The 110,264-nt window shown below is 40.3% G+C and overlaps 1 protein-coding gene across 1 annotated transcript; it reads right to left on the reverse strand.

Annotated features, from left to right (window-relative positions):
* Positions 1-14,362: 14,362 nt before the first annotated feature.
* Positions 14,363-58,955, reverse strand: A2ML1 (alpha-2-macroglobulin like 1). Its single transcript, XM_064284653.1, has 36 exons — positions 58,891-58,955; positions 57,830-58,013; positions 57,076-57,238; positions 56,422-56,474; positions 50,849-50,869; positions 49,839-49,998; positions 49,497-49,581; positions 48,894-49,026; positions 48,092-48,206; positions 47,663-47,772; positions 46,402-46,569; positions 44,876-45,103; positions 40,368-40,428; positions 39,811-39,956; positions 39,216-39,365; positions 38,602-38,796; positions 37,714-37,801; positions 36,622-36,739; positions 34,827-35,055; positions 34,514-34,640; positions 34,209-34,330; positions 33,597-33,648; positions 33,203-33,286; positions 30,885-31,061; positions 30,640-30,721; positions 30,124-30,280; positions 28,587-28,661; positions 28,249-28,411; positions 26,491-26,705; positions 23,327-23,542; positions 23,022-23,149; positions 22,744-22,834; positions 22,379-22,447; positions 17,209-17,311; positions 16,690-16,731; positions 14,363-16,187 (listed from the first exon to the last, which is right to left on the reverse strand). Exons 1-35 carry the CDS (start codon positions 58,953-58,955, stop codon positions 16,691-16,693), a joined length of 4,374 nt encoding a protein of 1,457 aa, XP_064140723.1. The 3' UTR covers positions 14,363-16,187; position 16,690.
* Between the last annotated feature and the right edge of the window lie 51,309 nt (positions 58,956-110,264).

Below are 110,264 nucleotides of genomic sequence, written 5' to 3' on the forward strand. Positions count from 1 at the left end.
TGTATAGGTGAGTTACTCTAATGAAAAATTATTTTTCAAGTCAGGGTTTACAATATGTTCAAGAAAGTTGAAGAAGGATCTAACCAAGTTGAGCACTGACAGTTCATTAAAAACAATTTTTGATGAGACATTATATGGTTTTGGGCATATAATTTGAAAGAATTCAGAAAATTCGGTGACATTGCTAAAGCAATTGCCTTCCATTCCTATTTGTTTACATGAATGAGATTTCTCAACTATGCATCTTAAAAAAAAAAAAACCCATTGCTGTCAAGGCAATTCCTACTCATAGCGACCCTATAGGACAGAGTAGAACTGCCCCATAGGGTTTCCAAGGAGTGCCTGGTAGATTGAAACTGCCAGCCTTTTGGTTAGCAGCCGTAGCTCTTAACCACTATGCCACCAGGATTTCCAACACCACTATAGAAATTAAAAATAGAAATAAAATTGATCCTGATTCCTATTTCATTTCTAGAAATAAGTAATAATCATCTATGGGTACACGCACTAGTTGAAAAGCATCCCAACAGCATCCATGCCATTAAGAGATGTGTTTTCAATTTTATTTTATTTTTATGGTTAATATTATCAAAATGTATATTTTTTAACTTTTTTAAAAAACATGCCATTTCGATCCACTGTGTTCTGTTCATAATTATAGTAATAACTTGATCCATAATAAATCTTGAATACTTTAGAGCCTCATAAAATAAAAACGCTCTGATCTATCAAGTTGTATATGTATTTTTGTGGCAGAGAAGTTTGATAGGTGATTAATGAGAAAATGTATAAGAATAAAAATATGTTAGGTAATTCTATACAGAGGATGAAATATGAGTTGAGGGGAAAAATGGAATGATGTAAAAATTGTAACTGTTGAAGAACTTATTTATGTTTTAAATGGATGATACCAAAAAACAAACAAACAAACCCGTTGCCATCAAATCAATTCTGACTCATCAGTGGGCATCAAATTGTATGAAATGTAGGTTCCTTTGGATAATGTTTCATTATAGTGGTACAATAGTTTTATTCTAGCCAATATTGTAATATTTCAGAAATCAAATTCTTTCAACTATTTAAGATGAAAAATTAGATATTGCCTGAAAATATGCAAAGGAGAGTGTGCTTTTTTAAAGATTCTTTTTGAGGATATGCAAAAAAAAAATGTTTCAAGTTCCTGTTTTTCTTCATGTTTGTCATGGAAAACAAAATTAGTGGCACTAATTGGTCCGTTCAAAATCTCTTTGGGGATGCTTCAAGCATATTGGGGTAGAAATCATATCCCTGAGAGAAAAATCTCATCCTTTATGCCTGATATCAAAATACAGAATGTTGTTGTTAGGTACTGTTGAGTTGGTTCCAACTCATATAACTCGCCTTTGAGTTGAATCCAACTCATAGTGACCTTATGTACTACGGGACGAAACACTGTCCTGTCCTGCACCATCGTCACAATTGTTGTTATGCTTGAGTCCATCATTGCAGCCATTGTGTCAGTCCATCTTGTTGACAGTCTTCCTCTCTTTCCTGACCCTCTACTTTACCAAGCATGATATCCTCCTCCAGGGACTGATCCCTCCTGATAACATGTCCAAAGTATGTGAGACAAATTCTAAATTGCAAATACCTGCATCAAAACTATATTTTTATCTCAGATGATATCATCACTTTATTTCAAAAGGACAGCAGAATCACCACAATTCCATCTTTTCTTGACCATCGCTTTAACTTCTGTGTCAGCAGGAAAAGAATGAAATACACTATTTTTTCCCCATTTACAAAATGCAAGGCTCTTGCCCAAAAATGAATTGACATACAGTTAGATAGACAAATTTGCGTATAGCCTGGAATTACTTTTCCTAACACTATTATTTGCAAAATCCAAATTCCTTTTATGATTATCTTGCATTTTCTGCCTCAAAATTCATTTGTGGATCAGCTTAGAAAGTTGTTGGTTTACACAGTGACAGTTCAGTAGAATTGAGAAGGAGCTCTTCCGTGTTTTCAGGAAAAGGAAGTTCATGAAATTTAGGAATCCTTCAACATTACCAAGGAAGGGCGCTGAGGTAGGGTGGGAAGGACAGCATCCTTGAGGAAACTCCTGTCCCCGCTGTCTTTTTTGTGCCCCTTCGTCAGCTCTTTTATATATTACCTTATTTACACTTTCTACATTTTGTCTCTCTTGTAATTTTATCTCCCCTCTCCTTCTGTTTGTACTTCTTTGATCCTGTTTTCTTTTTCTGTCCTGTTCCATCGGGACAGGACATCAGGACTTGAAAGAGGTCAAAGAGGTACCACCAAAGTACGCCTTAGACTGTTTCTTGGTAGGGTCTACCTCTACCACCACCAGTTTCTGTGGAGTCAGTTCCAACTCACAGAGACCCCTTGTGTGTCAGACCAAAAAAAAGCCAAACCCATTGCCATCAAATTGATTCTGACTCATAGTGACCCTATAGGTCAGAGTAGAACTGCTCCATAGAGTCTTCAAAGAGCACCTGCTGGATTCGAACTGCCAAACTTTTGGTTAATAGACATAGCTGTTAACCACTACACCGTCAGGGTTTGCGTGTGTCAGGGTAGAAATGTATTCCATAGGGTTTTCAATGGCTGATTTTTTTAGAAGTAGATCACCAGGTCTTTCTTTGGAAGTGCCTCTGGGTGGACTTGAACCATCAACATTTTGGTTAACAGCCAAGTGCACTAACCGTTTTTACCACCCAGGGACTCCCTTGGTAGGTTACCAAACCAAACCTGTTGCCGTCAAGTTGATTCCGACTCATAGTGACTGTATAGGACAGAGTAAAACTGCCCCACAGGGTTTCCAGGGAGCAGCTGGTAGATTTGAGCTGCTGACCTTTTGGTTAGCAGCCAAATGCTTAACCACTGTGCCACCAGGGCTCTCTCAGTAGATTAGTGCTTCCATATTGATAAACCGTCCTTTATCCAACCTTCCATTCTAGATCCCTTGATTCAGCATCTCAGAATTCATCCCATGCTCACTCTTGTGGCTCCTGCTGGTACACGTTGGCTAGGCCCTCCAGCTTCTTCTGGGTGTAGTCCTTTTCTTCCCTTCGCAAACCTAGTACTTCCTCAGTCAGGTTTTGTTATGTGACTTAATCCTAGTTATTAGTGTCATGGCCAGGGAAAGTAGGCAGTATATTCTTAGTGGACCATGTGCTATACTGCAAGGCAGAATCCTCCACATCACCTTCAGGCAAGGGAGAAATGCTAGCTAGCCCTCAACAAGGAGGAATGGGCCACCCACTTTTTCAGGTTCTGAGGATTCAAAATTTTTTTAGTGCATCAACTGTGATGACCCCATCCATGTGTCAGGGTCCCACTCCTCCCCAATCATTGCCTTGACTTTGGCACAGCAGACCTGCCGTGGCTGACAATTCAGCCTTCTCTGGAGCTCTGCTCCTCTTTTGAATAAGTCCTGAGTCTGGTCTTCAGCTTTTTCCTGCCCTCTGGTTACAGAAGATTAAAATTTCCATATTCTGCCTGGAGGACCTCTGACTTTCACAGTTAGCATTCAGTTGTTTGTTAACCACCCTCATCGTGTAATTGTCTTTCTCCAAAGCATCTATTGCCCTCCATCAAAAGTCATCCAATTCTATTGTCCTTATTTCCCCTGTACTTTTCAAACACCTGATAAAATGCCTTGCCCCCTGCATTTTCTCCCATAGGTGTGCAATTTCAGTTCCACTCTGGTAAAAGTTTCAACAATTTGCACTGCTAACAATGTCAGAGGTTATCAGTATTCCACCTGCCTCCAGTGATGGGGTCTTCTGGCAGCTGGTCAACTGGTGATTCAGCTCTGAAATTCCTCTTCAGAATCGGCCTTTTTCAGACCAATTCTGACACTGCTATTGCAGCTCATGTTGTCCAGGAAGCAAACATTGATACAGATTTACAGGCAAGAAATTTATTAGGGAATGCTCTTAGGATCAACACCTGGGGAGAAATGAAGGAAGCAGGATAGGGTACAATTTAGTCACAGTGAATCTCGTGAGGAGCCCAGGGCTGAGCTGGCCTGGCTTTGGGGAGTGGTCTTGAATTGAAGCAAGAGGGCTGAGCCTTCATCCCCCACATTGACTAACTGTTGATTATGAGCTGTCTCTGGAAAGTGGGGGACAATAGCTGAGGACATTAGCCAGGACAGGACACAATTGAAAGCTGTCAAATGTCAACACTCCCTGGAGCTAGAGGAATACAGCCTTCTGCCCTGGAAAGGGGTGGATTTGGGTGGTGTGCCAGAGTCCACGACACTGTCATTATTTACAGACTACAAGATTGTGAACCTAGATAATCTAAAACAATCTAAGAAATAATCAGGACAATAAGTGAATTCAGTAAGGTTGTTGGATTCAAGGTTCGAATACAAAATTGAAAATTAAATTTAAATACTAATACCATTTCCAGTAACATAAAAAAAAAAAATACCTCAGAATAAGTCTATTGTAAGATGTGCAAGGCCAATACATTGAAAAGTACAAACCATTGCTAAGAAAAATTAAGGATGAAATAAAGAAATGGAGGAATAGAGCACGTTCATAAGTTGGAAGACTTAGTAATTAATACAAAGATGTCAAAAAAAACCCAAACCCCCTGCCGTCGAGTCAATTCCGACTGACAGCAAGTCTATAGGACAGAGTAGAACTGCCCCATAGAGTGTCCAAGGAGCGCCTGGCGGATCTGAACTGCCAACCTCTTGGTTAACAGCTATAGCACTTAACCACTACACCACCAGGGTTTCCACAAAGATCTCTTGACTAGTCCTGGCCCTTTGAATTTCCACGTGAATTCAGATCAGCTTGATAGTTTCCTCAAAAAACCTGCTGGAATTTTGGGGGATTGCTTTGAAGCACAGTGATCCACAAATTAATTTATAGCTTCAAAGCAATCCCCCAAAATTCCAGCAGATTTTTTGAGGAAACTATCAAGCTGATCTGAATTCACGTGGAAATTCAAAGGGCCAGGAATAGTCAAGGCTATCTTTGAAGAACCACAAAAATATAGGGCTGCATTACCAGATATTAAAAACTATTATAAAACTATAAGATAGTATAGTAATGTTTCATAGTATCTACAAAAGCAGATCATTTGTATACCCTATGATCCAGCAATTATACTCCCGGATGTATACTCAACAAAAAAGTATATAACGTGTTTACCAAAGGCACGTATGAGAATATTCATAGCAGCACTTTTCATAGTTGCAGAGACCTGACACTATAGATTGTGGAATGGATAAATAAATTAAGGTGCATTCATATCATGGAATACTGTGTAACAATGAGAATGAAATGATCTATAACTATACAAATAATATGAATGTCACAAACATATTATAAAGGGAAATAATCCAGAAACCACAGTACATATCCTTATATATTCCCGTTTTTATAGGTAAAGAATACAGGCAAATCTAACCCATGCTCTTAGAAGTCAGCATGATGGTTACCTTTGCAAGTTGATGACTGGAAGGAGACATGGGAAGGCTGCTTCGGTGGTCATATTCTGAATGCCGGTTATGGGGATGTTTTCAATTCATGAAAATTGATTGAACTATACATTTATGATATATGCACTTTCTTCATGTTTATTAAACTTCAATTAAAAGTAAACATTTATTTTTTTCACTGCCTATCCAAGGTATCCAAGGGTGGGCATTCCAGGCTGGATCAGTGATGTCATCAAGCCCCTAGGCTTGTTGAGTCCTATTTTTCAGTTTTCTCATCTTCAGCGTATGACTTTTATCTGCATGGCTGCAACACGGCTGTTCTTTCTCCGGTATCTTGTCAGGAGGAAGGTGGAAGAACAAAAAGTTTTCCCTTTGTGAGGCTTTGTCATTTTATTCAGGAAACACTTCCTAGAGACTTCCAGTTACTTTTTGTAAGCCAGAACTGTGCCACCTGATCACCCCTAACTGTAAATGACTCCAAGAAGAGTATTTCAGCCGGGCATGTTGCTGCTCCAAATAAATTGTGGTTTTTGTTAGTGAGGAAGAAGAGAATGGATACTGGGAAGGCCTTAGAAGTGTCCACCATAGTATACAATCTCTTACGGGTCTTATATTTCTAGTCAGGTAGATTGGGAGAGTTAACAGAAAATATAAACCCAATATGGTAAGTGCTCAGAGTAAGCACAGGGTACTATAGGAACAGAGAGGCGTTCTTGGGGAAGACTTGCCGTTAGGTGCCATCAGGTCCATTTTCATCTCATAGCGACCCTGTCTTAGTCATCTAGTCTGCTGTAACAGAAATACCACAAGGGGATGGCTTTAACAAAGAGAAATTTATTTTCTTACAGTCTAGTAGGCTAGAAATCCAAATTCAGAAAGTCAGCTCCAGGGGAAGGCTTTCTCTCTCTGTCAGTTCTGGAGGAAGGTTCTTCTCATCAATCTTCCGCTGGACTAGGAGCTTCTCCGTGCAGGAACCCCAGGTCCAAAGTATGCCCTCTGCTCCCAGTACTACTGTCTTGGTGGTATGAGGTTGCCTCATCTCTCTGCTCTCCTCTCCTGTATCTCCTCTTTTATATCTCAGAAGAGACCCGCCCAAGACAATCTAATCCTGTAGATGAGTCCTGCCTTATTAACACAACTGTCACCTATCCCATCTCATTAACATCATAGAGGTAGAATTTATAACACATAGGAAAATCACATCAGATGACAAAATGGTGGATTATCACACAATACTGGGAATCATGGCTCAGCCAAGTTGATAGCCATATTTTGAGGGGACAAAATTCAATCCATGAGAGACCCTGTGTGACAGAGTATAACTGCTCCAAAGGGTTTTCTAGGGTGCAATCTTTAGGGGGGAAGGACTTCCGAGAGTAGTAACGACGTTTCTTGAACGCCATACTTTGTAGGACTAGTGGAAGTCCACCAGCCAGAAGGCTTCTCAGCAACGTGATAAAAAGCATAAATCAAAGTTATAAGAAAACTTCCTGGGTATTGGGAACTAAAAGTGGCCAGTGTTCCTGGAGGATCAAGTGTGAGGCTGGAAGGCTGGAGATGGAGCTAGAGGAGCAGGAAGAGACCAGGTCATGAAAGTCTCCTGTGCCATGAAAAGGAAGTAGAACACTATTGCCAGGGACCTTCCAAAGGATTTTAAGCAAGAGAATAAATGACATACTCAGGTTAGGCTTTTAGGTAGGTATATCTAACAGCACACCACCCAAAACAATGAGACCTTCACAACTGTAGTTGAATAAATGGGGGTAGCCATGCATATAGAGAATATATATAATATGTAATAACATAAGTAGTGGTAGAGGAACACTTTGAGGTAGGGGGAGGAGAAAAAAAGGTTTTTGCCAGTCTGTATGAGATATGATAAAAATTTGAATCAGGGCTACAGTAAGAGGAAAGAAAAATTCTCTGTGCTCCAAATTTGCCTCTTTTATGTTCTGGTTATTAAGGCAGAGCTCTTTCCTGCTACTGCTTCCCGACCTCAATCCCATCTCCGACTAAATCCTTGATGATGAGTGGGATTTAATGGAGGAGAGAAGAAAAGGGAAAGCCTTTATTAAGTTATCATCGCTAAGGAAAGAAGTGTTTTTAGCATCCCGGGTTCTGAATTCCTCTCCCTTCCTCTGTCGTTGGCATTCTCTTTCCTTTTCTCCTCTTCTCTTTTCATTTTACCTGGATAATCTTATCCATACCCTTGGCTTCTCACCTCCTATTAGCTGCTCTCTATCTTTGGCTCCAATCTAAATCTCTTTCCTCAGTATAAGAATTGAGACCTTATCACACTTCAGCCAATGATTAGACAGGCCCATAAAACAAAACCAGACTTAATGAGCACACCAGCCCAGGGGCAAGGTTGAAAAGGCAGGAGGAGACAGAGGAGCTGGTAATGGGAAACCCAAGGTCTAGAAGGGGAGTGTTGACACTTCGTGGGTTGGCAACCAATGTCACAAAATAAAATGGATTAATTGTTTAATGAGAAACTAATTTGCTCTGTAAACCTTCATCTAAAGTACAATAAAAAAAAAAAAAATTGAGCCTTTATTTCCCACTGGCTCAACATCTCCACCTGCAGGCCTCACAAGTTCCCAGACTCAGTATACTAAGTTGAATACACTATTTTCCATCCTTCTCTATGAAGACTCGGAAACCCTGCTGGCGTAGTGGTTAAGTGCTATGGCTGCTAACCAAAGGGTCAGCAGTTTGAATCCGCCAAGCACTCGCTCCTTGGAAACTGTATGGGGCAGTTCTACTCTGTCCTGTAGGGTTGCTATGAGTTGGAATCGACTTGACAGCACTGGGTTTTTGGGTGTGTCAAGGTTGGAAACCCTGATGGCGTAGTGGTTAAGTGCTATGGCTGCTAACCAAAAGGTCAGCAGTTCAAATCTACCAGGCGCTCCTTGGAAACCCTATGGGGCAGTTCTTGTCTGTCCTATAGGGTCACTATGAGTTGGAATCGACTCATTGACTCAACGGCAGTGGGTTTGGTTTTTTAGTATTATACCTCTGCCTGAAAGGATGGCACCACCACCCACATAGCCTTTAGGCTGGAATCCTGGCAATCTTCCCAGACTAGTTCCTGACATCCTCTCTTACAGCCAGTTAGTCACTTGACAGTGTTGAAATTTGCCTGAGCCCTGTGATACTGGAAAACAGGATGGTCACAAGATTCCCCCCTACCCCTATGCTTTTGTTTTCCAAAATTCCTTCAACCTTTTGTGTTTGCAGAAATAGAGAACTAAAAAGGACCACCCTGCTCTCGTCTAAAGAAGCCCATCTCCATCTTTCCTCATGAGATCCCACTCCCTTGTTTTTCTGCCTCTATAAAACTCCAGGTCCCCTTCCTTTACTTTGAGACATTCCTCATTAATAAATTTAATAAAATCATCTGCTTAAAGGTCCAGCGCATTTTGTCTTTGCATTACTAAGCCTTCCTGATTGTTCTATATCCTAAATCAAGTAATCTCATCCCATTGCCAGTTTACCAGCTTTTACCTGGATTATTGCAGCAGCCTCCTAAAAGATTTATAGGACTTCAGCTTCATTTCTCTCCACTCCATTCTTCACACTATTGCTAAAATGATCATTCTAAAAACCAAGTCATAATCTAGCCTTTCTCTACTTCCTTAATCTAACTTCTAGGCCATGTATGCACGCGCATGCGCGCGCGCGCGCGCGCACATTAACCATGAGTACACTGAATTACTTGTGTAAAGTGGCATGCGTTTGATTTAGGGGATGATATTGAAGCCTTTATTCCCTATCCTTGAGCACCCAAAGAATGTGACCCAGCTGGAGCTGAACTCAAAACAGCACATCAACAGAGCCCTGAGATATAAAAACAACAGCTAGGACAATCTTGGGAAGCATCTGCTAGGGAAACTTCCACGTAAAGAAATTGTAAACAGAGCACAAAATGCGCACATATTTTTCAATCTTATCTCTTTTTGGGAGTCCTGGTGGTGTAGTGGCTAATAGCTCGGCTGCTAACCAAAAGGCTGACAGCTCAAATCCACCAGCCGACCCTCGGAAACCCTATGGTGCAGTTCTACTCTGTCCTATAGGATCACCACGAATCAGAATCGACTCAACAGGAATGGGTTTGGTTTTGGGTTTGGTATCTCTTTTTATTGTTGTTAGGTGCCATTGAGTCTGTTCCTACTCATAGCGACCCTACCCAAAACAGAACAAAACACTGCCTGGTCCTGCACCATTTTCACAATTCCTTGCTATGCTTGAGCCCATTGTTGCAGCCATTGTGTCAATCCATCTCACTGAGAGTATTTTTCTTCTCTGTTTATCATGATGTTGTTCATTGGTCCAGTTGTGAGGATTTTTGTTTTCTTTATGTCGAGGTGTGTACCGAAAGTTGTGGTCTTTAATCTTCATCAGTAAGTGCTTTAAGTCTTCTTCACTTTCAGCAAACAAGGTTGTGCCATCTGCAAAACATAGGTTGTTGATGAGACTTCCTCCAATCCTGATGCCCCATTCTTCTTCATGTAGTCCACTTTCTCAGATTATTTGCTCAGCATACAGATTGAACAGGTATGCTGAAAGGATACAACCCTGACACACACCTTTCCTGACTTTAAACCATGCAGTATCCTCTTGTTCTGTTCAAACCACTGCCTCTTGATCCATGTACAGATTCCGCATGAGCACAGTTAAGTGTTCTGGAATTCCCGTTCTCCACAATGTTATCCATAATTTGTCATGATCCACACAGTTGAATGCCTTAGCATAGTCAATAAAACACAGGTAAACATCTTTCTGGTATTCTCAGCTTTCAGCCAGGATCTATCTAACATCAGCAATGATACCCCTGGTTCCACATTCTCTTCTAAATCCAGCTTGAATTTCTGGCAGTTCCCTGTAGATAAACTGCTGCAGCTGCTCTTGAATGATCTTTAGCAAAATTTTGCTTGCACGTGATATTAATGATATTGTTCAATAACTTCCGCCTTTGGTTGGATCCCCTTTCTTGGGAATAAGCATTAACATGGATCTCTTCCAGTCAGTTGGCCGGGTAGCTGTCTTCCAAACTACTTAGCATAGACAGGTGAGCACTTTCAGAGCTGCATCCATTTGTTGAAACACCTCAATTGGTATTCCATCAATTCCTGGAGCCTTGTTTTTTGCTGATGCCCTCAGTGCAGCTTGGGCTTCTTCCTTCAGTACCATTGGTTTCTGTCTTATGTTACCTCCTGAAATGGTTGAACATGTACCAATTCTTTTTGGTATAGTGACTCTGTGTATTCCTTCCATCTTCTTTTGATGCCTCCTGCATTGTTTAATATTTTCCCTGTAGAGTCCTTTAGTATTGCAATTCAGGCTTTAGGCTTCAGTTCTTTAGGATTGAGAAATGCTGAGTGTGTTCTTCCCTCTTGGTTTTGTATCTCCGGGTCTTTGCACGTGTCATCATAATACTTTGTCTTCTTGAGCCACCCTTTGAAATCTTTTGTTCAGCTCTTTTACTTCATCATTTTTTTCTTTTGGTTTAGCTACTGGACGTTCAAGAGTAAGTTTCAGAGTCTCTTCTTTCTTTCCTGTCTTTTTAATGACCTCTTGCTTTCTTCATGTATGATATCCTTGATGTCATTCCACAACTCGTCCGGTCTTTGGTCATTAGTGTCCCACACATCAAATCTATTCTTGAGATGGTCTCTAAATTCAGGTGGAATATACTCAAGGTCGTACTTTGGCTCTTGTGGATTTGTTCTAATTTTCTTCAGTTTCAGCTCAAACTTGCATATGAGTAATTGATGGTCTGATCCTCAGTCAGCCCCTGGCCTTGTTCTGACTGATGATATTGAGCTTTTTCATTGTCCTTTTCCACAGACATAGTCAATTTGATCTGGCAAGGTCCATATGTGTAAACCAAAACAAACCAAACCCATTGCTGTTGAGTCGATTCCAACTCATAGGGACCCTATAGGACAGGGTAGAACCTCCCCATAGGGTTCCCAAGGAGTGCCTGGTGGATGTGAACTGCCAAACTTTTGGTCAGCAGCTGTAGCTCTTAACCACTACTCCACCAGGGTTTAAAAGCAAACTCACTGCCGTTGAGTTGTTTCCAACTCACATCAACCAGAACTGCCCCACAGGGTTTCCCAAGGAGCAGCTGGTGGATTGAAACTGACAGCCTTTTGATTAATGCCAAGCGCTTAACCACTGCACCACCAGGGCTCCATATATATAGTTGCTGTTTATGCTGGTGGAAAAAAGGTATTTGCAATGAAGAAGTCATTCGTCTTGAAAAATTCAATTACGTGATCTCCAGCATCATTTCTGTCACCAAGGCCATATTTTCCAACTACTGATCCTTCTTTGTTTCCAACTTCTGCATTCCAATCATCAGTAATTATCAGTGCATCCTGATTGCATGTTCGATCAATTTCAGACTGCAGAAATTGTTAAAAATCTTCAATTTATCTTTGGCCTTGGTGATTGGTGCATAAATTTGAATAATAACCATATTAACTGGTCTTCCTGGTAATCATATGGATATTATCCTATCACTGACAGTGTTGTATTTCAGGATAAGTTTTGAAAAGTTCTTTTTGACAATGAATGCAATGCCCTTCCTCTTCAAGTTGTCATGCCTAGCATAGTAGACCATATGACTGTCCCATTGAATATGACCAATACCAGTCCGTTTTAGCTCACTAATGCCTAGGATATCGATGTTTATGTGTTCCATTTCATTTTTGATGATTTTGAATTTTCCTAGATTCATACTTAGTACATTCCAGATTCCAATTATTAATGGATGTTTGCAGCTGTTTCTTCTCATTTTAAGTCGTGCCACATCAGCAAATGAAGGTCCTGAAAGCTTGGCCCCATTCACGTCATTAAGGTCGAGTCTACTTTGAGCAGTCAACTCTTGCCCAGTTGTATTTTGAGTGCCCTCCAACCTGAGGGGCTCATCTTCCAGCACTATAACAGACAATTTGTGCTGGTATTCTTAAGAGTTTCACTAGCTAAATCTTTTTAAAAATAGACAACCTGGTCCTTCTTCCTAGTCTGTCTTAGTCTAGAAGCTCAGCTGAATCCCGTTCACCATGGGTGACCCTGCTCATATTTAAACACTGATGCCATAACTTCCAGCAACACACAAGCCCCCACAGTATGGCAAACTGACGCGTGGGGGCTCTTTTTATTAAAAAAAAAAAAAACCCAAACCCACTGCCATTGAGTCAATTCTGATTGACAGTGACTCTATAGGACAGAGTAGAACTGCCCTGTAGAATTTCCAAGGAGCGCCTGACCTCTTGGTTAACAGCTGTAGCATTTAACCACTACACCACCAGGGTTTCCCTGTTTTTATTATGGCTTAGTAAATAGGAGGAAACCCTGGTGGCTAGTGGTCAGGTGCTACGGCTGCTAACCAAGAGGTCAGCAGTTTGAATCCACCAGGCACCCTCGGAAACTCTACAGAGCAGTTCTACTCTGTCCTATAGGGTCTCTATGAGTCAGAATCAACTCGATGGCAACGGGTTTTTTTTTTTTTTTAGTAAATAGTAAGATTTGTTGGACCCGTGAAGACCTTCCTGACTGTCATTATTGAAACCTGTACCAATGATTATTAAGAAAGACTATTAAAAGTGTAGAGTCATGATGATTTAGCAGTTTTTAGCCAATCTGTGAAAAGGTGAAGATTTCAATGACTTTACCCATTTGTAATGTTAATATATACTGATGATTTTGTAACATTCCAACACGGCTCTGGCAGCGTGCTTGTCCATTTCCCACTTTTGCCTCTTTGAACTTACGCAGAATAAAATATTTCTTTTTGCTTTACTATAACTTTGTGGTGATTTTACCCTAGGATACTTTCTCCCACCTCTTTACCTTCACATGTAACTCACTTTGCTGAAACTTGCCTCCGCTTTTATTTTCTGGCTGTTACTCTTCCAGCTCAGACATCAACCCAGAGAAGCTTTCCTTGCCATTCTTTCCCCACCTCAGCTTGGGAAGATACCTCTCCCATGTACTCCATAAAAATAGCAGTTGTTGTCTAGATGATTCTGACTCATGGCGACCCCATGTGTGTCAGAGTAGAACTGCTCTATAAAGTTTTCAGTGGCTGATTTTTCAGTAGATCGTCAGGCCTTTCTTCCGAGGCACCTGAGTGGACTTGAGCCTCCAACTTTTCAGTTAGCAGCCAAGCATGTTGACCGTTTGCACCACCCAGGATTCCCACAGCTTCTTGTAGTTTCTTCTACCAATATTTTTTGTCACACCCTGCTGGCATAGTGGTTAGGAGCTACTGCTGCTAACCAAAAGATCAGCAGTTCGAATCCACCAGGCACTTCTTGAAAACTCTGTGGGGCAGGTCTACTCTGTCCTATTGGGGTGCTATGACTCAGAGTTGACTCAACGGCAACATGTTTGGTATTATAACTGCTAACATGTTTCTTTCCTACCTCCATCAGGCTGTGAGCTCCTTGAGGATAGAAATCACATTTTATTTATCTTTGCATCCCCAGGCTTGATACCAAAAAAACCCATTGCTGTCGAGTCAATTTTGACTCATAGCGACCCTACAGGACAGAGTAGAACTGCCCCATAGGGTTTCTAAAGCTGTAAATCTTTACAGAAGCAGACCGCCACATCTTCCTCCCACAGAGCTGCTGGTGGACTAAAACTGCCCACCTTTCAGCTAGCAGCCAAGTGCCTAACCACTGTGCTACCAGGGCTCAGGCTTGATACAGTACCTGGCATATAACAAATGTAGGTATTGAGTACTTAATATAAATACTATAATAATATCATTTAAACTAAATGTCACTTAATTCTTCTCATCGCCTTGTTTCTCAAGTATGCGTAATATTTACATTTCAGTAAGCTAACCAATGTAAGTTTTAATCCTTCCCTGGGTGGTGCAAAATGTTGACATTCTCAGCTGCAAATCCACCCAGAGGCACCTCAGAAGACAGGCCTGGTGGTCCACTTCTGAAAAATCACCCGCTGAAAACCCTGTGGAGCACAGTTCTACTCTGAGACACATGGAGGTCACCAAGAGTCAGAAATGACTCAACAGCAACTGATTTTTGGTATTCAGTGTAGCTGGTAACGTAAGTTATAAGACTATTCTTTTCCTTGCATCTGAAACCCCAAAAGATACAAGAATAAAGAGATTTTGTAATCATTTAAAAATGTGTTCGGCCCAGATATAACCTATCGAGTCCTAAGGACCACCATCTCCCCCTGTTCCAAAAGAGGAGAAGCTGTGGCAAGACCCAAGGACTAAAATATACAGGGGGTGGGACTTCGGGTGAGTGGGAGGAGCTGTCCTGACTAGCCTCTTTTCTTTAGTGTTCTCTGTTCTCTTCCCTTGATATGAGGGCTGAGAGAACCTAGTGGATGACCTACTTTGGGTATCTTCCCCAGCTCCCCTCACTTTGGGAACTCCTAGCATGAGTGAGAAACCACTAGAGGGCAATTCACAACAACAAGCCGCACCAAGGCAGGGTCTAGGGTGGAGGAGGCAGGAAATGAACAGTTTAAGCAAATGTATCTCTGGGCTTAGGGAAATACTCTCTTCGGTGTGGATTTATTTTTCCCTGATTCTTTCCATCAGACTTTAAGATCCAGAGGACCAATTACAGAGTGTGAACATCTATCTATGGTAAAAGGATATAGTTGCCCAGAGAATCTTCTCTATTTATTTAAATATAACTCATTTTTCTCACTGAATCCCTTTTACTTCTAACCTCTGTTTACAAAACAAATACATTCCTCCAAGGAAGAGCTTACATCATGATAGGTGTCCTGTGTGGGCAAGGCTGAGAGAATCACGCAGCAGGGAAGCAGAGGCAACCCTGGCCAGTCACTTTTCTTGTTATCAATCTGTGTTTACCCTGTGATGGTGAGCTGGCTGAACAGAACCACTTCATTAGGATTCTCTCCTCTAACCCCCAGAGTCCTGGGTGGTGCAAATTGTTAATTCACTCAGCTGCTCACCGAAAGGTTGGAGGTTTGAGTCCACCCAGAGGTGTGTTGGAAGAAAGGCCTGGTGATTTACTTCTGAAAAATCAGCCATTGAAAACCCTACTGACTACAGTTCTACTCTGACACACATGGGGTCAACAGGAGTCAGAATCATCTCCATGGCACCTGGTACTTTAACCCCTACGTATACCTTCAACATGATTCTTGGAAAGAGCTGGATCAAAAGATCTAAGGAAAAGCCAAATTCTGAGTTTTTGTTAAAGGATGACCATTATCTTTAAATAGAACTGTGGTATTGACATTGATATGCATAGAACAAAGTGAAAAGATTTTTTTCTCCAAGCTTTATTTTTTTTGCCGATACCAAAAGCCATAAATCACATCTTACCTTAGATGTAACCCCCAGGAAGACAGTCTTATCTTCCCTAGATTAGTCTTTACCACCGTCTCCTCTCTGGAAAGTTCCCTGAATGACTAAACCAATGGCTAGACCACATCTCCCTCCCCCATTCCCCTGGAATTCCTCCTTTGTGTGATTATTCCTGTTCTATCTCCCCCAACCCTTTATCTTGGCATCTATGCATCTGCGAGGTAGTATAAAAAAGCTGAGGTACAGGCCTGCTCGTTTGTTACCCACCCATCTTTTAATCAGAGAAATCAAATGATTTGATTAAGTTGTGCTTTTAAGAGGCAGAATGCTACACCCTCCTGTAATGTCGTATAGGATTCATTTAGCATCTTTCCAGCTTCTATTCTGAAAAAAAAAGAAAAAGACGTCATGTTATCCAGAAGGTCTTAACTTTGGTAGAGGGGCTTCTTCCTATGAGAGATGTCAGAGAATACAGAAAAATATCTCACAAAAGCATGGTGAGGTTATGCATAGCGTTATCTCAGGGGAGTGGAATCAGGTAACCTTTACCGTCTTCTTACTATTTTCATATAATGAAGACATATTGTGTACAAATAATTAGGAAAAAAATCAATCTATTTTCAGCGTGGTAGAAAAAAATTATTGTTTTTAATAAATCAGACAGAACCCTTCACACAAATGCCACTATTAACTTTTTCTGATGTGAATTATGGAGACTATTACTCTCTCTCTTCAAGAGGTTAGGACAAAAAAGGAGAGCCCAATTTCTATTAAAAAGAAAAAATGCTTCCAAATGACAATAACAGTAATTTAAAAAAGGGTTCCCTCAACTTCTGAAAACCACCGCCATACCCCAAGACTCCACCCTTCTCTCTGTCAGGCTCACCTCATTCACAGGGATCCGAATACTGAATTGTTGCCTGCTCATCTGTAAAATGAAATGGTATGTATCATTGCACTGAGGGCCTCATACGTTCAGACAGAAATGCTTTATAAAAGCGCACTGCTTTAGCCCTTTTCAGAGGGTTCCTACAAGTGGTGAGAATACTCAAAATTATAGTAAGTTTCAATCACTAACATTTGCAAGCCATGGTAAATCAGAAATGAAATGATCCAGCAAGTTGTTAATCACAGTTAAAAAAATTAAGAATAGTCGGCCCTTAGAGAAACTGGTCCACAAGTTCTTTTTTTATGAAGTACATCATATAAAATGTCTCTAGTGTAGAAGACTTTTTAAAAATGGCATAAAATTGAATTAAAGTGTTTTAGGAAATTAAATAATCCAAGTATATGCTACTTGGTTTGGGAAGTACTGTCTGTAAAATTAAGAAAGATACCACGAAAAAGAGGCAGGAATATGTTGGGAGATGCAGGTAAGAGCTCAGCTAGTGGTGACAGCCCTCACCTGGTAGGTAGTAGTCATAGACTTTGATGGTTGCTGGTTTCAGGTTGGTGACCAACACACTTTGGGTAATAGTGAAGGTATAAGTCTGAGTCTTCTTACCAAGCTGTGGGGAAGATAGAAGAAACATCACGTTACAACGAAGATGAAAATAAGGCTCTATGTAATGTGATGATTACATAGGACCCTTGCTTTTTTCACAGATTTTCGAAACCCTTTTACCTATTCCTTCTGCCCATGCCAGTGTTCAAGCTATGGCCTCCTGCTGACTTCCTAGCTCTTTCTTCTTACCCTACAGCTCCCTAGTCCTCCTATAAAAGGATTTATTCTACTCAAGGTCAACTATAACCTAACTTAAAGTGTCTAAAGAAATAGAGACTGCTATTTTATTCCAGCAGTTCTATGTTCTCTATTGGTTTTCTTTTTCTCTTCATTCAGGTCTCTGATCAAATGACACATACTCAGAGAGACTTTCCCTGATCACCTTATTTGGAAACAGCCGCATCACTGGCCTATCTCCCATTGTCTTTCTCTATCCCCTTATCCTGCATAGCACTTATTACTACTGAAATTACTACCAAATATATATATATATATGTTGTTGGATGCCGTCGAGTCGGTTCCCATTCATACTGACCTTACAGGACAGAGCAGAGCTTCTCCCATAGGGTTTCCAAGGAGCTGCTGGTGGATTTGAACTACTGACCTTTTGGTTAGTAGCTGAGCACTTAACTACTATGGCACTAGGGCTCCTAAATATATCTATGTCTATCTAAATATCTGTATATATGGAAACCCTGGGGCATAGTGGTTAAGTGCTATAGCTGCTAACCAAAAGGTCAGCAGTTCAAATCCACCAGGTGCTCCTTGGAAACCCTATGAGGCAGTTCTACTATGTCCTATAGGGTCACTATAAGTCGGAATCAACTTGACAACAATGGGTGGGTCTATCTATCTATCTGTCTGTCTATCTGTCTGTCTGTCTGTCTATCATCTATCTATCTGTCTGTCTGTCTATCTATCCACACATGTATACTGAAATATGTATATATATTATATATATATACTGACAAAAATATATGTACACACGTGGCATACGTGTGTGGGTACGTCATTTTTTTAAAACTTGCATATCTCCTGCTTTTTTGCTAGCATATAAGCCCCACGAGGGCAAGGGCCATGTCTACCTTTTTCACTTCTATATCTTCATCACTTAGAAGAGTGCCTGGCACATACCGGTTCCGAAATAATTATTTGTTGAATAAATGAAGACTCTAAGAAATTGTATTAATTAATCTGATATGACAAGAAAATAAGACTCATATTACAAAATTTATAGGTATGGAGTTATAAACACTTAACTGGAAGGGATTTCCCAAACTCTTCAAGACCAGTGGTTCTCTAAGGGTATAACACTTCAGGGATACTCAAGGCTGTATCGGGGGCTCTGTGAGGTCAAAATTATTTTCAGAATAATACTAAGACATTATTTGTTTTTTTCACTCTCATTCTTACGAATGTACAGGAGAATTATCCAGAGGCTACTTGATGTATGATACTGAAACAGATTGAATGCTGAGGCAGATAGGAGAATTTAACTCTCTTTTGCTGGAGAATAAAGACATTTGCAAAAATGTAAAAGGTGTCACTGTTCTTACTATATTTTTGTTTCAGAAAAAGTAGTTATTTTTCATAAAACTGTTATTTACATTAAAATGTAGTGGGCTTTTATTACTGTTTTTAGATGAATTAATATTTAAAATTTTTCTCAGTTTCAATTTCTAATGTAATAAGCATCAAGAAATATAACCCCCAGAACCAAAAGAACTTTGAGGTCCTCAGTAATGTAATGGTATAAAGGGGTCCTTAAACAAAAAATCTTTAGAACTGCTATTCTTGTCCATCATTCAATTACTATACAGATTTAAAGTAAATGACCTTCCCCCCACTTAAAAAAAAACCTGATTTCAGTATTTAGCATCTAAAACAAAAAAATACCAAACGAGTAGATTCTGACTCATTGTGGCCCCATGTGTACAGCGTAGAGCTGTGCTGCATAGAGTTTTCAAGGCTGTGACCTTTCAGAAACAGATTGCCGGGTTTTCTTCTGAGGTGTAGTCAAGCGATTAACTGTTTGCACTACTCAGAGACTCCATTCAGCATCTAATAATGTTTTATTCTGAAAGTGTTTTCTCAAAATCTGAAGTCCCTTCATGTCAGTGCCTCTGGAGCCCCGCCCCCTCCTCCTTCTGCCCATCCCGATCCACAACTCCTCCCAAAATGTGTTTTCTTCTGAATAACCCTAACCCTTCCAAAAAATTTTTTATAAAAACATACTTTTGAAAGGTAAATGGCTAAGAAATAAGGAAGGCCAAAGAAGGATATTAAAAGGCAAGATGAATGCGACAACAAAAAGAATGGCAAAAAGAATGAAGAAATATATGATGAAGATGAGAAGAACAGAGAAAAAGAGATGAGACATAAAAGGAGAAAAATTGGGGAATTGGTAAACCTATTCGGCATGATTTTGTTAATACGATTCTAAAGTTTATGATAACTGGCTTCTGTTAGAGGAGGTACTCAGTATGAGAAACAAATCTAGGAAACATTGAAAGAGGGATGAGATATAAGGGTAACAAACTGTTTCGGTAATTGTTGTGGGTTGAATTGTGTCCCCAAAAAAGATATGTTGAAGTTCTAACCCCACGTACCTGTGTATATTTAATCAAGTTAAGATGAGGTCTTACTAGATTAGGGTGGGCCTTAATCGAACATGACCGTTCTTATAAGAAGAGAAGAAGCACAGACAGACACACAGGGAGGACGCCATGTAACGATGGAGACAGAGGTTGGAATGATATATCTGCAAGCCAAGGAACACCAAAGACTGCCAGCAATGTCAGAAGCTTAGAGAAAGGCATGCAACAGATTCCTTCGTTAGAGCTTCAGAGAAAGCATGGCCCTGTCAAAACCTGATTTCAAACTTCTAGCCTTCAGAACTGCAAGAGAATAAATTTCTGTTGTTTTAATTCATCTAGTTTGTGGTATTTTGTTACAGTAGTCCTGGAGGTGCAATGGTTAAGCACTCGGCTGCTAAGCAAAAGGTCAGCGATTCGAACACACCAGCGGCTCCGCAGGAGAAAAGACATGGTGATCTCCCGTAAAGATTACAGCCTGAAGGAAGAATGAAGAACACCAAAGACACAAGGTAATTATGAGCCTAAGAGACAGAAAGGACCACATAAACCAGAGCCTCCATCAGCCTGAGACCACAATTAGATGGAGCCTGGCCACAACCAATGGCTGCCCTGACAGGGAACACAACAGAGAACTCCTGAGGGAGCAGGAGAGCAGTGGGATGCAGACCCCAAATTCTCATGAAAAGACCAGACTTAATGGTCAGACTGGGACTAAAAGGACCCCAGAGGCCATGGTCCCCGAACCTTCTACTAGCCCAAGACAGGAACCATTCCCAAAGCCAACTCTTCAGACAGGGATTGGACTGGAATATGGGATGGAAAATAATAATGGTGAAGAAGGAGCTTCTTGGATCAAGTAGACACATGAGACTATGTTGGCATCTCCTGTCTGGAGGCGAGACGAGAGAGCAGAGTGGCCAGAAGCTCCCCAAATGGACACGAGAAGAGAAAATGAAGGGAAGGAGCGTGCTGTCGCATTACAGGGAGAACAATTAGGAGTGTATAGCAAGGTATACATAAATTTTTGTATGAGAGACTGACTTTATTTGTAAACTTTTACTTAAAGCACAATAAAAATTAATTAAAAAAAAAAAAGATTACAGTCTGAGAAACCCTCTGGGGCAGTTCCACTCTGTCATATAGGGTCGCTATGAGTCAGAATTGACTTTATAGCACAACAAACAACAAACCCTAGGAAACTAACACAATAACCTTTATTGTAGTCTTAAAAAAGAGAAAAAAGTGAGAAATAAAGGGAAAAGGGGAAATATATATATATGTAATACCCCAGAGCTAAAATTTTGGACACTATCAGCCTTAGGTAGTTTTGAGAAAAAGATAAAACCAAAGGACCAATAGCTCTATGAGAGAGATACTATTCTAACCACTACCCACTCACATTTTACAGCTGAGAAAACAGAGACATTGAACAACTTTCCTAAGGTCACACGGTGAATGCTACAACCAGGGTCACAGCCCAGGCAGCCTGGCTTCAGAGACCCTCCTATTAACTGCTGTTATACTCTAGCACTGCACTGTCGCATGTGGTCATTGAGCACTTGAAATATGGCCAGTCAGAATTGAGACATGCTGTAGTGGTAAAATACATAAAAAACCAAAACCAAACCCATTGCCGTCGAGCAAGACAGAGTAGAACTGTTCTATTGGAAAACCTTGTTGCTTAGTGGTTAAGACCTGTGGCTGCTAACCAAAAGGTTGGCAGTTTGAATCCCCCAGGTGCTCCTTGGAAACCCTATGGGGCAGTCCTACTGTGTCCTATAGGGTTGCTGTGAGTGGGAATCAACTCAGTGGAAGTGGGTTGGGTATAGGGTTTCCAAGGAGTGGCTGGTGGATTCGAATTGCAGACCTTTGGTTAGCAGCTGCATTCTTAATCACTGTGCCATCAGGACTCGTGGTAAAATACATACTGGATTTCAAAGACGTTGTATAGAAAAAAAAAAGAAAAAGGATGTAAATATCTCATTAATACTTACATTTATAAATTACATGGTGAAATAAAAATATTTTGGATACATAAGGGTAAAAAATATATACTAAAATTAATTTCATCAGTTTTTTTTTTCTTTTTTACATGACCACGAGATGTTTTAAAATGACATAAGTGGCTGGCATTGTATATCTATTGGACAGTGTTGCTGTAGGGGTAGCGCAGGGTATTTCATGTTACACCAGCATGGAGGAAAAGAAAAGAAAAATTAGTTTAAGTATGTGCATAGCAAAACAAGGTAGAAAATTAGGTAGAGTCTATAGTCTTTATTTCTGCAAGTGGTCACAAGATTGTGGTTGGTATTTCCAACTTCCTTCATCCACCACCCATTTCATGTTCACTTCATGGGTGTGGACTCACTCTCTCATCCCTGTGTGTGTTACGCTAGTGTATATAGATTGTGGGGGAGTCACAAAAAAAAATGCAGAAGCAATGAAGCGCTTTGGTGTAGCTCCTGAATACTTACCTCTTCCAAATAAATGTTAAGTGTATCAGGTCCATATTCGAACTTCTTCACCAGTGGTTGCTGGAGGAGCTGAATAGGAAAGGAAAAAAGGGAGACTAAATTTTTTTTTTTAAGAGCCAGAGCCTTCCTTATCCCTTCCAAAGCTCTGCCATTACAAGAAAACCTGTATACCGTGGAAAAGGTAGGGAAAAAGAACCAAGATGTTTACAGGTTCCATTTCATATGATTGATGCACCTTTGTAGCTAATTTAGGTAATCCAGTCAGAGTTGTGGATATATACCATGATGCCCATTTCACCAGCTTTTTGATGATAATGTTAGGTCCCATGGAGACTAGTTAAATGAAGAAAACAGAAACAACTTACTAACTGATTGGTGCCCTCCATGGGACTGAACCCAGATAGCATCTTCACCTCCACGATGGCCATATTGGAAGAACTCCGGCTCCCCACATAACTGAGGGCAGGAAGAAGCAAACCTGTATGAGCCCTTATTTCCTCTCGCAGTGTGCTCTGCATCCTCAGCACATGCACGCGCACGTGCGCGCACACACACACGCATGCACAAATACATCCCAGCCCAGCTCCTGTGAGCCAGGTGCCCCTGCAACCATCCCAGCTTTCCAATTGCTCTAATTCCTCACCTGGTATGGATGGTAAGAGTCAAGGATCGAGGTGAAGTAGGTTTGTCACATCTAGCTCTTCCCATTTCCACACTAAGACTAAAGGTCTCCACATTTTTGGGAGGCAGAATGTTGTACCTGAGCACCATCTGACAAGAAGAAATAGATAACCAAATCAGAGTTGAGAAGAACCTTAGAGACTGTACATTTCAAACTACTTTCCTTACAAGTAAGATAGGGAGATAGGCAGGAGATTCCATTTGAGGCAAAGATACCCTCAGACTTGCCTTCCCAGCCTGATTTCTTTCTCATGTATCTTGGCTTACCTGCACGTAGACACAGCCCTGACCGGAGGCTTCCAAGGTATACACTCCGGGGATATTAGGTAGATTCTTCTGCTGAAGTACCAACCGATTTACAGTCTGTACATTGAAAGTGTGTTGGAAATTCTGAGTGGATTTTACAACCAGGTTGACTTCCTCAGATGGTGCATAAGCAGTGGCAGCATATTTAGCAAGAGCTTGGAGAGCAACTACAGTATCCTGAGGAAGAAAAAGAACAAGCATATGCTTACCATTTTGTGAACCTTTGGAATTAACCTCAAACAACCCTATAAACTCATACATCTGGTTGTTGTTAGCTGGCTGGGGTGATACCCCTTCTAATTCACATTCACCTCCCCTGGGGAAGCTGACATAAAATCAAAATGTATTTCCTTGAAGAGAAAATGACCTTTAGCAAGTTATTATTGTATAGCCATAGGTCTTTTGGCTAATCTAATATATTCATATTCAGAAACCACACCTAGCTTCAGAAGGGGCTATTCCTTTGCTAGAAATAAATGTATAACTAACCGTTCATTATATTTTGCAGCTCCTTATTTTGGAAGGAAACCGCAGTAACTTGATAGCCATAGAAATTAGACAGTCATGAAGCTATTTAACTGCATAATAGTCTATGTCACAGTTGGGGAGAGTAGCAGGGATCCTTGGAAAGTCCTTCCTTGCAGGGCAAGCCTTCTTAGCTATTATGCCATATGACAATCTTCATTTGGGAATAAGACAGGTAAGCTGTCACTGAAAGAGCATGGCATCACATAGTTTGAATCTTTCCATTGGTATTTCAGCAAAAACATAATATATGTAAATTATAACTAGCGGAGAGAAAAGAAAGAATGAAGAGTTCAGCAAAACTATCACATCTTGCTCTGTGCCATGAGAATTTCTACACGCTTGACATTTTGTAAAATATCTATTTCAGAATAAAGGAACCCCACTTCTTCATATTCCAAATGAAAAAGAACAATTGTATTTAGATGCCATCACTGTCATATAAAATAGGAAGTCAGGTCACCCAGCCTAGGGGAAGCTGTGAACAGGTTATATCGATGCAGCTTGATCATCTACAACTTTTTGTCTAGCTTTTGGGAAATGTAATCAGAGAGGTCTTCACTGCTTGTACATATGGGAACAATTCAAGGAAATGAACCTCACCAACACCTGAAAAACTAGGGTGGGTGATATGGGATACATGACTTCTTGTGATAGCCAAGGATTTTATTGAAAAACAATTCTGACATATATCTGTCACTGAGAGTTCTAAATATTTTGCCCATTGCTTTCTAAAAATATTTTTATGGATTATAATGGTTTACAACTTAGCAAGAAGAATGGAGCCTCTCCTAATCTTTGGCCAAGAATCTCGCTGAAACAGGGAGACACATTACTATGTAAGTTTTAAAAATCCCAAATAAGTCATTCTCATATGTAAACTTAGTGCTCTTAACACCTTTGCCAGATAGTCCATCTATTAAAAATCTATTCATTTACACATTACATCCTCAGAGAAACTCACCTTGATTTCAACAAGTTAGAGTATAAGCTCTGTGAGGACAAAAAATATGTTTTCTTATTAACTTCTTTTCATTATTATTACTATTGTGCTTTAAGTGAAAGTTTACAAATCAAGTTAGTCTCTCACACAAAAATTTATATACACCTTGCTATATACTCCTAATTGCTTTCCGCCTAATGAGATAGCACACTCCTTCCCTCCACTCTCTTTTTGTGTCCATTTGGGCAGCTTCTGTCCCCCTATACCGTCTCATCTCCCCTCCAGACAGGAGATGCCAAATAGTCTCATGTGTCTACTTGACCCAAGAAGCTCATTCTTCACCAGTGTCATTTTCTATTCCATTGTCTAGTCCAATCCCTGTCTGAAGAGTTGGCTTTGGGAATGGTTCCTGTCTTGGGCTAGCAAAAGGTCTGGGGACCATGGCCACCAGGGTCCTTCTGATCTTAGTCAGACCATTAAGTCTGGTCTTTTCACAAGAATCTGGGGTCTGCATCCCACTGCTTTCCTGCCCCCTCAGGGGTTCTCCATTGTGTGTTTTCTTGTTTACTTCTGTATCTGCATCACAGTGATTCATAGTGGGTATGTAATAATATGTGCAAAATAAATGAATGGATGACTTCTCTTTGCGGTAATGTGAGAGAATTTTGTTTATGACACCAATCGAACTTTATTATCCAATTCTAACCCTCTTTTTTTTTTTTTCTTACTGCCACCGCGCTAATTCAATTTCCCTTTATGCCTGAACTAGACAAATTAAACAGTCTCCTGCTCTCTTCAAGTCCAATATCTGGTCCTCTACACCAACCTCCAGATTAATCTTTCTGAAATAAAGTTAAAAAAACATTAACAGCTCCCCAGGATTAGGCACAAACTGGAGTCTGACATACAAGGCCTTCATAATATGAATCTACCTTACCTTTCCAATTTAAGTTCTATTACAATTTAGCTAAACCAGTTTTCCCAAAGGCCATCCTATACTTCCACAAATTGGTGTCATTACTCAAACCATTTCCTCTTCCTTTCAATAGTTGCCGATCAAATTTTACATATCCTGTAGATGTACCTCAAATGCTATTCCTCTGTGAAGACTTTTCTTATCCCTCAATCTGATGTGACTTCTCTTTCACTTTTGGAATTCTATAGTATTTTGTACCTTTATTATGTTATAACCAGATCCTGTTTTATAATATATAGAACTTGTCCTAAACTTTCCTTCTAGAGTGTAAACTTTTGAGGGTAGAGATTATATCTTTCTTGCTTCTGAATCCCTGTAACAGCAGAAGGAGGAGGTATGTTCATCATGTATGATTTTATGTTTACAGACCCCAAAATCGGCTTTCTGATTTATTAATACATAAATTTAGTCATAATTATATATGTCCTATTTACATGTAAAAACATGGATCTCATGATGTTTCATACTCTACAAAGAAAGGGGATTAAATAAATCTGGTACTATTGATGTGCTCATATGATCCAATTTTATGAGTCCTTCTGTATATTTTTCACATGCTTTTTCTGTCTCTAGAATTATAAGATCCTGGACCTAGAGGGTGAAAGTGATATTTTTTCCTCTATCTCCACACAGGATCTAATTCTATCTGATAAGCAGCAGTGAGGAGAGCAAGCTGTTTACCTGAGTCGAAGAGAAGCCTCCATATGCATTGCGTTGCTTGGCCAGCCAAGCCACTATTCCGGTGGCCTTGGCTATTTCCTTTTGAGTCAGCCTGGCCTTGGCAAGCTGGGCCAACAAAACATATGCTGTGAGTTCCACATCTATAGCCTTGGGTTCAGACCAAAACCTGGCATTCGATGGCTGAGAAGGCTTCTGGCTCCAGTGAATAGACTCTCCTAGGGAGAAAGAAGCATGAGGAAGACCCTGGAAGGAACTGGCTTTCCCATATTCCGTTTGTAAATGCCGTACTTTAGAGCAGAGAAAGTACTAGCCAAGAATTTTAACCCTCAGTTAGAAACAATTGTCACTCAGAATTAGCTAATTTATTGGTCATAACGTATTTGCAGGATGCAGGGATGTGTGTGTGTGTATGTGTGTGTGTGTGTGTGTGTATACAGCCACACATAAATAAATCCCCAAGTTATGGCTTACCTGGGAGCATCAGTAAATGGTCCAGAATTACAGGAAAACCATCTTTGTCAATTTATGAATTCTGATGCTATCAGAGATAAGTAAGTAGAAATGTCTTATGAGACTCTTATGTGTTTGGGGACCTTTCTTGACTTAAAGAATTTCATTAATTTCTCAATATTTATTTTACTTAATCAAGGGTTTAACATTTTTAGAAGAATAAAAATGGTAAAATATGCATAAGAACTCTGAGAAACCATAGAAAAAATGCTAAGGAAATATTAGAACACCTTCAAATAGAACAGGAGAGCAAAACGCTATGACAGCCAACTTATAGTAAAAGAAAAACAAATGGAAATAAGAAGAACAGGAGCAACAAGCCTATTTAAATAGGAGTACCAAGAATGAATAATCCATAGGAGGCAATCTGATTGAAAGATCATAACAGAACACATGTGAGCCTGAAGATAATGGAGAAGACATAATCACATTAAATCAATTGGTGACGGTATACTCCACCCACTGTCAGAGACACCCATTTTGTGACTAGAGTTGCTTACGCACTAGCCAAGAACATTACCCAGAGCCCATATGAGGATACTTCAGCAATGACATTAGTATAAATGAAAGCTGAGATTAAATTTCTGCCTGGAAGTATAATTTCAAATATATAGATAGATAAATGAGATGCATTAATATTTTTTACATAAGATCTGCTAGAACTTCAGCTATTACTTCAAGTATATCCAAAAGTTTTAAACAACCTTGAAAAATCTCTGAGTTTAATTCTCATCTTATCTTAAGATCATCTTAGTGATCCCACACTAAAAAAAATATCGGTTGCCGCCCAGTCGATTCCAACTCTTGGTGACCCCATGTGTGTCAAAGTAGAATGGTGCTCCACAGGGTCTTCAATGGCCGATTTTTTGGTAGTAGATCGCCAGGCCTTCCTTCAGAAGTGCCTGTGGGTGAACTTAAACTTCCAAACTCTTGGTTAGCAGCTGAGTGTGCTGTTTGCACCACCCACAGGCTCCAAAGAATTTTTAAAGACCTCCAAAAGGTGATTCTGCAATGCCAATAAATTTTCTGACCAGCTTCTACCACCTAATTCCTTTTCATGCTGAAGTATAACACTGCCCAATGAGGTCTTACATGGGCTTTCCTTCAGAGTTCCCAATGATGATTTTATGACTTACCAAATTCTACTAAAATGAATCTTAGAATTGAATATATGTGGGACTGAGGAAAATTAGAGATAACTCACATATTTTCACCATTTCTAAAGTACTCCTAACCTGACCAGCATACCTGAGATGATAGCCTGTTGATCTAATTTTTCAAGAAGACTATTCCTGATGTCCTCTTCCTCAGCCAAGGAGAAGGTATAAGCTAGGAGGGCCTGTGTGTAGAGGTTGGTGGTGGCCATGGCAGAATTCTTGAGACACTGCAGACCCTGACTCACCATTGGATCCTGCAAAGTGAAGACAAATAACAATTTATAAGGCATTCTTTGCAAAGTGGGAAGCAATAGGGAAATCATCACATCTTTCTCCTGATTAAAAGGTGAATTGAGGCAAGAGAGGGGAATTTCTCTAGGGATAGGTGTGATAGGAAGAGTATAAAGAGGAAGAGCTAGAAAAACTCACATCTATGGTCTTTCCCATCTCCAGCAATGCAGCTGTGATGTATGCAGTCAACGAGATCTCATCATCAACACCACCCTAGAAGGGAACAGGGAGAGGGAAGTCAGGACAGCAGCCAGCACAGGCAGGGACTGTGTGCAATGGCAAAAAAAAAAAAAAAAAGCATCCCCTTTGAATAAATGAATTATTTTACAAAGTGCCCTTTTCCACAAACTAGCTGCAGCTCTAAGCCTCCAGGACACAGAATTCTTTGCAACGTTATCCATAATTTGTTATGATCTACGCAGTAAAATGCCTTCATGTAGCCAATAAAAAACAGGTAAACTTCTTTCTGGTATTCTCTGCTTTCAGCCAAGATCCACCTGACATCAGCAAAGATACTCTTTGTCCTATCTTCTAAATTCAGCTTGAATTTCTGGCAGTTCCCTGTCAATGTATTGCTGCAGCCATTTTTAAAATATCTTCAGCAAAATTTTGCTTGTGTGTGATATTAATGATATTGCTAAGGAAAACTAGTGAATCTTATATAGAGTTTTTTGGGTTTTTTTTAACGCTTAAGATTTTTAATCCAGGCCCTGGAATAACAATGTAAATGATTTCTCTAGGGAAGTTCATACAAATCTTTCTTTTGCTGAATATGTTCTGAACTGACCAAGTTAACCTCCAGCATCTGCATCTCACGCTATATTTAGGAGAAGTGTCACAGGATTGGGCAACATTTCCTTCTGTTACACATAAGGTTGCCATGAGTCAGAGCCATCTCAACGGCAACTTAGAACAACTGGCCACGTAGTGAGTGGGTGAGAGCAGTGCCTATGGCGTCAGACTGCCACAGTTCTAACACTAACTAGCAATGACCTTGACAATTTACTTAATCTCAATGCCTTAGTTTCTTCATCTGTAAAAGGGAATTAATAACGTGACGTAAGTGCCTGTTGCATTGATTTGTTGTAAGCATTAAACAATATCAAATAGAAATAAAGTACTTAGAACAGTACCTGGCACAGAGTACTCCCAATTAAGGCTATTTTTTATCACAGGCAACACTGGCAACACTACAAAAAACACTGGGCTGCCTATTAGTCCTCACCAGAGGAAATGGCTTTATTTAGATTACACACCAGATTTCAGGAGATGGTAAAAGGCCCAGAGATCTTCTAGACTAATGGTTCTCAAATTTCAGCAAGCATCAGAACGATCTGGAAGGCAAGTTAAAACAGGTTCCTGGCCCACACCCATGAAGTTTCTCATTCAGTTAGTCTGAGGTGGGGCTGGAATTTGCCTTTGAAATAAGTCCCCAGGTGGTGCTGATGCTGCTGATTTGGGGATCACACCATGTTCTACTCCATGTCCCCTTTCTACAGATATGAAAGCTGAGGCTTAGACTGTTAAGTGCGTTGTCCAAGGCCACTCAGAACCAGAGCTGAGACCTGAAGAACACTGGCGCCCAGACCAGTGCTTTTTGGATGCTATTGAGTCAGAGGAACAAGTTCCTCCCAGACATAGCAAGTGGGCTCAAGGGCCCTGGCCAGACCCTCACCTTCATAGATGTGTCAAGGAGCTTTCCCACATTGACATAGCAGCCACTGGGGAGCTGGTTTCCTGCCATCCACTTAAGAGCATCCTGGATGTTCTTGTCATCAATGAAGATGAATTCCTGAGCCTGGCCAAAGCATTTGGTGACAAAGGCTGTCAGCCTACATGGGTAAAGAGGGAAACATGGCTTACAGGAGGTTTCCTGGTGAGGGTGCAAAAGTTCTATAGCTTATCCTGGTGTATGGTTCCAGAAGGGAAGTTGAGGAAACATAATGCAAAGGAGGTCTGGAAAAAGGGTGCATTAATGGGCATTAGTAGGGACAAGAACTGGGGAGGGCACGAGATCAGGAGAAGGATATGGGACTCAACCAAAGGAAAGGCTGAAATAGACAGTACTAGATAGGTGGAGGGCTGAGTTCAAGAAGGAATAGGATTAAGGGGAGAGGGGAGGAATAATTTCAGAGGGCTTGGAAATTGTGTTCAGAGGTAGCAGGACTTATTGGGAAATGGGCAAAATTACCATGTATTTCCATTTTCATCCCGCTCCCCAAAGGCACTGTATGAACCATTCCTGTGTTTGTACCTCAGCTCTCTCTGGTACCCTGGAAGCCAGATGTGGTTTTAGATCATGGTGACAACTTCAAAACACACCCCTATTCCCTTCGAGAACCTGGATACCTCAAGGACTGGAATTTCCCTGTATTTTTTCAACCCATCATAGACCCTGAAGGAGAGGAATGCCCAAGAAAGATTGAACCAGCTTACCTGTCTCCAGAAAACCCACTGCCCGAGACTTGATTTCCTCAGTCAGCAGCCCTGCCTTCTCTAGATACTGCAAGACATAGATGATGGGGGCAAACAAGACCATGTTCTGCTCCCCACAGCCACTTGGCATCTGCACCAGACTGTCTAGGTTCTGCAGGGCAGTGCCCATAATGTCCCCTGGGATCCAAAAGGAGAGAGAAAGAATACAGAGGTAAGGAAAAGAGAAAATCCTTAAGATTTTATAAAAAATCATTCATTTAACAAACACATATTACCTATCATTTAATGAGTGCTTACTATGTGCACTCATTGTACTTCTTGGAAGAAGTACAACCAGAATATTCCTTAGAAGCAAGAATGGCGAGACTGTGTCTTACATAGTTTGGACATGTTATCAGGAGGGATCAGTCCCTGGAGAAGGACATCATGCTTGGTAAAGTACAGAGTCCACTGAAAAGAGGAAGACCCTCAATGAGAGGTGCTGACACAGTGGCTGCAACAATGGGCTTAAGCATAACAACGATTGTGAGCATGGTGCAGGACCACTGTTTTGTTCTGCAGTACATAGGGTCACTATGAGTCGGGACCGACCCCACGGCACCTAACAACAAAAACAACTATGTGCCCTGGAGATACAGCAATAAGACAAACACAGTCTCTATCCTCAAAGAGATCACAGAGTGTCAAACAATTCCAACATATCACAATTATAATTCATTACAATATAGTACTATAATACAAAGTTAGGTATGTAAAAGACAGTAGGTACCCAGAACCAAAACCAGTTACCATTGAGTCCCCATGTGTGGCAGAATAGAACTGTGTTCTACTCTGTTTCCAACAGCTGCTTTTTTGGGAAGTGGATCCCCAGACCTTTCTTCCAAGGTAGATTTAAATCTCCAACCTTTCAGTTAGCAGCCAAGTGCGTTAACTGTTTGTACTACCCAGGGACTCTGGGACCCAGAAAGGTACCACCTAAGGGCATTCAGAGCTTTTCAGAAGACCTGTCACTGGAGCTGATGAGTGATGTAACAAAACCTGTGATATTTAGGCCCAACTTCTAATTTCCTCCACTGTGTACAAACACATCACCCTCAAAATCACCAAGTCCCTTCCACACATGTGCAATCCCGAAATCCTTTCCCAAGTTATGTCTACAGACTCCTCTATACGCTTTATAAGCCAGTAAGCCTAACATAAGCAACTCATCAACATCTGCATTTTAGCCACTGAGGTAAATTCAAATCTATAAATATGTACTGAATGTCAACTATGATCCAGAAACTACGCTCGAAACAGAAATGAAAAAGGCATGGCTCTTCTCCTCAAGGAACTCACAATACAGTGTGGAAGACATACACAGTGAACTACAGTGCAATAAAATGAGATATATACTATACTAGAGATATGAATAAAGTACAATAGAAACAGAATATTTTGACCAGCAAAAGTCTTTGGAAGAGGGTAAAAGAGTAAAGAAAGAACTAAACATTTATAAGGCCCCTCCTGTGTACCAGATATTACACTGAGAACTTTAACTATATTGCATTTAATCTTCATACCAGTCCCAAGAGGTAAGTTATTATCATGTCTTACTGAAGGGGAAAGAAGGATCAGAATTGTTAAATAACTTGCTCAAGATCACAGGGCTGGAAAGAGTAGAGCTGGGCCCCTAAACAAGTTTGATATGATTTTCAAGGGAATGCTTTTCTACTTACTCCTTGCCCACAGTAGTGAAGTGGTCCTGCCTATGTAAACATGGTTGTATCTTCCCTTGACTTTACTCATATAGGTTAAGTTCCAAATTTTTTAAATAGCTGCTGCAAATCTTTGTCCTTTCCACCCCGTTTCTAGACCACCTAAGCCTAAATACATATCAAGCTTTTGTTACCTTTAATTTCTTCCTGCCCAGACTCCTTTCTGTGTTTAACTATCAAAAATAAACAAATAACAAACCCATTGCCCTCAAGTCAATTCCAACTCATAGCAACCCTATAGGACAGAGTAGAACTGCCCCATATGGTTTCCAAGGAGCACCTGGTGGATTCAAACTGCCAACCTTTTGGTTAGCAGCCATAGCTCTTAACCATTACACCACCAGGGTTTCCATGTTTAACTACAGCATACATCTAATACCATCTCTACCGATACCTATGCTCTGTATTCCCCCACTATGTAAACTAAACTCTTCTTCCTTCATCACTTCTAATGGATTGCACCTTCTTTCAGATAGGATCACATGCCCAGCCCATTCCACACCTTTGCAGCTTCCAGCCCCACTTTTTTTTTTTTTAAGCAAGGAATCTCTAGCTGCTTACCCAGAACAGTAACTAAAGCCTTGGCTGAATCAGGGACGACATCCACAGGGAGCTCCAGGGAGATGGATTCTGAAGCCACCTTTCCTGTGAGACAACAGAGGGTGAAATCAGTGGGAGTTTTTGGGTTCAAACCATATGAAAACTTTCCATAACCCAGAGCTTTCTGTGAGGTGGAGACAGATTCACAGTAATCTTTGCTGAAAATAAATTCCAAAGAGTCACAATCCTACCGTGCATTTTCCCTTCTGTATCCTGCCTCTCAGTTAATTAGCCTCATGAGGGATGGTACCCCCACACTGTCTTGTGCCTCTTTGTTCCATACCTTCCTTTCATCTATGAAAACCTCTTGTTGCCTAAGGGTTCTCACCACCAGCCACCCTCCAACCTGACCCACCTTTGGGGCACAGTAGTGAGTTGTGTGTCTTCTCCACGAGGACTCCCTCAGGCTGGCATGAACAGAGACACAGTCCAGGTGAAAACAATGAAGGCAAGTGTCAGGGCAAGTGACAAGGAAGGAATAGGAAGGCCGGTGAGGAGAAGGGGCCTTCCCTGTGTTCCCAAGGCTTCCTTCAGGACTAGAAAGAACAGAGCTTGTCTTTGAAGCTCAGGACTCTATTTTCAACCCAGGGATGGGCCTCTCAGTAAAATTCTTTCTGAGCAAGGACAAGACTAGGAAATTTGGAAGAGAAAGGATTGTCAGTGGGATTCATGATGGGCTTAAAAAAAGGTATCTAATGATGATGAAGTTAAGGATTTTGATAAGGGAAACTAACATTCATTGAGTGTCTATGATATGCCAGGCCCTGTGCTAGGCACTTTCACAGATCATAGGTATGGGTTAGGCAAATGTCTAAGGGCAGAAAGGGGCCAGGAAGAAGAAAGCTGAAGCTACCTAATTGGAGTTGGAGTAAGACTACCATGAGAGGCTAACTGGTATGATTACACACTGAGCATCCTGGGTTGGTTGCTATCTTCACCTCTGAAACTGGGCCTGCAGAAAACTCACCTTGACCAGAACTGGCTTAATGAGTGTATCACTTCGGCCCTTTTCTGGAACAAACCCCTTCTGGCCTCCGCAGAGTTCATTGCTTTCCACAATCTCAGTACTAATTGTAAAGTTTATGTGACCTGGATGAAGGATGAAGGAATACATTAGCCCTGCTGCCAGAGATACCACTAAGGTCTTTTCTCCTCTAGACCAGTGCTTCTTAAACTTAAAACCATTTGCCATCTAGTTGACCCCAACTCATGGTGACCCCATGAGCTTTCTCTCTAGGCTCTTCTTGCCAATCTACCAGTTCCCTCTCTTACCCAGTTTGATAGCTGTGATATTCCAGTGATAGGTTTTTGCTTCATCAGCACAGAGACAGCTGGAGGCCTTAGAGCCTGCCCATGATTCCACCTGGTACTTGTCTGATTTAGCCAGGTTGGTCTGAATCTGAAAAGAATGTTTGAGATAAAAGGTATGAGCAAAGCAGAGAGCAGACAGAGGCTCAGGGAATCTCAGGAGCAGAAGCAATGGCATCTCATCTTTTTCCCAGGGAAAACATGTTTCCGATTAAACTTGAGAGAGGGGGCTGTGGTTCCAGTGCCGACACCTTTTCCCTGTATCCCCAGCTCTCACCCTGATGCAGTCCTTTAGATAATTGAAGATGGTGGCAGTAAGGCGAAAGGATTCCCCACGAACTACTGAGTAAGGGAGAGTCAGATCAACAAAGAATGGCTTGAAAGCAGTTAGTCCAACAGTAGGTGAAAGACCAAAGCCTCTGGACTGGGAGGTGCAGAAAGTCATGGCCTTCCACGTGGTGATGGTATCAGGAACTGTGATATGGACAGCCTCCTTCCCAGAGTTACTGTGGGAACACAAGAACCCAGGTGAGGCAGAGGGAGGGCAGGATAGGAAGAGCATTGGTGAATTATGCTGTAAACTCATCTGCAGAAATGAATTTTTCTCACTTTTTATTGTGGTAAATATACAGGTAACAAAACATTTGCCATTTCTGAAATCTTTACATGTATAATTCATTGTGTTCATTATGTTGTTCAGCCATTGTCATTAACCGTTCCTAGTTTTTCCCATCACCCTTAACAGAAGCTCACTGTCCCCTAAGCAATGAATCTCTTTTTCCTCCCTCACTCCTGCCCCTGGTAACCACCAATAAACTTTGGTCTCTATCCTAAAAAAAAAAACACACTTGTCTATTCTAGATATTTTATATAAAGTAGAATCATACAATATTTGTCCTTTATGATTGGCTTCTTTGACTTAGCATAATGTTTTCAAGGTTTATTCATGTGATAGCAAGTACAGGGAATTCATTTCTCTTTATGACTAAGTAATATTCTATTGTATGTATGTGCCACATTTTGTTTATCTATTCACGTGTTGATGGACATTTGGGTTGTTTCCACCTTTTGGCTATTGTAAATAATGTTGCAGTGACCCTAAATGCACAAGTATCTGTATTCTTGCTTTCATTCTGTTGGGTTCATACCTAGGAGTGAAATTGTTGGACCACAGGGCAATTCTATGTATAAATTTTTGAGGAACTGCCAAACTGTTTTCCACAGTGATTATACCATTTTACAAACCCACCAACAATGAATGACAGTTTCAATTTCTTCACATTCTTGCCAATGCTTGTTCTTTTCTTCTTTTTTAAAATCACAGACATCTTAGTGAGTGTAAAGTGTGGGTTTGTTTTAAGTGATTGTATATAATTGTATAAAAATTCAGGGAAAATTAGTCCAAAGGTCTAATGGGCCACAACTACCACAGCCTCCACCAGACTGAGTCCAGCACAACTAGATGGTGCCCTGCTCTGACAGGGATCACAGTAGAGGGTCCCAGACAGAGCTGGAGAAAAATGTAGAACAAAATTCAAACTCACAAAAAAAGACCAGACTTACTAGTCTGACACAGACTGGAGAAACCCCACGAATATGGCCCCCGAACATCTTTTTAACTCAGTATTGAAGTCACTCCTGAGCTTTAGCCAAAGATTAAACAGGTCCATAAAACAAACAATAATACATGTAGCTCAACCATGTATACAAGACTAAATGCACACACCAGGCCAGAGACAAGGACAAGAAGGCAGGAAGGGTCAGAAAAGCTGGACGAATAGAAATGGGGAACCCAAGGTCAAGAAGGGGAGAGTGTTGACATATCACGGGGTTGGTAACCAATGTCACAAAACAGTATGAGTATTAATTGTTTAATGAGAAACTAATTTGCTCTGTAAACCTTCATCTAAAGCACAATAAAAAAAAAAAAAATTCAGGGAAAAAAAAGAGTTCCCATACCCCCATTTAACTTTCTTATCTTGGGACTTGCATTCATTAGAAATTATCTGATTCTGAGTTCTCTGTTGGCTCCACATTGTATAATCTTGCTGTACGTTTGAGATACCACTTACCCAATAGGAAACAGATCCCAGATCCAGGTCTCTGGGAAGTACTGGCGAACCTGAGAGCTGCCTGACTGAGGTGATGAAGATGAAAACGGAAGACCTTCTCGACGAATACCATCACTTGCTGAGGAGATCAAGAATAAGAGAATTTTGAAACCAAAGACACAGGGAAGGATTAGTCCAAAGGACTAACGGACCACAACTACCACAGCCTCCACCAGACTGAGTCCAGCAAGACTAGATGGTACCCAGCTACCACCACTGACTGCTCTGACAGGGATCTCAATAGACGGTACCAGACAGAGCTGGCAATGAATATAGACAAAATTCTAACTCACACAAAAAAAAGATCAGACTTAGTAGTCTGACAGAGACTGGAGAAACCCCAAGAATATGGCCCTAGGACCTCTTTTAACACAGTACTGAAGTCACTCCTGAGGTTCACCTTTCAACCAAAGATTAGACAGGCCCATAAAACAAAACGAGACTAAATGGGCACACCAAGCTAGAGACAAGGAGGATAAGGCAGAAGGGGACAGAAAAGCTGGTAACAGGGAAACCAAGGTCAAGAAGGGGAGAGTGTTGACACATCGTGGGATTGGCAACCAATGTCACAAAACAATATGTGTTTAATTGTTTAATGAGAAACTATTTTGCTCTGTAAATGTTCATCTAAACACACACAAAAATAATATTTCTAAAAAAAAGGATAAGGGAATTCAGGAAGACAGAAGATTTATGTCATGATACAAATATAGATAGAAGGACTACTAGCAAGAAATTCAGAGGAAGCAGAGAACATTTGATCAGAGGCATGGAGGAAGGACTACTGAGGAACTATCTAGTCACAAAGGCCATAAATGGAAGTGACAGAGAAGGAGGTTTGGCCACGGAATGAGTAGATAGGGGCTCCAGGTTTCAAAAGCCCTCTCCAAAGACAGACCCTTGGGAAACTGCCCATGTTTATGACCTACAATCCATTACCATCCTACGGTTAGAGGTTCAGTACAAAAACAGGATGCAAGAAGGGAGCTTTCACAGTTCTCTGACTTAAACATCTCAGTGAATCCATAAGCCATAGAGGTAGCTTACCTTCACCCACTGCAGTGGCGTAATTTGGAAACTGGCGATTACAATCTACTGGCTTCTTGATCTTGGCATTGGACAGTATTTTCAGGCCCATGTCCTGATAGGCACCAAAGAGAATAGAGAAAAAAGTGTTATGGTGGTCTCCTCCCCTACTAAAAAAGCTACTGCCAGGAGCTCCACCATCAAAACATTGAACCAAAACTTTATTTTCTTACTAATGTCAAAACTGGTGGTTATTACCCAGTACTCAGCTCCCAAGATTTGCAAACTGCCAGCTAGTGTGAAAGGCTTTCAATTAAACTTATTCCATTGTTAAACATATTTAATTCTTCTTCCAAATATTAGTCTTTGTGTTCTTATTATTTGACTTACTCTGAACTTTTTGAGGGCGCAGCCCATATCAGCTCATTCAATTCAACAGAAATACATTGAGCATTTTGAACGGGCAGGCATTAGAGAGAACAACAAGATGAACAAGACAAAACACAGTCCCTGACCTCACAGACCTGGTCAAGACTTGGGCCACAGAGTATCCCAAATCTCTGCATATAAAATAGGTTCAAAATATTTTTATAATAATAAGAGACCTCTTATCTACCTTCTTTAATTTTTCTTCTTGACTGATATAGAAGTGTTGAGATCACAGACATAGGTTTGGGGACCACAGAGTAAGGGAGACTAGGTTTATAGTGTCTCACAAGACTTCTCTTTTCAAGGCAATTGGGCAACTTCTTCAAGCACAAGGATCAAGAGAGGCTACCTTACATGTCAGGAACTTCTTTTAGGATTTTGTCCCTGTCAGTGCCCACATGGATCTCTACATTCTTAGATATGGGCTTTCCTTCTCTCTCTCCCACCACCATTGTTTCTAAGAACAAAATGGGTGAGAGCATCTACCTGGAAAAAGCTGAAAATGTCAGCGCCTTCAGAGAACCAGGGCCTCCAGAAAAAAGAACGCCTGATCCAACGCTCTTCAGGCACGGGGTCAATGATGGGTTGAGGAAAGCCCCATGGGCCAGATGCTGGACACTCATCATATTCAGCGACCTGATAGGGGTAGTGACCATACCAGAATGGAAACATCCCATAGACCTGGGATGAGAGGGGAAAAGGAAATAAAGTTTGATATAAAGTGAAACCAGTTGAGAAACTTCTCTCAGATTCTGCTGCCACAGTTCACTACTCTTGCATTCTTTGTCTTCATTACTCCAGAATTCTTACTAGATTTATTCTGTCAAAGCTACTTTCCTACTTTTTAAATTTTAACCTCTGCCTTGCCTTTTTTCATAATCTATCATTTCATTCTCTTTCCTTATCTCTACCTCCATACTAACTGTGTCCTTCACATACCATCATTTCTACCTTCATTTCTACACCAGCTGTCCTGCCACCTTATGGTGTACCCTTTCCCTAAGACTTTCCCTCCCACTTCCTGTGATCCATCTTTCTTTTGTCTGCATTCTAATGGCCTTTTCTGTTAACTCTCTCTTTCTTATCTGCAGATTACTCACAGAGCTGTTGCTCAGCTCTCTCTCTGGTCTAAGTAGTGACACACTCTCATCCACAGCCCGGACTGCACACAGGGACCCAGGAGCTGCCTGTAGCTCCAGTTCCACATCCGCTCCTGGAAGCTGCTGGACAGGTGAGAAGCCAAGGGAAACCTGGGGAAGGGAAAGGTGTAACATGGAAATCAGGACACAGTATGATTTGGATCATCAGCCAGTGTACCTCAGCTATGGTGTCCGGTCCACCACGTCACTTCTATACTTTTTTTTGTAAGTTCTAGCTCTTTAGGACTGATGTCTTATGACAGAGTTGGGAAAAGTAAGCACAGCAGAATAATATAGATATTTTAGAAGACAAACAGTAGGAAGAAGAGAGTATGTGGAATAACTACATAGAACATGTGATTTCCCAGCATGTCTTTTTAAGAAGGAGTAGATGAGAGGTCAATTTCAACCAAATATTCTAAAGATATAAATACAACATCCAACTTAATTATTACCTTCTTATTTCCTTGCGCCTGCCTTATCTCCAACCCCAACACACACAAGATCTTTCTTTATGCCCTACTTTTTCTTCACCCTCCTTCAACTGACATTTTACCTGATTGTCAAAGCACATCTCCACCGAGAACTTAATCTTGTCTGCTATTATTCCTCCACCAGGAAAAATGGTGTAGATGACCAGGGAAGGATCAGGGGCTAGTCTGGAAGTGAAGATCAATGAGAGAGAGAAGGAACCTTTCTGTCCTGAAACAGAAAACACAGAAGAATGAGAGAGCACACTAACCAACCAACCACCTCTACCCATAAGCTTGCACTTCTTATCAGGCCAATCATATGCCTGCTACTTCTCATTTTTCTAATCTTCCATAATTGTTGTTAATGTTCTGTTCTCATTGCTTCCCATATAACAACAGTTTTTTGGAAAATTAAAATATCCCTTTTTTGGAGTCATTATTTAGGCAGCATTGAGTTTTTGTTTATGGTGATGGAAATTTGGCAATGGATATTGGTGATGGTAACGCAACATGATTAATATAATTAATGAACTAATTATACAAATCAAAAACATTAAATTGGCAAATGTTGTGTTTCATATATTTTTACAAAAATAACAAAGCAATCCATTCCTTTTGCAGAAGAAGCCTATACACTCACCTTTCTTCTTAAAGTTCAGGTATTTCTGCCCCTCCGTCTCCAAATTCCCTTTGCCTATTAACTAAGGAAGAGAAATAAATAATCAACAGCACAGAAGTTATGGGAGTTTAGCCTTGATCTTGTTTCTGGAGATCCCTGCATTCCTCCATGAGAAGAGGCTCCTTTCATATTTCCAGAGCCTGGGTTGGTACTTCACTGAGTATCTCTTAGCTTGTCAAGTGCAGGATAGTGCCAAAAGGCCCTGATGGCTCTTCCTCCAAGGGGAAATGCCTGAGAACCACAGTGGGAGGGGTAGAGACAAAGGTCATTACTGCCTCCAATGTGACAGCATGGAAATCATTCCTCATGATGATTTCCCATGATCCACCATTTTGTGAAGATCTCCAGGGAAAGAGCCTTTCTGGATATAGATTTTATTCTCTCATAATTCTCGTAACATAAAGTCAGCTCAAATCCATCTTCGTGACCTTCGTGACCACTCAATTCAAAATTAGTGGAAATGAGTGTATCTCAAACAGTCCTGAGTCCTTCTGACATTTGGCCCTCTGGAAAAACATTTTTTTCTAACTCTCCCTTGTCCACTCTCACTTGAAATCTGACTGTTGAAATTGCTCCTAGGCAGGCTGTCATCCTAGACTCCTGTACCAGCTCAAAGGCCGGTTCCTCAGGCCCCCATCTGACACTCAGCGTTCCCCACTGCTCAGCCCCAACCTCACTTTTCTCCTAGGCCTTTCCACACTTTTGTACCGAAGGCATTACTTGACGACTGAGTTGTTATTTTCCTTCCTAGGAAATAACCTATCCCTCCTCATTCTGTCGTGTTGGGATGGTTGGCTTGTCTTGCCTTGATGATCCCAGTGACTTAGAAGACACTGGGATGAGCCAGTGAGTAGAAAGGCACTGAGAGGATGATAAAGGATTAAAGAGAGACTCTGGATCATTAAACCTAGGATTTACGTAGCTGTAATTCCCTACTGGAGTCCCTGGGTGCTAACTGAAAGCTTGGAGCTTCCAGTCTACCCGAAAATACCTTGGAAGAAAGGCCTGGTGATCTACTTCCGAAAAATCAACTATTGAAAACCCTATGGAATAAAATATTTGGAAATAAATCTAACTAGGGATGTAAATGACCAATGCAAAGAAAACTACAAAACACTACTGCAAGAAACCAAAAGAGATCTACATAAATGGAAAAATATACCATGCTCATGGATAGGTAGACTCAACATTGTGAAAATGACAATTCTACCCGAAGCAATTTACAAATATAATGCAATCCTGATCCAAATACCAACAACATTCTTTACTCAAAAAAAACCCAGTGCCCTCGAGTTGATTCTGACTCATAGCGACCCTTTAGGACAGAGTAGAACTGTCCCATAGAGTTTCCAAGGAGTGCCTGGCGGATTTGAACTCCCGACCCTTTGGTTAGCAGCCGTAGCACTTAACCACTATGACACCAGGGTTTCCACGTTCTTTACAGAGATGGAAAAACTTATCATTAACTTTATGTGGAAAGGGAAAAAGCCCCGGATTCATAAAACACTACTGAAGAAGAAGAATTAAGTAGGAGAACTCGCAATATGTGACCTCAGAACATACTATACAGCAGTCGAAACAGGCTGGTACTGGTACAATGACAGATACATTGACCAATGGAACAGAATTGAGAACCCAGATATAAATCCATCCGCCTATGGTCACCTAATCTTCGACAAGGGCCCAAAGCCCATCAGATGGGGAAAAGACAGTCTTTTTAACAAACGGTGCTGGCAAAACTGGATGTTCATCTGCAAAAAAATGAAACAGGACTCATATCTCACACCATATGCAAAAACTAACTCAAAATGGATCAAAGACCTAAATATAAAACCAAAAAATATGGAGTTCATACAAGAAAAAATAGTGTCAAAGCTAGAGGCCCTAATACACAGCATCAACAGTATACAAACCACAACAAACAACACACGAGCTCCGGAGGATAAGCTAGATAACTGGGATCGTCTAAAAATTAAACACTTATGCTCATCAAAAGATTTCACCAAAAGAGTAAAAAGAGAACCTACAGACTGGGAAAAAAATTTTGGCTATTACAAATCAGACAAAGGTCTAATCTCTAAAATCTACAAGAAAATCCAACACCTCTACAACAAAAAGACAAATAATCCAACTAAAAAATGGGCAAAGGAAATGAACAGACACTTCACCAAAGAAGACATTCAAGGGGCCAACAGACACATGAGGAAATGCTCACAATCTCTAGCCGTTAGAGAAATGCAAATCAAAACCACAATAAGATACTCTCTCACCCTGGCATTACTGGCACAAATCAATAACACAGGAGATAACAAATGTTGGAGAGGCTGCAGGGAGATCGGAACTCTTATGCACTGCTGGTGAGAATGCAAAATGATAAAACCATTTTGGAAAACAATATGGTGCTTCCTTAGAAAGCTAGAAATAGAAATACCATATGATCCAGCAATCCCACTCCTAGGAATATATTCTAGAGAAATGAGTCATCACACAAATAGACATATGAACACTCATGTTCATTGCAGCATTGTTCACAATAGCAAAAAGATGGAAACAACCTAGATGCCCGTCAACAGATGAATGGATTAACAAACTGTGATACATACACACGATGGAGTATTACACTTTGAGAAAGAACAATGATATATCTGTGAAGCATCTCATAACAGGGATGACTCTGGAGGGCATTACACTGAGTGAAATAAGTCAATCACAAAAGGACAAATACTGTATGAGACGACTACTGTAAAAACTCATGAAAATGTTTACATACAAAAAGAAATAATCATTCATGGTTACAAGGGAGGGGAGGGGTGGGGATGGAAAAACACTTAATAGACAATAGGTAAGTGGAAACTTTGGTGAAGGGTAAGGCAGTACACAATACTGGGGAAGCCAGCACAACCTATACAAGGCAAGGTCATGGTAGCTCCATAGACACATCCAAACTCCCTGAAGGACCGAATTGCAGGGTTGAGGGCTGTGGGGACCATGGTTTTGGGGGGAACATCTAGCTCAATTGGCATAACGTAGCTTATAAAAAATATGTTCTATATTCTGCTTTGGTGAGTAGTGTCTGGGATCTTAAAAGCCTGTAAGCGGCCATCTAAGATACTCCACTGGCCTCACCTCTTCGGGAGCAAGGACGAATGAAGAAAACTGAAGATACAACAGAAAGATTAGTCCAAAGTACTAATGCGCCACATCTAACACGGCCTCCACCAGACTTAAGTCCAGTAAAACTAGATGGTGCCCAGCTACCACCACTGACTGCTGTGACAGGGATTACAATAGAGGGTCCCAGACAGAGCTGGAAAAAAATGTAGTACAAAATTCTAACTCAAAAAGATAGACCAGACTTGCTGGCCTGACAGAGACTAGAGAAACCCTGAGAGTATGGTCCCTGGACAGCCTTTCAGCTCAGTAATAAGGTCACTCCTAAGGTTCACCCTTCAGCCAAAGATTGAACCAGGCTTATGGAACAAGTAAGACTAAAGGGGTGCACCAGCCCTGGAGCAGGGACTGGAAGGCAGGAGGGAACAGGAAAGCTGTCAGTAGGGAACCCAGGGTTGAGAAGGGAGAGAGTTGACATGTTGTGGGGTTGTTAACCAATGTCATAGAAAAATGTGTGTACTTTTTGATGAGAAACTAGTTTGTTCTGTAACCCTTCATCTAAAGTACAATTAAAAAAAAAAAACCTATGGAACACAGTTCTAGTCTCACACACATGGAGTTGCCATGAGTTGGAGTCAACTCAATGGCAACAGGTTTTTTTTTTAACTCCCTACTATCATCAAAGTTGCTAATCTTTATAGATTTCTTTCATAATACAAGTTGCAACTTCATTTCCCCCAACAAAGCTACTATCAATGTTAACTTTAACATGATAGAACGCAGGATGAGAATTTATCCCAAGTCTCAAGTCCTCTCTACCCCTCTATTGCCCATCCTTTTTGGCCCTGGCCACTTTCTTGTCTTATCAATTCCTTGTGTTATTTTCTCACACAATTGCCCTGGGATCCGACTCAAATCATTTTTTTTTTTTTCCTAGTCTTTCTCCATCCTCTATACCTGTACTGTGCAATATAGTAGCCACTAGCCACACTTTTAAGAACTTGAAATGTAGCTAGTCCAAACTGAGATGTGCTGTGAGTGTACAACATACACTCAATTTCGAAGTCTTAATTGGAACAAAAAATTGAAAATGTCTATTAATAATTTATATAATGATTTATTAATAATTTATATAATGATTATATGATGAAATAATTGGGTTAAATAAAATTCGCTATTAAAACTAATTTTACATATTTATTGTAATTTCTTAAATGTGGCTACTGGAAAATTTGAAATTACTTATGTGGCTCACATTATATCTTTGCCTAGACAGTCTATCCGCTCTCTCTGGCTGACTCTCCTTATCCACTTTCCTTCCCAATACATTTTCACCAATTCGCATTTCCCAGCCTCACATAGTAGGAGAAGATGATTTCTTGGTCAGGGCTTGCATCCGCTGGATCAATGTAATAATCCACCAACACTTCCTGGGGCTGGCCACATTTCAAGACGTCGTTTAGCTGATGGATGCCAAGGAAGCTGCGAGTTGTGTTGTAGAAGGGTCTCAGGTGCAGGAAGGCATTTTGGTAGTAGCGAGGCACTTGCTCTGAATTATATACAGTATCCTCCATTTTGAACCTGCCCTGAGAGATAAAGAGAGATGGGGGGGGCAGGGGGGACTTTCAGCATGTGCTCCCAATCATATTAAACCTATAGACTTGGATATTTCACTAGTAGTCCAGCCAAGGATGGGTGAGCAATCCATGACAGTGGCGTGTGCAGCAACATTTTGGTACATAGAGGAGTGAAGTGAGGGTTTAATTATAGTTGGGAAATTATGGGTTATATACCTTCACAGGCTGATGCGTAGGGGCTAGATAAGCATGAGTAAGAGTATACAGAATTTAAAGATTTTATCTTGGGATTTAGAAAACTAGATGTAGAGGATAATAAGATTGAAAAATAATTATTTCTGAGTGATTGTATGATGTTTAGAGTAAAGAAATAGTCAAATTAGCCACCAGGCAAATAATATGTTTGCTTAAGTAGAGTGATTGAATGAGTGCATTAACGGCTCCATTTCTCCACTCCTCCCTGTATCAACATCCTTCACCATGTAACCATGTAGTGCCCGCTCAGTCTGACTCTGGGCCCAGCCACAGGACTTGCTGTTGGGAATAGGATGTCAGCATATGAAACGTAGCAGAGGCTTGAAAAAGCCCTTGCACACATCTGCTTTTGCTTTTGTACTTCTATCACTGCCAGGAGAACATGCCCAAGCTAGCTTGCTGAAGAATGAGAGACATGTGGATGACCAGACTACAGCCAGCTGACCTACGGACATGTGAAGAAGCCCACCAACACTGGCAGGGCTGCCTATTTGACTATCCCAGCTGCATGCGAAATAAATGCTTATTGTACAATACTGAAGTTTTGTAGTTGTTTTTTAGGCAGCATTGTTGCGGCAGTTGATAACTGATACAAGTAGCTTCCCTTATAACCCAGTAACCCAATGCCGTAGAGTATAAAAAAAATCTAAAATCTGGATCCTCTTCTCAGCCATTTCTATGGGTAATAGGGAGAGACGACAGGTGAACAGGAGGAAGCCTTGACTCTGAACAATTACTCCCTCTCTACTCTGCTTTCCCATGAGTGAGGGGCAACTCAATGGCAGCTAACAACAGCAACAACAACAATTCTGTTTTCATATAGAGGACCAGATAGCAATAGGGATAAATTGTAAGGGAAATTAGTAGACATAACAATTTTGATCTGGAGGGCTATTTATTTGTTATGTATTAAAAACAGGAATGATCTAAAAAAAACTGTTTTGTCAACTGTGAAGTAGGACTGGGGAGTGAAAGAGAGAATTTCAGGGGTGGGGGCATGAAGCCAGAAAATTTTGAAGTTTGACTTCAGGGAAAGCCTCTTCAGTGCTTACCTCCAGAGAAACGTCTCTCCCATCCCAATGGACTGTGTCCAGCGTGAAGTGAGCAAGACCATTGTTGTCAGTAATGAGGGTCTGACTGATGGTTCCATTTACGCCGTAAGTCACCAGAAACACTGAATGCTTCTTGAGGAGGGTGCCATCATGGCCCCTAACTCTTATCTGGAAGGTAAAGGTCACTAGGGCATTAGAGCTAGATTTGGAGTAGGCTCAAGTATGAGGTAAAGAGGTAAAACTCTAAGGATACATCTCAGGGAAGATATGAGATTCAAAGGTAGAAAATTAAAATCTGTGAGAAACTAAAAAACAAGAAGTTCCTTAGCCTGGAGCAAAGGCAGACACGCCACACAGCTAATAAAGCTTAGTCTGTAGGACCCCTCACTTGCACAGGCCCATTCCAAGGTTCTATATGTTATTTTGCCTCCCCCCCCCACCCCATCCCTTTCTTTAAACAGAGCCCTCTTTCCCTTGCAAACTGTGTAATCCTTAGGCTCTAGAAAAACCTGTATCTACCCTTGGTCTAGAGAAAAGATGACTGAGGAATAATTGGGCCTAAATATACATAATATTATTGTGTTGACCACTGTTTGGCAAATGAAGAAGATAAACTGGAGGGAGGACATTTTTAAATTTTTGAAGAAAATACTTAAGGCCGTATAAATGGCTTTCAGCCCAGAAAGGTTTGATAATAACCTTGCCTAGACGCAGGAGCCCAGACTAGATTTCTCTAGAGCCCTTAAACCAAAACCCAAACGCATTGCCATCGAGTCGATTCCGACTCATAGCAACCCTACAGGACAGGGTAGAACTGCCCCATAGGGCTTCCAAGGCTGTAAATCTTTATGGAAGCAGACTGTCACATCTTTCTCCTAGGGAAGGGCCGGTGGGTTTGAATAGCTGACCTTTTGGTTTGCAGCCAAGTGCTTCACCACTGCGCCACCAGAGCTTCTTCCAGAACCCTTACAGCTCTTAAATTCAAAGATTTGTTCATTAGAAGATGGGTTTGATTGTAGTTACTACTTACTAGCTGGGAAAATCACTTACCCACTCTGTGACTCAGTCTCCTCATCTGTACAATGGGACAAATAATAGTGTCTACCTTGTAAGGCTGTTATAAAGATTAAATAAGTGAATACAGGTAATGCACTTAGAGAAATGCCTGGCAGTAAGCTAGCTATTACTACACATCTACGAGAAGGAGGCAAAAGTGAGTCGTTAAGCATTTTCTATCTGTGCAGAGACAAGTTCAACATACCTTGCCACTGAAGGGAAAATTGGGATGATAAAAATTATTGGTGTCTTCGAACGTCATTGATCCTATTTGTGAAGAAATGTACACATCCTGTGTGGTATTGGTCTCCACACCTGCAGAGGAAAACCAGACGAATGATGATCTAAACACCTCAGATTTTCATCTTCACATTTACTGTAAAATCTCTGAGAGAATGGTGCCACTGGAACTACAAAAACTGAATATATTTTGGCCTAAAGATTCAGACCAATTTCTCTTCCTCAAACTACTGGAGAAATAGGCAGTGGATAGCAGGGTAAAATCTGGCATTTTCCCCTTGCGCATGAACTAGGAAGAGTTTGCTCCAAAATATTAATGAGTCCTCTGATTAAGTCTGTCCCTGGAACAGCTCTTTCTATCTTTTGTTAAGGAGCCAAAGAGTATCCAGCTTACCTGTCCCTTCCTCCACTACCGTAGCCGCAATATGGATGCTGTGGCTGTATGGGTAGCCAGTGAGGTTGAAGGTAGACATGTCCACAGAGGCTGAAAGGCATCCTGCTTTGTCGGTCTGGAGTGGCGATCAGAGAGAAGGATGAGTGACCCAATCTCTACTTCCATTCCATGATGTAACATAGAAGGAAGTCATTTCTTATCTCCACGCTTTACATTCTCCTTCTTTAAAATGGAAAAACTCTCCTATATCCTAAACAGGGAGTATGCACAAGTCCATGCTGACCTGTTGCTATTGAGTCAATTCTGACTCATGGTGACCCCATATGTTGCAGAGTAGAAATGCTCCATAGGGTTTTCATGGCTGTAATGTTTATGGAAATAGATCACCAGGCCTTTCTTCCTCAGCTCTGCTGGGTGGGTTCAAACCACCAACCTTTCAGTTAGTAGTCGAGTGCTAACCATTTGGGCCACCCAGTGTGACTTCACATACATTCCCATAGAAAGACAGGCACATATATAATCAAGAAGTGACTGTGAACCTCCAGGATATGTGAAGGGAAGGGAATCAACTGCAGACCTAGAAAATTGTATCTCACAAGGGCTTAGGTTAATTTCTTGATTTCAAGGCAGATTCTGGAAGATTTCATCAGTTTAGGAATAGACACTGCTTTTTTATTTGGTATGGGATAATAACCCTGTGCAATACCTCCTACTTTGAGCTTTTTACCACTTATCTGTATTGGCCCTACTTACTCTTTGGGATGTGTAAATAAGGTTCCTTTTCTACATCCTATTTACTTACCTGTCCAGAGAATTTCTTGCATTTGTCAGGCAGTTGCTCCATTTCTGTCTCTCGATACATGTAGGCGTAGGTATATGCCTTCTGACACACAGACACCTGCACGGCCCCTAGCATGGGCTTTCCATAGGTGTACCTAACCCACAAAAGCATGAGGAGTCAGAGGTGAGAAATTCCACTTGGTATCCAACCCTCCTCCCCTAAAATACCATTCTTTCTTCTTCCCTAGACCCTCAACCTTTGAAAGTGCTTTGACAATCCTACTCTCCTCCAGCTATTGTTACCTTCCCAGCCTTACTAAGAGCCCTTAGATATTGCCATAACACCATTACACAGTAAGCACCATCCTAAGGACAGAAACAGTGTCCTTCTTTCTCTGGAGGACTTAGCATTGTGTTCTGCATAAACCAAATCACTGAGTGACCAGTTGAAGGTAGCAACAGAACACAATTAGAAAATGTGTTCTTGGATAAGTCATGACTTCGAACTACATAAAATATCCCAAGTTTTAGCCCCTGTCCCTACAATCCCTCTCCCAATAACACTTTCTCTTCATTTCTCTCAATATAGCTTTAATCTCTGCCAGATCCAGAACTCTACTCTTACCCACAACAAATTTTTACTAAGAAAGAATCCACCATCGTTGATAACTGCTTGGGTTCCACCACTTCCACCTTAAACTTAGGCAACACTGGAGAGAGTGGAAAGAGAAATGAATAAACAATAGGAGGAGGATTTGGCTATGTAGTGAACAGAGGGGTATAGAAATAGGGATAATTAAAATGTACAGAAAATGATTAAGGTAGAATGCTGCTGAAGTTATTAGCTGGTTTAGCATTGATTCATAAATGAATAAGTCTTCCTTCACAGAGTAGATTTCACTTCACTTTTGCTGATTTTGAGACAAGATTATGTCCAACACTTTGACCCATTAATTCCCCAACCTACCATATTCTTCCACACTGAAAGTGCCAAAGGTCTTGTCTCCAGCCACTGCCACAGTATAGGTGCCGAGCATTGCCTCTGAAGACAGTTGGAAAGACAGGTCTACAATGCCTTGCTCGGGCACCACTTCCAGCCACTGTGCAATCCTGTTGCTATCTGGATCCTGTGTCCAGTAAGAGAAACGGAATGATGTGCCTGCCTATTGGCTGCCCACTTTGCACTGGGGCCACCATGGGTTTTGCACTGCAAAAAGCAAGTAAAGGTTGGAGGAGGACACGTCTACAAAGGCTGAGAGCATTATGCTTCTCATAACCCCATTGTCCATGATCCCCGTGATTTGTTTCCAGGAAAAGCAGCTCCCTATATTATTTACAATTTTATTCATTGACAAATGAGATAAATTTTCCTACAAGTCCAGCCCCTATTTGGGAGGAAATGGGTCCTTGAAGTTCAAATTATCAGACCCATAGGTGTTAACGCCAGTTTCAGAAAGTAGGCTTTAAAGAATATTTACCCTTTTCCAGGTCCCTGCTAAAGGAAAAAGCTAGAGGGGTTCATTGTAAAATAGCAGAGAGATAGGTAATTTGATGGAAAAAATGGAGAGGATAATGTGGAAATTTGCTCTTCCAGTTTCTTCCCTTCTAAGGAAAAAAAAAAAAAACTCGTCATGGATGTTCACGTAATCATTTAATCGTTGCGTGTTTATGACAAGGGCTATTACCTAAGACTGAGAGGGGTACGGAGCCAAGCCTGGTTGAGTTGACATGGCATAGAGAAGTTACGGGAATCAGAAGGAGTGTGGTTGCAACAGAGGTTGGTGTCCTTGTCTACAGAGGTTTAGGTCTGAGAGGACAGGAGGGCAGAGGCAAAGAGTAGACATAAGCTTTGGTGGGGTTGTGAACATGTGGGTTGGGTGAAGATCTCAGAGTAGTTTCTGGCTTTAACTTTTAGCACCAGACTCTCATTTCTCTTTCTGCACAACTGACAGAGAAGAAAAAGAAACATCTACTTACCTGCAGTTCCACCATGGAGTACTACAAAGGAAAATCAGAGAAGGTAAGTTAAAGCAGGATAAGCTAATAAGGATAAGCTTGCTAAAGGCAGCAAGTTCATTCTTCCTAACTCTATTGCCCACCCCTTCTTCATAAATGGCATATTTGTGCCCTGGTAAAAGTAACAATAGATGCTTATTGAGTTTATTGGGTGGTCAAGGAGAGGGAAGAAATTTCCTCCAAAGGGTTGCCAATCTCCAAAAGAGTTGAAGAAATGATGCTTTAGACCCTTCAGCATGCCTAAGTGATCTCTGTGACAGCTCTTCCACAACGTGCTCTAAAAGAAAGAATTAGAACCCAGGGGCTCCCCAATGTTTAAACCTTTTCTTGAAAACCAACCAGCTTCTGGCCTTTTCCTCTGCTACCTAAATGCCACTGGGCTAGAACCAGTTCAAACTTTGCAAAGAAATTTTGAAAAGAATTTGCAAAGCAATTTAAAAAAGAAAACAGTTCTATCAGAGGATTATGCATAATTCTTCAAGAAAATGACTGCTAAAGCCATCAGGTTGGTGGGGTACAGATCACTGTGCTAGCTGTTAAAATCTCACCCCAAAATTACTTGCTAATTTGAAAAGGAAAAGGACATATCTTTACAATGGAGAGATGTGGCTGTCACTACCTTAACCAAACTCATCATCACTAATAATGAGACCACCTGACATTATATGCTGATGTGTTACAATATGAGGTTCACAACATTACCTAAGAAATATCTTTGCCAAAAAAGTTTAGACTAAGTCAAATTAAGACTTCAGACGTGAGCTCCATGGACACATCCAAACTCCCTGAGGGACCAAATTGCTGGGCAGAGGGCTGTGGGGACCATGGTCCTGGGAAACATCTGGTTCAATTGGCATAATATATTTTATTTAAAAAAAGTTCTACATTCTACTTTGGTGAGTAGCATCTGGGATCTTAAAAGCCTGCGAGCGACCATCTAAGATACAACACTGGTCTCACCCCTTCGGGAGCAAGGGAGAATAAAGAAAACTAAGGAAACAAGGGAAGGATTAGTCCAAACGACTAATAGACCACATCTACCACGGCCTCCACTAGACTGAGTCCAGTACAACTAGATGGCTCCCGGCTACCACCACCAACTGCTCTGACAGGGATCACAATACAGGGTCCCAGACAGGGCTGGAGGAAAATGTAGAACAAAATTCTAACTCACAAAAAAAGACCAGACTTACTGGTCTGACAGAGACTGGAGAAACCCCAAGAGCAGGGGCCCTAGACACCCTTTTAGCTTAGTAATGAAGTCACTCCTGAGGCTCGCCCTTCAGCCAAAGATTAGACAGGCCCACAAAACAAAACAAGACTAAAGGGGCACACCAGCCCAAGGGCAAGGACTAGAAGGCAGGAGGGGACAGGAAAGCAGGTAAAAGGAACCCAAGGTCAAGAAGGGAGAGTGTTGACATGTCATAGGGTCGTTAAACAATGTCATAAAAGAATATGTGTACTAAATTTTTATGAGAAACTAGTTTGTTCTGTAAAACTTCATCTAAAGTACATTAAAAGATAAAAGAAGACTTCAGATATGGTTCCCAGAGGATAGAAGGCAAGTTTACAGGATAAAGAAATAACCAGATAAATCAAGACTATTCTATAAGACAACTAGGCTTCTTCAAAAGTCAATGACATGTTCCAGAATGGATACATTCTACAAGTCATTTGCCCTAACATCTATCTACCTAGCTCTCTCTCCCTCTCAAAAAAAAAAAAGAAAACCAATATAATGAAAAAAAAAAAAAAAGGGAATTATTTCTGATTAACAGAAATTAAAAAAATAAAATGCAGTGTATGAACTTGGTCAGGTCCTAGTTTGAAAAAGAAAAAAAAAAAAAACTCCAAAAATCATTTGGAAAAACCTGATATTGTACTGGGTATTAAATGATATGAAATAATTATTGTTAATTTCCTTAGGTATGACAATATTATGATTATTTAAAGTATTGTTTTTAGAAGGTGCCCGCTGAAGTATTTAGGAGTGGCTCGTGGCACAATGGTTAAATGCTCAGCTGCCAACCGAAAGGTCAGCAGTTCAAAACCATCAGCAGCTCCACGGGAGAAAGATGTAGCCATTTCTTTCCATAAAGATTACAGCTTTGGAAATCATATGGGGGCAGATAGTTCTACTCTGTCCTACAGGGTTGTTATGAGTCAGAATCAATTTGATGTCACACAACGACAACATGTTTGCAACTTACTTTCAAATGATTCAGAAAAAAGAGATAAATAAAAAACTGAGCAAAATGAAAGAAATGTTGAATGTAGGTGATATGTTTGAAAATTTTAAAATAAAAGCCAGAAGTAGGGTCCAGTAGGAAATGAGTTCAACTGGGAAAATAGCATTTTCAGCTGAAAGGTTTCTCAGTAACTGGGTGTGGCAACCAAACTAGACAGGGTCATTCAATCTCAGGTATACTTTAGTTGTTGGAGGATAAAATACTGTGCCCGTAAATTCAAAATTTGTATCCTTCAGTTTCTTGGTAAGGTTCCTTTTGGTAACTTCAGTGTTTCAACTAAAAGGGGTGGCTGGAAAGAGAAATGGAGTTGGGAGAAAGGAATAATTTTACAAATGGAATATAGTTTAACTGGAAATCAGAGCACCTCTATGTAATCTGGCATAATTTGAGCAGAGAAGAAAAGAGAATCTAACAGGGGCAGTTGATGAAACCAGCCTCTGGGGGGCAGTAGAGTCTAAAGTAGCCATGGTTGTAGCCATACTTTCACTATAGCATTGCCTTTTATCAGCTCTAGAATCAGCAGTCTCTTAAGAAATAAACCAGTTGTCACTGAGTGGATTCAGACTCATGGTGACTCCATGTGTGTCAGAGTACAACTGTGCTTCATAGGGTGTTCATGGCTGATTCTCCAGAAGTAGATTGCCAGGACTTTTTTCTAAGGTACTTCTGGCTGGACTCAAACCCCCAACCTTTTGGTTAGCAGCCATTTGCACCACCCAAAGGCTCTGTTAAGAAATAAGAACTCAATATCTTTGATCCAGCAACCCTACTCTTAGGTATATACACTAGAGATCTAATAGCAGTGACACAAATAGACACATGCACACCTATGTTCATTGCAGCATTATTCACAACAGCAAAAAGGAAGAAACAACATAAGTGCTCACCAATGGATGACTGGATAAACAAATTGTGGTATATATATACAGTGGAATACTACACAGCTACGAAGAAAAATGATGAGTTCTCAAAACATTGTAACATGGATGAATCTGGAGGGCATTATGCTGACTGAAATAAGTCAATCACAAAAGGACAAATATTGCATGGTCTTACTTTTATAAAAAGACAAGAATAGGTATACACACTGAAAGCAATGTTCTTCGATGGCTACCAGGGATAAAAGGGGAAATCACTTTCTAGATAATTCAAAAAAAAAAAAACCCATTGCCGTTGAGTCGATTCCAACTCATAGTGACCCTACAGGACAGAGTAAAACTGCCCCATAGGGTTTCCAAGGAGCAGTTGGTAGATTCAAACTGCTGACATTTTGTTTAGCAGACTAGCTCTTAACCACCGCGCCACCAGGGCTCCTTCTAGATAGTAGACACATGTTGTTTTTGGTGAACGATGACACTAAGAAGTACACAAAAATAAGGGGCAATTTGGGAAAAGCAACAACAGTAATAACTACCAAAAAATATATGGATGGTTACACAGGTATAGGAAGGCACATGTGAATAATGGGTGTGCATTTTTTTTTTATGTGTAGGTGTATCTGTAGGTATGTGTACATACATGTTTGTGTGTGCTGCATATATACTCATATATATAATAAAGCACATGGGGGCACCATTGCGGATACTACCTAGACATAACCAAACAACTGGTGGGTTTGGTTTACTGGGTCTGAAGGCTTAAGACCATAGTCTTGGGGGACAACTTGGTCAATTGGCATAACATAGTTCATAAAGATATTGTTCTACATCTTAGTTTGGTGATTAGCATCTGGGGTCTTAAAAGTTTGCAAGCAGCCATCTAAGATACAACTATTGGTCTGCATGCATCTGGAGCAAAAGAGAAAGAAGGAAGCCAAAGACTCAAAGAAGAAACCAGTCTACAGGACTAATAGCTCACACAAACAATGGTCTCATCTATCCTGAGACCAGAAGAACTAGATGGTGTCCAGCTACTACTAACAACTGTTCTGACCAAGGACACAATAGATGGTCCCGGATAGAATGGGAGAAAAATGTAGAACAAACCTCAGATTTCTAAAAAGAGGCCAGATCTACTGGACCGGTAAAGGCTAGAGAATCCCCCAAGACTATCACCCTGACATATCCTCTAAATTTGGAACTGAATCCAATCCCGGAAGTCACCTTTCAGCCAAATAATAGATTGGCTCAGAAGATAAACAATATTACCTGTGAGTACTGGGCTCCTTTTAAACAGTCATCTATTTGAGACCAAACAGTCAATATTTATCCTAAACCAAAAGTGAGACGGAGAGGGGAGAGCAGGGAAGCTAGATTAACGAAAAAAATGAGAATGCTGACATATTGTGAAAAATGTCACAGAATGATATTCACAGAAATTGTTCAATGGGAGCCAATTTGCTATGCAAGCTTTCACCAAAAATACAAAAAAAAAGAAAGAAAGAAAAAGCACTTAATAGTATACCGAACTCCTGCTAAAGAAGGGATACAGGTGTTGAGAAGAAGCTAAAAAGAATTGTAATTAACAAAGAAAGACGTAGGGGAGGCTATCAATCAGTAGCAAGCTCATAGCTTCCCTGTATGAAGATCAAAGAAACAGAGGCTCTAAGAACATAGAAATGAAAAAAGAAAATAATACTTTCCCTATGATTATTTTTAAAATCTTTATTTGAATACCTGGGCTGTGATGGGGGAAAAAGAAAACAGCAGGAATGTCTGTAGAAGTGGCACTAGCCCAAAATGAGGTCAAACCTATTACAAGCTTATGATTCTAGGGATTGAGTTATTCAAGAAAATTTTAAATATTTGCCAAATATTACCGCATGTTTACCTTTCATACTTTTTTTTTTTAATGTTGCCCCAAGAGGATTGTCTATTGTTTCAATAATGAAAACAATTAGCTTTCCTCACAGGAAATAAAAAGATTGTGGAGGTAGATACGCTAATGTTTTCATTTTGTTAAAATGGAATTATTCTGAATTATTTCTTAGTATTTGAATTGCAAAGCCACTTGGCATCATTCCTGAAGAGAAGGTTTTGAAGTTTGCAAAAACTCTTTTTAAACGACGGCAAATGTAACTATCTCTCAGGAAGGTCAGCCTAATCGATGTGTACATGCTGAAGCTGAGACCTAGTCACTTCTGCTCGATTCCAAATCACAACAACCCTATGGGACAGAGTAAAACTGCCCCATAGGGTTTCCAAGGCTGTAAATCTTTATGAAGCTGATTGCCACATCTTCGTCCTGCAGAGCAGCTGGTGGGTTCGAACCACAGACCAAAGGTCTCTCTCCTATTCTCAATTCTCTCTTAGTTTGCCCTTTCCCTCCTCCCAACTAAATCCTCACCTTGTCATTCACTGGAACGAAATCACTGTTCAGGGTGACAATGCGAAAATACACTAGAAGGAGACAGGCATCATTAGTAAAACAGCTTTCCACTCCCCCGCCCCAGAATCTTCTCGTCTTCCACCCCCTCTACTTTCTCACACACACTTCTGAGTCAGAACAACCTCATCAGGTAGAAAACATACCTTGAAAGAAAAAGAAAAACCTAGTTTGAGAGAAAGGTAAAGCCCCCAAAAAGGTTTCTCTTCAGGACTCCTGACTTTGAAATCTTAGAATGGAGTGTTTCGCTAAGGAAGAAGGCATAACACAAATACAGAAACGCAAGCCAAGTGCCCTTAATGCTTTTTTATCCACATCCAAACAGCTTGATCTAAGACCCAGAAAACCAATTACACTTGCCAAATTTCCACTCCAGAAAAAATATGTTCTTTTGTTTTAGAAAAGCACACACAGTAGCTACTCCACCCACTATTCTTTTACTTGTGTAACATTGGGCATATATTCAACACCCGCAATACCTCGTCTCTGCAGACTTTCTTCTGCACTCTCTGGTTCGCAGCCTACCTCCCAAAGCAAAACCACAAATTTCCTCGGTACCATTATTCACAGCTGTCTCCCCAGTCTCTTGTTCAACTCCACATCTGAGCCTCTTACCTGGCTGCCCTGGGGTGTAGACAGGTTTGTCAGTCTGTACAAAGGTGCCACTCCTCTGTCTCTGAATCAGAACCTTCTTCTTCTCCTCAAAGCTGATGCTATTTCCAACTCCTGACACTCGGATTGTGGCTACTTCTTCTGTGCCACCAGCAGGAGGCGGTACCTGGCCAAGAGAGGAGAGTGCTGGGAGAGGTAGATTGGGGAAATCAACTGCTCTCAGCCCAACAGCAAGAGGCTAAAGTAAAAAACTGAATTACAGGGGAGTAGCAAGAGTAGAGCCATAAAACAAGCTACAGGAAGAGAACAAAACAAAACAAAAAACCCATTGCTGTAGAGTCGATTCTGACTCATGGCAACCCCATACATTGCAGAGAAGAACTGCTCCATACGGTTTTCTTAGCTGTAATCTTTATGGAAGCAGACTGCACTGCCAGGCTTTTTTTCCACAATGCCACTGGGTGAGTTTGAAACCAACCATTAGGTTAGTAGTCAAGCTCAAACCAATTCCCTACTCAAGGACCTTAAGGGGAGCGGTAATATCAGAAGTTAAGGTCAGGAACTAAAAGTGGAAGTCCAAGGTCAAGGAAATTGCGGGTGAATTATGGCAGGGAATTGAAGCTAAGGTTGGGGAAGAGAAGTTTAGAGCCCAGAGCAAATATAACAGAAATTATATTTGAAGTAAGATTATAGTGAGTGCCTAGGGAAGAGAATAGGATAAGTAAGGGATTAGAATTGGAGCAGAATCTGTGCCTACCAAAAAGGAGATACAATGTAAGTGCCTCTTCTTCATTCCAGACTCTTCTAGCAACTTCTGGATCTTGTCCTTGGTCTCCAGAGTAATAGTGAATTTTACCCCATAATACCCAGGGGTCAGGTCCAAACAAACCTTCTGAGTGGAGGGGAAGTTAAGCTGGGCTGGTAATGTCACCAGGTAGTTTCTATTAAGGGATAGAAAGGATTTCAGGGCAGTAATGATTTATTCATTCATTGAAAAACTAGACAATCTCCTAAGTACTTGGCATATAGCAGTGAATTAAACAGACCATGCCCCTGCCCTTATGAACCTTATTTTCTATAAGGGAGAAGCAGGCAAGTAATAAATAACTCATTGAATAGACTTAAATCTCCCACCACTGAGGACCCCATTATTAAGAACCTATTCCTACGCTGGAAACCCTGGTGGCGTAGTGGTTAAGTGCTACAGCTGCTAACCAAGAGGTCGGCAGTTCAAATCCACCAGGTGCTCACTGGAAACTCTATGGGGCAGTTCTATTCTGTCCTGTAGGGTCGCTATGAGTCGGCATCAACTCGATGGCAGTGGGTTTGGGGTTTAGTGGATTCCTAGGCTAAAAACCAGTTGCCGTTGAGTTGATTGAGTCATGGTGACCCTATGTCCATTAGTGCAAAACTGTGCTCCATAGGGTTTTCAAATGGCTGATTTTTCAGAAGTATATCACCAGGAACCAAGGTGCCTCTATGTGGACTTGAACCTCCAACATTTTGGTTAGCAGCTGAGAGCATTAACTATTTCCACCATCCAGGAACTCCCACCCGTGGGCTGCTAAGGAGAAAATAAGGTACGAAAACTCTACTAAATTTTAATGTTTATCTTTTTTTTTAAAGCTTCCTCTTAGTAACTTAGCTCTTCTCTTTGAGTAAAGGAGCCATGAAACCAAGGAAAAAGAAAGGTGAGAATGAAATTAAGCCTCCAAAAAATAAACCAAAAGTTATCTCCTGTCCCCACTATTTGTGTTTGAAAGAAAGATAGGCAAAGAAGCCACCTGCTCTAAATCAACTCAGATGCCAAGCACTTACGGGGCAAGTTCTTCTGCAATGGCTGGCAATAGGGCCAGCATTCCTAGAAGGAGTTGAGCCCACATCTTTGTGGGTGAGCAGGTTTCCTCAGGACCAGGAACAGGTGGTCTGCTCTGGTGCAGTAAGCTATGTACTAACTCCCCAGGTAGGGTGTGGACCTATGACTGAGGCTCCAGCCAATCACTCGCTGGTGCCTCAGGCTAAGGTGGTAGAACAGGGTAAGACCTCTCTTCACTTCCTCAAATTTCCTTCTCCCTGCAACATGCATACTGGTTCTGCCAGTCCATAATACCAGTTTTGGGAAAAAGTCAGAGTGAGTATTCATAGCGGTAAAGCTCTCACAAAACATGTTGGACTCCACCCTTTTTTCTGATTTCATTCCAAATTCCCATTTAATCTCTTTTTGTCCTTCTATTATTCTATTGTCAGATTTGAGAATGTAGGTATGGGGGCAGTATCAATAGAAAAGCAGTAAACCTCTATGTATTTGGGAATTTTTTTGGACATTAACCCTATTCAGTACTGTTGTGACTGTATGGAAATAGGGACATATACAGCTCTGAAGAAATTATAAATTGGACAACTTTTCTGAGGGCAATTTCACAATACACATCAAAAGCCTTTATGATTTGCATATTCTTTGACCCAGCAGCTCCTATTCTGGGAATGTATCATAATGGGAAAAAAAGATCATGCATATATGCAAAAAGTTATCTACAATTAGTTTCTTCACAGTGTCCTTTATAATAGCAAGACTTAGAAGCCACCGAAAGTATAAATAAGTGCGGCTACTTTTCTGGACCAATGACTAACCCAAATCAAACCAGCTTAAATAAAAAGGGTTTTTGATAACTGGATGGATCACAGAAGTGAAGGAAGAGCTGAAGGAAAAAGATCAACTCATAGACTTTGTTGCTGTTAGGGGGGCCTGGCATTAGAGACTTGATGTCACCAGGACTCACTTCTCCAATCTTTCTCTGTTGTTTGCTTATCTCTAGTTGGCCTCATCTTCATTTACTGTACACAAGCTTTCCTCCAAGTAGTGGGGAAGATGGCAGCTGCCAGTCTTTGGTTCATATTCTTCCAGCTCTATGACTCAAATAGACAAAACTTCTTCATCTATGTTACAGAAATTTCTGAAGAACGTCTTTGTTCCTTCATCTCTCACATGCTCACCTCTGAACCAATCACTGTGTTCAGGATACACACAGAGGTCAGGGTGATAGAGTACTATGATTGACGGCCCCACTGGAGTTGGGGACAGGCAGTTCTCCAAAGGAAGAGGAGTCCACTCCTATAGGAAGTGCATTGGGGTTGTGAAGGAGATGCTAGGAAAATAAAACATTATGTCTAATACAATGGAGTCCTGGTGGTTCAGTGATTAGGCATTAAGGCTGCTAACCAAACAGTTGGCAGTTCGAATCCACCAGCTGCTCCTTGGTAACGCTACGGGGCAGTTCTACTCTGTCCTATAGGGTCACTAAGAGTCAGAATCGACTCAACGGCAACGGGTTTGGGTTTTTTTTTTTTTGTCTAACACAGTGTCCAATAATATAAGTTTGTTTAAATACACTGTCATATTAATATAAAGAAGTAGTATGCAGCTATTAAAAACAGTGTTTCCATGACAGGGGGAATTGCTTGCAATAGTAATTTAATAGGAGGGAGGGCCATGATATAAAACAATATGTAAGAAGTTCTGCTCCACTTAAAACCAAACGTTATTGTTTTCAAGCTGATTCCGACTCACAACGACCCCATGGGACAGAGTAGAACTGCCCCATAGTGTTTCCAAGGTATACAGTTTATGGAAGCAGACTGCCACGTCTTTCTCCTGCAGAGCAGCTGGTGGGTTGAAGCCACTGACCTTTTGGTTAGCAGCTGAGTGTTTAACCACTGTACCATCAAAGCTTCTTTGATTCCACTTAGTAGGTAAAAAAGTGGAAAGAGGAGGTGGGGACAAGATGGCGGACTAGTCAGACACTCCCAGTAATCCCTGTTACAACAATGGCCAAAAAAAAACAAGTGAAATGATCATATTTATGACAAGCTAGGAGCCCTGAACATAAAAGGCAAAGTTAGAAAATGGACCGAGTGACGGGGGAGGGAGAAACGGTTCAGAAGCAGAGCGGAGTTGCAAGACCTGAATAGTGGGGAACCCTCAGGCACCGTTTCCTGGAGTGACTGCAGTGGGTTGGCAGTAGCATACTGGCTGCTGTTTCCTCAGGGAGAGACAGCCAACTGCACAGCCTACTCACACATCTGGAACCAGAGAAGAACGGTGCTTTTGACAAAAGATAAACACTCACATATATTTTACAGAGCTCCCAGCCCCCAAGCCAGCTTCAGTGGCTGTCGATTTCTCTGGGCCAGAGATAGACCTGAAAGCCCCCGAGCCATTCTTCCTGCATTGGAGAAGGAATAAATTCACAACTGGGAAAAAAGATAATCTGCCTGCTCGGCTAACCTGGGGAGCTCAGGACAGAAGTAGCCCCTGTCCAGGCATAAACTGTCCAAGGACTTTGAATACCTTTTCCCCTTCACGGACCTCTGTGGGCCTATTTTAGGAGCATAGGCCCTTGTTGGCGGACTGCAACTGTTTCAACTGTGCGGTGGAGAGGTGGGTGTTTGATGTTTGACATAGCTTTGCCTATTAAACAGGGTCCTCACATACCCACATCAGGGGCCTAAGGACTAGTAGCTCCACCCACATCACCCAGACACCCGCGACACATGTCCAAGGATAATTGGTACCTCCCAGTCCTTATGACCAAAAGCATTGGGTGCCCATGGTCTGTCTGCAGAACCCACCCACCTCTGCCCTGTAGGCAACAGGGATGTGCTTTCCTCACAGACACTCAGGGAATGGTTGTCAGCCCCCTGCCTTGTTCAGAGTGTGACCTGCTCCTGCAACCAAATACCCATACCTACACCAATCACCCCTGCTCCTCTAAGACTATAGGGCAGAGCCTGTACCACATGCCTATACCACACACCTGGGCACCTGAGCCAAATCCATACAAGAAAATTGAATGGACTCCTAGGCTGATATACCTGATAACAGCTCTAGCCATCTGGTGACAGGACATAAGAGCTTCAAAGGCAAAAATAATCAAGCTAGCTCACTCAAGCAACCTATTTGGACTTACTAAAACAAAACAAAGCGAAAAGGTAGGATACAGTAAAAAAAGCAAACATAAAATAAACTAATACAATAACTTATAGATGGCTCAGAGGCAACAGTCAATATCAAATCACATAAAGAAGCAGACCATGATCACTTCAACAAGCTCTCAAAACAAAGAATCAAGGGATCTTCTGGATGAAGTTGCCCTCCTTGAATTACCAGATGCAGAATACAAAAGATTAATATACAGAACTCTTCAAGACATCAGGAAGGAGATCAGGCAATACACAGAACAAGCCAAGGAACACACAGATAAAGCAGTTGAGGAAATTTAAAAGGTTATTCAGGAACATAATGAAAAATTTAATAAGCTGCAAGAATCCACAGAAAGACAGCAATCAGAAATTTGGAAGAGTAAAAATAAAATTACAGAATTAGACAACTCAATAGAAAGTCAGAGGAGCAGAATTGAGCAAGTGGAAGGCAGAATTGGTGAGCTTGAAGATAAAGTACTTGGCACCAATATATTTGAAGAAAAATCAGATAAAAGAATTAAAAAACATGAAGAGACCTTAAGAATCATGTGGGACTGTAACAAGAAAAATAACCTATGAGCAATTGGAGTACCACAACAGGGAGGTATAACAGGAAATACAGAGAGAATTGTTGAAGATTTGTTGGCAGAAAACTTCCCTGATATTGTGAAAGATGAGAAGATATCTATCCAAGATGCTCATTGAACTCCACGTAAGGTAGATCTCAAAGGAAAGTCACCAAGACGTATTATAATCAAACTTGCCAAAACCTAAGATAAAGAGAGAATTTTAAGAGTGGCTAGGGATAAACGAACAGTCACCTACAAAGGAGAGTCAAGAATAAGCTCGGACTACTCAGCAGAAACCACTCAGACAAGAAGGCAATGAGTTGACATATATAAAGCATTGAAGGAAAAAAATTGCCAACCAAGTATCATATATCCAGCAAAACAGTCTCTCAAATATGAAGGTGAAATTATGACATTTCCAGGTAAACAGAAGTTTAGGGAATTTGTAAAAGCCAAACTGAAGCTATAAGAAACACTAAAGGGAGTTCTTTGTTTAGAAAATGAATAATACCAGATATCAACCCCAGACGAGAACACAGGACAGAGCAACCAGATGTGAACCCAGATAGGGAAATCACAACAATAAATCAAAATAAAAAAACTCAAAATGGAGAAGCAGCAATGTCATTATGTAAAAGAAGACAACATTAAAACAATAAAGAGGGGTTAAGAAATGTATGCATAGATCTTTCATATGGAGAGAAAGACAAGGCAATATAAAGAAATAAAAGTTAGGTTTAAACTCAGAAAAATAGGGGTAAATAAGGTAACCACAAAGGACACTAACAATCCTACTCATCAAAATAAAATACAAGAAAAAAATAGAGACTCAGCAGAAACAAAATCAACAACAACAAATTAGAGGAAAAGACAATATATAAAGATAAACAATTTTTTTTTTTTTTTTACTCAGCACAAAAAATTAAGTGGGAAAAAGAAACTGTCAACGACACACAAAAAAAGACATCAAAATGACAGTACTAAACTCATACCTATCCATAATTACACGGAATGTAAATGGACTAAATACACCGATAAAAAGACAGACAGTGGCAGAATGGATTAAAAAAACACAATCCATCTATGTGCTGACTACAAGACACACATCTTAGACTTAGAAACACAAGCAAACTAAAACTCAAAGGATGGAAAAAAATACAGCAAGCAAGCAACAACCAAAAAAGAGCAGGAGTGGCAATATTAATTTCTGACAAAATAGACTTTAAAGTTAAATTTACCACAAAGGATAAGGAAGGACACTATATAATGATTAAAGGGACAATATACCAGGAGGATATAACCATATTAAATATTTATGCACCCAATGACAGGGCTGCAAGATACATAAAACAAACTCTAACAGCATTGAAAAGTGAGATAGATAGCTCCACAGTTATAGTAGGAGACTTCAACAACCACTTTTGACGAAGGACAGAACATCCAGAAAGAAGCTCAATAAAGACACATAAGATCTAAATGCCACAATTAATCAGCTTGACCTCATAGACATATACAGAACACTCCACCCATCAGCAGCCAAGTATGCTTTCTTTTCTAGTGCACAAGGAACATTCTCTAGAATAGACCACATATTAGGTCAAAAGGCAAGCTTTAGCAGAATCCAAAACATCGAAATATTACAAAGCATCTTCTCTGATCATAAGGCCATAAAAGTAAAAATCAATAATAGAAATAGTAGGAAAAAGAAATCAAACACTTGGAAACTGAACAATACTCTGCTCAGAAATGACTGGGTTATAAAAGACATCAAGCATGGAATAAAGAAATTCATAGAATCCAATGAGAATGAAAACACTTCCTATTGGAATCTTTGGCACACAGTGAAAGCAGTGCTCAGAGGGCATTTTATATCAGTAAATGCACACATCCAAAAGATGAAAGGGCTAAAATCAAAGAATTATCCCTACAACCTGAACGAAAAGGAAGAGAGCAACAAAAGAAACCCTCAGGCACAAGAAGAAAGCAAATCATAAAAATTAGAGCAGAATTAAATGAAATAGAGAACAGAAAAACAATTGAAAGAGTTAACAAGACCAAAAGCTGGTTCACTGAAAAAATTAACAAAATTGATAAACCATTGCCAAAGTGACAAAAGAAAAACAGGAGAGGAAGCAAATAACCTGAATAAGAAATCAGATGAGCAATATCACAACAGACCCAACTGAAATTGAAAGAATCATATCAGATTACTATGAAAATTGTATTCTAACAAATTTGAAAACCTGGAAGAAATGGATGAATTTCTAGAAACACACTACCTACCCAAACTAACACAAGCAGAGGTAGAACAATTAAATAGACCTATAACAAAAGAAGAGATTGAAAACGTGATTAAAAAACTCCCAACAACAACAAAAGCCCTGGCCTGGACAGCTTCACTGGAGAGTTCTACCAAACTTTCAGGGAAGAAAACTACCACTAACAGTATTTCAGAGCACAGAAAAGGACAGAATACTCCCAAACTCATTCTATGAAGCCAGCATATCCCTGAGGCCAAAACCAGGTAAAGACACCACAAAAAAAGAAAATTACACACCTATATCCCTCATGAACTTAGATGCAAAAATTCTCAACAAAATTCTAGCCAATAGAATTTAACAACATATCAAAAAAATAATTCATCATGATCAAGTGGGATTCATACCAGGTATGCAGGGATGATTCAACATTAGAAAAAACAATTAATGTAATGCATCATATAAATGAAACAAAAGGCAAGAACCGCATGGCCTTATCAATTGATGCAGAAAAGGCATTTGACAAAATTCAACACACATTCATGATAAAAACTCTCAGCAAAATAGGAATAGAAGGAAAATTCTTCAACGTAATAAAGGGCATTTATACAAAGCCAATAGCCAACATCATCCTAAATGGAGAGAGTGTGAAAGCATTCCCCTTGAGATTGGGAACCAGACAGGGATGCCCTTTACCACCTCTCTTATTCAGCATTGTGCTGGAGGTCCTAGCCAGAGCAATTAGGCTAGATAAAGAAATAAAGGGCATCCAGATTGGTAAGGAAGAAGTAATAGTATCTCTATTTACAGATGACATGATCTTATACACAGAACACCCTAAAGAATCCTCAAGAAAACTACTGAAACTAATAGAAGAGTTCAGCAGGGTATTAGGATACAAGATAAACATACAAAAATCAGTTGGATTCCTCTACATCAGCAAAAAGAACATCGAAGAGGAAATCACCAAATCAATACCATTTACAGTAGCTCCTGAGAAGATAAAATACTTAGGAATAAATCTAACCAGAGACGTAAAAGACCTATACAAAAAAAACTATAAGACACTACTGCAAGAAACCAAAAGAGAACTACATAAGTGGAAAAACATACCTTGCTCATGGATAGGAAGACTTAACATTGTAAAAATGTCTAATGTACCAAAAGTGATCTATAGATACAATGCAATTCTGATCCAAATTCTAACAATATTTTTCAATGAGATGGAGAAACAAATCACCAACTTGATATGGAAGGGAAAGAGGCCCTGAATAAGTAAAGCATTACTGAAAAAGAAGAACAAAGTGGGAGGCCTCATACTACCTCATTTTAGAACCTTCTATACCGCCACAGTAGTCAAAACAGCCTGGTATTAGTACAACAACAGATACATAGACAAATGGAACAGAATTGAAAATCCAGACATAAATCCATCTACATATGAGCAGCTGATATTTGACAAAGGCCCAAAGTCAGTTAAATCAGGAAAAGACAGCCTTTTTTAACAAATGCTGCTGGCACAACTGGATATCCATCTGCAAAAAAATGAAACAAGACCCATACCTCACACCATGCACAAAAACTAACTCAAAATAGATCAAAGACCTAAATATAAAATCTAAAACAATAAAGATCATGGAAGAAAAAATAGGGGCAACCCTAGGAGCCCTAATACATGGCATAAACAGTACACAAAACATTACTAACAATGCATAAACACCAGAAAAGAAACTAGATAGCTGGGAACTCCTAAAAATCAACCATCTATGCTCATCCAAACACTTCACCAAAAGAGTAAAAAGATTACCTACAGACTGGGAAAAGGTTTTTATCTATGACATTTCCGATTAGCATCTGATCTCTAAAATCTACATGATACTGCAAAAACTCAACAACAAAAAGACAAATAACTCTATTAAAAAATGGGCAAAGGATATGAACAGGCACTTCACTAAAGAAGGCATTCAGGTACATGAGGAGATGCTCATGATCATCAGCCATTAGAGAAATGCAAATCAAAACTACAATGTGATCCATCTCGCTCCAACAAGGTTGGCATTAATCCAAAACACACAAAATAATAAATGTTGGAGAGGTTGTGGAGAGACTGGACCACTTATACACTGCTGGTGGGAATGTAAAATGGTACGACCACTTTGGAAATCTGTAAACATTTTTACTTCTGTAAAAAACTGGAAATAGTATTACCATACGATCCAGCAATCCTACTCCTTGGAATATATCCTAGAGAAATAAGAGCCTTTACACAACAGATGTATGCACACCCATGATCATTGCAGCACTGTTTACAATAGCAAAAAGAAGGACACAAACAAGGTGCCCATCAACAGATGAATGGATAAATAATGATATAGTCACACAATGGAATACTATGCATTGGCAAAGAACAATGACAAATTGTTCTTTGCCAATGCATAGTATTCCATTGTGTGACTATATCATTATTTATCCATTCATAACATGGAGGACTCTGGAAAGCATTATGCTGAGTGAAATTAGTCAATTGCAAACAGACAAATATTGTATGAGACCACTATTATAAGAACTCGAGAAACAGTTTAAACACAGAAGAAATTATTCTTCAATGGGTACAAGAGTGGGGAGGGAGGGAAGGAGAGGGGTATTCACTAATTAGATAATAGGCAAGAACTATTTTAGGTGAAGGGAAAGACAACACACAATACAGGAGAGGTCAGCACAGCTGGACTAAACCAAAAGCAAAGAAGTTTCCTGAATAAACTGAACACTTCAAAGTCCAGCGTAGGAGGGGCAGGAGTTTGCGACCATGGTTTCAGGGGACATCTAAGTCAATTGGCATAATAAAATCTATTAAGGAAATATTCTGCATCCCACTTTGGAGAGTGGCAGCTGGGGTCTTAAATGCTAGCAAGTGGATATCTAAGATGCATCAACTGGCCTCAACCCACCTGGAGCAAAGGAGAATAAAGAATACCAAAGACACAAGGCAATTATGAGCCCAAGAGACAGTAAAAGGGCCACATAAAATCAGAGACTACATCATCCTGAAACCAGAAGAACTAGATGGCGCCTGGCTACAACTGATGACTGCCCTAACAGGGAACACAACAGAGAATCCATGAAGAAGCAGCAGAACAGTGGATGTAGACCTCAAATCTTGTGGAAAAAAGACCAGACTGGAAGGTCTGACTGAGACTAGAAGGATCCCAGAGGTCATGGTCCCCAGTCCTTCTGTTAGCCCAAGACTGGAACCATTCCCAAAGCCAACTCTTCAGATAGGGATTGGACTATGGGATAGAAATGATACTGGTGAGGCGTGAGCTTCTTGGATCCAGTAGACACATGAGACTATGTGGGCAGCTCCTGTCTGGAGGGGAGATGAGAGGGCGGAGGGGGTCAGAAGCTGGCTGAATTGACACGAAAATAGAGTGTGGAGAGGAGGAGTGTGCTGTCTCATTAGGGGGGTAAGCAACTAGGAGTACATACCAAGGTGTATATAAATTTTTGTTTGAGAGACTAACTTGAGTTAAAGCACAATAAAAAAATTTTTTAAAAAGGTGGAAAGAGAGCCACTCCCACCTTGACAATAAGAAAAAGCCAAATAAACTACAAAAGCACAACTTTTCTTGAATAGAAATGTTGAACCTAAGAGCTGAGATGAAGTTGCAGGCCAACAAAGTAGCCTAAAATCCAAGAAAAAACTGAATGCCTGGACCATCTCATCTGTGGCAGAGCCTGGGTGGAATTTGGGTCATCATATAAATGGGTGAGAAGAAATCAACTAAAATTTTTAATGAATTACTAAAAATTTAGTCGTTAGTGGAGTCCAATGACTACAAAGAACTTCTGGGAGCCAGCCACAGAAACAAGGGGAATTTGTACTTACTCATGGAGTCTTTTCTATGACTTCTACTAGACACCCACAAGAAGATTGGGGGCAAGATGAGAAACTGAAAAGAGCCTTCCTCGGAGATATAGGCATAGAGGAAAATATTAGCTACCACAGCAGGAAGGGCCCCAGCTGCCCAGACCCTTCTTTAAAAAGGCTTAAGACTAGAGCAACAGAGGAAGGAGAGTCAGAAATAGGAGGAGGAAATGGCATGTGTGGCTAATTTTCTCCATGAACAAATGCCTCCTTTGCCAAAAGACCAGAATTAGGTGGTGTCCAGCTACCATTACTGAACATTTGATCAAAGACTTTACAGAAGAATCTTAATCAAAAGCGGGAAAATGTAGAATAGAATTTAAAATTCCTATTAAATCCATATTTTATGGTGCTGAGAAGGTTGGATGAACCCCTGAAACTATTGCCCTGAGATAATCTTTAAACCTTAAACCAAAAGTGTCCCCTGAAGTCTTCTTAAAACCAAACAATAATTTAGCTTAACTAGGAAAGAATGTCTGCCTTGAGCATTGTGCTCTTAAGATTTATCTATATGGGATCAAATGGACAACAACAACTTATAGATTACATAAGAAACTTATGGGGCAGTGAGTTTGTGTTAACAAGGAAGGAACAGCTTAGAAGAGGAGAGTGAGAATGGTTGTACAACTCGAAGAATATAATCAATGTCACTGAATTGTACATGTAGAAATTGTTGGACTGGTGTATGCTCTGCGGTGTATGTTCTCAACAATGATGACAAAAGCAAAATAAATTATATTCAAGTAGTCCCTGATTTATGACATACTCAAGTTATGCCAAACAACATTAACAACCATCTTTTTTTTTTTTTGTACATCTTATTTTTTTATCTTTATAATATGGACCCACTTACAATGTTCCAACCCCCAAAGACAAATAAAGTTTGGATTTATAAAGATACTGATAATAAAAGGCAATAATAATGAGAACAAAAATAATAATAATAAAAATGAGGTATTTAACTTAAGTTAGAACCGACTTATAATGGAGTCATTGGAAGAGAACTCCTTCATAAGTCAGGGACTACATGTGTATACATATATATAAGCTTAAGATTCTGGGGGGAGCAGCAAACATTGTTGCCCCCAGGGCACAGGTGAAGACCCATTGTTGCCAGGGACAAGAAACAGTCCTGAGCCCAGTATTCTATACTTCTAGAGATTTCCTATAACTGGAGGAGTAGCAAGAAAATCTTTCCCACACAAGACTTGACATAGACCCAAGGCACAGTGTGACTGCCTGTCACAGAAGGAGAGGCAGGAATATGAAATACCTCATCCCTAAGGCCCTGGCATCTCAATGGGTAAGAACCTGGCTGCTAACAAAATGGTTGGCAGTTCAAATGCACCAGCCAGTCTTTGAAAACCCTATGGGACAGTTCTACTCTGTCCTATAAGGTCACTATGAGTCAGAACAGACTCGGCAGCATATAATAACAAGGCCCAGGCAAATAATGCCTACCTGAGACTGAAGGTGAAGAAGACTATTCTGCTCGCCCCCACCCCCCACCACCCTAGCAAACACCAAGTAACAAGCAGCAGAAGTTTGCCACTGAAGGAAGGGCAGGAACATGGAGAGAGACTGCCTGTATGGTGCCTACATGGTGTAAAGAGAATGCTGGAAGCTGAAAGTGGAGCATAAACATTGAAAAAAAACAACAGGACTCCAGACCCCACCCTAAGCATAAGGCATCTGTGATAGCTAAGATTGTGTGTCATCTTGGCTGAGCCATGATTCTCAGTGTTTTGGCAGTTGTATAATGTTGTGATCGCTTCTCTGTTGAGATTTGATATGTGATCACCCTCATGATGGGTTCTGCTGTGAGTAACCAATCAATTGAAATGGAGTTTCCTTGGGTGTGTGGGCTGCATCGAATATAAGTGAACATTCTGGCAAGGCTTGGGGGCTTTTTTCTCGTGCTAGATTCCGCACCTGGCCTCTGTTTGTCTGACCTCTGGTTCTTGGGAGTTGAGCTAGCAGCTTTCTTGTGATTTTGCCTGCTGATCTTGGGATTCATTAATCTTCACAGCCTGTGAGCAAGAGCCCTGCTCTCTGACCTGCAGATCTTAGGTTCGCCATACCTTACAGCTATGTGAATCAGGAGAAGCCTCTATCTTGATCCACAGACTTGGGACATCCCAGCCTGTACAACCGTGTAAGCCATTTCCTTGAGATATATATATATACATATATATATGTGTGTATATATATATGTTTTACTGGTTTTGCTTCTTTAGAGGCTAGCCTAAGACAGCATCATAAGAGGAACATGAAGCCCATGGTGCATTGAAAGTAATCTTGGCAATAACAAAACCTAAATTCAGCTCACCTTTTAACTAGATTGACTAAACGTGCCATGCTAACTGCAGAGAAGAGGTTATCCATCTCCAGGCATAAATACTATTTATCTGTTCTCTCCTGCTCTACATAAGATGTTTGGCATTCAATCAAAAATTATGAGATGTGTGATTTTCCTATATGTTGTAAGTTCTGCCTCTATGATGTTAGTGAGGGAGGATGGGCAGCAGTTGTATTAGGGGGAAGGATTCAATCTACAAGACTGGATTGTGTTTTGAGGTAATCTCTTGAGATATAAAAGAAAGAAGCAAGCAGAGAGACAGAGGGACCTCATAGCACCAAGAAAGCAGTGCCAGGAGCAGAGCGCAATCTTTGGACCCAGGATCCCTGTGCAAAGAAGCTCCTAGTCTGGGGAAAAGATTAATGAGAAGGCCAACAGAGACAGAAAGCCTTCCCCTAGAACTGATGCCCTGAATTTGGACTTTTAGCCTACTTTACTGTGAGAAAATAAACTTCTCTTTGTTAAAGCCAAAAAAAATTACAAAAAGTAATTTGACAACCCCCTTGTCAAGCTACAAAACAATCAACAGAACTAGACTCAGAGATGACTTAGATGTTAGCACTATCAGAGAGATCTTAAAATGGCTATGAGTAATATGTTAAAGGATCAAAATAAAAAAATGGCTAATATGGATAAGCAGATGGAGGAATTTCAGAAGAGATGTGGTAGTGATTTTTAGAAGTCAAATAGGAATGCTAGAAATTTAAAAAACACAGTATTAGTGAAAAACAGTTCCTTGGATGGGCTCATATGTAGATGATACAGCTAAGGAAATAAACATACAGCTTGAAGCCAGGTCAATAGAAATTATCCAAACTAAAATACGAAGAGAAAAAAGAGCAAAAAAAAAAAACAGAGTACCCAAAAGCTGCAGAAGAGTATCAAATGGTTTAGCATGCATGCTTTTGGAATCCTGGAAGAAGAGAGAAAGAATAAGCAGAAAAAAAAAGTCTGAAGAGATAATGGATGGAAATTTTCCAAGAATAATGAAAGACATCAAACAACAGATCCAAGAATCACAGATCAACAGATCCAAGCAGGATAAATGCCCAAAAAACACACATAAAAAAAGCCCAAAACATACACACCTATACACATATTCAAACTGCTGAAAACCAGAGATAAAGAGGGAATCTTGAAGGTGGCCAGAGAAAAAAGACATCTTACATCTAGAAGAACAAAGATAAGAATTATAGCAAACCTCTCATGAAAACAAAATATATAAGAGATCGACATCTTTAGAGTACTGAAAGAAAAATAAAAAAGGAAATCCAGAATTTTGTACCCAGCAAAAATATCTTTCAAACAGGAGGGCAAAAGAGATCTTTTTCAAGCAAACAAAAACTGAGAGAATTTATTGCCCCCCAACCTGTACTTCAAGGAAAATTAAAGGAAATTCTTAAGGTAGAAGATATAAGACAAGTTATCCAACTATGGTCCGCAGATCAAATCTAACTTTCCATCTGTTTTGAAAATAAAGTTTTATTGAAGCAGCAACACTCATTAATTTATGTATTACCTGTGGCTGTTTTTGTGCTAACACGGTAGACTTGAAAGATTGCAAGAAACCATATGGCATAAACCAAAAAAAAAAAAACCAAACCCACTGCCGTGGAGTCAATTCCAACTCATAGCCACCCCATAGGACAGAGTAAAACTACCCCATAGAGTTTCCAAGGAACACCTGGAGGATTCCAACTGATGACCTCTTGGTTAACAGCCGTAGCACTTAACCACTACACCACCAGGGCTGCCATATGCATACAAAATGTAAATTATTTACTATTGGCCCTTTACAGAAAGAGTTTGCTGACCCCTGGAATAAGATACCAGACAGAAATGACACACATAAAAATTAAGATCTCTGGAAATAATAAGAAATAAAATAAATATTAAAACATTAAAAAAATTGTTTAATACCACTAAAAGATAAAGTGACTGCCTAAAGCAAAAAAAAAAAAAAAAGTAACACTGTATTGTCAGGTTTATAAATATGTAAAAGTAAACTGTAAAACAATACTGCGACAGAGAATAGGTGAGAGAGCTGGAAATGTACAGTTGTCAGGTTCTTATGCTATGCATGAAGTGCTATTATTTGAAGGTAGACTGTGACGAGTTAAATATATAAAACCGTAAGGCAACCTCTAAGGAGCTCTGGTGGTGCAACAGTTAACCATTTGATTGCTAATGGAAAGGTTGGCAGTTCGAACACACCCAGTGGCTTTGTGGGAGAAAGACCTGGCCATCTGCTTCCATAAAAATTATAGCCAAGAAAACCCTATGGGGCAGTTCTACTCTGTCATATGGGGTCGCTATGAGTCGGAATTGACTTGGCAACACTTAACAACAAGGCAACATCTAAAAAACGGAAGGAAGGGAGGGAGGGATACATAATAATTCAATAATCTACATAAAATGGAATCATTAAATTTTTTAAAAATCCAAAAGCAGGTAGAAAACAGGGAAGAGAGAGCAAAGAACAGTTAGAACGAATAGCAAACAACTAGATTTAAAATCAATGATATCAATAATTACAGTAAATGTATATGCTCTAAATACTCCAATTAAAAACAGAGATTATCAGATTGGATAAACACACAGAAACTGAAGAAGTAAGATAAGGTGTTAAAAGAAAACAACCATTGCAGTCAAGTCGATTCTGACTCATAGCAACCCTGTAGGACAGAGTAGAACTGCCCATAGAACTTCCAAGGAGCGCCTGGTGGATTCGAACTGCCAGACCTTTTGATTAGCAGATGTAGCTCTTAACCACTACGCCACCAGGGTTTCCAGATGAGGTGTTAGGCCACTGATTTCAGTGATATTATGTCTTTGTGTATGCACATATCATTCAAACTGATTTTGCACATATCCATGTCCTCAGAAGTTCATTAGAAAGCTGCAAATCCACGTATGAGGTGAGATCAGTGGGTCATCGATAGTATCAGTCTCAGACTGAGCTAAATATAGGGATGAGGCATTTTTTACATATCATAACAAAGGAAGGAAGAAAGAAGCATTACACAGCCTGCTCAGTTTTTTTGATGTTGCTGTAAAAAAATAACCACAAGTGGCTGGCTTTGACAAACAGAAATTTATTTTCTCATAGTTTAGGAGGCTAGAAGTCTGAATTCAGAAGGCCGACTCTAGGGGAAGGTTCCCTCTGTCCGCTCTGGGGAAAAATCCTTGTCTCAGCTTCTCTGGCTTTCTTTTCGGTATTCCTTGGAGATCTCCACGAGGTACTGATGTTTCCCCATGTGCACTTGCTTTCTTCTGTGCTAATCTACTTCTTTATATTTCAGAATTGATTGATTTAAGACACACTGCACTGATAGGGCCTTATTAACATAAATGAAGAAAACTCCTATTCTCAAATAGGATTATATCCACAAGTAGGGAGGTTAGAATTTACAACACATAACCTGAGGGGACACAATTCAATCCACAACACCTGCTTAGCCATAAATCCTTTGGTACCTTTTCCTTCTCCCCCATTTTGAATTTTTTCACTCTAAGTTTTTCTCTTCTTCCCAGTGTAACTTATTCAGGGCCCACCACTAAGCATCTCTATTTCTCCCACCTTTTCTAAAAACCCAGTAAAGATGGTTTTATTCTAAACAGCCAGGAATCTTCTTTCACCCTGACCCTTTAGTTCTAGTAGATAAGATTTGTTAACTTTGGGATCCTATCGAATATTTTCCAATCCTGGGATCTAAGAGAAGCTGGAATAGAGACAGATGTGGTTCCAGCTGTGGGAGCTATATGTGCATGTAGTAATATGTATTAATATGTTAGCCATGAAATGAAAATGTAGTGATGCCTCAACGACGGAGGGATGCTTATCACAGTAAGTGTATTTAGTCTGGGTTCCCAGGAAGTTAATCTTACAGCTAAGGAGGATTTAAATCATCTGCCTCTTGCCACAGCAACCAGAACACACCGATTGCATAGAAGAAAGATAATGTTGGAAAGGATCCGGGTAGGGGATGCCACTTATTAGCTGTGTGACCCAGGGCAACTTAATTAACTTCTCTGTGCCTCGATTTCCTCACCTATAAAATGAGGCAATGATAGCCCATATCTTACAGAGTTGGTGTAACGACCAAATGACTTGATGCATGTAAAGTGCCTAAAACAGTATCTGGCACATAGTAAGCCCCCACAAATTTTAGCTTTAAAAATTATTAAATATTATCATGAAGGACTTTCTTGGGGTCAGCAACTTTCAGGCAATCCGTATTTTAAGAGTAAAATAAGGCAAGATCTGTAGCCAGATGCCTATTTCTGTTTGAGGGCACAGACAGTTCCACACACCCAGCAGAAGGCACAGAGAGACACGGCAAAGCAGGCAGTATAGACAGTCCTGGACAGAGCTGGAAAAAAATGTGGAACAAAAATTCTAACTCACAAAAAAAGACCAGACTTACCAGTCTGACAGAGACTGGAGAAACCCTGAGAGTACGGTCCCTGGACACACTTTTAATGCAGTACTGAAGTCACTCCTGAGGTTCAACCTTCAGCCGAAGATTAGATAGGCCCATAAAACAAAACGAGACTAAAGAGGGACACCAACCCAGGGGCAAGGACTAGAAGGCAGGACAGGACAGGAAAGCTGGTAATAGGGAACCCAAGGTAGGGAAGGGGAGAGTGTTGACACATCATGGGGTTGGCAACCAATGTCACAAAACAATATGTGTATAAATTGTTTAATGAGAAACTAATTTGCTCTGTAAACCTTCATCTAAAGTACAATGAAAAAAAAGAAAAAATTAAAAAACATGAAAGCAGGCAGGAAAAAAAAAATTTGAAAAACAGCTTCATATGTATGTTTTGTTCATGCTGTTCCCTTTGTCTCAATGGTCTTTTCTCCTTCCCCACCTGGATAATTTCTCATCTTCCTTTCAGATTCAACTAACCCCTCCACAAAGGTGTTCCTAATCCACCTCATCATCCTCCACTGCTCCAGATAGAACTAATTCGTCTTTCCTCTGTGCCCCGGAAACTTCAGTGCCTAGTAAACTTGACCATGGCAGTGGTCATCTTGTTGCCCTTTACTTAGATGCCTGTCTTCCCTACCTATACTGTGAAACCCTTTAGAGTGAGAATCAAAGGTTATCCATCTTTCTTTCCCTCTCTTACGTACTCAGTATGAACGTATAAATGAAGCAAAAAGGGCCATGGTTACCTAACATTCCATCCATCTCTCCGTTACCTCCACATTAATTCCTTTTGCTCCTATCCTCTCCCGTACCCTTTAAATGTGCCTTTTCTGTTTGGGGCTCAGGTTTGGTAAAGATTTTATAACTAGTGACATCATTACTTAGTTATTCTTTCATACAGTTAACGTCACATACTTTGCATACTATTGGGAGAAGAATCCATCTTTTGTCTCAATTGATTTATTAACCATGCTATAATGCAGGGGTTTTCAAGCTCTAATGTGCACGAAATCAACCGGAAGCCTTGTTAAAACACATATTCCTAGGCCCTACTCCCAGAGTGTCTGAGTCAGTAGGTCTGTGATGGGGGCCTGAGAATTTGCATTTCTAACAAGTTTCCAGGTGATGCTGGTGATGCTGGTCCAGGGATCATACTTGGAGAGCCATTAGTGTAACTACTCATTCTAAGAGTAGTTAGAAAGGCTTCCTGGAGTTTACAGCAAAGTTCTGAAGGAAGGGAAGATAGCCTAGCCAGCACGAGTGACCCTTAGGGAAGGATCCTCTTGGGCAAATTATTTAAGGTAGTAAATAAAGGTGCAGAACGTGAACTTCTCTGCATTTCCCCACCTGTATCCAATCAAAAGGGACCATAAAACTGTCTCCCTTTCTCTCTTCATCCCCTGCCTCTTGCACTCTGTTCCTCTAGGGACTTTTCTGGGCTTATAATCAGCAACTCTAGTTTGGAACTCTACACCCTGGAGTAAAATAGAAATAGTAACACCGTGGGGTAGAGGAAGCATGGCGCCAAGACTAATGAGCTCTCTGTGGAATGAATCCAGATGGACTCTTTCTTCATGAGCAAGGGGAGTTGCCCAGAAAATATGAGGGGCTGCCTCGGTGGTTAATTATTAGTAATTTCCTTCAAAACATTTCCATATACACAGTGATACATAGGTAAAATAGTGAACATTAAATTGAATCTACACCTTGGAGTAGTTGGTTAGCATTTGAAGGCCTAGAATTCACATCTATACTGACCTGGAAAGCTCTCCTGTGGAGCACAGTCAGGCAATATAAGCTGTGAAGGCAGAGTACTCTGTTTTTCTGAGGTATCCGTCATATTTAGCTCAGAATCTGGCACACAGGAGATTTTCAGTGAAAATCTATCTATATATATATAGAGATTTAGATCTGCCAACAATATCCCTTCAGAGAGTTGTTAGAACTTATTTCTACAGTCGAAATAATTCCCCCATATTTCCCCTCAATAGTCCCCACACATGTGCACACGCCAAAGCTCTCTATAGTTAGGTATGGAAGACTTCATGAGTGCCACTGGAGGCTCTGATCAGTAGGGGCACAAGAGAAAACCAGTATGTCCAATTTAGGTTTAGTTTGTACCAAATAAATTCTTAGTAAATAATGACTTTTATTACATACGTATTCACAGTCTACAGAAAGGTTATATGAAAATGAACACCAATTTAAAGCATGAAATCCAGGATTTGGAGATATCAGATATATTCTTTTGGGTCTGTTATTAATGACTGTTGTGTTGTTGTTAGCTGCTATTGAGCTGAAGTGCTGTGATCCACAGGGTTTTCATGGTCTGATTTCCAGAAGCCACTTGCCAGGCCGTTCTTCCTAGTCCATCTTTGTCTGGAAGCTCTGCTGACACCTGTTCAGCATCATAGTAACACACCAGCCTCCACTGACAGACAGGGGGTTGATATGCATGAGGACCACTGGCTGGGAATTGAACTGGGTCTTTCACATGGAAGGTGAGAGTGCTACCACTGTACCACCAATGCCCTCTTATTAATAACTAAAAAAAAAAAAAAATGACAGCCAAACCTGTTGCCGCCGAGTTGATTCCAACTCAGTGGCTGACTTTTCAGAAGTAGATCACTAGGCCTTTCTTCCAAGGTGCCTCTGGGTGAACTGCCAGCCTTATGGTTAGCAGCCCAGCACTTAACCATTTCTACCAGCCAGGGACGCCTTATGACTCTGTGTGTGTGTATTGGGTGCTGTTGAGTTGATTCTGACTCATAGTGATCCCTTGTAACAAAGTAGAACTGCCCCATAGAGTTTCTTGGCTGTAATTTTTACAGAAGCAGATGGCCAGGTCTTTCCCCCACAGAGCCCCTGGGTAGATTCAAACCACCAACCTTTCAGTTAACAGCCAAGCACCACTTGTCTTTATATAGTTCCCATCCTACGCTGAACCTTCTCCTTTCTATCTCCACCTCCCTGAAGTGACCAAGAAGAGTAGGTGTTCACAGATAGCTTTTAACTGCTGGCAGGGCCAGTCTTGCCTCGTAGAAGCTTCAGACATGCTTCACCAGTTAAGCATTATGTCTACACTAATGAAGTCCAGATACTTTCCAATTAATTACATTTATTGACCTAAGTAATAACTATTTTGAGTTAATATCAGGAAATTTCTCCAAGTCTGCTCTCTATTTGGATCAAACTGTTGTTAAAACAAACTCTGAGCATGAACACTCCCTAAGGTCCCCATGATGGTGGTTTGCATGTGCTCTGGCTTATGATGGGAACCTATGGTAGAAGCTTGGTTTCGGCAAGTCTTGTCTCTCCTTTGTCCCCTCGCTCTGCCTGTGTTTTCTGTGTAAAGGGAATTGCCCAGGTCCAATGATACCAACCCCAATACAGGAGGCTAACTGCTCCTCCACAGGAACTGTCCACTCCCCGTTACCAGTCTGCCAGATTGGCCTACCAACTATTTTCATCTCTCCTAGTCCATTTTAAGATCCATTTAAATGCAATTATCAAGTCAATAATCTGACTAGAATTTGGTGAAGGAAAACGTCCATAGTTTAACAATCTCCAAAAGTCAGCTGCATAAAACCCTATTGCTATCATATCATGTGGCACATACAGACAGAGCTGAGCCATGATGAAGGGTATTCTGTTAGGGAGTTGGCTTACTTGGTTTTGTTCTGGGCGTTAGAATCCTAATTTATGTATTTTAGCCTGCATAGACATCACAACACTACACATGGCAGCATTCTTGCACTTGAACCTTTATTGTAAATGGAAGTATTTCTGGAGTAAGAATTATATCAGACTATCTTAATATATTATTAACTTATCTTAATATATTATTAACTTATGCTACATATTAACTTAGGCATAACTATATTTTTAAAATGTATAATTATTATTCAGGGATACTGACATAAACTTCTAATTAATCTTCACCAAAAACGTGGGGATAACCACTAATCGGTATAGCTGAGGAAACAGTTTTTGTTCTGATGTGTTTGGAACATGCCCTAACCTCATAGGTGATAGCTTTGATGTTAGGGGATGGTGTTGTCACCATGCCAGCTTTTTGTTCTCTTTATTCCAGAGGCCAGAAAAAGAGAGGCGAACTTTTGTCCCACTCCATAACTGCTACTTTGAGGGTCTACCTCCTGAGGGCAGGGGACTAATCAAACCAAGATATTTTTGAAAAAGATAGAGAGGAAAGAGCTATAGCTGGGGCCACTCCTTGCTTGCTGTTTTGTCTCCTCCACCCTTCTCTACTAATTATAGGCTTCGCTCTGTCTCTTTCTCAAATTCATCCTAAGTGAACTGCACAATGTGCCAAAGTTCAAATATGAATGCATCAGGGCAGCAGAGGTTGCCACCCAACCCCACCCAAGCTCAGGCAGTACCTGAACCAACATTTAGCTTCTAAAGTAGAAAATGAAAGAAAGCCTTAAGTTCTTAAAAGAGGAAAAAGAAAAACGTAAATATCAAGTGCTAAGATTCTATTTAGGGAGTAAGTTTTTTTCCCCCCAACAAATATTTATTGAACACCTTCAGTATGTTAGACACTATACAGAATATATTTGAAGGCCTTTTCTTTGACTTCAAAGGAAATATTCGAAAACATAAGATATTCACATATGAAATGTCCCATAACCAGCACAAAAATACTAAAGACATGCTACAGAACGGCAGATGATTTCATACCTAGTGTGTGTGTTACTGATACTAAATATTATCCGTTTATAAGATAGACATGTGGGGGATGGATTAGAATTGTCAGGAAAGGTTTAATGGAACACTGTATGTTACTAAGAAGTTTTAGGGAAACTCTTTCATCCAGATTTTCATTATGCTTTTATCCTTCTTACTCCTACAACTTTAAATTCTTTCAAATTGAAACCCATCTTGTCCTTCCGGAAGTACAGGACATTCCTCCGGATTGTCAACATTAATCTATTGTTTCTGAATTTGATGATACTTTTTGTTTGTTTTGTTTTGTTTTTGAGGGGGAAAGGAGTCAGTGCAGCAGACAAATGAACTTGCTATGAAGTCTAAACTTTCTTCTGAAAAACTATAAAGGGTTGATGGAAGAGAGGAACAAAAGATTTCCTAGAAACTCACCAATGCCTGGCACATAATTAGCGTTCAATATATTTTTGTTTACTTCCTTAAGAGAGCAAGTAGGAAATTAATTTTTCACAGCCAGACATCTAGATAAAAATGCATTATACTACCAGCCACTGGAAACCCTGGTGGTGTAGTGATTAAGACCTATGGCAGCTAACCCAAAAATTGGCAGTTTAAATCCACCAGGTGCTCCTTGGAAGCTCCATGGGGCAGTTCTACTCTGTCCTATAGGGTCACTATGAGTCAGAATCGATTTGACAGCAGCTGGGTTTTTTTTTTTTGTTTTTTTTTTTATGAGCCACTATCTTATCGCTGTAGTTATGTAAAATGTGAGCCCCAGGAAAGAACATGCTGTATCCCCAGCCCACTTAGGACAGTGTCTGGCTTTGGCAGGCATTTAATAAATATGAATGAATGAATAAATTAGATCAAAATGGCCTACTTGAAGTGACATTAGTGAAGATGGTAAAGCAAGAACCTCCAAGAGTTTGCCCCTCATAAAAGCAATAAAAAAAACTAGCAAAAATTGTCAGAAAAGATATTTTTAGAACTCTGGAAATTAACCAAAAGCTTGCAAAATCCTGGGAACATTTGGTTAAGAAAAATGGCTGAATCTTGCTAAAAAACAGTGAGATTTCTAGTATTTTAAATTACCCCAGTCTCATCTCCCATTCTCCAGCTCAGCAGTAGCCTTGAAAAATAAGCTGCATTTCCAGTACCAAAAGGAGCAAAAAGGATGTCATTCTCAAAGAAAAGTCATTATTTGACCTGTCTGGTGTTTCAGTAGAAGAACCTACTGGAAAGGCTTATCTTTATTTAATCAACTTGAACTTGGCTGGTGCTAAGTGCTTCTTGGGGTGGACTAATTGTAAAACATTTTAACATCATAACTTTCTGAGGTGATAAATAACAGAACAAACAATAGATGAGGCGAAAAGCTGAAAAGGAAAAGCTGAAGAATGAGCCACAACCCAAACCAAGCCTGTTGCTGTCAAGTAGATTCTGACTCATAGCAACCCTATAGGACAGAGGAGAACTCTCCCACAGGGTTCCCAAGGAGCGGCTGGTGGGTTTGAACTGCCGGCCTTTGGTTCGCAGCCAGGCTTTTAACCACCATACCACCAGAGCTCTGAGATAGCCATAGAAGCTTTGAAAAGCTCTCACATATTCCTGGGACTCTAGAAAACCAGGTACATGATCAGGGCTATGGAAAGCTGTGCACATGCTCAGGAAAGACCTGAGAAAGCCCTAAACTCTCACCTCTGACTGGTCTTGAGCATTGCACAAGCAGGAAATGAAGGCCAGGCAGAGCTATAAACTGCCTGGTGGAGTGTTGAAGGCATGCCCCAACATACACATAGAGGCCCTCAGCAAAGACTGAGAGGCTTTTTGGTTTCAAATGTTTAAGAAAATCTGTGTTGAATTGTTAGCTGACTTTACAGAATTTCTTCAGAAAATTCACTAAACAAACAACAGCAACAACTAAACAAGCAGTAACAACAACAAATCCTGGGGAGGGGAGAGAATCTGATTTTCATAGTTGAGACTTTATATTATTGGAAATGTCAAGTTTTCAACAAAACATTACAAGATATACAAAAAAAAAAGAGAGAGAGAGAATGGTCCATAAACGGGTGGGAGGGGGGAAGCAATCATAAAAACGATTCCTGAGAAAGCCAAGACACAGAACTTACTAGACAAAGGCTTTAATTCAACTATTTTAAATATGTTCAAAGAGCTAAAAGAAACTTATGTCTAAAGAAATAAAGTATGAGCATGAACCCTCACAAAATAGAGACTATGAATAAAGAGACAGAAATTATATGTGTATATATCTACATTTTATATATATATATATATATATAAAAATATATATATATGTAAAATAGAAATTCTGGAGTTAAAAAATAAAATAATGGAAATAAAAAATTCACTAGAGAACTCAACAGCAGGTTTGAGTAGGAAGAAGAAAGAATCAATGAAATTAAAGGTAGTCAATAGACATTATCCAGTATGGGAACTGTGCCCATTAAAAACCAACGAAAATGAAGAAAAGTGAACACAGCGTCATAGATCTGTGGGGTACCATCAAGCATACTAACATACTCATAATACGAGTTCCAAAAGGAGAGAGATAAAGAGACAAAAGAACACTTGATTAAATCATGGGTAAAAAAAAAATTCTCAGTTTGATGAAAAACATTAGTCTATACAACATCCAAGTTTACTCAACAAACTAGAAGTAAGGTAAACTCAAAGAGATCCACACCTAAAGCCACCAAATTGAGTCCAAAGACAGAGAATCTTGAACATAGCAAGAGAGAAGCAACTAATCATATACAAGGAATACTCAATAAGATTATCAACTAATTTCTCATCGGAATCCATGGAGACCAGAAGAAATGGAAGGACATATTTAAAATACTGAAAGGAAAAAAAAGAAAACTGTCTGCCAAGAATTCTGTATCTGGCAAAACTATCTGTCAAAAATGGAAAAATTGCTAACAGACATGGCTTACAAGAAATACTGAAGGGAGCCCTTCAGGTTGAAATGAAAGGACTCTAGAAAGTAGCTTAAATTTACATGAAGAAATAAAGAGCCCCGGTAAAGATAGCTACATAGTAAATGTAAAAAAAGAGAGTAAAATGTATGTTCTGTTTGTAACTCCCCATCCCCTTTTTTTCTAATTGGAAAGACAACTGCAAAATACAACCATTATAAATTTATGTTGAAGGGCACCCATGTATAAAGATATAATTTTGGGCAATAATAGCATAAAAGATGTGGAAGCAAAGTATTTATATACTATTAAAACTAAGTTGGTATTAAACCAAACTAGATTGTTATAAATTAAGAGGCTAATAGTAATCCCCAGGGAAACCATTAATTAGTTATGTAGAATACCTTTATAAATTTAGCATTGAGCTATGTCAAATATCAATTAGATGTTTGTATGGAATTTGTCTTGAACTTCTCCCATTTCTCTAATAACTGAAAAGTTAGCAGCAGAGACTAAGCTTTGGAAACTTGTCTAATAACTAAGCACCGTAAGATTCTACATAAATTCCAAGCATGTCTCTCTAAAAACAACTTGCTCTTTTTCTGGCTTTGTTAGGCTTGTAGGACAGATTTGGTGAAAACTTGACGGGGTAGGATTAGATCATGCGGAAAATCCAAGGAATGTCAGTAACTTTCTAAACAGATGCCAACTCTAAACCAAAAACCCAAACCCACTGCCGTCGAGTCGATTCCGACTCATAGCGACCCTATAGGACACAGTAGAACTGCCCTATAGAGTTTCCAAGGAGCACTTGGTGGATTCGAACTGCCGGCCTCTTGGTTAGCAGCTGTAGCACTTAACCACTATGCCACCTGGGTTTCCATGCCAACTCTAACAATGATAAAATCTATTTTCTCGGAAGTGGAAGGAAGTGGGCTGATGAAGAAATCCATTGTTATTTCAGGATATACCCAGTAGGTGGAGTCAGAGTACAAGCGACCCATCCAAGGGAAGAAAACAAGAGACCCATCCAAGGGAAGAAAATAGGATAAAGCGAATAGTTTAAAAGAGTAGAAATGGGCAGTCATGTGAACATAGACATTAGGAAAAATCTTCCCAGACAGATTATTATATTTAGGGTAGGATGCAAGAGGAAAATAATGGAATCTTTGTAAAAGAGATTGCATCAGTCAAGGTTCTACAGTAAAACAGAACTAGTAGGAGAAATATATATGATTTCTTTCAAGGAATTAGTTTACACAATTGCAGGGACTGGCAAGCCTGAACTCTGCAGGGCAGGCGGTCAGTCTGGAAACTCTCAGGCAGGAGCTGATGCTGCAGTCTTAAGACAGAATTTCTTCTTTCTCAGAGAAACTTTGTTTTGCTCTCAGTCTTTCAACTGATTGGGTTAGGCCCACCCACGTTATGGAGAATAACCTTTACTTAAAGCCAGCTGATTGTAAATGTTAGCCACATCTACAAGATGCCTTCACAGCCAAGCCTAGATTAGTGATTGGCTAAACAGCTGTGTTCTATAGCCTAGACAAGTTGATACATGAAATTAACCATCACAGAGGTTAAAATAAACAAATCTCGAGTGTCATTTGACCTCGGTTGTTTGAACAGGTACTTAACTAATGGCAGGAGGGTGACCTGAGTGACTTGCCCAGATCCTTTTCACATTATTGATTTAGTCCTTTTAAACATCTCCTATGGCCCCAGTGCCAGTCTTTCAAATGCATCCATTGTCCTAGAAAGTGGTTGAAGGGATAATTAAGAACTTTTAAATGTGTTCAGAGAAAACGCTTTAGTTCTACCAGATTTTGGTTGATTTAAGGATGCTTGTATGTATTTGGGAAACCCTGGTGGTGTACTGGTTAAGTGCTATGGCTGCTAACCAAAAGGTCAGCAGTTCGAATCCACCAGACGCTCCTTGGAAACTCTATGGGGTAGTTCTACTCTGACCTATACGGTTGCTATGAGTCAGAATTGACTCGACAGCAACAGGTAGTATGTATCCGAGTACTCCTCTGCAAGCTTGGAAGCTGTGAACTAATGAGGCAAGTACGAAATACTAAGAACAAAACAGATATTTGGACAAAGTAGGTCTAGAGAGTGACTTAAAGAAGATAATATTGCCTGATCCAAAGAAAGAGGAGAGAGTGACAAACTTCTTAGAAGAGGGGTTGGAATTTACAGGAGTCAGGATACAAGGTGATCTGGATATGAAAACATATAAAGGAAATGATAAAATAGAACACTTGAGGTTTTTTTGGTTTTAAGCCACAATTCCACTTTTGCCCATGAACTATTATGGAAATTGCCCTGTAGTCATAAACATCTTTTAAAAAAAAAAAAAAGATAAAATATGTGAGACAATGGTCTTCCAACACTAGATAACATGGCACAAGCATCTCAAGGCTCCAATCCCACAAAAAATAGAATCAAATGAGGTGGGCCCTAAACCTGCCCCAACTTACCACCTGGAGGTGGTATTCGGGCTCCAGCATGGGGAGAGGAAACTGAAACCCAGCCTGATGGTCTTATTGAATTAAGAAGTCAGAGATTGGAGTTTGGAAAGGAAGGGCAGCAGGGCAGGGCAGAATACCAGGGATGAGAGATCCATGTATCTTCAGAAGAATCTTCTTGAGTCTTTGGTGAGTACTAAACTGGATATCCATGAGAGGAAATTACTTGAGGCTGAGGAAAATGCCATCAGAGGCAGTAGGCTGAAAAATTCCCAGACATCACACATGTCTGAAAAGTGTTTATATTCCCACCAGTCAATGTGAAGAGACCTCATAATGCACAGATCCTTGGCACAGTCCTCAAAATGGCTATGTTTTAGTAGTGAGAATAAATAAATTAGACCCAGAAAACAAAAATTATCTGGAGCTGTCCTGATAAAGTGCAAAAGTAAGACTTAAAAGCATCAAACTGATTCTAAGTAAATTAACCACACCCCAGAACCGAGCCCAACAATATTTAAAAGGATACAACAAAATCCAGTGGGTAACAAAGTAAAATTCACAATATCTGACATCCAGTTAAAATTTTTCAGACATGCCTAGAAGCAGGAAAATAATATCCATAACCAGGAGAAAAATCAAGCAATAAACCTAAACTCACTGCTGTTAAGTCAATTCCAACTTGTTGTATAGTGACACTATAAAACTTTTTAGGAGCGGACCACCACATCTTTCTCCCACGGAGTGGCTGGTGGGTTCAAACAGCCAACTTTTGGTTAGCAGCTGTGATTGTTTAAGGTTGTGTGCCAACTTGGCTAAGCCATGATTCTCAGTGGTTTGGCATTTATGATTTAGTTTGGCAGTCATATAATGTAATCACCTCCATGATGAGGTCTGACATAATGTGATCACCTTCATAATGGGATCTTCTGTGAGTAGCCAATCAATTGAAGGCAGTTTCTCTGGGTGTGTGACCTGCATCCAATATATGTGGACTTTCTGGCAAAGCTAGCTGGCTTTTGTTGTACTGTGGATCCTGCGTTCAGTTCATCAGAATCTGACCTCTAGTTGTTGGGAATTGGGCCAACAGGCTGCTGTCTTACCTGTGGATCTTGGGTTTGTCAGTCCCTGCCACTGTGTAAGTCAGGAGAAGCTTCCAGTCTGACGCCTGACCCAGGGACTTGGGACTTACCATACGCTACAACGTGAGCCATTTCCTTAAGATAAATCTCTCTGTCTCTCTGCCTCTCTCTCCGTCTCTGTCTGTCTGTCTCTCTCTCTCTCTATATATATATGTATATACATGCTTCACTGGTCTTACTTCTGTAGAGAACCCAGATGAATAAAGCAATAGAAACACAGAAATGAAAGAAATGATGGAATTGTTAGAAAAAGGTCTTTAAAAAGCTATTATAAGCTGTATAATTATGCTAAAAATGTACAGGAAAACATGACTAAAACTAGGAGAGAAATAAAAGAGATTTAAAAAGACTCAAACGGAAGCTGTAAAGATGAAAAACAGAATATTTGAAATAAAAATAAACTGGATGATGGTAACAGCAGATTAGACAATGCTGAAGAAAAGATCAGTAAATTTGAAGGCATACAAATAGAAACTATTTTTGTATGAGAGACTGAATTGATTTGTAAACTTTCACTTAAAGCACAATAAAATTAAAAAAAAAAAGGAATAGAACTACCCAAAATGAAGCATAGAGAGAAAAAAGGCTTAAATAGATTACAAGGCCATTAGAGACCTATGTGACAATATCAAGCAGCCTTACATATGTGTAATTGTAGTTCCAGAGAGAGAAAAAAAAGATGAGGGGTATATTTGAAGAAACAATTGCTAAAATCTTTTTCAAATTGAAGAAATTTGAAGTAAACCATAATCCACAGAGCTAAAGACTTGGCCTAAGCATAAAGAAGACCACACTAAAAGCACCAAAATAAAATTACTGAAACCAGAGATAAAGAGAAAATCTAAAAAGCAGGTAAAGAAACATACACACATTACATATAGAGGAACAAAGATGAGAATGACAGGACATTTATAGTCAGAAACCTTGCATACAGATAGATAATGGAATAACATTTTTAAAGTGTTAAATGCCAAGAATTCTGTATCTGGCAACCTAGAACTGTCAACCTAGAACACTATACCCAGCAAAAATAGACATAAATAAAAGCATAATAAAAGTTTTTTTCAAACAGAATCTAAAACAATTCATCACCAGAAAACCTTCCTTACAAGAAACCAAGTATGGGTGAGACTTTAAGTGTATTCCATCCTGTGACAAATTTCCTATTCTTCCGTGAACCTGTGAAATCTAGATTACAAATTATCTGTTTCCAAAATACAGTGGTAGAATAGGCACAAGGTAGACATTTCTATTACAAATGGGAGAAGGGATAATAGGCACCAAGCCAGTCCAAAACCCAGTAGAGCAATTTACGTTAGCTCTCAAGTCTTGAAAATCATCCTCTGTTCTCAGAAACCGTCTGGACAATGGCTCTGCCCTTCAGCTGGCCATGCCCTCTGAATTCTGGATGGAGGGCCCTCAGCCCTGAGCCCACTGGGACGGCAACTCTGCTCCCTTGGCTTTGGGTGGCCCCATTCACCTAGTCCATCTAAGTGGCAGCCCCACTACCTATGCGCTGGCAGGCCTCATTCTTCTGCCCCTGGAGCATGGCAGCCCCACCTGCTCAGCTTTGGGCAGTGATCCCATCCCCCTGACACACCTTAATGGCAGCCCCACACTCTGGAACTGAGTTGGTAAAGATCTGACTCTTTGAAACCTTTGAAACTGAGAAGGCCCTGCTTCCCATGCTCCTTCCAACAGTTCTGCTGATGTCTGAGCTGCTCTAGGGATGGTGCTTTTCTTTTCTCAGAGGACAACAGATGTAGCTCCTTTGGCTTGTCTCCTGCCTGTAAAATTCCAAGAGGTAGACAGTTGTCTTTCCTTTTGTCCTGTCTCTGACCCCTCCAGTCTAAGCTGATGGGTTTCCTGCTGTGGTAGTTGGTTAGATCCATCAGTCACAGAATTAAACTCTTTAACGAAAGATTGTGTACCCGCGTCCTTGGTGAACATTCTAGGACACATGTCCTTACTTTGTACAGCAGTATTTTCCAAATCTTTTAGTTCTGTTTTCATTTTGCACAGTTCATTTTTAAATCCATCTCTTTCCTCTCACATTTTAATATAAGTGGCAAGGAGAAATCATGTAGCCCCTTTAGAATCTTGCTTAGAAATCTCCTCAGCCATATATCCAAGTTCATCACTTACAAGCTCTACCTTCCACCAAACATTCGAACATAATTCAGATAAGTTCTTTGCCACTGCATAAAAAGCATTGCCCATCTTCCATCGTCCATTCACATGTTCATCATTTTATTTTAAAGCCTCACCAGAAACAGACTTAACATCCACATTTCTAGCAACATTTTGTTGCTCACACCATATGTGTTCTCTAAGACAGTAGAGACTTTCTCTATAGCTCTCCTCAATTCCTTCTGAGTCCTCACGAGAACTGCCTTTGGTGTCCACAATTCTACCAACAGTATCTTTGAGGCAATCTAGGCTTTTATTATCAAGCATCTTAAAAATCTTCTAGCCTGTACTCATTACCCAATTCCAAAACTGCTTCCACATTTTAGGTTATCGATTAGAGCAGTACCCCACTCCTAGTACTAAATTTTGTCTTAGTTATCTAGTGCTGCTATAACAGAAATACCATGAGTGGGTGGCTTTAATAAACAAAAGTTTATTTTCTCACATTTTAGGAGGCTAGAAGTCTGAATTCAGTGTGACAGCTCTAGGGGAAGGCTTTCTTTCTCTGTCAGCTCTGGAGGAAAGTCCTTGTCTCTGAACTTCTGCTCCTATATGATCTTCATGTGGCTTCGCACCCTCTTCTCTCATCTCTGCTTGTTTAGCTTGCTTGTTTAATCCCTTTTATGTCTCAAAAGATATTGACTCAAGGCACACCCTACACTAATCCTGTCTCATTAACAAAACAAAGACAACCCGTTCCAAAATGAGATTATAACCACAGGTGTAGAGGTTAGGAATTACAACACATATTTTGGGGGGACAGAATTCAACCCATAACAGAACCCTAGAGCAACCGCTAAAAAAAGTGTAATTATCCAACAGTGGAGATAAAATGGAATCCAAAAAACATGCAGTTAATTTAGAAGAAGGCAGGAAAAGAGTGGAAAAGGAAGAAAACAACAGAACGGGTTGAATTACTCTGCACCACCAGGGCCTTCATCAGAATATAGCAGAAAAAATTCTGAAATAGGAATCAGAAAGTGGGTTCTAATCCCAATTCTAACATTCACTAACTGAATGAACTTGATTTTCTATGCCTCAGTTTTCACATTTGTAGAATTGCTAACTTCGCGATTGCATCCCGTTGTTGTTAGGTGCCATCGAGTTGGTTCCAACACATAGCGACCCTATGTGCAACCGAATGAAACACTGCCCAGTCCTGCACCATCCTCACAATCACTGCTATGTTTGAGCCCATTGTTGCTGCTGCTATGTCAATTCATCTCTTTGAGGGTCTTCTCTTTTTTGCTCTCTACTTTACCAAGCATGACATCCTTCTCCAGGGGCTGGTCCTCCCTGATAACATGTCCAAAGTAAATGAGATGAAGTCTCACCATCCTCACTGCTAAGGAGTATTCTGGCTATACTTCTTCCAAGACAGCGAATGTAAAATGATGTCTCATTGTGGTTTTGATTTGCATTTCCCTAGTGATTAATGATGTCAAGCATCTTTTCATGTGCTTAGCTTATTGGCTATTTGTATATTTTTTCTGGGAGAAATGGCTATTTAAATGCTTTGGCCATTTTGTGTGTGTGTGTGCTTTAGGTGAAAGTTTGCAGCTCAAGTTAATTTCTCATATAAAAATTTATACACACTAGTTGCAATCCCTATAATATGACAGCACACTCTCCCTTTCCACCCCAGGTTTCCCTTGTCCCTCCAACGAGCTCCTGTCCCTTCCTGCCTTCTCATGCTGCCTCCAGACAGGAGTCACCCATTTGGTCTTGTGTACCTGCTTGAACTCAGAAGCGTACTCTTCACAAGTATTATGCTTTGTAGTCTAGACTTTGTCTAAAGAATAGGCTTGGGGAATGGTTTTAGTTCTGTGTTAACAGAGTGTCCAGGGGCCATGACTTTGGGGGTTCCTCCAGTCTCAGTCAGACCGTTAAGTCTGGTCTTTTTATGTGAATTTGAGTTCTGCTCCACTCTTTTGTCCTGCTCCATCAGGGACTCTCTGTTGTGTTCCCTGTGTCAGGGCAGTCATTGGTGGTAGCCAGGCACCATCTAGTTCTTCTGGTCTCAGGCTGATGGAATCTCTGGTGTATGTGGCCCTTTTGTCCCTTGGGATAATGTTTTCTTTTATATTTGGTGTTCTTTCAATGCTTTGACCATTTTTTAATTGGGTTGTTTGACTTTTTGTTGTTGAGTTGTAGGAGTATTTATTTATTCTGGATATTAAGCCTTTATGAGATATATGATGTGGAAATATTTTCTCCCGTTCTATAGGTTGTCTTTTTGCTTCCTTGATAATGTCCTTTAATGCACAAAATTTTTAATTTTGATGAAATACAACTTATCAATATTTTCTTCTGCTGCTCATGCTTTTTGATATTATAAGAATTCATTGCCACATACACAGTTTTGAAGATTTATCCGTATGTTTTCTTCTAAGAGCTCTTCTGTTAAGTTGCTGATCCATTTTGAGTTAATTGTTTTTGTATGGTGAGAGGTAAAGCTCCAACTTCATTCTTTTGTACATGGAAACTCATTTGTCCTGGTACCATTTCTTTAAGGGACTATTCTAACTATTTTTTTTCCCATTAAATGGTCTTGGCACCGTTGTGGAAATTCAATACTCCATACATGTATGGCTTAATCTCCTAGTGCTGCTACAACAGAAATAATGCAAATGGGTGGCTTTAACAAACAGAAATTTATTTTCTCACATTTCAGGAGGCCAGAAGTCCAAACTCAGGGTGCCAGCTCCAGGGGAAGACTCGCTCAGTCCTTTCTAGGGGAAAATCCTTGTCACAGCTTCTGTAACCCTGAGGTTCCTCAGTTCCTTGGCAATCTCCACATGACATCTATTTTTCCCCATTTGTGCTTGCTCCTCTCTTAACCTAATCTATTCTTTTTTATATCTCAAAAGTGATTAGGCTTAAGGCACACCCTATACTGGTATGGCCTCATTAACATAAGAAAGAAAAGCCTATTCCCAAAGGGAATTACATTCACAGGCACAGGGGTTGGAATTCCAAGACATATTTTGAAGTGACAGAACTCAGTCCATAACAATGTACGAGTTTATTTCTGACTCTCAATTCTATTTCATTGGTCTATAGCCTTATGCTAGTACCCACTGTTTTCATTACTACAGCTTTGTGGTAATTTTGGAAGTCAGCATGTGTGAGTCCTCCAACTATGCTCTTTTTTTTCAAGAATGTTTTGGCTCTCCAGTTGTTGGCATTAGCTGTTGTTGAGTTAGCCTCAAACTCATGGCAACACCATGCACAATGAAACAAAACAGTCTGATCCTGAACCATGCCCAGGATGAGTTGCAGATTGGAACATTGTGATCCATAGGGTTTTTACTGGCTGATATTTGGAAGTAGATCACCAGGCCTTTCTTCCTAGCCCACCTTAGTCTGGAAGCTCTGCCAACATCATGTTGTTGTTTTTGTTAGCTCCTGTCAAGTCAGTTCCAACTCATAGCAACCTTACGTACAACAGAACAAAACACTGCCCAGTCCTGCACCATCCTCATAGTCATTTCTGTTTGAGCCCATTGTTGCAGCCACTGTGTCAGTCCATCTCCTTGAGGGTCTTCCTTTTCTTCACTGACCCTCTACTTTACCAAGCATGATGTCCTTCTCCAAGGACTAGTCCCTCCTGATAACATGTCCAAAGTACATGAGACAAAGTCTCACCATCCTCGCTTCTAATGGGCATCATAGCAAAACACAATCCACCACTGACAGAGAGGTGTGGCTGTGCATGAGGCGCATGGTCCAGGAATTGAACTTGGGTTTCTGGCATGAAAGGTATGAATTCTATGGCTGAAAACCACCAGCACGTCTTGGGATTCCATATAAATTCACAGATAGGCTTTTCCATTTCTGTTAAAAAAAAAAAAAAAAAAGGCTGTTGGGATTTTGATAGTTATTACATTGAATCTGTAGATTGCTTTGGGTAATAGTGACATCTTTACAATATTATGTCTTCCAGCCACGAATATGGGATATCTTTCCACTTATTTAGGTCTCTTTAACACTATCATTTTTAAATTTTAAGAAGAAAAGATTGTGTTTACCTATCTATATAGTTAGTGAATTAAAAAGCAACTTCTTTCTAGAGATCCTGAAGAGATTAGTTATACATTATAAATGGAAGCAGGAGAAAACACAAAGGAATCTGAGACTCCTAATTTCTTATGCGTATATTCCACTATATATTCTATGTTTAAAGTAAAAAAGATTTTCAGCTCTTAGCTTAAGGAAATCAGTCCTTAATTCAACCTTCTTTCATAATGTCAGATTTCATCTTTGCTCTAATTATATGTGTCTTACTAGAAAGACTGCTTGACAGTTTCTCCCTCCTTCTACTCTATGCTAGCTGCCAGTGTCATTTCTCCTGGGTGGAAGCCAATTTCTTGGACCATCTAATTTTAAATCTGGCAGCTGTTTGTGGGCTGAGGTCTTTTTGTCTGCAGAAGACAGAGCAACATGTAGTACCCATAGAAGCTTTAAACATGTTCTTGATTCTAGGATAGGACTGATCTCCATGTTCTCATTTAGGCCAGAGAATTATAAAAGATACAAGACCTTTATGGCCAGTGATCATTTCAGCGGTCATAAATCGTCAAGTTCAACTTCATAGTTCACATCCTAGGGCACTTAGAATCAACTTTCTTCCTTGATTTCCAGACTCAGGTCCTATGGATGCTCTCTCTCTCTATGTATGTTTATATCTCGTTCTCTCTCTTCCCTCTCTATTCTCCTCCCCCTCTCCTTTTCCCTCTCTCATAAATTCCTTTGTTTCTGTAGCTCCTCTTTTCTAACCTGGTCTTTAACTGTGAGCACATAATACATTTTAGTTCTTGAATATTTATATATTATCCCTTTGGAAAGCTTATCTTTCTCTTCAGGCTTAACCACCTCCTACGTATAACCGAAAAGAGCCCTGGTGGCACAAAAGTTAAGTACTTGGCTGCTAAGTAAATGGTTGGCAGTTTGAATCCACTCAGCAGCTCTGCAGGAGAAAGACCTGACTATATGTGCCTATAAAGATTACACCCTAGAATAGCCTATGGAGCAGTTCTACTCGGTCACATAGGGTTGCTATGAGCTAGAATAGGCTCCCACGGCACCTAACAACACAACAACGTATAACTGAGTCCCTGGGTAGCACAAAGGGTTAAGTGCTCAACTACTAGCCCAAAGGTTGGCAGTTTGAATCCACCCAAAGCTGCCTTGGAATACAGGCCTTGCTGTCTGCTTCCAAAAGGTCATAGCCTTCAAAACCCTATAGAGCAGTTCTACTCTGCACACATGGGGTAACCATGAGTTAGAATCAGCCTGACAGCAACAACAACAGGTATCACTGACACAGTTATGGGTTAGAGCTAGAACAGACATCAGAACTAATTCAGTCTAATTCCTTCCTTTTCCAGATGAGTGACCTGAGGACATTAAGTGATTTATAGAGGGTTGACCAATTAGTTAGTGGTTCAGCTAGCACCAGCTACTGTTTCCTGTCTCCAAATCCACTGGCAAGGAGCCCTGGTGGGTCAGTGGTTCAAGCGCTTGGCTGCTAACTGAAAGGTTGGTGGTTCTAACCCACCAGTCACTCCAAACGAGAAAGATGTGGCAGTCTGCCTCCATAAAGATAACAGCCTTGGAAATCCTGTAGAGTCATTTTGAGCAAGGAATCTGCTCAATAGCAATGGGTTTCATTTTTTTGGTTTTGGTTTCCCAATCCAGTGATCTTTCTATTACACAGTGCTATCTCCCTAAATTATTAAATGTACTAGACCCCTAGGCCTGTGAGTCGGAATTGACTTTATGGCAACTAACAACAACATGCCTGTGAATCTATAAGCAATGTCCAGTACATGCTTTCCTGTCATCAGACAAGGCAGCACAATCTTGTCACACATAAAAGTGTGTATACCCCTCACAATAAAGATACTTGTATTAGTTTTCTGTTGCTGTGTACGAATCACCACAAACTTTGTGGTTTAAAACAACAAATATATATTATCTCAGTTCTTAAAGGTCAGGAGTCTGGGCACCGGTAACCTACGCAGGGTCTCACCAGGCTGAAATCAAGGTGTCCACCAGCATTTCCATCTCATCTGAAGCTTGAGTTCCTCTTCTAAATTCACTAGTTGTTGACATAATCAGTTCCTCGTGGTTATAGGACTCAAGCCCTTGACTCCTAGAGGCCACTAGCTATTCCCTGCCATAAGGCACTTTCCACAGAATGATACATTGCTTCTTCAAAGTCAATGGGAGTGTCTCTGCTGCATTGAACCTGACTTCTCCAGATTCTCTTTTAAAGGGCTCTCCTGACTAGATAAAGCCATTTTTTTTATGGTGCTTTAAGTGAAAGTTTACAAATCAAGTCAGCCTCTCAGATAAAAACTTATATACACCTTGCTACATACTCCCAATTACTCTCCCCCTAATGAGACAGACCGCTCTCTCCCTCCACTCTCTCTCTTCATGTCCATTTCATCAGCTTCTAACCCCCCCTACCCTCTCATCTACCCTCCAGGAAGGAGATGCCAACATAGTCTCAAGTGTCCACCTGATACAAGAAGCTCACTCCTCACCAGAATCCCTCTCCAACCCATTGTCCAGTCCAATCCACGTCTTAAGAGTTCGCTTCGGGAATAGTTCCTGTCCTGGACCAACAGAAGGTCTGGGGGCCATGACTACCGGGGTCTTTCTAGTCTCAGTCAAACCATTAAGTCTGGTCTTTTTATGAGAATTTGGGGTCAGCATCCCACTGCTCTCCTGCTCCCTCAGGGGCTCTCTGTTGTGTTCCCTGTCAGGGCAGTCATCGGTTGTAGCCGGCACCACCTAGTTCTTCTGGTCTCAGGATGATGTAGTCTCTGGTTCATGCAGCCCTTTCTGTCTCCTGGGCTCGTAATTACCTTGCATCCTTGGTGTTCTTCGTTCTCCTTTGATCCAGGTGGGTAGAGACCAATTGATGCATCTTAGATGGCTGCTTGCTAGCGTTTAAGACCTCAGACGTCACTCTTCAAACTGGGATGCAGATGTTATTATGCCAATTGACTTAGATGTCCCCTGAAATCATGGTCCCCAAACCCCTGCCCCTGCTACGCTGGCCTTCGAAGCATTCAATTTATTCAGGAAACTTCATTGCTTTTGGTTTAGTCCAGTTGTGCTGACCTCCCCTGTATTGTATGTTGTCTTTCCCTTCACCTAAAGTAGTTCTTATCTACCATCTAATTCGTGAATACCCCTATATAGAGCCGTTTCGATTAACTTAAAGTCAACTGATGAAGGGCCTTAATTATATCTGCAAAATTCCTTCACCTTTGGAGCTCTGGTGGCTCAGTGGTTAAGAGCTCAGCTGCTAACAAAAGGTCAGCAGTTTGAATCCACCAGCCACTCCTTGGAAACCCAATGGGGGCAGTTCTACTCTGTTCTATAGGGTGGCTATGAGTTGGAATCAACTCAAAGGCAACAGCTTTGGTTTTGGTTTTTGCCATATAACAACTTAATCTTGGAAACGATATCCTATCATATTCAGAGATTCAATTCAAGAAGAGGTCATTATACAGGACATTTATACCAGAGGGTGGGGATCTTGGGAATTATCCTAGAATTCTACCTACCACAATACTTGTTTGCAGATATTTCATTCTTCTTCCTTCCTGAGTATCCAGAGCTATTCCAATTGATTTCCATTTACCAGATCATCATAAAACAAAATCAAATGCTTGAAATCCCTACTTTTAGAACAATGACTAACAAAAGACGTTTTTTTCAATGTCAGCTTTGCTCCTATATGACCATTGGAAGGTCATTTAATTTCTCTAAATCTGTGCCTTAGTCTTTCAAATATTGTCTCCAGTAAAACAAGACCTAACTATATTAGGCCTCTGTATTAATGCTCCCCAATCATTTTTATTCTATTTATTGTCTCTTCTATACCATATTAAGGAGCCCTGGGGGCACAGTGTTTAAGAGCTACGGCTGCTAACCAAAAGGTCGGTAATTCAAATCTACCAGCCGCTCCTTGGAAACCACATGAGGCAGTTCTACCCTATTATATAGGGTTGCTAGGAGTTGGAATTGACGGCAACAGGTTTTTTTGTTTTGTTTTGTTTTTTTCCGGTGTGCAGTAATTAAAAACTCAGCTGCTAACCAAAAGGTCGGTGGTTTGAACCCAGCTGCTCCATGGGAGAAAGCTGTGGCAGTGTGCTTTCATAAGTTTTATGGACTTGGAAACCCTATAGGTTTGTTCTGCTCTATCCTATAGGACCACTATGAGTCAGAAACAACTTGATGGTGGTGGGTTTGGTTTTTGGGTTTATACCATTTTAGGGAAGAAAATTGCCCCCTCCCTTTTATTCTTATGGGAATCCATTCTATGTGTGTGAGGAGGGGCTGACCCAAGCCTAGCTAATCAGCAAACTTCACCTCCCTTCAAACAGTGAAGAATGAGTTCAAGAGTTGGTATGAGAAGCTCCTCCCTGGTCCTCTCCTAGATTTTTGTGCCAGAGCATGATGTAGATCTGGAGTGGTGTCATTTTACCTGTCACATAGAAAGAGCCTGTATGAAGAATGAAACCAAAGAGTAACATGTTGAGCTAAGAAATAGAGAGATATAAAAACCTGTTAATCCCTGACAGAAATGGAGTCAAGCAGGCATAAGCAGACCCAAAACACAGAAAAAGAAATAGATTAAGACTTTGGATCTATCCATCCCTGAAGCCACTGTAATCTTGGAAATCTGGGTCTTGTCAATCAGTAAATAAGTCCCCTCATCTTCGATTCCTCAGGCTGCCTAACAAAATAACACAAAGTAGGTGGCTTCAAAAAAATGGATATTTATTTTTTCACAGTTCTGGAGCTTGGAAGCATGAATTTAGGGCATTTGGACTTCTCTACTGGCTCTAGGGGAAGATCCTTCCTTGTCTCTGTCAATTAAAAAAAAAATTACTGTATTTTTGATGAAAATATACACAGCAAAACACACTCTCTTCAAGAATTTCTACACTATGTTCAGTGACATTGGTTACATTCTTCACATTAGGTCAACATTCTCATTACTTCCATTCTAGTTGTTTCATTCCCGTTAACTTAGTCTTATTGCCTCCCAAACTTCTCAACCATGCTTTAGAGTAACTGTTGTCCATTTGGTCTCATATAGTCAATTTTTTAAAAGAGCGCAGTACTCAAATTTAACATTCTTTTTTTAAAAGATTTTATCGTGATTTAGGTGAAAGTTTACAGCTCAAGTTAACTTCTCATTCAAAAATTTATACACATATTGTTTCGTGACATTGTTTGCAATCCCAACGTGACAGCACATTCCCCTTTTTTACCCGAGGTTCCATGTGTCCATTTATCCAATTCCTGTTCCCTTCTGCCTTCTTGTCTTGCTTTTGGACAGGAGTTACCCATTTGGTCTCATATATTTGAACTAAGAAGCATGTTCCTCACGTGTTTTTTTTTTTTTTTTTTTTTTTTTAAATAGGCCTGTCTAATATTTGTCTGAAAAGTGGGCTTTGGGAATGGTTTCAGCTCTGGGTTATCAGAGTGTCCAGGGGCCATAGTCTCAGGGGTTCCTATAGTCTCTATCAGGTCAGTAAGTCTGGTCTTCCTTCGTGAATTTGAATTCTGTTCTAGATTTGCTCTGGTCCACATTTTTCTCCTTTTTTGTCAGGATCCATCTATTGTGTCCTGATTACAACATTCAGTAGTGATAGCCAGGCACCATCTAGTTTTTTCTGGTATCAAGGTAGTGGTGGCAATGGTTCATAAAGACAATTAGCCTTGTAGTCCAGTTCCTTCTCTGATTCTCGAATTTCCTTCTTTCTCATTTACTCCAGATGAATAGGGACCAATAGTTGTATCATAAACAGCTGCTTATAAGCTTTTAAGACCCTAGACACTACTCACCAAAGTAGGAGGTAGAACATAAACTTTAAGAATTACATTATGCCACAAAAACTAACTCAAAATGGATCAAAGACCTAAATATAAAGCCAAAAACTATGAAATTCATAGAAGAAAAAATAGGATCAATGCTAGAGGCCCTAATACACAGCATTAACAGGATACAAATCACAACCAACAACACACAGGCTCCAGTGGATAAGCTAGATAACTGAGATCTTCTAAAAATTAAACATTTATGCCCATCAAAACTCTTCACCAAAAGAGTGAAGAGAGAACCTACAGACTGGGAAAAATTTTTTGGCTATTACAACTCAGACAAAGGTCTAATCTCTAAAATCAACAAGAAAATCCAACACCTCTACAACAAAAAGACACATAATCCAATTAAAAAAAGGGCAAAGCACGTGAACTAGAGACTACATCATCCTGAGACCAGAAGAACTAGATGGTGCCCGGCCACAACCAATGACTGCCCTGACAGGGAGCACAACAGAGAACCCCTGAGGGAGCAGAAGAGCAGTGGGATGCAGACCCCAAATTCTCATAAAAAGACCAGACTTAATGGTCTGACTAAGACTGGAAGAATCCCAGCGGTCATGGTCCCCAAACCTTCTGTTGGCACAGGACAGGAACCATTTCCAAAGCCAACTCAGCAGACATGGATTGGATTGGACAATGGGTTGGAGACAGATGCTGATGAGGAGTGAGCTACTTGTATCAGGTGGACACTTGAGACTATGTTGGCATTTCCTGTCTGGAGGGGAGATGGGAGGGTAGAGAGGGTTAGAAACTGGTAAAACAGTCATGAAAGGAGAGACTGGAAGGAGGGAGTGGGCTGACTCATTACGGGGAGAGTAAGTGGGAGTATGTAGTAAGGTGTATATATGTGAGAGACTAACTTGATTTGTAAACTTTCACTTAAAGCAAAATAAAAATTATTTTTTTAAAAAATGGGCAAAGGATATGAACAGACACTTCACTAAAAAAGACATTCAAGCGGCCAACAGACACGTGAGGAAATGCTCATGGTCTCTAGTCATCAGAGAAATGCAAATCAAAACCACAAGGAGATAACATCTCACCCCAGCATTACTGGCACGAAACAATAATACAGAAAATAACAAATGATGGAGGCTGCGGAGAGATCGAAACTCTTATGCACTGCTTGTGGGAATGCAAAATGATACAACCATTTTGGAAAATGATATGGTGCTTCCCTAGAAAGCTAAAAATAGAAATAACATATGATCCAGCAATCCCGCTCCTAGGAATGTATCCTAGAGAAATGAGTCGTAACCTGAATAGATATATGTACACCCATATTCACTGCAGCGTTATTCACAATAACAAAGAGATGGAAACAGCCTAGATGCCCATCAACAGATGAATGGATAAACAAACTGTGGTACATATGCACAATGGAGTATTATGCAATGCTAAAGAACAACAATGAATCTGTGAAGCATCACTTAACATAGATGCATCCGGAGGACATTATGCTGAGTGAAATAAGTCAATCACAAAAGGAAAAATATCATACGAGACCACTACTATAAAAACTCATGAAAAGGTTTACATACAAAAAGAAACAACCTTTGATGTTTGCAAAGGTGGGGAGGGGTGGGGATGGAAAAACACTTAATAGATAAGTGGTAACTTTGGTGAAGGGTAAGACAGTACATAACACTGGGGAAGCCAGCACAGCCTGTACAAAGTAGGGCCATTTTAGCTCCATAGACACACCCAAACTCCCCGAGGGGCTGAAATGCTGGGCTAAGGGCTGTGGGGACCATGGTCACAGGGAATATCTAGCTCAACTGACATAACAGAGTTTATAAAGAAAATGTTCCACATCCTACTTTGGTGAATAGCATCTGGGGTCTTAAAAGCCTGTGAGCGGCCATCTAGGACACTCCACTGGTTTCACCCCTTCGGGAGTAATGAAGAAAACTAAAGACACAAGGGAAAGATTAGTCAAAGGACTAACAGACCACAACTACCATAGCCTCCACCAGACTGAGTCCAGTACAACAAGACGGTGCCCGGCTACCACCACTGCCTGCTCTGACAGGGATCACAATAGAGGGTCCCGGACGGAGCTGGAGAAAAATGTAGAACAAAATTCTAACTCAAAAAGAAAGACCAAACTTGCTGGCTTGACAGAGACTGGAGAAACCCTGGGAGTATGGCCTCCAGATACCCTTTCGGCTCAATAATGAGGCCACTCCTGAGGTTCACCCTTCAGCCAAAGATTTAACAGGCCCACGGAAGAAAACAAGACTAAAGGAGTGCACCAGCCCTGGGGCAGGGAGGACTAGAAACTAGGAGGGAACAGGAAGGCTGGTAATAGGGAACCCAGGGTTGAGAAGGGAGAGTGTTGACATGTCATGGGGTTGTTAACCAATGTCATATAATAGTGTGTGTACTGTTTGATGAGAAACTAGTTTGTTCTGTTAACCTTCATCTAAAACTCAATTTTAAAAAATTTTCCCAAAAAAACTACATTATGCCAATTGACTGAATTATCCCACGAGACCGGGACCCTAAATCTTCAAACCAAGAAAACTAATCCCATGAGGTAATTGGTTATATCTAAGAAGTATCAGCATCTGTAGCCCCTATTTGTTTATATATATATAGTTGTTGTTGCAAAGTTACATACAGGATAGCATTTACCAGTTCATTCTTTTTCTTGTGTACAACTTAGTAGCATTATCTCTTTCAGTTTTTGTAGCCCTTGGCATTTCTTGGCATTCCTCTGCTGCTTATAGGTGCATCTACCTGTGTTATCACATGGAATGTCTTCCCCTGTGTGTGACTCCCATTTTATAAGACACCACTCAGAAGGGTTAGGATCCATCCTACTCTGGCATGATATTACTGGTGTACGATGACTAATAAGTCTTTTACTTAAGTGATAACATCTGTACAGAAAGGGTCCCATTCATAGGTACAGGGGTTAGGACTTCAACAAATCATTGGGGGTGGAGGGTGTCACAATTCAATCCATAACATCCCCTTTTTTTCCTGAACTAGTTTGAACTGGGTTTTTGTCATTTGCAACTGAGTCTTGATTAATACAACCCACATAACTAGAAATTTCTGATAAAAGTTACCATTGCTACTGACAAAAACTGTTCATTAAGAGAAGTAAACTACAACTGCAAGCAGCTATTATATGGGGCGGGTCCTGAGTGTGGGACCAGCTGTGGATGGTATGCATTGACAGTGGGAGGGACGAAGGAGCACAGGGAATGTGAGTGGCAGTGGCTTGAAAGACGAAAGTAAACCTTGGCAATTAACATTTAACGAATTACTAGCATGACCCAAAATGTGAATGAGAACCCAATTCTCTTCCTGTTGCCTTTGCAACATTGTACTTATATTGCTCCTCTGTGAACAGAAACTATGGATGGTGAACAATTACTTCGGAATTTACAAATGGCAAATTTAAATCTCCCTTTTTTTTTTTTTTTTACTCTTGTTCCTTAACCATGTTTTTATTTTTCTGTAGTTAACTTGCATTGCTTTTTTGGGATAAGGAAAAAACTATTTTTAATAAAAAAAAATTAAAGCCTATACCTAATGGTTCACCTGATTTTATACTAAAATTTCTATCAGCGGACTACCTGATAGTTTAGCAAGTTAGAATCTAAGAAACTTCTTTAACTTATTTCTTTTATTCTCTATATACTATCATGGGAAACCCTGGTGGCATAGTGGTTAAGTGCTACGGCTGCTAACCAAAGGGTTGGCAGTTTGAATCTGCCAGGCGCTCCTTGGAAACTCTATGGGGCAGTTCTACTCTGGCCTATAGGGTTGCTATGAGTTGGAATCAACTCAACGGCACTGGGTTTGGTTTTGGGTTTTTATACTATCATGTAGCTAGGTCAATTCCTCCTGCAAACTTATTACTCTTGCTTTTAGTCTCTGTTTTAATCAGTATATTTAGTTATAAGGAACAAAACTCTGCTCAAGCTACAGGTGGGGAATGAGCATTGACAGGATTCAATAGTCAATCTTTACGAAGTACAGCTGGGCCAACCAGGGACTGAAGATGAAATATCAATATCTGAGGCCTTTCTTTCCATCTTCCACAGGGCCCCATTTTCTTATCTCTCCTCCCTACAAGTTTCTTCTGTTTTCCCACTTCCCTCTAAAAACTGCATTTCTCTGTTGGCCTCTCTTCCAAATTTTGATTTTAAGGGGCCATGATTTCATCTCTAGTCCTTACTCTATATGACCTTTTAGTTCAAATGTATGTTATCGTGGATACAGCATCTCAATCTCAAATCCAAATTCCTACACGAACCTTAACAAATCCAGCTTGGGTTTCTATTCCCAGACCATCATTACATCTTGACTAATAAACCTCTTGCTTCCATTTTCTAGATCCCTGTTATTCACACAATCCCAATATACTTTTTTTTCTATCATCAGATCAATTTTCTTAAAACACTAATTTCAACATTTTACTCCCTCCCTCTTCAATGTTGTCTCATTATTTAAAGCCTCAAATAATTAACCTGGAATTAATGGTGTCTAAGAAGCTTTCTGTCTTCTTCTCTGCCCCTTGCTCACTCATACAGTCCTGCTGGTTGGTCCTCAAGCTTGTACTCACACTAAGGGTTTTTACTTACTGTTTTCTCTCCCTAGAACACCCTTGCAAGATCTGTTATTTCCTTCTTCATCATTCAGATCTTTGCTCAGCCTTCCCTTCCCACTCCATCCAAACTAACCCCCGTCTAAACTAAGAAACCCCAATTACTCCCTATCCCTTTACTCTGTTTTATTTTTCTCCACAGTACGGTATCACTACTTGAAATTACATTACTTATTTACTTTGTAAATTGTCTATTACCTCACAAGAACGGAAACACCATGAGGGCAAGACCTCTGCCTGACTGGTTCACCACACTATCCTCAGTGCCTAGAAGAGTTCCTGACACATAGGAAACCTGTTCAGCCTTATTTTCTGCTTTTAGCCTGCTCTAGATAAATGCATAACTTTACCAATTTTCCTAAACATCTGTTTCTTTGACCACAGTGGTCTTTTCACCCAAATGTTGCTTTTCCTCTCTAGAAATCAGGATACAGATTGGGTTTATAGCTCTGCACTTTTGGCGAGAAATCCATACACAAAATTTCATGGGCTCTCCTGTAACTTGGAAGTATTTCACATAATGTAGGGTTCTTATGAAGACTACTTAAAAATGCATGTGAAAGTATACAAAACTATGAAACATGATACTGAAGTAATGTCTTTGTAGGTATAATTCAAGTCCCATATTCTTTTTTTAGGCTTTCGCATACTCTTCTAAAGGTATATGAGTATTTCCCCCTGAATTCCATTCAGTTTTGCACCAAATTTTACCGTATCTTGAAAATTTAATTGTTCATAGTATGTTGTCTTCTCATATCCCAGTAGATTGATAGTCTAATGGAGGACAGAGATTGTCACTTTTTTTTTTTTGGTGGTTCTCCCAGTGCAAAGGGGAGAGACATTCCAGAAGAGACATTTATTTAACACTGATTACTACTGGTGAAGATCAAAGACTACAGCTTTCAGTATGGATCATACCTCAATATAAAGACAACAAAAATCCTCACAACTGAACCAATAGGCAACATCATGATAAATGGAGAAAATATTGAAGTTGTCAAGGATTCATTTTATTTGGATCCACAATCAACGCCCATGGAAGCAGCAGTCAAGAAATCAAACATCATATTGCACTGGACAAATCTGCTGCAAAAGACTTCTTTAAAAGCAAAGATGTCACTTTGAGGACTAAGGTGCACCTGACCGAAGCCATGGTATTTTCAATCGCCTCATATGCATGTGAAAGCTGAACAATGAATAAGGAAGACTGAAGAACTGGTGCTTTTGAATTATGGTGTTGGTGAAGAATATTGAATATACCATGGACTATCAAAAGAACAAACAAGTCTGTCTTGGAAAAAGTACAGCCAGAATGCTCCTTAGAAGCAATGCTGGTAAGACTTAGTCTCACGTACTTGGGACATGTTATCAGGTGGGACCAGCCCCTGGAGAAAGACATCATGCTTGGTAGAGAGTCAGTGAAAAAGAGGATGACCCTCAATGAAATGGATGGAAACAGTGGCTGCAACAATGGGCTCAAATATAGATTGTGAGGATGGCACAGTACTGGACGATGTTTCATTCCGTTGTAGTTAGGGTAGCTATGAGTCGGAATTGACTCAACAGCACCTAACAACAATATTGCAAATGCTATTACAATTATTTCATTTAACTCTCTTAAATAAAACCTACCACTGATCATCTTTTATAGACATAAAAATTGGTGAATAGAGAGTCTAACTTGGCCATAATCACAGAACTTGGATGTGGCAAAGCTAAAATTTAGACTCAGTTCTAAGTGAAAAAGCTACACTTTACTCACAGGGCATAATGATACCTGTCAAATGATTATGCTGTGGTTATTAAAGACTACTATGCAAATAACAGACTTGCTTGGTCTTACTTATTAGCTGATTTCATTGCAAACACCCTGAACTGGAGCCTACACAGATCTAATTAAAGGGCTAAAAAAAAAAAAAAAAACAACTACCCATCCAAACCAGTTGGCAACCCCACATGCACCAGAGTAGAATTGTATTCCACAGGGTTTTCAAAGGCTGGTTTTTTGGAACAGATCGACCGGCCTTTCTTCTGAGAATTAAAGGACAGTAAGCATTTATTAAATACTAAACTATGTGCTTAGCACCATACATATATTACAACCTGTTGCTGTTGATTCCAACTTGTAGTGACCCTATAGGACAGAGTAAAACTGCACTACAGGGTTTCCAAAGCCATCAAACTGTACGGAAGCAGACTGCCACATCTTTCTCCCAATAAGCTGCTGAGCGGGTAGGGGGGAAGAAAGTTCAAACTGCCTACCTTTTGCTTAGCAGCCAAGTCCGTATCCACTATGCCTCCAGGGCTCCTACATGTACTATAGCATAGCTAATCCTTACATACTAAACCAGTAAAGTAGGTATAATTACTTGCACATCTACAAATACTTTATGGTGACTTGTCCAAAGGCCATGCAGCCAGTAAGTAAAAGAATTAAAATCTGAAAAATATCTGACTGCACAGCCCATTCTTTGTCAAAAGTACTAGGGCTCGGACTTCCAGCCAACATGGTGCCATAGACAGAAGCACCACACCGTCCCTCCACAGCAAAGACTTGCAGAACTAAGTAAAATGGAGGCAAACATTAGTCCTTGAACCCAAAGTGTCAAATGAAGAGATAAAGAACTCAGCCAAGCATCAAATGGGATAAGAAACTGACAGAAAACAGAGGAGACACGTATGGAGGACCTCTATCAGCTAACACAGCATGGATTTGCCATCTTGTATTCCTGTTGGAAATTAATGGACAGGGAGCACGGGGAAGCAGCTTCATGGAGCTCCCAGCAGAAGACAGAGCACCTGGTAACCAGCAACATAGGCTTTCCTAACCCCCACACTTCCCCCCGCCCCCACCTTAGCCTCCCTTGCTTCCTATCAGCTGAAGTCTTCTGGCCTGAAGGCAACTGCTTCAGCCTCGGGCTGCTTGGATTCACCCTGCCCACACTAGCCAGCTCCCTGAGTGCCATTTGTCTGTTGCTGATGTTGCTTTTTTCCATTTCTTTTGGTTTCTTCCATGCCTCCCACGACCTCCCCCTCCTTTCTGACATCTCTGCTTCCTCTTGAAAGGCTGTGAAACACTGCTCGACTGGGGAACCACTCCCCCAGCCTGCGACACCACACTGGTGGGATTCCTGGTCCCCCCCTCCCCCAACGGCTTGGTAGCCTCTTCTAGCTGAGCTGCACTGCATGGCTTAGAACTACTTCCCTAGTCTGCACAGCCACGTGAGTGGGATCCCTGGGGGCATTTCTTTTTTTTCTCCTTCATTTCTTAGTTCTTGTCTCTCTATACTTACCTTTTTTCCTGTCTCCTGAATACCTGGGGCTGTGTGACATGTATACCCCCTCTAACCAGGCTATACTGCACAGCCTGGAAGCTACTTCTCCAGTCTTCAAAGCTGAACCAGTGGGACCACTGGGAGCTTTTCCTTTTTGTCTTTTTCCAATTTTTTTTTATGGTGCTTTAAGTTTTCAATCAAGTCAGTCTCTCATATGAAAAGTTATACACACCTTGCTATGTACTCCTAGCTGTCCTCCTCCTGAGACAGCACTTTCCCCCTCTGCACCCTGTATTCCGTGTCCATTCCAGCAGCACCTCCTGTACCCCTCTTCCTTCTCATCTTGCCTCCAGACCGGAGTTGCCCACATAGTCTCATGTGTCTACTTGAGCCAAGATCACTCCTCACCAGTATCATTATCTATCTTATAGTCCAGTTCAATCCCTGTCTGAAGAGTTGGCATCAGTAACGGTTCTCATCTTGGGCTAACAAAGGGTCCAGGGATCATGACTTCCAGGGTCCCTCTGGTCTCAGTCAGACCATTAAGCCTGGTCTTTTTACAAGAATTTGAATGTTTCCCACTGTTCTGTTTCATCAGGGATTCTCTGTTGTGTTCCCTGTCAGGGCAGTGACTGGTGGTAACCGTGCACCCATCTAGTTTTTTCAGTCTCAAGCTGATGGAGTCTCTGGTTTTTGTGGCCCTGTCTCTTGGGCTCATCTTTACCATTGTCTTTAGTGTTCATGTTCCTTTGCTCTAGGTGGGTTGCAATCAATTGACACATCTTAGATGGCCACTTGCTAGCATTTAAGATCCAAGATACCTCTCACTAAAGTTTTATTTTTCCAAATTTTTACGTAGTTACCATTTTTTTCCTGCTTTTCTCCATTTCTTGGTTTCTCATCTCTCCACTCCGATGGCAAGCTCCCTTAGCACGCTTTTGTTTTGAATCCTGTTTCTCCTTTTTCCCACACTCATATTAGGTCTACACATCACAACCTCCCCCCTCCTTCCTGCCTACCTGCACTGTGCACTGAACATCACACCCAGAAGCAGCACAGGCACAGCCTAACAGAACTTGCCCAGCACCGATTCCCAGCCCGCCCTGTTGGCCCTAGTACATGCCATAAACAACCCATCCCAGGCCCTCCCTTTCAGCTGGACCTGCCCATTGGACAAGGTGGTGAAAAGTATCACAACCATAGACGAGTAAACAACAAAGAACACACGGCCTGTCTGGACATAACAAAACAAAATGCCAGGACAAAACAAACATATATACAATCAATACACAAAGAAAATAACTACTGAGTGTATTGAAGACAGCAGACAATATCAAAAAATATTAAAAACAGACAGGATGGTTCCAGTAGGCATCCAAAATAAAACACCAGATGAATTTCCAGTAGAAGAAAAGGCACTAGAACAACCTGACAGGGAATTCAAATCTCTAATATTTAGAGCACTCCAAGAGCTGAAGCCAAAAGCCAACAAAAATGAAGAAAAAATAGACAAATTCATAGAAAATACAGACCAAAAAATGGAATTCAGGAAAATACAGGAACAAAATGCCAAAATATATTCACAACTAGAAATCATAAAAAAATAACAATTAGAAATCCAAAAGATACACAAGATTTCAGAAATAGACAGTGTCATAGAAGGTCTGGGGAGCAGGTCTGAAATGATGGAAAATAAGTGAAATTAAAGACAAACACTTGGATACAACTGTTTGAGGCAAAATCAGAAAAAAGAACGAAGAAAAAAATGAAGAAACCCTGAGAATTATGTGTGATACAATCAAAAGCAAAAATCTGCGAGTGATTGGAGTTCCAGAACAGAGAGAAAAAATGGAAAACACAGAGAGGATTATTGAAGAATTGCTGACAAAAAACTTCCCTAATATCATGAAAGATGAAGGTGAACATCCAAGAAGCTCAAGAGCCCCATACAGGATAGACCTCAAAAGAAAAACAGCAAGTCATCACGGCCACACTCGCTAAAACCAAAGACAAAGAAAAAATCCTCAGAGTAGCTCGAGAAAAACAAAAATCACATACAGATGAGAAACAGTAAGACTAAACTCTGATTATTTGGCAGAAACCATGCAGGCAAGAAGGCAATGGGATAACATATATAAAACCTTGAAAGAAAAAAATTGCCAACCGATATATCCTGCAAAACTTTTTTTCAAATATTATCATGAAATTAGGACATTACCAGATAAATGGAAATTAAGGGAATATGTAAAAACCAAACACAAACTTACAAGAATTATAAATGGGGAGTCCTGTGGTCTGAGAACAAACAACATCAGACCATAGCTGGAATCTAGGACACAAGATTGTACCAGCCAGACACCAACCCAGGAAATGATCTCTCAAGGACTATCCAAAACCAAAAGAATTACAACAGGGAACCAGAGAGGTTAATCTGTAAATGACAACAATGTCAGAGCAATAAAAGAGGGAATAAACTGTGTAGGTATGGAACTTTCTAATAGACAGGAAGGCAAGGTGATACCAATTAATAAGACTGGTTAAAACCTAGGAAGATAAGGGTAAATTTCAAGGTAATCACAAAGTTAACAAACGTACTCATCAAAATGAAGAAGAAAAACATAAACTCAATAAAAACAAGAGCTACAAAAACAAAAGAAATGAGTAAGAAATCCACAAACAAAAATTTTTGGCTATTACAAATCGAAGGTCTAATCCCTAAAACCCACAAGAAAATCCAACACCGCTATAACAAAAAGATAAATAATCCAACTAAATAATGGGCAAAGGAAATGAACAGACACTTCACCAAAGAGCACATTCAAGCGGCCAACAGACACATGAGGAAATGCTCAGGATCACTAGCCATTAGAGAAATGCAAATCAAAACCACAATGAGATACCATCTTACCCCAGCATTACTGGCACGAATCAAAAAAAAAAACAGGAAATAACCTGGAGAGGCTGTGGGAACACTTACGCACTGCTGCTGGGAATGCAAAATAATACCACCACTTTGGAAAATGATATGGTGCTTTCTTAGAAAGGTAGAAATAGAAATACCATATGAGCCAGCAATCCCACTCCTAGGAATATATCCTGGAGAAATAAGACTTGTCACACAAATAGACATATAAACATTCATGTTCATTGCAGCATGGTTCACAATAGCAAAAGGATGGAAACAACCTAGATGCCCATCAACAGAAGAATGGATAAACAGTGATACATACACACAATGGAGTATTACACATTGTGAAAGGACAACGATGCATCTGTGAAGCATCTCATAACGTGGATGAATCTGGAGGGCATTATACTGAGTAAAATGTCAATCACAAAAGCACACAGACCACTACTGTAAAAACTCATAAAAAGGTTTACATACAAAAAGAAACAATCTTTGATGATTACGAGGGGGTA

This window comes from Loxodonta africana, chromosome 4 (genome assembly GCF_030014295.1).
Source record: "Loxodonta africana isolate mLoxAfr1 chromosome 4, mLoxAfr1.hap2, whole genome shotgun sequence".
In the NCBI taxonomy this organism is placed as follows: Eukaryota; Metazoa; Chordata; class Mammalia; order Proboscidea; family Elephantidae; genus Loxodonta; species Loxodonta africana.

Bases quoted from the DNA above. Each gene is read 5' to 3' on its own strand.
- A2ML1 (XM_064284653.1), bottom strand. From the start codon at position 58,955: ATGTGGGCTCAACTCCTTCTAGGAATGCTGGCCCTATTGCCAGCCATT. The intron at 34,331-34,513 runs GTAAGAGAGGGA...TCCTTCATCCAG, and splicing joins TATCACAGCTATCAAACTGG to GTCACATAAACTTTACAATT. The intron at 16,732-17,208 runs GTGAGGGCTGTC...TTCATTTTACAG, and splicing joins CTATGACTACTACCTACCAG to ATGAGCAGGCAACAATTCAG.